At 45.2% G+C, this 144,179-nt stretch overlaps 1 protein-coding gene across 1 annotated transcript; it reads right to left on the bottom strand.

The window, feature by feature from the left end:
- Positions 1–70,347: 70,347 nt before the first annotated feature.
- On the bottom strand, positions 70,348–72,834 carry LOC123409278 (G-type lectin S-receptor-like serine/threonine-protein kinase LECRK4). The gene is given in 3 exon segments (XM_045102221.1): positions 70,348–71,390; positions 71,485–71,520; positions 71,523–72,834. Coding segments are annotated over 3 exon segments (2,391 nt in total).
- Positions 72,835–144,179: the final 71,345 nt, after the last annotated feature.

The raw sequence follows: 144,179 nt of genomic DNA, 5'->3' as shown, positions 1-144,179 counted from the left end.
GATACCCAAGGCTGTGGTAGCCCCTAAGCCACAGTTTGTCATGGGAGAGCCTTTGGTCAGCAAAGATGATCTCCCAACAAATATGCGTTACTTGCATCAATGGTACTTAAGTGAATCAAAGAATGGGAGAACGATGATCGTGCTGAGTGTCCCACGGGAGTACTACGGCCGCTCCGAAGAAATCCATATCGACTTTGATGAACTCTTCCAGATGTACAATGGCGACGCCCTCGAAAAATCGCTTATGAGTTGCTATTGTCTATAAGTTTTTCAATTCGTTGTCTACATATAACTTGTTTAGTTATTTCAATTCATTGTCTATATATAACTTGTACTCTATTATGCAGAATGAAGATTCTGGATTGTAAAAGTAAGAGCATCCTAAATATTGGGTTTATTGACCCAGATAAAATACATATAGCGACGCTAACTGATAAACCCAAGGAGATGGAGGAAAACCTTCTAAGGTTTCTAATAGATCAAAATTTCTGTGACCACATACTGTTTCCATACAACTTCAGGTGAGGGTCTTTACTCTGTTGTGTCCATTCACTTATAAGTGTAATTGATAAGTTACTCACACACACACACACACACACACACACACAGATATATATATATATATATATATATATATACATACATGTGCAGCTTCCATTGGATTCTGTTGGACATTCAAATTGATAAGGGAAGAGTTGATGCCTTCGACCCATTATCGAGACCCTGGGAACAGTTCCAAAGCCTGCAGGACATGCTCCAAGGGTAATTTCAATCATTCTTGTGCTCTATCGGTCTCTTTCGATGATTTTCTGATATATCAATTAATGAAAAACTTAGCAAATCATTATCCTTGTCGGGCAGGGTTTGGAAGCGGTTCAAGTGCGTGACTCCCGGTAACTTTCCTGAGAAGCTGACCTTTAGAGCGGCTCAGGTAAGTAGTAGTATGATATACTTCTATTAATTTTCAATACATTTATGATGCTAGATTATTATTTTGATTATATATATTCTATTCTCGTAAAGTGCGACCAGCAGCCACGGGGAACGCATCTATGCGGATACTATGTTTGCGAGACCATTCGCACGTTTACCTCTGAGCTCAAGGATCACAGATTCGACGTAAGCAATGAACATTCACACCTCTATTTTTACCCATCATTCTTTGTTATCATGATTGATATTCATATTCATCTCCTCTTCTTATATAGCACACGGCCATGAGGACGAAGGTCCTACCAGAGCAACGCGCGATTGCTGTTGCAGAGGAGCTTGCGGGATTTCTGAGGACGGAAGCTATAGATAACAAAGGACGATTTAGTGTAGCTATGGGCCATTACTGATGTTCGTCCATGTAATCGAATAGACGGGCTCTAGTCCCGATAATTCAGATCTTCATATAATTGTATATATATGCTCGCTTGTAAGATAAGTTAATCTTATATATATGCATAATTATTTCTATTTAAATTATATGAAAACTAATTTCCGAACACCAAACGAGGCATCACGTTAATCTCCCGAACACCTAAACCCTAAAACCCTAAAACCCAAAAATAATTTCATTCAAAAAAAAAACCCCCAAAAATAAGCAAAATCTGAAAATCTTTAGTCCCGGTCCGTGTAACGAACCGGGACTAAAGGGCCTGCCCCTGGGGCGCTACGAGGCGCCCACGTGGAGCACCTTTAGTCCCGGATTGTAACAGGACCGGGACTAAAGGTTAGGCCTTTAGTCCCGCCCCTTTAGTCCCGGTTGGTGAACCGGGACTAAAGCCCCTTACGGGCCGGGGCTAAAGGCCCCGTCCCCACTAGTGTGTATCTATGTAGATGCATTGGTCGTGTAGGAGTACTAGTCCATATTCAGTCATGGTATGTTTGGTATAGGTGTTTAGTCTGGTTATAGGATTTAAGTACTAGTACGTACGTGCAGGTCTAGGAGTACGTGTATGTTTAGGAGTTCTGTCTACATCAGCCGCTTATATGCACATATACGTATTTTTATGATTTCTTAGATGTGATTGATTCCGAGGTTGGAATTCTAAAAAAAAGAGATGCTATATTAACGTCAATACAACACAAAAACACAATTTATCTTAGTATTTTTCCATACTATTATTGTTGTGATTGTGACTACATGTTGTATACTCTTTTTATAAGCATACATAATTATGTAGATGTTTGAATTTTTACAAAAACATAAAATGAAATAAGCCCACTGTTTGATTAATGCACTAATGATATGTCGCTCATGTCTGTGCTTTTGCTGATGAGAATGGAGTTGCTGCAGTTTCTAAACAAGCAATAAGCCATATTGTTATGTACAAAATGTTTCATCGATCTGGCAGTAAATCCTTTAGATACATAATACGGGACATGATACACACTATAATTTATCTTTTCTTTTTCCAATAATATAATATCAGTGTTACTTGTCTTGTCATTTTATTTGAAGTAATAGTAGCCTTTATTTTAATTTAACTTATCTTATCAATGTACACACTTTTATTTTAACTTATCTTATCTTGCCTATGTTAGAACAGGGAGGAAAGGGAAACAAGCCACTGAGTATGGATAAACCATTTTCCAAGATACACAAGAAGGATACAACCTTGGCTGATTCTACCACCTCTGCCAAATCTATAGACTTAATTTAATTGCATTAATTTCTATAATGGGTAGCAAGTGTACAATTCCTACTAACAGATAGAAGTTGATGCAAATATCTTGTTCTTTTGAATGCTGAAGTCATGTAGAATGTGACTCATCTAAGTGGTGTGAACCCGTAGTTGGTTGTGGTGGTGGAATTAGAGTTGGAGATTTGCGAGCACAAGCATTAAGTAGGGCGGAATCGGTCTCTAAACTTGACACTTCTAAGAAAGTGAAACAAGTACTCGAAGAAAAGTTCAAGGGCATGGTGCAAGAAGTATCAAAAAGTAAGTTGTTCTCATACACTGAATTTGTATGTTATTGACAATTTATTTACATGGACCGAGTTTCATAAACTACTCAACATTTTGTAGGATGATGGCGTAATATATGGAAGCATTTGGAGGCATTGTAATTGGTCGATGAAGAATGATATCCATTGAAACAACGATGTTGCCCCTCCATTGAAGATTAATTAATATTATCATTTATAGTTGTGTTGTTTTCAGGATAGATATGATCAAGTACATTGGTCATATAAGGAATGCTTTTGACTGAAACTTGTGTGATGATATTTTAATTTCAGAATTATATATCCGAATATTGATATTTCTACTAATAAAAGCGACTATGACCCTTTTAATTCATATTATTTTCTTTCTATATTAATGTGGATGTTAACATTGAAATGTTAGATGCTGCATAAAGTGATTGCTGAACCGAATCTTCTACTAAATATAAGTGTTTCAGAAGGATATAAAAGTATAAAGAGAGTGGTCATTAATAATACTTTGGTCACCATGATAATATTATTAGCGACCACAAAGGTGGTAGTTAATACTACGATTGTGGTCGTTATTGCCTTGGAATCAACGACAACACACCGCCCCGTCGCTACAAAAATAACGACCACAAAAGGTATGTGGTCGTTATACTTTTAACGACGGAGCCTATTACGACCAGCATATTGTGGTCGTTAATGACCTTTAACGACCACAATCCCACCTTTAACGACCACATATGTCGTCGTTAAAAACCATTTTCCGAGTAGTGAGTGCCAGTTCCAGTTTTTCTGTGTTTTTGACTCTTTTCAGATCTGATTTTGGAACGGAGTCCAAACGGAATAAAATCCCCGAAATAAAATTTTCCAGAACGGAAGAAGATCGGGAGGCTTGAGGGCCAAGGCAGTGGGCCCACAGGGGGCCCACAAGCCTTGTTGCCCCGACCAGGGGGGGAGGCCGCGGCAACCAAGCTTGTGGCCCCCCCGGCGCTCCCCTGCCCTAGGTCTTTGGCCTATAAATTCCCTAAAAAGCCAGAAAAAATCAGGGCATCCACGAAAAACACTTTTCCGCCGCCGCAAGCTTCCGTTTCCGCGAGATCTCATCTGGAGACCCTTCCCGGTGCCTTGCCGGAGGGGACTTTGGAGTTGGAGGGCTTCTACATCAACATCATCGCCTCTCCAATGACTCGCGAGTAGTCCACTTCAGACCTACGGGTCCGTAGTTAGTAGCTAGATGGCTTCTTCTCTCTCTTGGATCTTGAATACAAAGTTCTCCATGATCTTGGAGAGATCTATCCGATGTAATCCTCTTTGGCGGTGTGTTTGTCGAGATCCGATGAATTTTGGATTTGTGATCAGATTATCTATGAATTATATTTGAGTCTTTGCTGATTTCTTATTTGCATGATTTGATATCCTTGTAAGTCTCTCCGAGTCTTGGGTTTTGTTTGGCCAACTAGATCTATGATTCTTGCAATGGGAGAAGTGCTTGGTTTTGGGTTCATACCATGTGGTGACCTTTCCCAGTGACAGAAGGGGCAGCAAGGCACATATCGTGTTGTTGCCATCAAGGGTAACAAGATGGGCTTTTATCGTAGATATGAGATTGTCCATCTACATCATGTCATCTTGCTTAAGGCGTTACTCTGTTCTTTTGGACCTAATACACTAGATACATGCTGGATAGCGGTCGACGTGTGGAGTAATAGTAGTAGATGCAGAAAGTATCGGTCTACTTGTTTTGGACGTGATGCCTATAGATATAATCATTGCCTTAGATAACGTCACGACTTTGCGCAATTCTATCAATTGCTCGACAGTAATTCGTTCACCCACCGTCTACTTGCTTTCATGAGAGAAGCCACTAGTGAACACTACGGCCCCCGGGTCTATTCACAACTATCGTTTCCACTTTCACTTTTACTTTGCTTGTTTACTTTGTTGCTTTCAATTCTCACTTTGCAAACAATCTATAAGGGATTGACAACCCCTTCATAGCGTTGGGTGCAATCTCTTTGTGTTTGAGCAGGTACTTGTGACTTGACGAGATGTTCCATTGGTTCGATACCTTGGTTCTCAAAACTGAGGGAAATACTTACCGCCGCTGTGCTACATCACCCTTTCCTCTTCAAGGGAACACCAACGCAAGGCTCCAAGGCCGCGGGGAAATCCTTTGCATATTTGCCAAGGAAGTCCCTAAAGGCGTAGCCGTAGCAGCAGGATTCCTGGCGCCGTACCAGGGAAGGTCTGTTGTCGCAGTAGCAGAAGGATTTCTGGCGCCGTTGCCGGGGAGGATCAAGTCAAGAATAGTCTCTCTTGAACGTGCTGATTTCTGGCGCAAGGAGGAGATCTATCCAAGTAGGTGTCACAAACTCATCTCTTGCATTTACTTTTTTTTGCCAGTTGCCTCTCGTTTTCCTCTCCCCCACTTCACATTTGCCGTTTTCATTTGCCTTTCTCCTTTGCCGTTTTCATTTGCCTTTTTTCCATTTTCCTTTGCCGCTTTCTTTTGCCCTTTGCCTTTCTCCTTTGCCATTTTCTTTTGCCTTTTTGCCATTTTCTTTTGCCCGCTTTACTCGCTTGCTTCCTGCTCGTTCGTGTGTGGGATAGTCCATCAATGGCTAGACTCACTACTCCAAACGATACTCCTGAGAACGAAGTTCTCAATTTCAGGCAGAATGAGGAAGAAAATTTAAAGGACGCTTGGTACAGGATTTGCAATGCTCAAAGTAGATCCACTCGTAAGCAATCCACTACCGTTCTTCTTCGCAGTTTTTATGTTGGAATCTCTCCTTGGAATAGGTATATTCTTGATACCATCGTAGGCGGGATTTTTTAGGGAGCCATACTATTGACTCCTATGGAGCTATCATGAATTTGGTAGGCTCACCCCCGCTCATGGTTAATGGAACTACCTTGACCTTGGAACACGTGATGCAAAGGCTTGACGCTATTGAAAACAAAATTGCCACAATTGAACTTATTGAGGGTTTGGACAGAAAGATCCACAATCAAATTACTCAGTACGGATCCAAAGTGGGAATGGTCTTGAAAAATTTAAGGGAGAAGGAACCTATAGTTAATTATTCCTCTAGAATTGGCAAACTAGAAGATGTCATAACCAACATGGGTTCCGCTTTTGCCGCTGTGTAAAATACTCCAAATCTCACTCTCAAAAAGACCGTCAAGTCTGTTTTCGTTCCTAAGGCTAGTGGTGAGTAATCCAATAAAGATGAAGATCTTAAGATGATAAATGATCACACTACTTATGGTTTGAGCACCAAGGATGATTATACGTGATTCCATCACCTTATGCCTAGCTAAGGGCGTTAAACAATAGCGCTTGTTGGGAGGTAACCCAACGACTCTATCCTTTTTCTTTCTGTTTTGTGTTTTCCACACTTTCATAATTCTGTTATGATTGTGTTTTTTGTGTTTCTTTTTGCGTTTGTGCCAATCAAAACCGTTATGATTAGTCTTGGGGATGATCGTTTCGTCTTGCTGGAAAAGACAGAAACTTTCTGCTCAAGAAAAGAATTTTCATTTTTTTTATGTAAGAGCTTTTGAGTTGATTCTTTTTTCTTCTGATTACTATGCAAATTCTTCAGGCTGTCGTAATTTTTCAGAATTTTTGAAGTACTAGAAGTATACGAAGTATACAGATTGCTACAGACTGGTCTCCTTTTAACAGATTTTGTTTTTGTTGAGTTGGTTGCTTATTTTATGAAACTATGGATAGTATCGAGGGGTATTAGCCATGGAAGATTTAAAATACAGTTACCCAACATCAACATAAGTAGAATTTAATTTTTCTACAGTACCTAAGGAAGTGGTGGTTTGCTTTCTTATACTAATGTTATCACGAGTTTTTGTTTAAGTTTCGTGTTGTGAAGTTTTCAAGTTTTGGGTGAAGTTCTTATGGACAAAAAGATAAAGAGTGGCAAGAGCTCAAGCTTGGGGATGCCCAAGGCACCCCAAGATGATTCAAGGATGCCGTAAAAGCCTAAGCTAGGGGATGCCCCGGGAAGGCATCCCCTCTTTCGTCTTCAATCCATCGGTAACATTACTTGGGGCTATATTTTTATTCACCACATGTTATGTGTTTTGCTTGGAGCATCTTGTATCGTAGGAGTCTTTTATTTTTTATGTCACAATCATCCTTGCTGCACACCTAGAGAGAGACATGGACTCACCATGATTTTGTCGAGCTTCACTTATATCCTTTGGTTAGACAATTCAGCTCATATGTGCTTCACTTATATGTTTTGAGCTAGTTGCCTTTGCTCTATGTGCTTCACTTATATCTTTTAGAGCACAACGGTGCGTGGCTTGGTAGTTGATCTATGCTTTGATAGTAGTCTCAAAAGGGGTAGTTATCCAAAGGGATATGAAAACTTCCACCTTCATGTGCATTGAATAGTTAGAGAAGTTTGATTCATCTCAATTAGTTTTGAGTTGTGGTTGTGGTAATATTGAAGTTATATTAGTAAGGTGTTGTGGATCTAGAAATACTTGTGTTGAAGTTAGTGATTCCCGTAGCATGCACGTATGGTGAACCGCTATGTGATGAAGTCTGAGCATGATTTGTCTATTGATTGTCATCCTTTGTGTGGCGGTCGGGATCGCGCGATGGTTTATACCTACCAACCCTTCCCCTAGGAGTATGCGTTGAATGCTTTGTTTCGATTACTACTAAAACTTTTGCAACAAGTATATGAGTTCTTCATGACTAATGTTGAGTCCATGGTTTAGATGCACTTTCACCTTCCACCATCACAATCTTCTTTAGTGCCGTGCAATTTTCGCCGGTGCACAAAACCCACCATTAGCCTCCCTCAAAACAGCCACCATACCTACCTACTATGTCTTTTTCAAAGCCATTCCGAGATATATTGCCATGCAACTACCACCATGACATGTGCAACCACTTCTACATTGCCATTGCATGATCGTAAGATAGCTAGCATGATGTTTCCATTTATGCCTATGCCATGCTAGATCATTGTCACGGTACACTACCGAAGGCATTCATATAGGGTCATCATTGCTCTAAGTTTTGAGTTGTAAGTGTGATGATCATCATTGATGGAGCATTGTCCCATGTAAGGAAATAAAAGAGGCCAAAGATGCCCACCAAAAAAATGAGGCCAAAGAGCCCACAAAAAAACTATATATATGAGAGAAAAAGAGAGAAGGGACAATGCTACCACCTTTCCACACTTGTGCATATTAAGCACCATGATCTTCATGATTGAGAGTCTCTCGTTTTGTCACCACCATATAGTTAGTGGGAAATCTTCATTATATAACTTCGCTCGTATATTCCAATGATAGGCTTTCTCAAATTTTCCTTAGGTCTTCGTGAGCAAGCAAGTTTGATGCACACCCATTAGTTTTCTTTAAGAGCTTTCACATACTCTTAGCTCTAGTGCATCAATTGCATGGCAATCCCTACTCATTCACGTTGATATCTATTGATGAGCATCTCCATAGCTCATTGATATGCCTAGTCAATGTGACCATCTTCTCCTTGTTTGTCTTGCAACCTCCACGACACTCCACACCACTTATAGTGCTAAAACCATGGCTCACGCTCATGTATTGCGTGAGAGTCGAAAAAGTTTGAGAAAGTAAATGTGTGAAAACAATTACTTGTCCAATACCGGGGTTGTGCATGATTTAAATTCGTTGTGCAATGATGATAGAGCATAGCCAGACTATATGATTTTGTAGGGATAACTTTCTTTTGGCCTTGTTATTTTGAAAGTTCATGATTACCTTGCCAGTTTGCTTGAATTATTATTGTCTCCACGTCAATAGCAAACTATTGTTTTGAATCTAATGGATCTGAACATTCATGTCACATAAGAGGAGTTACAAAGGACATCTATGCTAGGTACCATGAAAGCATCAAAAATTCATTCTTTATCACTTCCCTACTCGAGGACGAGCAGGAGTTAAGCTTGGGGATGCTTGATACGTCTCAAACATATCTATAATATTTGATGGTTTCACGCTGTTATCTTGTCAACTTTGGATGTTTTGTTAACCTTTTATATATTTTTTGGGACTAACTTATTAATTCAGTGCCAAGTGCCAGTTCGTGTTTTTCTGTGTTTTTGACTCTTTTCACATCTGATTTTGGAACGGAGTCCAAACAGAATAAAATCCCCGAAATAAATTTTTCCAGAACGGAAGAAGATCGAGAGGCTTGAGGGCCAAGGCAGTGGGCCCACAAGCCCTGTTGCCGCGGCCAGGGGGGAGGCCGTGGCAACCAAGCTTGTGGCTCCCCTACCGCTCCCCTGCCCTAGGTCTTTGGCCTATAAATTCCCTAAAAATCCAGAAAAAACCAGGGCATCCACGAAAACACTTTTCCGCTGCCACAAGCTTCCGTTTCTGCGAGATCTCATCTGGAGACCCTTCCCGGTGCCCTACCGGAGGGGACTTTGGAGTTGGAGGGATTCTACATCAACATCATCGCCTCTCCAATGACTCGTGAGTAATCCACTTCAGACCTACAGGTCCGTAGTTAGTAGCTAGATGGCTTCTTCTCTTTCTTAGATCTTCAATACAAAGTTCTCCATGATCTTCATGGAGATCTATCCGATGTAATCCTCTTTGGCGGTGTGTTTGTCGAGTTCCGACGAATTGTGGATTTGTGATCAGATTATCTATGAATTATATTTGAGTCTTTGCTAATTTCTTATTTGCATGATTTGATATCCTTATAAGTCTCTCCGAGTCTTGGGTTTTGTTTGGCCAACTAGATCTATGATTCTTGCGATGGGAGAAGTGCTTGGTTTTGGGTTCATACCGTGTGGTGACCTTTCCCAGTGACAAAAGGGGCAGCACGGCACGCATCGTGTTGTTTCCATCAAGGGTAACAAGATGGGCTTTTATCATAGATATGAGATTGTCCATCTACATCATGTCATCTTGCTTAAGGTGTTACTCGGTTCTTTTGGACCTAATACACTAGATGCATGCTGGATAGCGGTCGACGTGTGGAGTAATAGTAGTAGATGCAGAAAGTATCAGTCTACTTGTTTTGAACGTGATGCCTATAGATATAATCATTGCCTTAGATAACGTCACGACTCTGCGCAGTTCTATCAATTGCTCAACAGTAATTCGTCCACCCACCGTCTACTTGCTTTCATGGGAGAAGCCACTAGTGAACACTACAGCCCCCGGGTCTATTCACAACTATCGTTTCCACTTTCACTTTTACTTTGCTTGTTTACTTTGTTGCTTTCAGTTCTCACTTTGCAAACAATCTATAAGGGATTGACAACCCCTTCATAACGTTGGGTGCAAGCTCTTTGTGTTTGTGCAGGTACTTGTGACTTGACGAGATCTTCCATTGGTTCGATACCTTGGTTCCCAAAACTGAGGGAAATACTTACCGCCGCTGTGCTACATCACCCTTTCCGCTTCAAGGGAACACCAACGCAAGGCTCCAAGGCCGCGGGGAAATCCTTTGCATATTTGCCAAGGAAGTCCCTAAAGGCGTAGTCGTAGCAGCAGGATTCCTGGCGCCGTACCAGGGAAGGTCTATTGTCGCAGTAGCACCATGCAGGCTTGTGGGGCCCACGTGGCACCACCGCCCCAATCTCAGATCTATATCTTCCATTTCGCCTGGAAAAAAAATCAAAGAGAAGGTTTCATCGCGTTTTGCGATACGGAGGCACCGCCACATCCTGTTCTTCATCTGGAGGGCTGATCTGGAGTCCAGAGGGGAAATTGTCGCCATCGTCATCATCAACCTTTCTCCATCGACAATTCAATGATGCTCTTCATCGTTCGTGCGTAATCTCATCGTAGGCTTGCTGGACGGTGATGAGTTGGATGAGATCTATCATGTAACCGAGTTAGTTCTTGACGGGGACTGATCGCTAGTATCCACTATGTTCTAGATTGATGTTGCTACTACTTCGCTATGCTTAATGCTTGTCACTAGGGCCCGAGTGCCATGATTTCAGATCTGAACTTATTATGTTGTCGCCAATATATATGTGTTTTAGATCCTATCTTGCAAGTTGTAGTCACCTACTATGTGTTATGACCCGGCAACCCCGGAGTGACAATAGCCGGATCCACTCCCGGAGATGACCATAATATGAGGAGTTCATGTATTCACCGCGTGTTAATGTGTTGGTCCGGTTCTTTATTAAAAGGAGAACCTTAATATCCCGTAGTTTCCATTAGGACCCCACTGCCATGGGAGGGATGGACAATAGATGTCATGCAAGTTCTTTTCCCTAAGCACGTATGACTACATACGGAATACATGCCTACATTAGATTGACGAACGGGAGCTAGTTACTTATCTCTCCGTGTTATAGCTGTTACATGATGAATCACATCCGTCATACTCATCCATCACCGATCCACTGCCTACGAGTCTTTTACTACTGGTTCTCGCTACGTTACTTTGCCTAGGCTTGTCCCTTGCTACAAAAGGGATTGGACCACTTTGTTGCTACTGCTGTCACTTTGCTGCTACTGTTGCTACTGCTGTCACTTTGCTGCTACTGTTGTTCCTTGCTACTTCTCTGTTACTTGTTGCAAGACTTTTCTGGAGCCATAGCCGGGGAAGCATTCTTCTCAATAATAATCCCCCGTCAACGTGTTTTTTACTGGCGCCATTGATACAACAGTTAGGAATAGTTTGCCTTCAACAGACCGTTTCTCGCACCGTTGCTATCATACTACCTTGCTACTAATACTTTGCTTGCAGACACTAATATTTCAGGCGTGGTTGAAGCTGACACATTCAGCTACTAATACTTGAGAATATTCTTTCGCTTCCCGTCGTGCGAACCAACAAATTTGGGTTGAATACTCTACCCTCGAAAACTGATGCGATCCCATACGCTTGTGGGACATCAAGGCTTTTTCTGCTGCCGTTGCCATGGAGGCACAACTATATTCTCTGATTCACTTGGGATTGACTTCTGCTGGTCACTATGAGGAATCCGAAAGATCCAAGAACTAAAATCCTACCTTCCACTACGAGGAGAGGTAAGGAACTGCCATCTAGCTCTGTACTTGATCCACCTTCAGTTTTGAGTAATTTTGCGACTTCGCCTCCTGCTAGAAATCCTGATATGTCGCCTGTGCTTGATGATGCTACTTCTGCTGCCCTTGATGCTTATGATGCTATGCCTGATGATGCTATGCTTGATACTATGCGTGATGATGCTATGCTTGATACTATGCCTGATGATGCTATGCCTCATACTGCTTTGCCAGTAGGTGCCCTTGATGCACATATTGCTAGAGTTGCTGCTAGACGTGATGATACTTCTGAAACTGTTGATACTATTGAAGTAGAACCTCCTACTATGCCTGAATTGCCTGTTTTGCCTGATACGCGCTATGTTATGGAGGGAGAGATAGCTGAGGATTTTCTTGCGTGTAAGGATAGCTATGATGTTGAGAAACTACTGCGCAAGTGGAAAGAAAAATCTTAGAACGCTAGGATGAAATACGACCCGAAGTTTGCCACTTCGCCTATCTTTGTGACCGATAAGGATTATGAATTCTCTGTCGACCCTGAGTTAATCACTCTAGTCGAATCTGATCCTTTTCACGGTTATGAGTCTGAAACGGTTGTAGCCCATCTTACCAAATTGCACGATATAGCCACCCTATTCACTAGTGAGGAAAAGATCCGCCACTACTATATGGTCAAGCTGTTTCCTTTCTCGCTAAAGGATGATGCTAAGACCTGCTTCACATCTCTTGCTCCTGGATGTGTGCGTAGCCCCCAGGATATGGTCTACTACTTCTCTAAAAAATATTTCCCTACCCATAAGAAGCAAGCTGCCTTGCAGGAAATATACAACTTTGCTCAAGCTGAGGAAGAGAGTCTCCCACAAGCTTGGGGGAGGCTCATCCAGCTACTGAATGCTTTGCCTGATCACCTTCTTGAGAAGAATGAAATACTTGATATCTTCTATAACGGACTTACCGATGCTTCCAAAGATCACCTAGATTGTTGTGCTGGTTGTGTTTTTAGGGAACAAACCGTAGAACAAGCTGAGATTCTATTGAATAACATCTTGTGCAATGAGAATGCTTGGACTATTCCCGAACCACCTCCTAAGCCAACTCCTAAAAAAGAGGTATTCTATTCCTCAGTCCTGAAGATATGCAAGAAACCAAGAAATCTATGCGAGAGAAAGGCATTAAATCTGAAGATGTCAAAAATCTACCACCTATCGAAGAGATCCATGGTCTCGACAACCCGATACAGGTAGTAGAAGTAAATTCTGTGCGTAGGTTTGATGAGAGTGATATTCCTTTTGATAAACCTGCTAGCTTATGCATGGATGAATTTGATAACTTCGTTGCCAAACAACAAAGTTTCAATGATTATGTTAGCAGACAATTGGAAAAGAATGCTCGTATGCTTAGTCATTTAAGTTCCTGTGTGGACAGAAATGTCAATGATCTTAAGCTTCTAAGTAAACATGCCTCTATGGTTACTACTCAGGTAGAACAAGTACTTAAAGCTCAGAATGACTTTCTCAATGAGTTGAATGACAATGTCGTCAGAGTCGTTACTAAAGGCGGAAGAATGAACCAGGAACCTTTGTATCCTGAGGGTCATCCGAAGAGAATTGAACAAGATTCTCAAGGAGTTAGCACCGAAGCACCTAGTCATCCTAGAAAGAAGAAGAAAGATGATAGGAACCTGCACACTAGCAACCCTGTTGCTGCTACACCTGAGAGTCCAAATGACGTCTCGGTCTCTGATGCTGAAACACAATCTGGTGATGAACATGAGCCTAATGATAATATCAATAGTGATGTTCATGAAGATGCTCAACCTAGCAATGAAAAGGATGTGGAGATTGAACCTAGTGTTGATCTTGATAACCCACAGCCTAAGAATAGAAGATACGATAAGAATGACTTCACTGCTAGGAGGCATGGTAAAGAAAGGGAACCATGGGTTCAGAAACCCATGCCCTTTCCTCCCAAACCATCCAAGAAAAAGGATGATGAGGATTTTGAGCGCTTCGTTGAGATGATCAGACCTGTCTTTCTGCAGATGCGTTTGATAGATATGCTCAAAATGTCTCCGTATGCTAAGTACATGAAATATATTGTGACTAATAAGAGGAGGATACCTGATCTTGAGATCTCCGCCATGCTCACTAACTATACCTTCAAGGGTGGAACTCCTAAGAAACTAGGTGATCTCGGTGTGCCCACTATACCTTGCTCCATTAAAGGCAACTACGTTAGAACTGCGTTATGCGACCCTGGAGCCGGTGTTAGTGTTATGCCTCTCTCTATTTATCATAGACTTGAACTGGATAAGTTGACACCCACTGAGATCTCTCTGCAAATGGCCGACAAATCAACTGCTTTCCCTATTGGCATTTGCGAGGATGTGCCTATTGTGGTTGCTAACACCACTATCTTAACAGACTTTGTTATCTTGGATATTCCCGAGGACGATGCCATGGCGGTCATCCTTGGAAGACCCTTTTTAAACACTACAGGGGCTGTTATAGATTGCAACAAAGGCAATGTCACTTTCCATGTCAAAGGTAATGAGCATACGGTGCACTTTCCGAAGAAACAATATCGAGTACATTGCATCAATGCTATCGAAAAGACTTCATCGATTCTTATTGGGAGCTTTGAATGCCCTATTCCTCATGTCAGGATGAAGTATGATTTGCTTGTTGGGGAGATACACATCCCCATTGAGGTGACCTAGTGACTATTCGAAAATTCTCCGTTCTCTTTTGTGATTCGAAAAGTTTTGTCGAGGGGATTTGATCAACCCCATTGACGGATTTCTTTCGATGACCATGAGATGGATGAATCGAGGAGTCACAAACCTGTGTTCCAAGCTTTCACCTTCGGTTGCTTAGAAGAAAAATGATAGATTTAGTTTAGTTTTCCCTGTTTTCTGTTTTAGTGTTCGGTAGAAAAGTACCCCGAAAATAAAAGTTCTCCGAACGCTGTGAAAATCAAGTATGATTTTTTCTGGATTTTTTGAAAAATACTGGGACAAAGAGTCTGTCTGGGGGCCACACCAGTGGGCCACAATCCCTAGGGGCGCGGGCACCCCCTGGCCGCGCCACCCAGGCTTGTGGGGCTCACAGGCACCCTCTCCACTCATTCTTTCTCTCATCTGCTTCTCCTACCTCCAAAAAAAATCGTTTCGTAGCTCAAACCCGTGTTCTTGCTCCTCTTGCAGGGATTTTCGATCTCTTTGCTCAAATCACCGTTCTCCGAACTGTTTTGGGGGAAATTACTCCTTGGTAAGTGACTCCTCCATTGGTCCAATTAGTTTTTGCTCTAGTGCCATATACTCCGCGTATTTTTGCTGCCTTGGTGACCATGTTCTTGAGATTTGCATGCTGATTCTAGCCGGTCCCAAGTAGTTTTGATGTGTAATATGGTCTCTAGGCACTTGTGGGAGTAGTTGCTACGAGTTTCATTGAGCCTTATTCACTTTTCTTTAGAATCACTAAAAATTTCAGAAATTTTCAGAGATAGAAAAGGGAAAAGATGAGGAGGTTTTTAAGAGGCTCGTCAAGACGTGACCCCAAGGATGATGGGAGTGAGAAGAAGCCCAAGTATTTGGTCCCTCGAGTCGCAGAAGTTCGAGCGTGCGAGTGGCCAAGCGACGTGTTCTTACGCGCCGCTGGAATTTATGAGGACTTTTACCACTTGGTGGAGAACGCATGCCTTACCGCCTTCGTTGAAGATAAGTGTCTGCAATACCTCCTCCTCACTAATATCTTCATACAAAGCTTTAACTTCTATCCGAGGAAGAATCCTCCTATGGTTGAGTTTAAACTTTATGATATCCCCCAATGCATGTCACTCCAGGATTTTTGCAATGTTTGCAAATTGCCTTTTGTTGGGGATATTCATGAACCTCGTCCACGGGACTTGGAAGCTTTCATCGGTACAATTCCTGTAGGAGAGGAGAGAGGAGTGTCTTGCGCTAGAGCTGCTAGCATTCATTTTCCCGTGTTTCGGTACTTCTCACTATTTGTGGGAAAATGTTTGATTGGCCGTGGGAAAGCTGGGTCACTTAGTTCCCCAGATCTTGCGGTCTTGCGCGAAGCCCTTTTTAACGATAAAACTTATAGCTTGGGCGCTATAGTAGCTCAACGGTTGAACCTGAACCGTTCTAAAGGTGTTGTCTATGGAGGTACCTATGCTACTCGTCTTGCTAGAGACTTTGAGATACCTATTAGACTGGAGGAGGAAGAAGAGATTCTTCTTCCCGAGAGATATCTAGATTACGATAGCATGGTTCGCCATGACTTTCTTGATAGAGATATAAGTAGAAGGATGATTTATAACTTGGTATTTAGTCAGGGTACTCGTGAGACTATTACTTTGCCTGCTCCTTTGTTTAATCTTCATGCATGCAGGTACATTATTATGCCCTCGGACATCTACGGATATTGGGGCTTAGCCCAACCACAGGTGCCCGTGCCCGAGCTGCCAGTCGAGTACCAGACGCCAGTTTATCAGTGGGAGCCAGAGGAGCTCACACAGCAGTGGCATCCTCAGTCCACTCCGGAGTACCCCGGAGCTGGTTATTTCCCTCCATGGGGGGAGACCAAGTTAGGCCAAAAGCCTAAGCTTGGGGAGTACGTGTTCTCACCGACTTTACATTCTTGCTTATGCTTTCACTTTGTTAGCCGGTGTTCACACTTTGCCACTTTATCATCCATGCTAGTTTATTTTCTTTTTCTTGTTTTCTTCTCGTGTGTCTGTCTAGTTTGAGAAAACCCAAAAATATTTTCTTTTTCTTCTTTTGCTTGTTGGGAGCTTTCCCATGTAAATAGTTTTCTTTTTCTTTGGGTCAAGGTAGAAGACCATGGTTACAATGTTTAGTGGCTCTTGCATGCATACGTGTTTAGCTGTCATAGAGCCATATTACTTTGTCTTCTCCTTTGTGTTTGCCTGCAGAGTCCAGCGTAGTCCAATGCACGAGCACGCTTATTATTGTTCACATCATTCGGTCGTGCAAGTGAAAGGCAATAATGACGACATATGATGAAGTGACTGAGCCTGGAAAAGTTGGTATGAACTCGATCTATTTTGTTTTTGTAAATATGACTAGCTCATCATGCCTGATCAGCTTTGTTGTGAGAGAAACATGTTTGCAATGACAACTTAGAGATCATAGTTTCTTATGCCATGCTTACTTCGCTAGGAGCTTATAATGGTCTGTCTTGGTTGCCAACATGAATGCTGATATGACTATGATGTAGTATGATAGGATGGTATCCTCCTTTGAATGTTTCAAGTGGGTTGACTTGGCGCATGTTCACGCATGTAGTTGAAACAAAATCAACATAGCCTCTATGATGTTCATGTTCATGGTTATTTATGTCCTACTCATGCTTGCACTCAATGTTAGTTAATCTCAATGCATTTTGATGACTATTGTCGCTCTCTAGTTAGTCGCTTCCCAGTCTTTTGCTAGCCTTCACTTGTACTAAGCGGGAATACTACTTGTGCATTCACTCCCATAAACCCAAAGTTGTGCCATATGAGTCCACCATACCTACCTATGTGCGGTATCTACCCGCCGTTCCAAGTAAATTTGCATGTGCCACTCTCTAAATCTTCAAGAAATAATCTGTTTTACATGCCCGAACCACTCATGTGGAGATAGGGGGCTATTGGTATCTTCCATGCTAGACGTGTTATCCTCGATATGTGTTTATTCACTATCATTCACGAGAAAGGGGCCGGTAATTGGAATTCCCAGTTCCATGCTCAAATCGAAAAGATAATTGCAAACAAAACTCCCCCAGGATTGATGTTGGTTTGGACGGTACCCGAGGATTCGGCTAGCCGTGGAGTGTGATTGATTGGTGGTGGGGGAGTCAAAACTTTACTTTTCTGTTTGGGAACCGCCTATAGCATGTGTAGCGTGGAAGATGTTGAGAACTCTTAGTCATTGCTTTGACAATGAAAGAATGCCACCCAAAATTATTATCTCTATTTCCAAAGCTTGAGCTCTGGCACCTCTGCAAATCAATGCTTCCCTCTGTGAAGGGCCTGTCTATTTATGTTCCTGTTGAGTCATCCTCCTCTTATAAAAGCACCAGTTAGAGAGCACCTCTGTCATTTTTATGCTTTGCTTTTAACTGTGTTGAGTATGACTATGACTGGATCTTCATTGCCTTGAATTACATTATTTAGTCAGCCCTTGTTCTTTGAAGGTGCTCTGCATTTATGTTTTGCGGTCTCAGAAAGAGCTAGCGAGAGACCATCTATTCATACTGCTTCATGTTGTTTTGATTGAAGTGTTGACACTTGAGGATTATTATTATTTGCTCGCTAGTTGATTATGCCATTGATATGAGTTTACCGTGAGACCTAGATGTCATTTACTTATGTGGTTTTCTTGTGACCTTGCTGAAATTCTGGTTGTGAGTTAGACATAGTTGCAACAACAAGATCAAATAGAGTTCGTCAAAGTTTTTCTTTTGTCTCTTTCAGTTTGTCAACTGAATTGCTTGAGGACAAGCAAGGCTTTAAGCTTGGGGGAGCTGATATGTCTCCATCGTATCTACTTTTCCGAACTCTTTTGCCCTTGTTTTGGACTCTAACTTGCATGATTTGAAGGAAACTAACCCGGACTGACGCTGTTTTCAGCAGAATTGCCATGGTGTTGTTTTTGTGTAGAAATAAAAGTTCTCGGAATGTCCTGAAAATTTACGGAGATTTTTTCTGGAACAAAAGAAAAATACCTCCGCAAAGATCCACCGGAGGGGGCGTGCCAGTGGGCCACAAGCCCACAGGCCGCGACCACCTCCCTAGGTCGCGCCGTGCAGGCTTGTGGGGCCCACGTGGCACCACCGCCCCCAATCTCACCTCTATATCTTATGTTTCGCCTGGAAAAAACCCAGAGAGAAGGTTTCATCGTGTTTTGCGATATGGAGGCGCCGCCACATCCTGTTCTTCATCTGGAGGGCAGATCTGGAGTCCGTTTCGGGCTCGGGAGAGGGGAAATCGTCGCCATCGTCATCATCAACCTTCCTCCATCGACAATTCCAGGATGCTCTTCATCGTTCGTGAGTAATCTCATCGTAGGCTTGCTAGACGGTGATGAGTTGGATGAGATCTATCATGTAATCGAGTTAGGTCTTGACGGGGATTGATCCCTAGTATCCACTATGTTCTAGATTGATGTTGCTACTACTTGCCTATGCTTAATGCTTGTCAGTAGGGCCCGAGTGCCATGATTTCAGATCTAAACCTATTATGTTGTGGCCAATATATGTGTGTTTTAGATCCTATCTTGCAAGTTGTAGTCACCTACTATGTGTTATGACCCGACAACCCCGGAGTGACAATAGCCGGAACCACTCCCGGAGATAACCATAGTATGAGGAGTTCATGTATTCACCGCGTGTTAATGCGTTGGCCCGGTTCTTTATTAAAAGGAGAACCTTAATATCCTGTAGTTTCCATTAGGACCCCACTGCCACGGGAGGGATGGACAATAGATGTCATGCAAGTTCTTTTCCCTAAGCACGTATGACTACATACGGAATACATGCCTACATTAGATTGACGAACGGGAGCTAGTTACTTATGTCTCCGTGTTATAGCTATTACATGATGAATCACATCCGTCATACTCATCCATCACCGATCCACTGCCTACGAGTCTTTTACTACTGGTTCTCGCTATGTTACTTTGCCTAGGCTTGTCCCTTGCTACAAAAGGGACTGGGCCACTTTGCTGCTACTGTTGCTACTGCTGTCACTTTGCTGCTACTGTTGTTCCTTGCTACTTCTCTGTTACTTGTTGCAAGACTTTTCTGGAGCCGTAGCCGGGGAAGCATTCTTCTCAAGAACAATCCCCCGTCAACGTGCTTTTTACTGGCGCCATTGACACAACAGTTAGGAATAGTCTGCCGTCAACAGATCGTTTCTGGCACCGTTGCTATCATACTACCTTGCTACTGATACCTTGCTTGCAGACACTAATCTTTCAGGTGTGGTTCAATCTGACACATTCAGCTGCTAATAATTGAGAATATTCTTTCGCTTCCCGTTGTGCAAACCAACAAATTTGGGTTGAATACTCTACCCTCGAAAACTGCCGCGATCCCATACGCTTGTGGGACATCAGCAATCGCTGACGCCCGAACACATCCTCAACCCACGGCGGCCGCCCTTGCCAACTTTCGGTTGAGGAGCTCCAACAGGAGCACGCCCAAGGAGTTCCACTGCATGTCCTCCAAATATGGGGCGCGGCAGCCATCGACACCCGAAGACATGCTCAACCCACGGCGACCGCCCCTGCCATCCGAGGTGCGTGCTGCTACTCTGCTAGAGAAGCGCCCCGAAGAGAGGGACCTTGAGGTCGCCCAGCTGAACGGCGACCCACCTCTGCTCCTTCCCGTCCGCGCTCCTCTTCGTCCAGCAGCATTGCATCGGCTATACACGTCCGCCGCTGTCGTGCGCGATGAAGAGGAATGGATAGTGCAGGCACCGGCAACAGCCGTGGAGGGCGGTGGGCACGTACAGGGGGGCGTTCCCGAGCCCCGCGAGCAACCTCCCTCCGGCCATCTCTGCGTCGCGTGGTCACCTCGACCCGAGCCCCTCGAGCCTCCTCCCTCCGGCGTCCATTCGAACCGCCGCGTCGCGTGGTCACCTCTGCCGCTGAGCTGCCGACCGCGGGTGAGTGTGGATAAGAAAACGCTGACCAAAAGTGAAACGGGCTGCGGGTTGAATTCCTAAAAATAGGAGGTTTTTTTGTTTGCAAAACTGCCGCGACGATGAACGGGCAGAAGCAATAGCCGCTTTACTATTAGGTAAAGATAGTACCGAGAAAGTATCTCACACATGTGTTTGACCAGTTTTTTTAACACAATACATACGCAAACGCTAATATATGAGTGTATATAGTAATTTTTATGAACGCACACATATCATTTTCCTATGAGCACCTTAGATAGACCGAGCCGACATATCATCTTAAAATTTACTAAGTCAACATAGTCGTCTCGTCATCGACGAAACTATCTCTTTCCATTAAATACGCATCGTCGAAAATTCTGAAATAAATGCGACAATCAAGAATTAAACTCTGATAGGCTGAAAAATATTATAGTTCCTCTAATCATCCAACTTTCTGATAGACCAGTTCGGGCAAAAATGAAAAATATGGTACATCAGCGTTGTACGTAGGCGCGGTGTCACGTGTATGTCACACAAATATGGTCGAGTTGGTCGGTTTAGACCATGATGACACAATAGGCCAGTACACAAAAGTATACCACATGTTGAGAGGATGTAGATTCACAAAGGACCCTCATATACATGTGATGCTAGTTTTTTAGCGTCAAGAAAATATAACGCCTTCAAACAGGGGCGAAGCTAGAGCTAAAGTTACCCTAATGCACCGCTTTGGCAATGGCATAAACTTTTCGACTAACACTGTACTAAATAAAGTGATAAAAGTGCATTTGTTGATACAAATTACACATAAAATTAGAAGAAGAAAATGAAACATTAAAATTAACCTAGAAACACTGTTTTTCCATAGTATTTTTTTTGTGAAAAAGCTTCAAGAGTAGTTGAACTAGCACGTACAGCTAGATGTCCAATAGCCCCACGACACCCCTGCCCAAAAGGCCTAGAGGCTATGGCCTCCCCTGCCCAAAAGCCACCCAAACTAAAAGCTATCGCTAGGACACGTGACTCGATCATGAAAACAAAATTGCAACCTGATGCACATTAGTTATCGCAGCCTGTTGCACATACATGCTGTTGATGCTAATCACCGTTGAGAATAAAATTCGACCCTGATGCGTGCGTCCATGCAGCTCCACCCCTGGCTTCAAATACGTCAGATCCTAATCAAACGCACGACAGTTACTTGCTACAACGTGATGTTTTTCTATAAAGGGCGATTTTGTTGTCTTAAAATATAGTGTCAAACGGATATAAAGAATTATGAGTAACACCTGACCTCTTTATAATTAAGATGCACACAGTCAAATTCAAAAGTCTTACAAAAATTCATGAAATAAAAACCAATAAATGGGCAACGGTAGAGTCCTAAAGACCAACACTATGCCTATGTTGTAGGAGGTGGAGGATCGATTCGTAGGCTATGTTGCCATCCATGTTGAAGAAAAAACATTCGTAACCACCTGTTTTAATTGTGTGCACATCATCTTGAACAACGGTCGGTATTCTGGTCGTTGTAGCATAGACCGGGTGCGTCACGAGTGTGTACACCAAAAAATAACTTACAAAGGAGAAGCACTTTTGTTATTGAAACCCAAACTCTTTCTACATAGCCAAATCGACCAAGTTAAGGCATACGCTCCACCTTTTTTAGCATTTTGTACCTATTTGAAATACCTTTCAACCAATGATAAAAAAATTGGCAATTCTTCTGGGCATATACAAATGTAACGCTATTTGGATGAATGACCATGTTGAACGTGCAAACTTGTATTAAAAAAATGGAGGTGTTTGAGTGTCTCATCATAAGTACAAAAACAACACTTCTTATTCATTGACTAGTTGCGTCGTGCGAGGTTGTCTTCGGTTAACGAATATCACCAACCAAATCCTCGTTAAATAACATATTTGGTGGGGATGAACTGAGAACGTGCGCAATAGTATTATTCTTATCGCAAGCAATGTTATGATCATGTGCACAATCAACTAGGTCAGCATAATTGGCCTCCGCCTCAACGGCTTCTTCAAAACAACACAATTCACTTTTATGAAAGTTAGTTTTGAGACCCGGCATTTACTCAAACGCTGAAAGCAAGAGCTTAATATTTTGAGCCTTGTCCAGGTTATGTTCCATAAAAGGAATTGTGTTATTGGAATACTACAAAATAGAGAGTCCAACATCCACAATGTGTGGCATTACTCTTGCAATCTGGCCGTCCTTCTTGGCGCGCTCAATCAATGGGGACACTGGGACATGGTTTTACCCTGTCGTAATCTTTTTTGTCCAAAAGTAATGGCCTACATCATCATTGACTTTGATAGCCACATTACCTCCACTTAATTTTTTTGGATCCACTCACGACATTTATCAGAGAAACTTTTCATCCTTAGGGAATGTTGGAGGAAAGATCACTTGAGCTTGTCATAGGATTTTACAAAGTCAATTTTAAATACCACTCCACTCATGTTTTTTGTGTGCATCTCGTGTATGGTCTCATGCAGATTACTGACATCTTGTATATACCCGATACGTCCATTTTGCATCATGAATCTTTATTGATATTTGTCTTACTATTTTCCATTATTAATTATTATTATTTAATTATTATGTCTTTTCTCTTTGAATATGCAAGGTAAATTATGAAGAGGAAAGTATCTCGAAACTGGAATTATGGGCCGAGAAATCGAGAAAAGGGCAGAAAAATCAAGTTGCTCCAAATGACCTGAAACTTCACGGAGAATTTTTCTCGAATATAGAAGAATTATTGGGCCAAAAGTACAACACAAAGGGTCAGCCACCTGGGCATAAGCCATCAACCCCCCCAGGCCACGGCCAAATAGCTTATGGGGCCCCTATTGGTCATCCGACGCCCTTATTCTCCTATATGATGTATTTTACCCTAGAAAAAAAATCAAGAAATAACCTTTGGGATGAAGCGCCGCCGTCTGGAGGCGGAAACCTGGGCACATGCCCTTTTTTTCTCCGACAAAGCGATTCTATCGGAGGAATTCCTCCTGTCGAGGGGGAAATCGAAGCCATCGTCATCATCAACGTTTCAACCTTCGTGAGAGGACCAATATTCATCAACATCTGCACCAACACCATTTCACCTCCAACCCAAGTTCATCTTGTGTATTCAATCTTTGTCTCAAAACCTCATATTGTTACATGTGGGTTGCTAGTTGTGTTAATTACGTCTTGTAGTTGATGCTAGTTGGATTACTTGGTGGAAGACATAAATTTCATAGCCTTAATCATATTTTCTACACCTCTCATATTGAACATGTTGATGAGGTGTGAGTAGTTAATATTGTTCCTGAGGACATGGGAGAAGTATGGTTATAAGTAATCATATAAAGTTGGCATTCGTTAGATATTTTGATGATATGTATGTTGTTACTTCCTTTAGTGGGGTCATATGTGAACGCCGACTACATTACACTTTACCATGTTATGGGCCTAAAGAAAGTCATTGTGGAGTAACAAGTAGATGATGGGTTGTGAGAGTGACAGAAGCTTAAACCCCAGTTTATGCATTGCTTCATAAGGTCCACATGTTTCATACTATGGTTAGATTTATCTTAATTCTTCTTTCGTAGTTGCGGATGCTTACGAGAGGGGTTAATCATAAGTAGGTTATTAATTCAAGTAAGAACAACATCTTAGCGCCGGTCCACCCACATATCAAATTATCAAAGTAGAGAACATGAATCAACTTAATGTGATGAACATGACTAGACAGAAATTCCCATGTGTCCTCGGGAGCGCTTGCTTTACATAAGAGAACTTTGAGGCCTGTCCTTTCCTATAAAAAGGATTAGGCTACCTTGCTGCATATTTGCTACTATTGTAACTTGTCACTTGTTACGAATTACCTTGCTACAAAACTATATATTGTTGTTACTTAAAGCACTTGCAGAGAATACCTTGCTAAAAACTGCTTATCATTTCCTTCCGTTCCTCATTGGGTTCGACACTCTTACTTATTTAAAGTACTACGATTGATCCCCTATACTTGTGGGTCATCAAGACTCTTTTCTGGCACTGTTGCTGGGGAATGAAGAGCCTTTGGTAAGTGGAAATTGGTAAGGGAATATTTTCGGTACTTGCTAAAATTTACTGCTGCTTGTCACTATTAACGGTCACCCTTTGAGTGGCTTGTTCGGGGCATCTTTGCCTCGAACGGAAGTCGAGGAAACCATTCCTCAACCTATTGAACCTACTGAAAATATTTATTCTGAGATTCCTTCGGGTATGGTAGAGAAACTGTTGGCTAATCTTTATAACGGTTCAACTCATCGTGATTATCATTTAATACATGTCAATGAGATTTATGGATTGTTTAAGCTTTCAGGTGTACCCGGGGATCAAGTTAAGAAGAAAGTTTTTCCTTTATATTTGGAGGGGAAAACATTATTATGGTAGAGGCTACTTGGTGATATTAGATCGCTTGATATTAGAATTTCATTAGAAGTTTTATCCTATGCATTTGATTCATCATGATCGGAATTTTATTTATAGTTGACGGCCTCATGAAGGATAAATCATTGCTCAAGCTTGGGGGAGGCTTAAATCTATGATGCACACTTTCCCCAATCATGAGCTCCCAAGGGAATTGATCATACATTTTTTATGCTCGGCTTTCTCATGATGATCAAACATTGCTCGACGCTTGTGCGGTTGACTCCTACATGAAGGAGACTATTGAATTGAGATGAAATCTTCTAGAAAACATTAAAGGCAATTCTGAAGATTGGGAACTCGATAGAGGTAAGCCATAAGGTATGAAATTTAAGGTTGATTGCATTAAATATTTCATGGAGGCTTCTCCTTTTCATGAGTTTAGCAACATACATGGCCTTGATCGTGAGAAGTAGCTACCTTCTGTGAAACTTTTGCCACTTACGCTGATCTCACTAAGGAGAAGTGGTCTAAATTCCACCCTCCTACTTAAAAATTGCAAGATGAGCTTGTTGAAATAAAGAAGGAAGAAATAATTATTAACCATGTAGATCATGTTGTTCCCGTTGCTTACATTGAGAAACCCCCTTTTCCTATTAAGATTAGAGAGCATGATAGGGCTGCAAAAGTGGTTAATAAAAGTCATGTTAGGACACCTACTACTTCTGAGAAAATTAATGTTGAGCCTAAGGTTGGCATGGTTAAAGATCTCTTAGCTCATAACATTGATGGGCAAGTTATTTACGTGTGTGATGAAGCTGCTAGAATTGCAACGCTTGTTAGAAATAAAGAGGGCGAACTTGATAAGAATAAACCAGTGGTGGTCACACCTGTTATCTTAGTTAAGATTGGAGAACATTGTTATCATGGCATGTGTGCTCTAGGTGCTAGCGTTAATGCTATGCCTTTTACTTTATATAAAGAAATCATGGATGATATAGCACCCGTTTCGATTGAAGAAATATATCTTACTATTAAACTTGCAAACCTAGATACTATATCGCCATTTGGGATTATTAGAGATGTTGAACTATTATGTGGAAAAGTCAAATATCCAAGTGATTTATTAGTACTTGGTTCAGAACAAGATAACTTTTTCCCCAAAATATTCGGTCGACCTTTCTTGAATACTGTTAATGGTGAAATTAACTATGCTACCGAGAAGGTTAAAGTTACCTTCGGGGATATATCACATGATTTCAAGTTTTGAAACTTTAGTAAACAATCGCATGAAAAGGAATAGCCTAATAAAGATGAAATAATTGGTCTTGCTTTTATTGTTGTACATGCTACAAAACCATTATAAGAGTACCTGCTAGACCATGAGAATGATATGCACTTGAACGAAAGAAATGAATTGGATAGGATACTTCTTGATTAGCAATCTATTCTTAAGCATAACTTACTAGTTGAAATTTTAGGTTGTCCTCCTCCACCAAAAGGAGACCCGGTGTTTGAGCTCAAAACTTTACCTGATACTCTGAAATATGCTTATCTTGATGACAAGAAGATATATCATGTTATTATTAGTGCTAACCTTTCAGAGCATGAAGAAAGTAGATTACTCAAAACCTTAAAGAAGCATAAGGCTGCTATAGGCTATACTCTTGATGATCTTAAAGGCATAAGCCCTACTCTTTGTCAGCACAAGATCAATATGGAACCGGATGCCAAACCAGTCGTTGATCATCAACACCACCTCAATCCTAAAATGAAGGAGGTGGTAAGAACTGAAATACTAAAACTTCTGGAGGTAGGTATAATTTATCCTATTGCTGATAGTATAGATGGGTAAGTCATGTTAGTTGTGTTCCTAAGAAAGGTGGTATAACTGTTGTTCCCATTGATAAAAATGAACTCATTCCACAAAGGATAGTAACTGGTTATAGGATGGTGATTGATTTTAGGAAAGTGAATAAAGCTACTAGGAAAGATCACTACGCTTTGCCTTTTATTGATCAAATGATAGAATGGTTATCTAAGCACACACACTTTTGCTTTCTTGATGGTTACTCTGGATTTTCTCAAATACCTGTGTCAAAATAAGACCAAGGGAAAACTACCTTTACATGCCCTTTTGGAACTTATGCTTATAGGCATATGCCTTTCGGTCTATATAATGCACATGCTACCTTCCCAAGATGTATGACTACTATATTATGTGACTTTTGTGAAAAGATTGTTGATATCTTCATGGATGATTTTTCCCGCTTATGGGACTTCCTTTGATGATTGCTTGAACAACCTTGATCGAGTTCTACAGAGATGTGAAGAAACTAATCTTGTATTGAATTGGGAGAAGTGCCACTTTATGGTAAATGAAGGTATAGTGCTTGGGAATAAAATCTTCGAACGAGGTATTGAGGTGGATAAAGCCAAAGTTGACGCAATAGAGAAAATGCCTTGCCCAAAAGAAATCAAAGGTATAAGAAGTTTCCTTGGTCATGTTGATTTCTATAGACGCTTCATTAATGATTTCTCAAAGATTTCTAGGCCATTAACTAATCTTCTACAAAAAGATGTTCCCTTTATTTTTTAGAGTTAATTCCATTTTTACCCCCTCTTTTGTCCTTTTTGACAGGGATTACCCCATATAAGAAAAATTCATCCATCTTACCACATTTAAACTAAATTTGTGCCAGAGTTTACCCTATTTCAATTATTTTGTACATTCTGTCAATCTTTTATTTTTTGCCGCTGGTTTCCTCCCTGCTCGATTGCACACCCGGTTCTTTCTTCTGTTCTTCTTCACGCATACCCCATCCTTATCTGCTACCACCTCCTTTTACTCCATCTTACACCCGGTTCTTTTTCCCAAACCACCTCTATGAATTGGGCATTCTTTCCGGATGTTATCTCAAACAAAACAAATGTCTGTGTGTGCATCTCATTTCAGCATCTTACATCAAGTTGCAAGTAGCAGCACCTGGTGCTACGCACAGTATGTAGCAGCGGCTAGTGCAAAGCACAAAAGAAGCAACATGGCATATGAAGCAGACCAACTAGCAGCAGCACACTGGCAACAGACCAAGCAACAGCTAGCCTGAACCTAGAGCAACTCGCATAGCAAGCAGCAGCTACCATACGCTGCGAGTGTGAGGAGGGAGCAGTTCTAGAATAGGAGGAGGATGCCACACATGTCACACACACACACACTCACGTGTGCACGAGGCTCCACTCAACTCAAACTCGAACACACGAGCAGGTTACCTGCGCAAATGGCTAAACTAGCATGGGCGAGGAGTCGACGGAATTGATCAATTTGATGGCTCCTAAACGAGGAGCAACTCGAGATAGATTCAAGTGTATTTTCCTCCAGCGCATGGAGCCGAACCTTAGCGAACCGGAAGTGCAGTCGAGGAAGGGAATAAAACTGGATACAGACAAAGAAAAACACCTACAAATCATGTGGGAATCAATGATAGAATGTGCAAAAATCTAAAGAGGGGTAAAATATGGCATATATTTTGGTTAAATGGGGTAAGATGGATGGAATTCGCTTAAATGGGGTAATCCATGTCAAAAAGGACGAAAGGAGGGGTAAAAATTGGAATTAACTCTATTTTTTATTATGATTGTGTAGAAGCCTTCGAAATACTTAAGAAAGCCTTAATTTCTGCACCTATTGTTCAACCACCCGATTGGAACCTACCCTTTGAAATTATGTGTGATGCTAGTGATTATGCTATTGGCGTTGTTCTAGAGCAAAGAGTAGACAAGAAATTGAATGTTATTCATTATGCTAGTAAGACCCTAGACACCACTCAAAGGAATTATGCTACTAATGAAAAGGAATTTTTAGCCGTTGTGTTTGCATGTGATAAGTTTAGACCTTACATTGTTGATTCTAAAGTAACTATTCACACTCATCATGCTGCGACTAAGTACCTTATGGAAAATAAGGATGCTAAGCCTAGACTTATTAGATGGGCGTTACTACTTCAAGAGTTTGACTTGCAAATCGTTGATAGAAAAGGAGTGGATAACTGTGTAGCAGATAACTTGTCTAGGATGGAAAATGTTCTTGATGACCCACTACCGATTGATGGTAATTTCCCTGATGAGCAACTTGCTGTTATAAATACTTCATGTAGTACTCCTTGGTATGCGGATTATGATAATGACATTGTTGCTAAATATATTCGCCTATTTTTACCTATCAACAAAAGAAAATTTCTTCTATGATTTACCACACTACTTTTCGGATGACCCATATGTTTATAAAGAAGGAGTAGATGGTGTTATTAGATGTTGTATAACTGAGCATGAACATGAACAGATCGTAAGGAAATGCCATTCCAAAGCTTATAGAGGACATCACGCTAGTGACAGAATGTCGCACAAGGTATTACAGTCCGGTTTTTATTGGCCCACTCTTTTTAAAGAAGCACGTAAGTTTCTTATTTCTTGTGATGAATTCCAAAGAGTTGATAATATTGGTAAACGTCGGGAAATTCCTATGAATTATTCACTAGCTATTGAACCATTTGATGTCTGGGGCTTTGACTTTATGGGACTTTTTCCTTCCTCGAATGGATATACTCATATTCTAGTTGTTGTTGATTACATTACTAAATGGGTAGAAGCTATTCCAACAAGTAGTGGTGATCATAACACTACTATTAAAATGCTTAAAGACATTATCTTTCCGAGGTTTGGTGTCCCTAGATACTTAATGACCAACGGTGGTACACATTCTATTCATGGTGATTTCCGTAAACTCCTAGCTAAATATGGTGTTAACCATAGGATTGCATCACCTTATAATCCTCATTCTAATGGACAAGTTGAACTAAGCAATCATGAAATAAAATTAGTCTTGCAAAATACTGTCAATACGTCAAGAAAAAATAGTCTAAGAAACTTGATGATGCTTTGTGGGCTTATAGGACTGCTTATAAGAACCCCATGGGGATGCCCCGTATAAAATGGTCTATGGAAAAGCTTGTCATTTACCTATGGAGCTAGAATACAAGGAATATTGGGAAATTAAAGAACTTAACTATGATTTCAAACTTGTTGGTGAAAAGGGGTTGTTTGATATTAGCTCATTAGATGAATGGAGGACACAAGCTTATGAAAACACTAATTATTTAAAGAGGAAGTTAAATGATGACATCACAAGAGAATTCAAAAACGAGAATTTAATGTACGAGACATGGGGCATTTGTACAATTCTCATTTCAGGTTTTTTGCACCCAAACTCCTCTCCAAATTGGAACGACCCTATGTTGTCGATGAGGTTTATCTCTCCGGTGCCATAAAAATAAATAACTTGGAAGGTAAAAACCCAAGAATGGTGAACGGTCAAACAATCAAACATTATATTTCAGGTGCATCCATTAATGAGGATACCAGAATCATCCAAGTCATAAAATCGGAAGAGCACATAAAGGAAGTCTTCAGGAACACCCGAGAAAACTGAAGAAGCGATAGGTACGTAGTATAGTAAGTAAACCGGCTATGAAAAATCCAAAAAAATAATTTCTGTAGGTTTTGTTATTTTAGAAAAATTAAAAAAATAAAAAGGAGTCCAGGGGACCCACGAGGGAGGCACAAGCCATCACGCCCCCAAGGCGTGGTCTGATAGCTTGTGGGGCCCTCGTGCGCCTCCCGGGCTCTGATTCCCTCTCGAACACGTATTTTGGTCTAGAAAAAATCATTATATATACTCCCGGTTGTTTTGACTATCGCATTGCAAGATTTTCCTACGTTCTTGTTTTGGGTTGTTTTTCTGGCAGATCTAGATCGCCATGAATTCACCAAGCCCTTCCAAGGACTAGTTCTTTGAGAACATCATCAACCCCTACCTGCCGGAGGTGATGAGGCACCCTCAAGCTATTGAGATGCATGAGGGAGTGCTTCACTTCCGGGATGTTCAAGGTCCAAAGAGGGAGGGAAGTGAGAAGTCTAGGCTCGCCGCAGTGGAAAAGGAGATCTTCTAGTGCCAAGGGCTGGTTGAACGTGATTTGAGTGCCAACCTCTCCATGATCACAGACTTCATCCGGGTGAACAAGCTGGACACCCAGAAAGTGGGGGAGGTTCATTTCAAGCTTGAAGAGCTTGTCGATCACCTCCAAGATCAAGTCTATGAACTACAAAGCCAAAATTGTGAGTATGAATCTAGGTTTGAGAGGATGAGTTTTGTTGCCGGTTTGAGGACTCCCAAGACAACATTCTCTTATCATGAGGGGCATATACACCTTGGAAGGAAGAGGAGACCCCGACTACACCACCACCATCATCGGAGAAGGATGCTTGAGTACTCGGGTATGGGAACTACCCTTGGCTTGTTCCAAGCTTGGGGGAGGTGCCCCGGTATCGTATCACCATCACCCCCACCATCATTACTATCTATTTAAGTTTGATCCTTACTTTATTGTGATTTAGCGAAATAAATTTCAGGTTTGATTTGCTTAGTATTTTTGATTTGAGCCCCATCTACCTTTGTAATCGAGTATGCCAGATATATAATAAATATTAGTCGAGTTTTTGTGGTCTACCCTTGGGTACCTGTTATCTTAGCATGTCCATAAAAACAAAGATAAAGATCATATGCTTATCCCATGAGAATAAATGGCTTCACATAGTAAAAAGTATAAGTGATTAAGATTGTTGAAAATAAACAAACATAGTATTGGTCATGGTTACAATCTAATCAAGACTATGAAGCATGAGAGGAGATTCCCGTATAAATATACTATTGTGGACATCTTTTGTGACTGTGAGTCCTCATCAAATGTTATATAATGATAAAATGTTGACTTAGGACATGGAAGGCAACATAATGGTGATGATATTTCACATTCATATAGAAGTTATATAGTCATGGATCCTTTAACATGTGGTTCTTGCTTTAGACCCTTTTGCTAGCCCAAAAACTTCGCACTAAGTAGAGATACTACTTGTGCATCCATAACCCTGAAACTCAGTTTCTTGCCATGAGAGTCCAGCATACCTACCCATGGATTCAGTAAGAACCTTCAAGTAAGTTTTCATCGGTGCAACAAACAATACAAAGTTGATTATAAATATGTATGATCTTTTATTGCAAGGGAAATAAACTTTGTATGATCTTGTAATGACAAAGAAATAAAAGTGATAGACTGCATAATAAAGTTTTCTATCACAAGGGGCAATATAAAGTGACGTTCATTTGCATTAAGAGTTTGCACCTTTAAAAACTTAAAAGCACATGACAACCTCTCCTTCCCTCTTCAAAGGGCCTATCTTTTATCTTTGAACTTCACTCTTATGCGTGAGTCACTAAATTCATTTTTTCCTCTACCTATTAATTCTATAGTGGCAAGCATCATGTGTTGGCGAAAGGTTTAGATTTATATATCCAAGTGAATGTAGATTATCATGATTTATTATTGTTGACATTATCCTCGAGGTAAATGAGTTGGGTGGCGAATCATTTAAGCCCCTATCTTCCTATGTGTCCTATGAACATAAGAGCTCTAAAAATATGAGTTGAGTATGATCAATCATAGAAGAATAAATGATACCTGAGTATGAGAACTTGCCAATAAGAAAGCTCTTACATATACTATCCTCTGAAATATGTTTAAATATGATTGTCCTAGTGACTGAGAACATAGTTTGTTGATTATCAACAAAATGTATGCTTCATACTCCAATATTTGTGGATGGATCGTTACTTGTTTATGAGAATATATATGATAAAATAGTTGCTTCTATGCTAATATTCAATTTTCTCTCATGTCCATATTTTATTTTTATCTACTTCTCCCTCTCAAATCATGTGGCCATTATTCTCGAGCTCAGCTTTCACTTGAGGACAAGTGAGGTCTAAACTTGGGGGAGTTGATACGTCCATTTTGCATCATGAATCTTTATTGATATTTGTCTAATTATTGTCCATTATTCCCTGTTATAATGTACTCCCTCCGTCCCAAAGTAAGTGACTCAAAAATGACTCAACTTTGCACTAACTTTAGTATAAAGTTGAGTCCCTTTTGAGTCACTTATTTTGGGACAGAGGGAGTAATATTTATGTGTTTTATCTCTGAAATATAAGGTACATTATGAAGAGGAAAGTATCTAGAAACTGGAATTCTGGACGGGGAAACCGAGAAAAAGGCAGAAAAATCAAGTTACTCCAAATGACCTGAAACTTCACGGAAAATTTCTCTGGAATATATAAGAATTATTGGGACAAAAATACACCGCAGAGGGGCAGCCACCTGGGCACAAGCCATCAGCCCCCCCTCGGGTCGTGGCATGATAGCTTGTGGGGCCCTTGTTGGTCATCCGGCACCCTTCTTCTCCTATATGATGTGTTTTACACTAAAAAATCAAGAAATAACTTTTGGGATGAAGCGCCACTGTATGGAGGCGGAAACCTAGGCATAGGCCACTTTGCTCTCCGGCAGAGCAATTTTGCCGAAGGAATTCCTCTCTAGGAGGGGGAAATTGAAGCAATCGTCATCATCAACGCTTCCTACTTCGTGGCAGGACCAATCTTCATCAACATCTTCACTGGTACCATCTCACCTCCAACCCTACTTCATCTCGTGTATTCAATGTTTGTATCAAAACCTCAGATTGGTACGTGTGAGTTGCTAGTTGTGTTACTTACATATTGTACTTGATGCTAGTTGGATTACATGGTGTAAGACATAATGTTCAGAACCTTAATCATATTTGTTACACCTATGATGTTGAACATGTTGATAAGGTGTGACTAGTTAATATTGTTCGTGAGGACATGGGAGAAATCTGGTTATAAGTAATCATATGATGTTGGCATTCGTTCGATATTTTGATAATATGTATGTTTTTACTTCCTTTAGTGGTGTCATGTGAACGTCGAGTACATGACACTTCACCATGTTATGGGCCAAAAGGAATTCATGGTGGAGTAACAAGTAGATGATGGGTTGCGAGAGTGAGAGAAGCTTAAACCCGAGTTTATGCGTTGCTTCATAAGGGGCTGATTTGGATCCACATGTTTCATTCTATGGTTAGATTTATCTTAATTCTTCTTTCGTAGTTGTGAATGCTTGCAAGAGGGGTTAATCATAAGTAGGTTGTTAGTTCAAGTAAGAACTGCACCTTAGCTTCGGTTCACCCACATATCAAATTATCAAAGTAGCGAACACGACTCAACTTAATATGATGAACATGACTAGACAAAAATTACCATGTGTACTCAGGAGCGCTTGCTTTACATAAGAGAACTCTCAGGCATGTCCTTTGATATAAAAAGAATTGGGATACCTTGCTGCAACTTTTCTACTATTGTCACTTGTCACTTGTTACGGATTACCTTGCTACAAAACTATCTATCACTGTTACTTAGAACACTTGTAGAGAATACCTTGCTGAAAACTGCTTATCATTTCCTTGTGCTCCTCATTGGGTTCGACACTCTTACTTATTGAAAGGACTACGATCGATCCCCTATACTTGTGGGTCATCAATACCTTCCTTGCATGAAGGTCATGTGAGATAACCGGACAACATGGCCAGCTGTTGAGTTTACCCTATTCGTAGCCACTTTGATGAAAGTCTTGAAATTGGTATTAAGGTGGCATATGGATCCTGCAAAGGGGGCACATCTCGGTTGGTGCCAGTCAATAGGCGTGTAGCACTACTCTACCGATAAATTATTTCTTCGGTAACATTGCTTTGTAGCAGGTGGATCCTACAAACATTATACCTTGCTTGTTTTCAGTTATAGGGTGCATTCTGCTCACACCGACACTACATGGCATGTGCCATTTGGTGGAACCTGGGGTTAGAGAATCTCCAGCCGTTCGGCCCCCAAGGGTGTTTTTAGGCGAAAAATAGTGCCTCTCGGGGGGGGCCAGCCGACGCTATTTTTGACGTGGGGATGCTCCGACTCCTAGTCGCCGCCCCAAGTTCACCCCAAGCCATCGAGTTCAAACACAGATTCGGCACAAATCCGGCACAAATTTGTAACACTTTCAATCAATGGACAATTTTTATCACATAGTTCGTCATAGAAATCAATACAAATCAAATAGTTTAACGAAGCAAGCTCATAATTCAAACATAAATTAAAACACATCAAACTAGGCATTGTCCTTGAGCCTCCATAGGTGCTCCACCAGATCTGTTGCAGTTCTTGATGCATGTGTGGATATCGGATCTCTTGACATATATTGAGGAAGGTAGTCCATGCTTTCGGTACCTGGTGATGAACAACTGCAAGAGGACCTCGCCTGAAATATGGTTCAGAGTCAAACAGTGGCTCCTCCTGCTCGTTCTCAATGATCATGCTCTGTAAGATGACACAACAATTCATAACCTCCCACATCTCACATTTTGACCAGGTGAGAGCGGCGTACCGGACAACAACAAATAGAGATTGGAGCACACCAAATGCCCGCTCGACATCCTTCCTGCAAACCTCCTCACACTTAGCAAAGTGGGGCTTCTTGCCTCTTGGCACAGGGTTTGAGATAGTCTTCACAAATGTTGACCATCTTGGATAGATGCCATCTGCTAGGTAGTATCATTTGCTGTAGTGGCACCCATTGACCTCAAAGTTCACGGGTGGACCATGACCTTCAACAAGCTTGGCAAAGACATTTGAGAACTGCGGGATGTTGATGTCATTGTGAGTTCCTGGCATACCAAAGGAGTGTCAAATCCAGAGGTCATGTGTAGCCACTGCCTTAAGTACCACACTCCAAGCTCCCTTCGCACCTTTGTACATACCTTGCCAAGCAAATTGATAGTTTTTTCATTCCCAACGCATGCAGTCGATGCTTCCAAGCATCCAAGGAAATCCTCTTGCTTCATTCTGTGCTAGGATCCGAGTAGTGTCTTCAGCATTGGATGATCGCAAGTATTGTAGTCCAAACACTTCCACCACTCACATGCATAACTTGTACAAACACTCAATGGTGGTGGACTCGGCCATGTGTCCATAGTCTTCTTGTATATTACCGGGAGCTCTGTATGCAAGCATCCTCATAGCTGTCATGCACTTCTGGAGTGAGGAGAACCCCACTGTGCCGGTGCAATCCTTCTTGCAAATGAAATAGTTGTCAAACTCCTGGATGGCATTCTCAATCTTGAGGTAGAGCTTCTCGCTCATCCGATAAGGCGCCGAAATACTTTCTCATCATGTAGTGGAGCGTTGACAAAGTAGTCGGTGTAGAGCAAGCAATAGCCCTCTTTTTGATGCCTCGGCTTGCTCTTGTGGCGGCCCGGTGCCGAGCCACCTCATCGCGGTTTTGCATTCTTTGCGAACAAGCCGACTAGAGCGACGAATATCATGAGGTGCTCTTCGTCGTTGGTTTCGGGCTGGACTTCTTCCTCCATCACAACCACTATCACCTCCATGTCGTCATAATACATCGCCTAACAGGCAAATCGTTGAACACATAACGGGCATGGTGAGCGGGTAGCCGCCGGTATCCTTGCCTGCGTGGTCGGAGCACTGGAAAGCTCGGCCAGTAGCGGGGATGGAAGACATCATGGCGAAACCCTCTTTTTCCACCGTGGGAATGGCCTTTCTAGCGGCGGGGCAGTGGTTGTGGGCATGAGGATGGCATCGGTATCGGCATGGCGGTGAAAGGAGAGGCGAAAGTAGAGTGTGGAATTTTGTCGCGCATGGGTCGAATCTGGGCGGGAAAAGGCATTTCTCGCATGACAGTGGTGGTCCACGGGCCACTTTTCCTTCCACCGGTGCTGCCAAGTTCCCCCAGCGCGCTGGGTTCAGCCTCGGATCGCCGGGCCAAAAAATGGCCCGAAGAAGCGAAATTCGGCTTCTTGGGGGCGTGACTGGGATTTTTTTTGCGCCGACGAAAATAAAGGCGCCTTGGGGCCTGTTGGGTGTGCGGATGGAGATGCTGTTATCTCACGGAGACCATATTTTCAAAAGGAAACTCGTCTATGCTTACCCTCAACTAGGGGTGCTGAGCGGCTCCCGTTCCGCCTTGCTCCACAGTCAAAATCAATTATGTTATTTATAACATTCCAACTAAAATTTAGCTTAGTTTGAACTAGTTTTCTAGTTATGCGGGACAACCACGACGACGTGGAGGTGGTCACCAAGTCAAAAGTGCACCAAGTGCAAGAAGAACGACGAGGCCTTTGTCGTGACCGCGTAAATGACCTCTCATTCCTAGTGAAGTTGTTAGTTGTTGGCTTAAGAGTGAGTGTTGCGATTAAAATTTAAACTTATTGTATTATGTTTAACTTTTGTGTGCGATTAGACTTTGATGTGTGCTTAAGTTTCTTCTATTCTGGTTGCTCTATTTTTGTGCCCATGTTAACCTCACCATATCAAAAAAAGAGGTTGCCACACTATTGCGTGGATGTAATCAAACAATCGGACTTGTATTTTGCCTCAAACTAGGCCACAACCAAAAAATATGCCTTCCGTTTTGACACATGCACGCTATAAAGGATCCACGCAACCAATCTACAAACAGATGTTGATTTTTTACCTGTATATGCTTAGTGAGGCTGGTGTGAATTAAATATGTAAAGTGCCAAAAAACGATGGAGATAACGAAACGCGTGTTTACATCCAGCCTTGGACTTAAGAGTAACTCCAACACGCGCTCAATGGCGTGGCCCCTAAAGTTTTTTACGACGCTGAAATAGGCATTTTTAGCGCGCGGCATGGCGCCTGCTCCAACAGGCGCTGGAAAATTGGGTGCAGCAAACCAGCTCCAGCAAAGAGCTAAATTTAAAGCCCTCGCGACGAGCACAAGCGCCAGCTCCGCGGCTCGCACGGTCCTCTGCCTCACCCAGAACTCATGCTCCTCGATGACATCCTGCGGAAGCGCTCGGGCCACACCTTCATGGTCTATTCGTCCATCTCCGCGACGAGGAGACAGCGATCCCGCCTTCGCTCGATGTGGCGGTCTTCTTCGATGATTAGCTGCGGGGGAGGCGTGCGGGCCTGCGCCTCCTCGCGCATTCAGACCGCTGGAAAGTTCTGCGACCACGGCCTCAAGAGCCACCACGTCGTCGCGTCGTATGCGCGGGCGTCCGCTTCAGCGGTCTCAAAAGTGTCGAGCATGGGGCGCATGTCACTGGAGCGTATCTCCGGGTAAAACACGCCGAAGGGGCGGCGTGGACGCCGTGCAAGCCGGAACTGCCCGGAAGCGCGGCGGCATCGTTGCAATGAGGGAAGGGTGCGATGGGCGAGGGAGGAGGACGCCGAAGACGAGGAAGAAGGGCGCGGGGGGTGACGGAGGCGAGGAAGAAGGCGCTAGGATGGGTGTTTGTGGGCGAGTGAGTTGTTCATATAGGGTGTGCGGCGTGCGTTTTCTTCCGCGCGCACCGAATTTACCGTGCATATTGGCGTTGCTCTAAACGCATCTACAGTCAGACTCCTCAAATGACCCCTCATACGTCCGCGGACGCGCCCGGTCAATGACCAGACAGGGGAGAGAAGGAAAAAAGTGAGCCGACCGAATCCCATATCGTCCCTATATATCTGGGCTGTCAGCGAACACTTATATCCGTCTCAAATATGATGAGGATATGAGGCTCGCAAACGCGTCCGATTAGTCCGCCACATAGGATGCGACCTTACCCCGATCCAGATTTTTCTTTTCTTTATTCATTTTTTTCTCTCTCTTTTTCTTTTCCATCAATCACGTGTAAGTTATCAAACATATAAGAAAGAAAATAATAAATGTGAATACACGGAAAATAATAAATTTAAAGCCCTCGCGACGAGCACAAGCGCCAGCTCCGCGGCTCGCACAGTCCTCTGCCGCACCCAGAACTCATGCTCCTCGATGACATCCTGCGGAAGCGCTCGGGCCACACCTTCATGGCCTGTTCGTCCATCTCCGCGACGAGGAGACGGCGATCCCGCCTTCGCTCGATGTGGCGGTCCTCTTCGATGATTAGCCGCGGGGGAGGCGTGCGGGCCTGCGCCTCCTCGCGCGTCCAGACCGCTGGAAAGTTCTGCGACGACGGCCTCAAGAGCCACCACGTCGTCGCGTCGTATGCGCGGGCGTCCGCTTCAGCGGTCTCAAAAGTGTCGAGCATAGGGCGCATGTCAGTGGAGCGTATCTCCTGGTAAAACACGCCGAAGGGGGGGCGTGGACGCCGTGGAAGCCGGAACTGCCCGGAAGCGCGGCGGCATCGTTGCAATCACGGAAGGGTGCGACGGGCGAGGGAGGAGGACGCCGAAGACGAGGAACAAGGGCGCGGGGGGTGACGGAGGCGAGGAAGAAGGCGCTGGGATGGGTGTTTGTGGGCGAGTGAGTTGTTCATATAGGGTGTGCCGCGTGCGTTTTCTTCCGCGCGCACCAAATTTACCGTGCATGTTGGCGTTGCTCCAAACGCATCTACAGTCAGACTCCTCAAATGACCCCTCATACGTCCGCGGACGCGTCCAGTTAATGACCGGACAGGGGAGAGAAGGTAAAAAGTGAGCCGACCGAATCCCATATCGTCCCTATATATCTGGGTGTCAGCGAACACTTATATCTGTCTCAAATATGATGAGGATATGAGGCTCGCAAACGCGTCCGATTAGTCCGCCACATAGGACGCGACCTTACCCCGATCCAGGTTTTTCTTTTCTTTATTCATTTTTTTCTCTCTCTTTTTCTTTTTCATCAACCATGTTTAAGTTATCGAACATATAAGAAAGAAAATAATAAATGTAACTACCCGGACGGATAAATAGAAGACAGATGCTCTGAACGGTGACAACCACGCAGGATCCCACGATCATCCACGGCGTGTCGCTTCCTTCCCCGCTCATATTCATAGGCTCATGCCACCTGGGACAGCATGTGGTGCTGCATTTCTGCAGGGCGAGGCACAACATTTAAGCGCATGCCATGTGTTCGATAAAATGTCTGGACGCCAGGAGGTGGCCACCGGCAGCGTCCTGCACGCAACGTCTTCATGATCACAAGTTGCGCCTCTTCCAATGTTGTTCCAGGCTGGCAGAACGCCGGTGATGTGATGTTGCTGCCGCAGATACAAGAATCATTTGTGCTTTGGATGGCAAGGAGGAGTTCGAGCTCACTAGTGTCGGTGGATCAGCAGTTTTCTTGGACTTGGATGTGGATTCTACCAAAATGATGCCGGTTGAAGTTTTTCTCTTGGACATGGTGTGGAACATGACATTGCTGACAATCTGCTCACTGATGTCCACACCATGCATGTCAGCTGATGCTTGCCCCTTTTCTTGGAGCAAGTCGTGGATTCTGCTGATGCTGTGTTCGATGAATTGCTTCTCAAGGACGTGGTGTGTAATGATGAGTTTGCCAATCATGTGCTCCAGAGCTGCTGTAACATGTCCTCGTCATGCTATACTCAAGGTGAAGGGAAAACGTTGGCAGCTTGTCACTGTTCCTGGAGATGAATATGCCTACTCCCTCCGTTCCTAAATATAGGTCTTTTTAGAGATTGTATTAGTGGACAACATACGAAGTAAAATGAGTGAATCTACAGTTTAAAATATGTCTATATACATCCGTATATAGTCTTTTAATGAAATCTCTAAAACTACTTATATTTAGAAACGGAGGGAGTAGTTGCCAGGAGCTTGTGGAAGGTTTGTTGATCAGATTGGTTTCACTGCTATTGGATATAAGTGTGCAGCTGCTTGATTTATGCTCAAGTGCGCCAGCCAAGTCAGCTTCCAAATCAAACTGCAGTAAGTCCTTAACATGTTTTTGTGTAGAAGAAATTATGCTATACAAATTGAATTGTGTATTTCTTTTTGAATGTAGCTAAAGCATTGGATAAATCATAAGTGCTTCTTATTGGTCACTACGGTTGTAGGTCATGGAATTACTTGGGACTGGCGAACACCAGTACAACATGGCTGATGCAACTTCAACCAGTGCAATTGGGCGAACACCTTGGCAGGCCATATGCTTACACTATCGGTGCTGCGTGGCACTGCAGTACGGATTTTGTTCTTTCTGCAAAGAAAGATTCTCGTGCGCATCATTATCCCAGCTTTGCATTCTACTCTTAACCAAAAAAGGGTTGTCCACTTTATATTATAAAGCAATCATCATCGAATATATCCAAAAAAATGAACAACTCACACAACTCCTTTGCTGCCGACATCGGCTCGCGGCACCTCCGGTTCGCCGACGGCGAGCTGCTCCTCCGACGGGAGGCGCTCAGGTTAGTCCTTCGGGATGCGAGAGGAGAAACTATCGATGCGAGATGCCTTCGGGAAGGGGAAACCCTAGATATCGGTGATATGGCGGCTTTTCCCTGTTTTTTCGCGCGGTTTCGGGACCGGCTGCCGGAGATTGGAGCTCCGACGAGGGTGGTCGGGGATGCAGCGTCGGGCTTGACGAGGGGAACGATAGGTGGTGATGGTGGCCCGACAGGTGGGTCCGGTGTGGGTTCGGCGCCCCACAACGCATCAATGGCGGATGCCCGACACGTGGGGAGAGATCGGGCCGCTCATTTCATTTCGGAAGGGGGTATAAATCCCTGAGCCGCACCGCGGCTTGACCTAGAGGAGGCATTCTCCCACTTCTGGTCGGCGCCGACGAGAAACCCTAGATCGAGCGAGAGAGAATCCTTTGGCTGGTGGAGAGGGAAAGTTGGGGGAGATCCACGCTCCTTTGCGGCGGTGACCGCGTCTCCTTCGCCGATGGGAGATGGAGACCGAGGCTTCCGCGGTGACCGACGGGGGGAGCCTGGTCGCGGGGCACGCGGGCCTGGCCCTGCTCCTGGACGGGGCGGCGGCCGTGGTGGTGATCGGAAATTTTCCTGGAAGCGGGATGACGGCGGCAACAACAACTCCTCTACATCTAATGTCGCCTCTGGATCTGATGACACCTCGCGCTGGGAGGAGGCTGCGGTGGGGAAACAGACGGCTGCGGTGGGGAAACAGACGGCTGAGGGTGGGATCTGGGTTCCCAAGAGCCAGGGATCCTCTAGATCTGCGGGTGAGGGGATAGAGCGCCAGATCTCCACACCTTTGCGTCGGAACCAAGGATCCAAAGCAAATCAGGTGAACCCTTCCAGTGCTCATGATCCATGCCCTATATGCAAATCTCGAGAACATGCTCCTGCGTTCTGTGTTCAAGCCTTTTGTGAAAGATGTGGTCAATTAGGACATCTAGCTTCTGTTTGTTGTGAATTCCTACCTTGGAGTTGTGCTGCATCTATGTGTGCGTTCCAATCAAGGAGACAGGGGTTTTACTACATACACGATTCATGTTCTGCTAACCTGATGAAAGAGAGATCCAACAATATTGTTGTGAGCATAGTTGAGGGAGAGACGTCTACTAGGCAGATGGAGCTAGATTTAAATGATTATCTTGCTACTGGATGGCGTTGCTCGGCGCATGCTATTGGACCAGGAGTGTTTGTTGTGAGATTTCCTAACCCTAGAGCTGTTGCTCAAATTTGTTATGTGGGCCGCATTGTGCTTAAGACTAGTAGTGTTGTTGTGAATGTAACTAAATGGTCTTCTGCTGTTGGATCTAAGGGAGTGATGGAAGTGGCCTGGGTTAGAGTTAGCTATGTGCCTCTGGATAAGAGAAGTGAGAGAAACATGGCTTATGTGGCTTCCTTAGTTGGTGTCCCCTTGGAGATTGATTATGCTACTCTACATCGTCCTGCTTCTGCTAGAGTGAAGATTGGTTGCAGGAGTGTGGATGAGATCCCATCTGTAGCTGAGGCTGTTTTAGGGGAACACTTTTATGATTTCTATTTCGAGGTGGATCAGGTCCTGGTGAGAGACCCTAATCGTGGTGAATCTCTCCTTAGTGCTGGTAAATGTTGTGAATCCTGGATTGGGAATGCCGCATCTTCGGGAGGCAGGTTGATCCTGATGAACTCATCCTTAACTAGCATAGTATATTACTATATGGCTATGTTTCTGCTTCCTAAGATGGTCATTTATAAACTTGATAAGCACAGGAAGAAATTTTTTTGGCAAGAATCTGAAGGAATTAAGAGGTATCATCTTGTTAAGTGGGACCGTATTTCTAGGTCCAAGAAAAAAGGGGGTGTGGGGGTGAAAACTTACATAGGCAGAATGTGAGCTTGTTAGCTAAATGGTGGTGGAAGTTGGAGACACAACAAGGGTTGTGGCAAGATGTGATTAGGGCTAAGTACTTTAGGAGAGTTGATGTGACATCTATCTCCAGTAAGTTTTCTGATTCTCCTATCTGGAAAGCTATTATGAAAGTTAAGCCGCACTATATGGCTGGTAGAGAGGTGATTTTGAGATCTGGTAATATTACTAGATTGTGGCATGACTCGGTGAATGCTACCCTCCCTTCGAAAAATTTGTATTCAGAAATATTCTATATATGTAATAACCAGGACATTACAGTGAGGGATTTTAAAACCTGGGAGGGAGGTGATCTGTTTAGGAGACAGTTGACGCCTATGTTGGCGGGCCAATTAGCAGAGTTGAATGCAGTGGTTGACCAATGGGTCTTATGTGATGATCCAGACCAGATTAGATGGAAATTTGGTAAAAGATTTTCTACTAAATCTGTATATGAGCATTTGGAGAATAATATTGCTGGATGTGATTTTCGTTGGATCTGGAGTGCAAAATTGCCTCTTAAGATCCAAATTTTCTTATGGCAGCTGTTTCAAGATGCTATTCTCACACGAGATGTGATGAATAGGAGGAAATGGAAAGGTAACCCTAGATGTTCATTTTGTTCAGAAAGGGAGACTTCACAACACTTGTGTTTTTCTTGCCCTGTGGCTAGAGTGGTTTGGAGAACAGTGGGGTGTATGCTGGGGACTAGTAATGGCCCTGATAATTTGTGGCAATTTTACGCTTGATGCTTTGCCTATATGCCTAATGGTGTCAGGTTTTATACTTTTGGTTTAGCTGCTATGTGTCGGGCATTGTGGAACTGCCGTAATCGCGCGACGTTTGAGAGGAAGAAGTTGGGGTCTCCTTTTGATGTGGTTTATCCTGCATGTGGATTCCTGATATATTGGGCAGGACTCCTAACAGGGGACGACAAACTGGCGATGGAGCGGGGCGCGAAGATGTTGAAGAGGAACGCGTCAAATATGCTGAGGTTATGTGCGGCCCCAGAGGATGGTTGCTGATGGTTGTAGCTGGTGGCGCTCAGTGTTCTGGTTGGTGGACTCCCTGCGTGGAGTGTTCTCACGCGATGACCTGTGTAATATATACTTGCAGCTTTCCCTTAAACTTGGTAGTTGTTATGTGCGTGGTATGGGTGTTCTTGGGTTTTTGCCCTACGATAGGCTGCTCGATGACGAGTGTCTATGTGTAGGTTTCCGAAGAATGCTCCGAACTCGCACCCCTTTTCTGGTTTTCCTTTTCGTAGAAACTGAACTTTGTATTTCCGTTATGTGAGTAATGGAAAAGGGGTTGCCCGGTTCAAAAAAAAGATAAAATATAAAGGTGTAGGACATCGACACATCATCCTACCAACAACAATAGAGAAATGAATAAAATAACAATGAAGCGAGGGCACCAAAGCGATGCCTCCAAAAAGGGTACGAACAAGGATAGCCTCCACCGCCTGATCCGTGAAGATCAGGTTTTCATCCGGAGTAAGACGACGTGAGGGGGAGCGCCTAGACGGAGCCTTCAGGAAGGGTACGGCGTTAACGGCCGCCGCCACCGTCAGCCAGTCAAAGAACTGGGCAAGTGGTGTACCCAACACTCACAATCCACCATCGCACCCTAACTCCGTCAACCACCCACAACCACGCCACCCACGAGGCCATGGTTGCCCGCCCGCACCTGAGACGCATGCTCCGCCCACAAACATCGCGCCTTCCACCGCTAGAGCTTCCGCCCTACAACGGGACCTCCCCGAGACCTACACAAAGGTGCCGGCTTTAGATCAACCAACGACCCTCGACTAACAGAACCACCCGCAGATGCTCCGTGGTATAGGTGCGCCAACCCGTCCGTGGTCAAGGAACGAGGGAGAAAGGGGAGCGACGAATCCGGACCAGCACACCCGTGTCGGCGACACGTGACGTCACCGCATCGAGGCAACCCATCCCTCCAACCGAGCTTCCCGCCGAACACGAGGAAAGGGGGAACAGGAGCACCCTCGTGTCGCCCCACCATGGTAGCCGACACAGCTCTCCACAAGGCCATCGACAAACGCATGCCAACCCTCGAGAGAAACCAAATCGACCCTCGACCGCAGCTGAGGTAACTCACCAGGAAGGCACTCTCGCGTCGAGCGCCGCCGTACAGCCGCAACGGCCTGACTAGAAGAGGGCCGCCCACCTCCACCGCTTCCGCACCGCCCCCTCACCATCATACCCGCGGCCAAGGCCGCCCGTAGCCAGCAGCGACAAGTGCGTATCCGGACGCGCCGCTACAAAGCCGTCGCACCGTCACCACCCGCTGGTGTGCACCACTAGGCTGGCAGTGCTGCCACACCCCAACACCACACCACCTCAGCATATGGCATCCGCCCCAGCCAAGGCGCACACGCCTCGTGCCCGTGCCGACCACATCTAAGCACCACTGCCACGCTATCCCCTGCCTGCACGCGCGCACCACCAACGTGTCGCGTGTCATGCCGCCAGTTGATACTTCTCCAACATATCTATATTTTTTTATGGTTTCATGCTATTATCTTGTCAAAGTTTGGATATTTTGTATGCCTTTTATATCTTTTTTGGGACTAACTTATTAACTCAGTGCCAAGTGTCAGTTCCTGTTTTCCGTATTTTTGACCCCTTTCAGAGGAGGATTTTAAACGGAATCCAAACGGAATAAAACTTCCGAAAAGATTTTTTCCGAAATAGAAGACGATCGGGAGACTTGAGAACCAAGGCAGAGGGCCACCAGGGATCCCACAAGCCCCCTAGCCGCAGCCAGGAGGCCCGCGCCTCCCAGGCTTGTGGGCTCCATGGGCCTCCTCTGCCCTAGGTGTTTCGCCTATATATTCCCTAAAATCCCAAAAAAATCAAGAGATCAACGAAAACACTTTTCCGCCGCCGCAAGCTTCTGTCTCCGCAAGATCCCATCTGGGCCACGTTCTCGTGCCCTGCCGGAGGGGGGGTTCGGATACGGAGGGCTTCTTCATCAACACCATGACCTCTCCGATGATGCGTGAGTAGTTCACCATAGACCTACAGGTCCATAGCTAGTAGCTAGATGGCTTCTTCTCTCTCTTGGATCTTCAATACAAAGTTCTCCATGATCTTCATGGAGATTTATCCGATGTAATCTTATTTTACGGTGTGTTTGTCGAGATCCGATGAATTGTGTATTTATGATCAGATTATCTATGAATCTTATTTGAGTTTCTTTTGATCTCTTATATGCATGATTTCATATCCTTGTAATTCTCTTTGAGTTGGGGGTTTTGTTTGGCCAGCTTGATCTATGATTCTTGCAATGGGAGAAGTGCTTGGTTTTGGGTTCATACCGTGCGGTGACCTCACCCAGTGACAGAAGGGGTAGCGAGGCACGCATCGTGTTGTTGCCATCAAGGGTAAAAAGATGGGGTTTTCATCATTGGTTTGAGTTTATCCCTCTACATCATGTCATCTTGCTTAAGGCGTTACTCTGTTCGTCATGAACTCAATACACTAGATGCATGCTGGATAGCGGTCGATGTGTGGAGTAATAGTAGTAGATGCAGAAAGTATCGGTCTACTTGTCTCGGACGTGATGCCTATATGTATGATCATTGTCTTAGATATCGTCAAGACTTTGCACGGTTCTATCAATTGCTCCACAGTAATTTGTTCACCCACCGTAATATTTGCTATTTTGAGAGAAGCCTCTAGTGAACACTATGGCCCCCGGGTCTACTTCACACCATATTTTCAGCCTTACACTTTTACTTCGTTGCACTTTCTGCCTTCAGTTCTCACTTTGCAATCAATCTTGAAGGGATTGACAACCCCTTTATATCGTTGGGTACAAGATCTTTTGTGTTTGTGCAGGTACTTTGGACTTGACGGGATTCTCCTACTGGATTGATACCTTGGTTCTCAAACTGAGGGAAATACTTACTACTCCTGTGCTCCATCGCCCTTTCCTCTTCAAGGGAAAAACCAACACAAGCTCTAGAGACGACATAAGATTTCTGTCACCGTAAGAGAAGGATTTCTGGCGCCGTTGCCGTGGAGGATCAAGTCAAGAACTCATCAAAGTAAGTGTCGCAAACTCATCTCTTGCATTTGCTTTTTTGCCTCTCGTTTTCCTCTCCCCCACTTCTGAAAAACAAAAAATTACAAAAATATTTGCCTTTTTCGTTTGCCTTTTACGTTCGCCCTTTTCTCTCGCTTGCTTTCTGATCGCTTGTGTGCTTGCTTGCTTGCTGAAGTCACCATGACTAAAAACACCAAACTTTGTGACTTCTCGAATACTAATAATAATGATTTTATAGCACTCCGATTGCTCCCGCCACTAATGCAGAGTCATACGAAATCAATGCTGCTTTGCTGAATCTTGTTATGAAAGAGCAATTCTCCGGCCTTCCTAGTGAAGAAGCCACATCCCATCTTAATACATTCATTGAGCTTTGCGATATGCAAAAGAAGAAAGATGTGGACAATGATGTGATTAAATTGAAGCTTTTTCCTTTCTCGTTGCGAGATCGAGCAAAAACTTGGTTTTCGTGTTTGCCCAAAAATAGTATTGATTCTTGGAATAAGTGCAAAGATGCTTACATATCCAAGTATTTTCCGCCGGCTAAGATCATCTCTCTCCGTAATGATATCATGAATTTTAAGCAACTTGATCATGAACACGTTGCACAATCTTGGGAGAGAATGAAATTGATGATTAGAAATTGTCCCGCTCATGGCTTGAGTCTTTGGATGATTATACAAATCTTTTACGCTGGCTTGAATTTCGCTTCTAGAAATATCTTGGACTCCGCCTCGGGTGGAACGTTCATGGAAATCACGTTAGGAGAAGCTACAAAACTCCTAGACAATATCATGACGAACTACTCTCAGTGGCACACTGAAAGGTCACCTACTAGTAAGAAGGTACACGCTATAGAACGAATTAACTCGTTAAGTGCTAAGATGGATGAGTTAATGAATTTGCTTACTAGTAGAAGTGCTCCTCTAGACCCTAATGATATTCCCTTGTCTTCCTTGATTGAGAGTAGCAACGCTAACTTGGACGTCCATTTTGTTGGTAGGAATAATTTTGGCAACAACAATGCTTTTAGAGGAAACTATGTTCCTAGGCCTTTTCCTAGTAACCCCTCTAATAACTTTGGCAACTCCTACAACAATACTCATGGAAATTACAATATATTACCCTCTGATCTAGAGAGTAATATCAAAGAGCTTATCAACTCACAAAAGATTTTCAATGCGTCCATAGAGGAAAAACTACTCATTGACGATTTGGCTAGGAGCATTGATAGAATGTCTAGTGATATTGATGCTTTGAAAGTTAGATATGCTCCTCCCAAGATCAATATGGATGAAACTTTGAAAGCTATGCGTGTTTCCATGAGTGAGAGCAAAGAAAGAACCGCCCAAATTCGTGCTAGACATGAATGGCTTAAAAGGGCGTGTTCTCGTGATAAGAATCACGAAGATTTTAAAGTGCTTGGTGTGACTCCCATTGAATCTTTGTTTTCTTGTGTCAAACATAATGATGATGGGGCTGGATATGAATCCACCTTGGTTAAAAAACGCCCCAATGATTCGGAGTCCATCTATCTTGATGCTAAAAGCATTGAAAGTGGAGTAGAAGATATTAAAACTTTGAGTAGTAATGAAATTACTACTTTGGCTTTCAAGGAATTCAGTTATGATAGTTGCTCCTTGATTTGAATGCATTTCCTTGATGCAATCCATGCTAAACTCTCCACACGCTTATAGCCAAAACAAGGCCTTTACCGATCATATCGTCAAAGCTCTGATAAAATCTCTTGAAGAGAAAATTGAGTTGGAAGTTTCTATCCCTAGAAAGCTTCATGCTGAGTGGGAACCTACCATCAAAATCAAAATCAAAAACTATGAATGCAATGCTTTGTGTGATTTGGGTGCTAGTGTTTCCGCGATTCCAAAGTCTTTATCTGATGTTTTGGGTTTTAATGAGATTGAGGAGTGTTCTATTAATTTGCATCTTGCGGATTCTACTGTCAAGAAACCCATGGGAAGGATCAATGATGTTATAATTATTGCAAATAGAAACTATGTACCCGTGGATTTCATTGTGCTTGACATTGATTGCAATCCTACATGCCCTATCATTCTTGGTAGACCTTTCCTAAGGACTGTCGGTGCTATCATCGATATGAAGGAAGGGAATATTAGATTTCAATTTCCTTTAAAGAAGGGCATGGAACACTTTCCTAGAAAGAAAATAAGATTGCCCTATGAATCCATGATGAGGGCTACTTATGCTTTGAGCGCCAAAGACGACGATACGTGATTCTATCGCTTTATGCCTAGCTAAGGGCGTTAAACAATAGCGCTTGTTGGGAGGCAACCCAATGAATTTATATTTTTCTTTCTGTTTTTTTGCTTCCACACTATCATAATTATGTTATGATTGTTTCTTTTGTGTTTCTTTTTGTGTTTGAGCCAAGCAAAACCTTTATGACTAGTCTTGGTGATGGTTGTTTGATCCTGCTGAAAAAAGACAGAAACTTTTCGCTGACGATATTATTTTTCATATTTATTCAGATAGAGCTTTTGAGTTGATTATTTTTGCTGCTGGTTGATATGCCTTTTTCCCAGGCAGTCGTAATGTTTAAGAATTTTTGAGGTACCAGAAGTATACAAAGTATACAGATTACTACAGACTGGTCTGTTTTTGACAGATTTTGTTTTTGTTGAGTTGGTTCCTTGTTTTGATGAAACTATGGATAGTATCGGGGGGTACTAGCCATGGAAAAGTGATAATACAGTAATCTAACACCAATATGAATAGAATTCAAGTTTGCTACAGTATCTAAAGAGGTGGTAGTTTGTTTTCTTGCGCTAATGATATCACAAGTTTCTGTTTAAGTTTTGTGTTGTGAAGTTTTCAAGTTTTGGGTGATATTCTCATGGACAAAGGGATAAAGAGTGGAAAGAGCTCAAGCTTGGGGATGCCCAAGGCATCCCAAGCCAAATTCAAGGACACCAGAAAGCCTAAGCTTGGGGATGCCCCGGGAAGGCATCCCCTGTTTCGTCTTCAATCCATCGGTAACATTACTTGGAGCTATATTTTTATTCACCACATGATATGTGTGTTGCTTGGAGCATATTGTATCATAGGAGTCTTTTCTTTTTTTGTGTCACAATCATACTTGCTGCACACCTTTTGAGAGAGACACACACTCATCGTGATTTTGCTAGAATGCTCATCATGCTTCACTTATATCTTTTGAGCTAGATAATTTTGCACTATGTGCTTCACTTAGATCTTTTAGAGCATGGCGGGGCGTGACTTGGTAGTTGGATTTTGCTATGAAAGTACTCCCAAAGGTGATAGGTACCCAAAGAGGATACAAAAACCTCCATCTTCATGTGCATTGAGTAGAAAGAGAAGTTTTGATTCCTCTCAATTAGTTTTGAGACGTGGATTTGGTAATATTAAGAGTTATGTTAGTAGGGTGTTGTGAATCTAGAAATACTTGTGTTGAAGTTAGTGATTCCGGTAGCATGCACGTATGGTGAACCGCTATGTTAGGAAGTAGGAGCATAATTGATCTATTGATTGTCATCCTTTGTGTTGAGGTCGGGATCGCGCGATGGTTAACACCTACCAACCCTTCCCCTAGGAGTATGCGTTTAGCACTTTGTTTTGATTACTAATAAAAACTTTCGCAACAAGTATGTGAGTTCTTCATGATTTAAATTAGTTGTGTGAGGATGATGGAGCATAGCCAGGCTATATGATTTTGTAGGGATAACTTTCTTTGGCCTTGTTATTTCGAAAGTTCATGATTACCTTGCTAGTTTGCTTAAAGTATTATTGTTTTCATGTCAATAGCAAACTAATGTTTTGAATCTTACGGATCTGAACATTCATGTCACATGAAAGAAGTTCCAAAGGACACCTATGCTAGGTAGCATTCCACATCAAAAATTCAGTCTTTATCACTTCCCTACTCGAGGACGAGCAGGAGTTAAGCTTGGGGATGCTTGATACATCTCCAACGTATCTATAATTTTTGATGGTTTCATGCTATTATATTGTCAAACTTTGGATGTTTTGTATGCCTTTTATAACTTTTTTGGGACTAACTTATTAACTCAGTGCCAAGTGTCAGTTCTTGTTTTTTCCGTGTTTTTGACCCCTTTCAGAGGAGGATTTTAAACGGAATCCAAACGGAATAAAACTTCCGAAAAGATTTTTTCCGAAACAGAAGACGATCGGGAGACTTGAGAACCAAGGCAGAGGGCCCCCAGGGACCCCACAAGCCCCCTAACCGCGGCCAGGGGGGCCCGCGCCTCCCAGTATTGTGGGCTCCCCGGGCCTCCTCTGCCCTAGGTGATTCGCCTATATATTCCCTAAAATCCTAGAAAACACTTTTCCACCGCCGCAAGCTTCTGTCTCCGCAAGATCCCATCTGGGGCACGTTCCGGTGCCCTGCCGGAGGGGGGATTCGGATACGGAGGGCTTCTTCATCAACACCATGACCTCTCCGATGATGCGTGAGTAGTTCACCATAGATCTACGGGTCCATAGCTAGTAGCTAGATGGTTCTTCTCTCTCCTCGATCTTCAATACAAAGTTCTCCATGATCTTCATGGAGATCTATCCGATGTAATCTTCTTTTGCAGTGTGTTTGTCGAGATCCGATGAATTGTGTATTTAAGATCAGATTATCTATGAATCTTATTTGAGTTTCTTCTGATCTCTTATATGCATGATTTCATATCCTTGTAATTCTCTTCGAGTTGTGGGTTTTGTTTGGCCAGCTTGATCTATGATTCTTGCAATGGGAGAAGTGCTTGGTTTTGGGTTCATACCGTGCGGTGACCTCACCCAGTGACAGAAGGGGTAGCGAGGCACGCATCATGTTGTTGCCATGAAGGGTAAAAAGATGGGGTTTTCATTATTGGTTTGAGTTTATCCCTCTACATCATGTCATCTTGCTTAAGGCGTTACTCTGTTCGTCATGAACTCAATACACTAGATGCATGCTGGATAGAGGTCGATGTGTGGAGTGATAATAGTAGATGCAGAAAGTATCGGTCTACTTGTCTCGGACGTGATGCCTATATGTATGATCATTGCCTTAGATATCGTCATGACTTTGCGCGGTTCTATCAATTGATCGACAGTAATTTGTTCACCCATCGTAATATTTGCTATTTTGAGAGAAGCCTCTAGTGAACACTATGGCCCCCGGGTCTACTTCACACCATATTTTCAGCCTTACACTTTTACTTCGTTGCACTTTCTGCCTTCAGTTCTCACTTTGCAATCAATCTTGAAGGGATTGACAACCCCTTTATAGCGTTGGGTGCAAGCTCTTTTGTGTTTGTGCGGGTACTTTGGACTTGACGCGATTCTCCTACTGGATTGATACCTTGGTTTTCAAACTGAGGGAAATACTTACTGCTCATGTGTTGCATCGCCCTTTCCTCTTCAAGGGAAAAACCAACGCAAGCTCAAGAGATGACAGAAGATTTCTATCGCCGTAGCACCAGCCCACACCGCCGATGCACCGCCGCGTCCGCCGCCAAGCGCACGTCCTCGATCGGCCGCCGCAACCCGTGCTGAAGCCACCGCGCGGGGAGACGAAAGAACCCCGCTGTCACCGGTGACGATCAGGCTTCACCCGCCCAGCTGTGCCCTCGGGGGGCGGCGAGGGAGGAGGAGGGTGGGTAGGGAGGTCCGGCGGCGGCGGCTAGGGTTCCCCCTCGATCGCGTGGGGGTCCATGCGAGAAGGGAGAGGAGTCCGACCTCTGCATCTATCGAATTATGCAGCCATCTTTACTAATTATTCCACAAAGGTCTGACAAGAATATACATTTGTTCATCCAAAACCACCGCTCACACCTACAAACTTGATAATGTAGAGTGCTCTCACTCCCCATATCTAAAACTGGTGTCGTCGCCAATCCATCCACATAACATATTGGGACTAATAGTCGCTGGAGCAGACCTAAGGCGCACATCACATACACATGTTTTAGTAGCTGCCATCGTCATCGGACCATTTACCCATCTTCAGGAGAGAGTTGCCACCACGATACCCAATGGCGCCACCACCTTGTGATCGTTCGTCAAGACGTGAAGGCACTGAAAGATCTGCCATGCGTAGCACCTGCCAACTAGGCATGACTCAGTGTAATATCTGTTGGCCAGGCATGGCTTGACAGCTCTACCGAAGCTCCGTGCAAGACGGAGACGCTCCACCTCCCACCTCTGTCTTCCAGCGCTGCTCCCTATACGATGCTCCCAAGAGAGAAACGGCACCACAATACCGCCATTGTTCGATCTGGAAGACCAGATCCTAGGGTTTCCTCCGAAGCAGCACGAGTGGGTCGACAACAGTTACACGATGATGCCTTCACCAAGGTAACGGCGTAAAACGCCCCCATCACCCGCCAACGGCTTGGTTTTCACCGGCAGCTATGTCTCCCAACCTACAGCTGGTACTAGATGATGGATCTTGAGATCCGACCACCTAGCGTCAGGTCGGCCACCTCCAGCGAAGGAGGTGGCCACCACCGCCATGCCGAGGGCCAGAGCCCTCGACGTCCTCGTGTTGCAGGTCGAGCCCAGTGACAACATGCCATTCACAGAACAGAGATTGTACATGGCATCAACTTGTGCGGCCCGCCGAAGCCCATCTGGGTTTAGATCGGGCACCCAAGCCGCCGCCACACGGCCGGTTGCCGTACGCTGCCGCCTACAAGACGAAACTGGCCGCTGCCGCCACGCCTCATTGCCGTATGTCTGACCAGTGAGGATCTCCGCCCCCTGACACTAGTATAAAACAGGGCTTTGGTCCTGGCCTGATAGAAGCATTAGTCCCGGTCAACTTACGAACCAGGATTAATGCACCCATCAGTCCCGGTTCGAGTGGCCAGGATGTCGGTCGAGCTTCGGCGGGCATCAGTCCCTGTTCTTCTAGGACCTTTAGCCCCGGTTCGTGCCACAAACTGGGGCTAAAGGGCCTGGCTCCTGGCGCAACCCCTTTAGTCCCGGTTCATGCGTGGAACCGGGACTAAATCGAAATCTTCAGTCCCGGTTCTAGACACCAACCTAGACTTAAAGATTGCCTATATATATATATGCTCGTCCCTGCTCGCTCACTCCTCTTGTTTTTGGTCGGCCAACGTGTGGAGGTGTGTGCTACTCTAGTTATCACCTCTTATGCACATGAGGTGTTTTCTGAAATGCCCGAGCCAACTCAAATTAACTTTTTAGTTTGCACATGTGTAGGGTGTCGTCCCGTCCCCGTGCACGTCATCTTCTCCCCCGTCCATTGCCCGTGCCGATTTCGTCGAGCACCTGCACCACCGTGTTGAGCCTCTTGTTCTTTATTATCTTTTTTTAGAGAAACAAATCTGACTTGTTTAATTAATATAGCTACTTATCTAATTTTCTTAATTTTATTATTGTTTGTTATTATATAGTGCCATGGTTTTGGTATCAGCCCCCATCGGCTCTCGCCCAGTCTATGATTCACATATGGTATATTATCTTTTATAACTATTTGTTTCATTTATTGTTTATGACAATTATGCCGACCAACTTGACATAGATGTCTTTATTTAGGAGGTATGTGAACCGGAAATTCCAACCGACCCTCTTGTCAAGAGGTTAAATCTAGTTGAAAAAGAAAACAATTATTAGAAATAAAAATTGAAAAGAGTTGAAGAAGAGAAGATGAAATTGGAGTTGCATGTTGCCGATGTCATTGATTTAAACAAGATCTAGATGAATCCAATGTGCTTGAAGATTGAAAGGATTAGAAAATATGCCATTGATAATGAGGTTTGGTATCATTATGTTGTTGAATAAATTGTTACCTTAGTTTTGATTTTAGTAGCATTAGTTATTGTATTTAAATGGTTTACATAGTTATATGTTAGTTTCAGTGTATGTTTTAATTAGATGCTCTAGAGAGTTGTATGTTGTTCTATGAGGACTATATGCACGGGCTTTATGTATTTTTTTTTAGTAATGACATTTGATAAAGAACTTGTATTAATTTGGTCACTTTTCAGAGTTCATTTGTAGTGCTTTTCAATTCCAGGGTCATTTAGCTCACAAAAATGATTAAATGCATGAAAAATAGCAAATGAAGTCAGGAAAGGGTTGAAAATTGATGATGCGGCTTTGAATGATGCATATTGACCTTAGAAATAGTCTGGAGTTAAACTATGTTAAAAAATGAAATCTCTTTGTAATAGACGAGTTTTCGTATGAAACCGTGATACTTCGAAAAAGATTGTCCAGTTTGTACACGAAGTGCGTCCAATATTTTTCCATAACGCTCTCAACTTTTTAGCACATGTCGTGTCGGTGAAATCATGATACCATGCCAAGTTTCAACCTTTTCAGAGTTCATTTGTAGTGCTTTTCAATTCCAGGGTCATTTAGCTCAAAAAATGATTAAATGCATGAAAAATGGCAAATGAAGTCAAGAATGGGTTGAAAATTGATGATGGGGCTTTAAATGGTGCATATTAACAACACAAATAGTCTAGAGTTAAACTATGTTCAAAAAAATGAAATCCCTTTCTAATAGATGAGTTTTCGTCCAAAACCCTTATACTTCGCAAGAGATTGTCAAGTTTGTACACAAAGTGCATTCATTTTTTGCCATAACCCTCTCAACTTTTTACCACATGCTGTGTGGGTGAAATTATGATAGCATGCAAAGTTTCAACCTTTTTAGAGCTCATTTGTAATGCTTTTCAATTCCAGGGTCATTTAGCTCAAAAGGTGATTAAATGCATGAAAAATAGCAAATGAAGTGAGGAAAGGGTTGCAAATTGATGATATGGCTTTGAATGGTGCATATTAACCTCACAAATAGTCTGGAGTTAAACTAATTACTTAACAGAAAAGAAAATATAACATTATTAGGTTAACAAAAAGTATTATATAATATTCTTCATTTGTAGTGATTTTCAATTTCAGGGTCATTTAGCTCAAAAACTTATTAAAATAATCAACTAAAAAGATTTTATAAAACTCTAATAGAAAAAATAATCAATTAAACTATTTTGTTATGATCAACTAAAACAAAACTATAATATTCTTCAATAGCAAAAAGAATCAACTAAAAGATTTTATAAACCTCTAGTTATGATCAAAATAATAATAACTTAAAATTATATAAAATTTATAAAATAAAATTATCAAAGTATTTTAAAAAAACTTGAATACAAAAAGAATTTGTATAAAGTATTTTTGTTAGTGCGGAGTTATTGTTAGGGACAGCGTCCCGGTCAACATCCAAGGATGGAATAAGAGGAACGACGGTGAACATTTTATGTCGACGGTAGACAGAAAGATGAGCTTTGGATCTCGCTGATTACAAATTTCAACATACCACCAGAGGAGGATCCAAATAACCCAGTTATACAGCGAAAATTCAAGGTGTTCGCTCTTAAGAAGATGGGAGAACTATTCAAGAACTCGAAGAAAAGATTGAGCGAGTTTGTCGAGAAAGATCATACTCCAGAATTCACCGGTCAATTTTCAAATATAAAAGATCACTCGCCCGCATTTGTGGCGTACAAGAAACCGGAGAAAGATAAGCAAAGGTCATAGGTAAATAAGGAAAATGTTGCAAAGAAGAAGTATCACCATGTTACAGGGTCAGGTGGCTACGAGGTTGCCCGGACTATGTGGAACAAAGCTGAGAAAGACCTCCTTGATAAAGGGGTCCAGCCAGCGACATTGCAGTGGCCCGATCGGTCAAGGACTTGGTTCTTCGGGCATAGGGGAGCTTTGAATCCAGAAACAGGGAAGTGTGTTTCCACGAAAGCTCAACTGGAAACACCCATCTTAAAGATTATCGAAGCAATCAAGGACACGCAGGAAGGGAAGTTCCATCCCGACAAAGAGAATTACGAGGTGACAAAGGCCCTCGGGAATCCTGAACACCCTGGATGAACACGAGGCACATCAGGCTCCGTTCTGTGGAAGTATGGATTTCCAGCGAGCACTGATTATACAAGCCGACGGAGAAATAAGAGAGAGAAAGCAGACCAGATGCAGAGGATGGAAGAAAGATTATCGTTGCACGAGAAGAAACTAGAGGCATATACGAGTCAACGAGCTTCTCAACAGCACAAAGCTCCTTCATTCTATACTGCCCACGAAGCTACCCCACCATCTCAGAGAAAAAGCAGCGTGGCTTCCTCTGAGCTCATTCAGGCTGATATCATGGCTCCTCGCTACCCCGTGGATGGTATCACGGAGAGGGAACATTGCGGGCTAATTGTGAAATGCCAAAACCTAACATTGAAGGTGGTGGTCGGCTATGCCTTACTCGTCGACCTGATGGAACTTTCCATTTCAATCCGATTCCAGATGGCTTTGCTATTGTCGGGGTGGATGAAGTGATGGGCGGCGTTGAGGTGCTGGAGCTTCAATACCCTACACCTGAAGGGGAGATTCATCTAGAAAATGGCTTAAGGACTACTTCTCTATGGAAAAAGGAAAACATCCTTATTCCGCACTGGACGTCGCCTCGGGTGGAGGAGGCCCGACTGTCTCCGCCACGTCAGCAGACTTAGCCGGAGGAGGCCCCTCAGCTGTCTCCGCCACGTCAACACAATCAGGTGGAGGAGGCCCGACTGTCTTCGCCACGTCAGCAGACTCAGCCGGAGGAGGCCCCTCAGCAGAATCCTCCTCTGCATGAGCTGTCTCCGCCGCATCAGCGAACTCCACCTCCTCCATCACGTGAGCTAACTCCACCTCCTCCGTCGCGTCAGCGGACTCCGCCTCCTCCGCCACGTCAGCAGACTCCGCCTAATCAGCAACAATGGAAGAGACCAGTCGCCGCTCCGACGGCTAGCAGTACAACAAGAAATAAATACAAAGCACGCCCAAAAGTCCCTAAGGCTCTTCCCAAGATACCCTACGACATGACTAAGGAGGAAAACGCGAAAATCATGGATGACTATAATAAGGCTTATTTGCACCGAAACGTCCACCTCCAAAGGAGAAAATTGATCCGGTAAAAGGGAAGCGTTGTGTGGATGCCCTTAAGCGACCACCATTGCATCCGCTGCCATGACACTATGAGTGAATTCTTGGAAACACATATGATCAAGCGAAGCAGTCGGGAAGCTTAAGTACCAGTGGTGCAAGAAGTGGGAAAAAAATTCCCAGCTCGGCGAACAGGAGAAGCAATCGTGCCCCCTGCTCAAGGTGTTTACCGATGTCGCTAATATTGATCTGAGGGTAGTGGCCACTAATCCTGGTTTTACTCTTGGTGATTACTTAAGCAAAGATGTACAGTTTGCAACTGCCCCGGTAGTAGCCCTTAGATATGAGCACAGGAAGCCTCTCGTCAAACCTGAGCATTTGACGGAACTATCAACGATGACGCGAAGACTACATGACTGGTACATGGAAACCTACAAGGATGGGAACAACAATATGTACGTGGAATTAAAGATGAGCACTACTTCAATGGAGACGAGTCGTTGTACATTGAGTTTGAAGAACTATTTCAGTTATACAAACAAGACGGCCTCGACATAACGCTCGTAAGTTCCTATTGTTTGTAAGTATTATTTCATTAATTAAGTCTCTAGATCAGCTCATTCATTGCATGTATAATTATCCTCACTATATTATGCATATTGAAGATCCTCGAATGCAAAAGAGGGCAAATATATGACATTGGGTTCATTAACCCAAATACCGTAAACGAACATATGGTACTGGAGATCCATGTGGATACAGAGAAAGTGTTGCTAAATGCGATACTTCGACAACACCACAAAACGGAAATACTATTTCCTTACAACTTCAGGTGAGTGTTACTAGCTAGTTGTCTTCTGCACATTTTGTTTTGCTTACTTGAGGTTAAGTGTAATTGATGAGTTTTTGTGCAGGTTTCACTTTGTTCTGGTAATCATTAGGCTTGGGGAGGGACTAGTAATTGTCTTGGACTCATTACGTAAAGACCCTACAGAGTTGGCGCCGATTGTGCAAATGCTCCAGAAGTAAGTTCAATCATTATCGCACCATATTGGCAACTTTCTTTCATTTCCTGATATCAACTAATCATTTTTTTGTCGTGCAGGGTTTGGAAAAAGTTCACCCGCACTACTAGGGCTGAATGGAATAAGGATCTGCGATTTTCCTTCACCAAAGTAAGTAGTACTAGCTAGTTATCATGCTTGATTATTATTTTGATTGAACTCTATTCTCGTAAATACTGCTCGAGGTAGGAATCCGATAATAATTTATGTGCATACTACGTTTGCGAGTGGATTTACCAGACGACCTCTAAGAAGGGCATGTCTTCAAAAGAACTTGAAGTACGTAAACGATATTCACTTTTTTTTATTACCATCAATTGTGTTGAGTTTCATTCATATATACATATCGATCCCCTTCTTTAAATTAGATCATGCGGATGCGGGTAGACCTCCTACCAATTTATCGCCTACGAGCAATTCAAGAGGAGTTGGCAGGATTCTTTGTTGAGCATGTCATACCCACAGAAGGGGAATATCATCAGGATTTCCTTGTCGATGTTGGTGGATAGATATTAGCTAGTTAGGGATCGCAAGAGATGTTATATATTGTATATATGCATGATCGTGTACTATATGTAGTAGCATCGAGTTTTTCGACCAAGCACAGGGAAAGAGAGGTCGCTTCTCTATATCTATGTTCATGACGATGTTGTGTAATTAATGGTCCCTTCATTGCTATATGTAGTACCTAGCATTGAGTTGAATGAACAACATAAAATAAAATGAAATCCTAAATGTAAAAGAATTGAAGGGTAACACACAAAAAGAAAAGGATAAACACAATATGAAACCCATAAACCTCTGTTTTAAAAAAAACAACGATAAGCAACTGCTGACGCGTGGCTGCCTTTTAGTCCCGGTTTTTGTTACCAACCGGGACTAAATGTCCTCCTGCCCTCGCGCCCCACAGCGGCCATGTGGAGCACTGTTAGTCCCGGTTCGTAACGCAACCGGGACTAAAAGTTTTGACATTGTGTCCCGATTGTTTAGTCCTGGTTGTAGAACCGGGACTAAAGGCCCTCAGGAACCGAGACTGAAGCCCTGTTTTCTACTAGTGTGATCGGATATGGATGAGAAGAAACATCGCCGCCACCGCTGTGACGCACATGCTTTGCCTGCGACCCCCGACGACGATGACAGTAGGGAAGATGGTGTTGAAGAGGATGAGAGGAAGGGGGTAGGGACGCTCCGGTGCGGGGGAAATTTGATGATTTGCCACATCTTTCTTTGTACTTTGAGGATTTGCCCCTGTTCTTGTTGTCACTTATTATTTGGCCCAACTTTGGTGAAGTGTTGGTGATTTTCCCCTCCTGAGATGGGCCCATAACAAAATGTCTAAAATGCCCATGCAATCCCCAAGCTAGTCTCATCTCTCACCTCTACCAGGCCCGACGAAATCACGGCGGGACGACCTGCACGGGCCGGAGCCCCAACCTTAGTGTGCTATGAAAGCTTGACCGGCGTGGCAGTCTCCTTTGCGGCCTCTACCCGGTGCCAAGGCACGTTGCTGCTTGCAGTGACCATGGCGGGCAAGGTTGCATTGCTCGAATACTTAGGTGTGTTGGAAGGTCGCGAACGGCGCGACGCTTGCCAACGTTGGTGGTCGGGCTGATCACCGGCGTTCGCAACAACTAGGCTGGCTCTCTAGCCACTGACTTGGACACCTGGTTGGTGTTCCTCGAGTCAGAGAAGGAGATGAAGCGGACGTCGTAGCAGGTTCCGATATTGGCGCGTGGCTACGAGGCAGCAATAGTACAACACGGAACAAGGGCAGCAGCTAGTACTGCACTTCACACGGAGAGCGCCAGAGCACAACATGACAGCTCTGGCGTCGAATACGAGAGGAGCAGCATAGCGAAGCGCTCGGGCTGGAGACGTACAATGGAGGAGTGGGAGGAGCTTGTTAGGATGATCTCCTCCCGATCAGGCCCAACAGCTCGATCGGACCCCTGACTCGCGTCCTCATCAGGGGCACCCAACCCTCTTATGGTTGGTGGGCCCCTGTGACCTGCGCTATATATATAGAGGTGGGGGCCGAGGCACTTAGTACGAGGTTCACCGTGCCGCCAGTCACCCAACCGATATCCCCTACCGATCTAGGGTTAGCACAGTGCTCATGGGAAGCACCGCCACCACCTCACCCCTCTCTATCATCACCATCGTCTCCTCCTCTCCCATGGCCACTGGAACCGGAGAGTAGCGCAGCGCAAGAAAATGTTTTTGAGGCGCCTGCACCGGCTAGAGATGAAGTTAATGATGATGATCATGACACTTCGGATCAAGTTGCTATTGAACCTTGAAGGTCGACCAGGCTATGTTCCGCGCCAGAGTGGTACGGCAACCCTGTCATGGAAATCGTGTTGTTAGATAATAGTGAACCTTCGAACTATGAAGAAGCGATGGCGAGCCCGGATTCCAACAAATGGCTTGAGGCCATGAAATCCGAGATAGGATCCATGTATGAGAACAAAGTATGGACTTTGGTGGACTAGCCAGATGATCGGCGAGCCATAGAAAATAAATGGATCTTCAAGAAGAAGACTGACGCAGATGGTAATGTGACCATCTATAAGGCTCGACTTGTCGCTAAGGGTTATCGACAAGTTCAAGGGATTGACTACGATGAGACCTTCTCACCCGTAGCGATGTTGAAGTCGGTCCGAATCATGTTAGCAATTGCCGCATTTTATGATTATGAAATCTGGCAAGTGGATGTCAAAACAGCATTCCTGAACGACTTTCTTAAAGAAGAATTGTATATGATACAGCTGGAAGGTTTTGTTGATCCTAGCAATGCTAACAAGGTATGCAAGCTCCAGCGCTCCATCTATGGGCTGGTGCCAGCATCTCAAAGTTGGAACATTCTCTTTGATGAGGTGATCAAAGCGTTTGGGTTTATACAAACTTATGGAGAAGCCTCTATTTACAAGAAAGTGAGTGGAAGCTCTGTAGCATTTCTCATATTATATGTGGATAACATATTGTTGATGGGAAATGATATAGAACTATTGTAAAGCATCAATGCATATTTGAATAAGAGTTTTTCAATGAAGGACCTTGGAGAAGCTGCTTATATATTAGGCATCAAGATCTATAGAGATAGATCGAAACGCCTCATAGGTCTTTCACAAAGCACATACCTTGACAAGATATTGAAGAAGTTCCATATGGAGAAGGCTAAGAAGGGGTTCTTGCCTGTATTGCAAGGTGTGAGGTTGAGTGCGACTCAACGACCGACCACTGTGGAAGATAGAGAAAAGATGAGTACCGTCCCCTATGCTTCAGCCATAGGCTCTATCATGTATGCCATGGTGTGTACCACCTGATCTGAACCTTTCCATAAGTTTGGTAGGGAGGTACCAGAGTGATCCAGGAGTGGATCACTGGACAGCGGTCAAGAATATCCTAAAGTACCTGAAAAGGACTAAAGATATGTTTCTCGTTTATGGAGGTGCTGAAGAGCTCGTCGTAAAGGGTTATGTCGATGCTAGCTTCAACACAGATCTGGATGACTCCAAGTCACAAACCGGATATGTGTACATTTTAAATAATGGGGCACTTAGCTGGTGCAATTGCAAGCAAAGCATCGTGGCGACATCTACATGTGAAGAGGAGTACATAGCTGCTTCGGAAGCAGCACAGGAAGGAGTCTGGATGAAGGAGTTCATCACCAACCTAGGAGTGATTCCAAGTGCGTCGGGCCCGATGACTTTGTTTTGTGACAATGCTGGAGCTATTGCTATTGCAAAGGAGCCCAGGTTTCACAAGAAGACCAAGCACATCAACCTCCGTTTCAACTCCATTTGTGGATACATCCAGGATGGAGATATAGATATTTGCAAAGTACATACTGGTCTGAATGTCGCACAACCGTTGACTAAACCTCTTCCACGGGCAAAGCATGATCAACACCAGAACTCTATGGGTGTTCGATTCATATAACTAGATTATTGACTCTAGTGCAAGTGGGAGACTATTGGAAATATGCCCTAGAGGCAATATTAAACTTGTTATTATTCTATTTCCAGTTCATGATAATTGTCTATTATTCATGCTATAATTGTATTAACCAGAAACCGTAATACATGTGTGAATATATAGATCACAATGTGTCCCTAGTGAGCCTCTAGTTGGCTAGCTCGTTGATCAATAGATGATCATGGTTTCTTGATCATGGACATTGGATGTCATTGATGACGGGATCACATCCTTCGGGAATGATGTGATGGACAAGACCCAATCCTAAGCATAGCACTAGATCGTGTTGTTCGTCTGCTAAAGCTTTTCTAGTGTCAAGTATCATTTCCTTAGACCGTGAGATTGTGCAACTCCCGGATACCATAGGAGTGCTTTGGGTGTACCAAACGTCACAATGTAACTGGGTGATTATAAAGGTGCACTATGGGTATCTCCGAAAGTGTCTGTTGAGTTGCACGAATCGAGATCGGGATTTGTCACTCCGTGTGACGGAGAGGTATCTCTGGGCCCACTCGGTAATCCATCATCATAATGAGCTCAGTGTGACTAAGTAGTTAGTCATGGGATGATGCATTATGGAATGAGTAAAGAGACTTGCCGGTAATGAGATTGAACAATGTATAGGGATACCGACGATCGAATCTCGGGCAAGTATCATACTAATAGACAAAGGGAATTGCATACGGGATTGATTGAATCCTTGACATCGTGGTTCATCCGATGAGATCATCGTGGAAAATGTGGGAACTAACATGGATATCCAGACCCCGTTGTTGGTTATTGACCGAAGAGATGTCTCGATCATGTCTGCATGTCTCCCGAACCCGTAGGGTCTACACACTTAAAGTTCGATGATGCCAGGGTTATAGGGAAATAGTGTATGTGGTTACTGAAGGTTGTTCGGAGTCCTGGATGAGACCGGACATCTCGAGGAGCTCCGTAATGGTCCGGAGGTAAAGATTGATATATAGGATGAGAGGTTTTGGACACCGAAAATATTTCGGGCGTCACCAGTAACGTTCTGGGACCACCGGAAGGGTTCCGGGGGTCCACCGGGAGGGGCCACCATCCCCAAAGGCTAGCGTGGGCCAAAAGGTGGAAGGAAACCAGCCCAGAGTGGGATGGTGCGCCTCCCACCTAGGCCCAAGGCGCGGCAAGGGAGGAAGGGGGGCAAACCCTAGTGCGGGAGGGGGCCCAAGGCCCATCTGGGGCGCCAACCCTCCTCTCCCTTGCCCTGGTCGCCGCCCCTTGCCCTAGATGGGGCTGCCCCACCCCTTAGGGGTGGGCACCTCCTCCCTCTCCCCCTATATATAGTGGAGTTTTTGGCTGATTTGAGAAACGAAATCTCTATCTCTCGGCGCAGCCCTTCCTCTCTCTATCCTCGTCCTCCGCATAGCTTAGCTTTGCTCTGCCGGAGAACCACGTAGCTCCACCGCCACCAAGCCGTCGTGCTGCCAGAGCTCTCTCCCTGAACCTCTCCTTCCTCCTTGCTGGTTCAAGGTGTTGGAGACGTCAGCGGGCTGCACGTGTGTTGAACGTGGAGGTGTCGTAGTTCGGCACATAGATCGGAATCCACCGCAAACTGAATCGCTGCGAGTACGATTCCATCAACTGTGTTCATAGTAACGCTTCCGCTTAGCGATCTTCAAAGGTATGACGATTCTCTACAACCTCTCTCGTTGCTGGTTTCTCCATAGATAGATCCTTGTATGGCGTAGGAATTTTTTTGAAATTACTACGATACCCAACAGCTCAAACATTCGCTCCTTGTTCACCTGGTTATGGCTTCAGTGCCAAAAGAGTTCGAGACTTTTATTGTCAACTACAACATGTCGCTTGAAAATGAGACATATAAAAGACTATAAACATGTGTGTTTAAGAAGAGTAAAGACTTAAACCTCACATGGTGGTTCTGTAAACTATGTGAAGGATAAGAAAAGGAACTACAATCACAATAGCAATGGTTCCCCTTCAAAGCCACATGGAAAAGCTCCCATGCAATATCAGCATAAGCATAAGTCTTTTCCAGTGGACAAAGACACATGTCTCCACTACAAGAAGACTGGGCATTACAAGAAAGATTGCCCCGACTGGTTAAAGTCAGTAATGGAAAAGAGAGGTAACAACATTGTTTCCTTTGTAAATGAATCCCTGTATACACATTTTTCAAAATCTACTTGGTGGATTGACACAGGTGCAACTATTCATGTTGCAAATTCATTATAGGGATTCCATTCAACAAGGACTACGCAAAGAAGTGAAAGAAGCATTGAAATCGTGAATGGAGTTCAAGCAGAAGTTGAAGCTGTCGGCGATATCTCCCTCAAGTTAGCTGGCGGATTCAAGGTTTTGCTTAGAGACATTTCATATGTTCCTTCATGTCACGGAAATTTGATTAGTATTTCATGTTTGGATAAAGACCATTATGAATGTAATTTTGGACATGGCAAGTGTGCCATATGGTTTAATAATGCTTATGTGGGTGATGCTTTACTTCACAATGAGCTTTATTTATTATCACTTCGTGAAAAAGTGCATTATGTGTGTAATGTGAATGATCAAGTTTCTGCGTCGAACAAAGAACAAAAGAAAAGAAAGAGAATTCACGACTCATCGAAATTATGGCACTGTCGCTTGGGCCATATTTCAAAGGGGGGAATAGAAAGACTAATTAAAAGTGAAAGTCTTCCTCCACTAGAGTTTTCACACTTAGAACAATGCATTGATTGCATTAAAGGAAAGTATGTAAAACAAATCAAAAAGGGTGCAAACCGAAGCACGTGAACACTAGAAATCATTCACACTAACATTTGTGGACCATTTCCTGTGAAAAGTTTGGATGGCTATGACTCGTTCATAACATTCACAGATGATTACTCCCGATTTGGTTATATTTATCCATTCCAATAAAGCAATGAAGCATTGGATAAATTTAAGATATTCAAAGCTGAAGTCGAAAACCAACTTGACAAAAGAATAAAGATAGTGAGATCTGACCATGGGGGAAGTACTACGGTCAGCACACTCCATGTGACCAAGTCCATGGACCTTTTGCAATGTTTTTACAGGGTAGTGGCATAATCGACCAATATTCAATGTCGGGTGAGCCTCAGCAAAATGCAGTGGCTGAAAGGTGTAACCGTACTTATGGATATGGTGCACATAATGATGAGTTACTCCAACTTGCCATTGGGATTATGGATGGAGACGCTTAAAACCGCCATTCACATTCTCAATAGAGTACCAAGCAAATCGGTGCCCAAAACACCGTACGAGCCGTGGACAGCAAAAGTGCCATCCCTGCAACACTTCAGGGTGTGGGGTGCCCAGCTGAGGCCAAAATGTTTAATCCAAATATTGCAAATTTAGATCCCAAAACAGTAAGTTGCCACTTCATTAGCTATCCTGATAGATCAAAGGGTTTCCGTTTCTACTATCCAGAAAGATACACAAAGTTTGTAGAAACAAGACATGCAGTCTTCTTAAAGGATGAAATGATGAGGGAGAGCATGGTAGCTCGGAAATTGATCTTGAGGAGAAGAGGGTGCATGCACCTAATCCGATGTTTCAAGAGCCACTTTTCTCACTACCTGTTTTGACTCCAACCATGAAAAATATGGGAGAAGACCCGGAACCTTTCCTTCAGGATCCGACTGAACCTGTTGTTGAAGATGAAAGGGAGGTGCAACAACCATTTTTAGAAGATGTGCCAGAAGTCGAGGCACATAATGTGCCAGAGAATGAGGCACTTAGAAGGTCTAACAGAACTAGAAGATCAGCAATTTCTACTCATTATAAAGTTCATAACACAGAATTGGTTCATATGGAAGGTGATCCCACTTCATATGAATAAGCTATGAGAAGCCCTCACTCATCGATGTGGCTGGAGGCAATGAAAGACGAGATGGACTCGATGAGTTCCAACGATGTTTGGGACTTCGAAATTATTCCTAAAGGAGCCAAAACAGTAGGGTGTAAATGGGTCTACAAAACTAAGTATGACTCTGATGGGAATATAGAAAAGTATAAAGCACGACTTGTGGCAAAGGGAATTACACAAAGAGAAGGGACAGATTACAATGAGACTTTTTCCCCGGTCTCATGTAAGGATTCCTTCAGAATCATAATGGCATTAGTTGCACATTTTGATTTAGAGTTGCATCAAATGGATGCAAAGACGGCATTTCTAAACAGAGATTTAGAAGAAAATGTCTACATGAAACAAGCCAAGGGTTTTATCATGGAAGGCAAGGAAGATATGGGATGCCGCTTGAAGAAATCCATTTATGGACTAAGGCAAGCCTCTAGACAATGGTATGTAAAGTTTAATGATACAATTAAAAGTTTAGGATTGAAAGAGAATGTTGAGGATAACTGCGTTTATGCAAAGTTCAAAAATGGGAAATACATTTTCCTAATCTTGTATGTGGATGATATCTTGCTTGCTAGCAATGGTGTTAGTCTACTACAAGAAACAAAGAAGTTTTTATCCTCAAACTTTGATATGAAAGATCTTGGTGATGCTTCATATGTTTTGGGCATTGAAATTCACTGAGCCAGGAAAAATGGAGTCTTAGGACTATCGCAGAAAGCGTATTTAGATAAGGTTCTCAAAAAGTATAATATGCATGCGAGTAAGACCACACCTTCTCCTATAGTCAAGGGCGACAGTTTTGGAAATTCAAATGTCCCAAGAACCTGTACGAGCTCGATCAAATGAAAGATGTGCCATATACTTCGGCTATTGGAAGTTTACAGTATGCACAAGTGTGCACTCGCCCTGACTTAGATTTTATCACCGGGGTACTCGGTAGATATCAAGAGAATCTAGGCATAGAGCACTCGAAGATGGTAAAGAAAGCATTGCGTTGTGCGCATGGCACAAAGGACATCATGCTAACATACAGAAGATCTGATTCCCTAGAGATAAAAGGGTATTCAGACGCAGATTTTGTGGGGGACACAGATGATAGAAAATCCACGTCACGATCCGTGTTCACTCTCGCTGGAGGGGCTATTTCGTGGAAAATCTCCAAACGGTCCATAGTTGCATCGTCCACGATGCAAGCAGAGTTTGTAGCATGTTTTGAGGCCACCGGGCAGGTGATATGGTTAAGGAAATTTATAACCGACTTGAAAATGGTAGATTGTATTGACAAACCACTAAACATATACTATGAGAACCAGCCTGCAGTATTCTATGCTCACAACAACAGGTCGAGTAATGCTACCAAAACAATAGATATAAAGTATTATGTTGTGAAAGATAAAATCCAGGATCACACTATAAGTCTTGAGCATATCAGGATAAAGGATATGCTTGCGGATCCGCTAACGAAAGGCTTACCACCTAATGTGTTCAAGGAACACTTAGCTGGCATGGGTTTAAGGGAAAGCCTATGATTCCTGGATCATGAGAGGTCCAAAAGGAACATAATTTGTTTCAGAACAGAGAGGTATGTTGTAGGTGTCTAATTCTATCGACAATTGAGCTGTGAGGATGAAACATGTTGAAACATGTTCTATGTATTGATCCGTGATGAAACGAGTAGAGTAAAAAATATAAAGTTATAAGTAAAGTTGAGATCAAGGGGGAGAATGTTAGGATGATCTCCTCCCGATCAGGCCAAACGGCTCGATCGGACCCCTGACTCGCGCCCTGATCGGGGGCACCCAACCTTCTTATGGTTGGTGGGGCCCTGTGGCCTGCGCTATATAAAGAGGTGGGGACCGGGGCACGCAGTACGAGGTTCACCGTTCCGTCAGTCACCCCACCGGTATCCCCTACCGATCTAGGGTTAGCGCACTGCTCAAGGGAAGCACCGCCACCACCACACTCCTCTCTGCCGTCACCACCGTCGCCCCCTCTGCCATGGCCACTGGAGCGGGCACATCGAGCCAAGGAGAAGGTAATCCACCATCTCCTCCTCTTACTACCGCTAATCCCCTAGCCATGTGATCGAGAGGGTCTATCAGAGCTAGCTCATGTGAATGAATCGAGTTCAATCACTTTGGGCTGCTTTCATTCAAGTGGCATTTTTGTAATCAGTTCAGTTGTATTATCTGAGAATAGCGCAAAGCGATCAAAAGGGGCAAATCATCAAGATGTCAGCAAAGGTGTGGCAAATCATGAGTTACAACAAAAACAAGGATAAATCCTCAAAGAGCAATGAAAAATGTGGCAGATCATCAAATTCCACCCCGGAGCGGGGGTCCCGATGGGCATGCTACTCTTAAGACCCTTGGATTTTGGTTTTAGTTGTTAGTGGTCATCTGGAAAGTATCAGTTCAGGTTCATTTTACTCTCATGCAGGGCAGTGATGGCCGATGAGTGGAGATCACTGGACAGCAAGGGCTGGCAGATGTCCTGGAATCATGGAGTTGCGCTCAGCCCTGGCTCGGTATGCTATACCTGCTTCTTCTTCCTCATGGACTGGTTGCTCTCCGAAGCAACTCTATGGTTTGGGCAGGGGTTGTTTCACATGCACCTCCTTTTTTTTGCGGGGACAGGCAACTCCTAATGATTACAGTATTTGATTTCACGTCTCAGCGATCGTGGACTGCAGGACATTACATGCACTGCCAATGTGGTATGTTTTCATAAATCACTCTGATGCACTTAGTCGAACCAAACAACATGTCCTCTGACTAGTTATGTCGTTCATATGGGAGAATTTGTACTCTTTCTTCTACACATAGATGATTTTTCTGAGGTTCTTGCTCTGTTCCGGCCTTCCAGCATGTACCAACTGTATAATTCCATTTACGAAATTTACCAAGTAATAAAGAGAAAAATCATCCGAATCTCAAAAACAAGTCTTAAATTTGAGGTATATATCTTTTGATAACTTTGGATACTCAAGCGTATAGTGGAATTCAGTTTTCGTGGGCTGAGGAAGCTTACCTGATATTTAATTGAAAAAGGTAGGCAATGCTATAAGCCTATAATACAGTTTTACTCATCCCATTTACTAGAAGATGTCTACGCAGATTGCGGTGTGACACTGTTAGGTTGTTTCAAGGGATGACTTGCACCATCACAAATTAAATACACATTAGTGAACAATTAACTCAGGGTGGTAAGCTTTGGAGAGAAGAAAAGAAATTGTATTTCGGCTCTGCAGCCTACACGACTTAGAAATGGCGAGCACGCACGATAATACAAGGCGAATCACTCCACTTGAAGAGCATTACCACTTGACGGCAAAGTGCTCCGGCCAACTGAAGAGATCAAGGATGCATGGTCTGTGGAGTTTGGAGGATCAGGTAGGATTCCAACCTCAAGCACACCCTCCAACATCTGCACAACCTGGTGCATTGTTGGTCGCAGCAAAGGATTCTGCTCGACGCACCAGAATGCGACACGCGAGAACCTCTTCACCATGGCCAAGTCCTCCATGGCATCATCGTCACTATGCAGCAAAATCTCAGTCCTGCCATGACGAACCAATTCACCGGCCCACCCGAACAACGTGACTGAATCGTCACCATCCTGCCCGGTCACCGGCTCCTGGCACTTCCGGCAGCATATCATCTCTAGTAACACAACGCCGAAGCTGTAAACATCAACCTTGGTGTCGATGCGCCTGTCGCTTTGGAACCACTCGGGGGCAATGTAGCCCCTTGTGCCTCTGATGTTGGTCACCGTGGTGTGCATCTCCTGGTTGTTGAGAAGCTTGGCGATCCCAAAGTCGGTTATCTTCGGATTGCTGTTGCCATCTAGAAGTATATTGTCGGGCTTGATGTCGCAGTGAATGATGGGAGAATCACAGCCTTCATGTAAATACTCTAGCCCTTTGGCAATCCCAATTGCTGCTCCTACACGCCACTTCCACAACGGCCGTTGAGGCTGGAAGAGGAAGCTTCGAAGGGAGCCGCCTGGCATGAACTCGAACACAAGCATCCTTTGCTCCGGCTCCTTGCAGTAACCCACCATGCGGACTAGATTCCTATGGTGAATCCTGCCGATGGACTGCACCTCATTCGCGAACTCCCGCTCGCTGTACTCGTTGGAGTTGATGAGCTTCTTCACTGCTACGTCAGAGGTGTGTAGCGACATTATCACCCCATGGTAAACCTCTCCAAAGCCACCTTTGCCCAACAACTTGTGAAAGCCGTTGGTGGCTTTGTAAAGCTCCTTTCCGGTGAAAACCCTCAGGAAATCATGGTTGGTGTTCTTCTTCCGAGGGCCGCAATGTAGCATGAGACTAGTTGCTGCAGCCAGCATCAATAGCACCAAGCAAATCAGCGGTAAATAAGGCAACGTTCTTCTCGGTGATGTCGGCATCGGGATGCTGCTTGTCCGCACCTTGATCGATACCTCCATGTCGAGTCTTCCTTCCTGCCATCCTCCACCCACCAATAATGCCATCTTGAAACAATGTTCTCCGTCGAACAGAGCGGCGGTGCAGAAGCAGTCACGCAAGCATGAGTCGTCGCACTGCTCCTCTGTGCTGTAGGAATATATCCTGTATGGCCGCGTCAACCAAGTGGTGTTGGGCAACTTAACAAGACTGAACTCGGAGGGCCGGTTCTTGCCGCCGCAGCTCTGTGGCGTGAACACCGGTGTGCAGCCTCTGTACTTGAGCCTAGGATCGATGAAGGAGTAACCACTTGGGCACTCACAATCGAGCTTGTTGTTAGGACCATACACACAGTACGAGTTGGGGCCGCACATTCCTTCCCAGCCTGTTGTTTTTCCGCTGCAACCATTGCTTGGAAACAGCCCGAAGATGGTCCATGGAATATTGAGCCTTCCAGTGGCAATCTTCTGCAGGGTGTAGACACGAACAACACCGTCCGGATCAAGCGTCGCATGCTGGTAGTAACCAACGGTGGAGTTCGGCATGGGAGGTGTCAGATCGTGCATCCTGCCATCCTTGATCTGGTAGCGGAGGTGCCCTGGCGAGTCGAAGAAAAGGGTGGTGTTGCCGTCCTGGGTTTGCCCCGGCTGGTTGGTGCCGGTGCGCCAGTACGAATTGTACGAGTCCATGTTGTCACCGGCGAGGTTCATGAGGTACAAGACGACATTGCCGTCGGCCTGCACATACAAGCTGAAGCGGCCAACGGAGAAGTCCGTGTCCGACTGCTTGGACTCAAGTTTTGCTCCAGAGACCATTGCCTGCCCCGGGAGCAGCGTGTCGGTCGGGTGCCGGAAGGTCTCCCACACGACGGCGCTCCCCCCGATGGCGATGAACTGGAGGTTGCCCGAGTCCTGTAGCGTGAGGAGGTTCCCTGACTGGCCAGGGCTCGGGTTCGTCCAGACGTTGCCGGTGGTGGAGTCTGTGAGTAAGAGCTCACCATGGAAGGTGATGCTGAACACGGCCTGCGCCGTGGCCACGATTGCCGAGTTTGACGCCGGGTCTTTCGCGTACCACACCACCTTGTTCTTGGAGGGGTCGGCTGCCGGTTCGTGGTCGAGGTTGAACCAGACGGCGAGGAGGAACTGGGTGGGGTCATGGTGGAGGGCACGGAAGCCAAAGGCGAAGTCGCCGGAGGGGCAGGTGATGTACTGAGGGGGCCTGATAGACGATCCGGCCGTGAGGTTGTCGGCTACAACTAGAAGCAGCTGATCCGGCCGGTGCATCAATAGGACAATTAGCAATGGATATGGAGCAAGGTGTAGGCCGGAAGATGGTGATGTGCCTAAGGGCTTCATTTGTTGTGTGCAGCTGTGGCCTGTATGGATGTATGTGGAGGTAGTAGCCGAGCAAGGTTGTTCTTTATACTAGTACATGTGATTAACGTCATGGTCAGTCTGTAATGCAAGTATTCTTGTGGCCGAGCCGGCCGTTTTGTCTCTCGCAGACGGTCGAGGTCAAGGCTCCGAATCTGGAATCAAAGGCACCGCCGGCCGGCGGTGAAGATATAATTATTTGCTTGGTTGGTTGTCATGCATGACTCCTGAGACGTTGATGCACTGCTGGACAGCAGCATCCATCTGGATCGAGTACGGACTATGCATGCACGTAGTTTTGACTGTCGAATACGAGTAGTTCCTTTCAGATTCAAGATCATCGGTTGTCGTTCGCTCGATCAAATGCCCACCCCCTTGCTTAGAGAGGTGTTGTTTTGTGATTTGGTTAGCGTCATGGTGTGTACCCAATACTTTTCAATAACAGTGAATTTTGCTTTGTGTTTCCCTTGGTCTAAGAAAGTGCAGGCCGTTTTCTCACTTCATTTATTTGTATAAGCTGTAGACGTACCCCTAAAAAAATATAAGGTATGGACGCATGGTACCGCATAGTAGGTTTGTTCCTTGGTTCATCGCAAGTGGTACGTCATATGATGCGACAATGGTTTTGCACAAATGGTAGCACAGTAAACAAAAGATAATAATGATAAAATCGGACGGCAGATAAATGAATCTGAATTTTCTGATCATTTTTACTTTTGTTGATTGGCTGCCTGCACGTAATCCATAATACTGCTTTGTTCGGGTCGCTAGCTAAATCTGTCTAACTAGTACCGGAAATTAAACCCTAAAAAAAAACCGGAAATTAAGGTTCAGATTTTTCTGGTATTAATGTTACTAGTTATCAACCCGTGCATCTTGTGATCTAAAATTGTCTATCAATCTATACTTGATATGTATTTTAAGAATATGCCATTAGAGTCACTCACAATCTTATCTTATCTTACCTACCAATAAAGCAAATAGTGCTTCTTCCGTACGTCATCCAAATTACCCTTAAAGTTGACTAAAATTACCCATCAATGCCACCTATAAGTCATAAAAAACGCTTCAAACAGGAAAATCTTCGGACTGCCCCGGCCCATGTAGTCACCTCCTATATTACGCTCTAGGCGTTAGAAAAAGATACAACATACCTGTTTGGGCCGGCCCATGCGTGGGCGCCTGTTTTTTTAGTTTATTTTTTTTATTTTATTTTTCAGTTCCATTTTGTTTTTCTACTTTAAATAATTTAGAACTTCAAACAACTTTTCTCAATTTTAAGAAACTGCGAATTTCGAAATAAAATATAAAAAAAACATTTTTTTTGATAATTCAAAAACTACTCAGGAGTTTTGAAAAATGTTTGCATATAAAAAATGTTTAAACTTTGAGAAAATGTCCATAAAATCAAAAAGTCAACGATATTAAACAAAAGTCCGTGTAAAAATCTTAAAAACATTTCGTGCCTCTGTTTTTAGTCTCATTTTTTATTTTCATTTTTCTGTTCCATTTTTTAGTTTAAATAATTTAGAACTTTGAAAAACTTTTGCAATTTATAAAACTGGGAATTTTGAAATAAAAGTTTGAAGAAAATATAAAATGTTTGTGAATTCAAAAAATGCTCAGGATTTTTGTAAAAATATTCGCATATTCAAAAAAATGTTCATAATTTTGAGAACAATATTGGTGAAAACAATAAAAGTCCATGATTTTGAAAAAAAGTTTGTGTGTTATTTTTTGAGTGCAATTGAATAAAATGTTTGCTAATTCAAAAAATGTTCATGTATTTCAAGAAATGTCCTAAAATTTTAAAGACATAATATGATCAGCACCATTGGATATTATTATTGTTTTTCTCCCGTTGCAACGCACGGGTTTTTTTGCTAGTGACTTCATAAGAACGTATGCATATAAGTCAATGAAATCATCATGCAACGTCACCAAACTAAAAAAACGGTGATCTCGTAGAATCACGTTGAATTGCTAAAAGTTCACTAATATGAAGATACAATCATGTGTGAATATCTAATATCAATGTAAATAGTAATGTTTATTGTGACCATGTATATTATAGTTGTCCTTCAATATTTTACTTAAGATATGGTAGTTTCATCCCAAAGTAATTAATTAGCCTTTCGACCAACTCCTGCTAATAACGTATAGAGTTCATAACTTTACATATGCTTGTATTCCCTTGTGAAATATACCTAGTTTTTTTTAAAAGAAAAAAATAGCCATTTCTAGAAATCCATATTGACTAATGATTGTGAAATTTTACATTAAATTGTATATAAAAATAAAAAGATATGGTTCGTGATAAAAGAAATTAGAGGTTTGCAATCTTAATAAAAAACAAAGTGTCGGCCCTTGAAAACATAAGATAAATAAGACAATTTGGAGCCTAAGATAGGCAAAAAAACCAATTACTTGATTGTAGAACTCTACACATAATAAACAAATGGATTTTCTCTTGAACCATAATAAATCATTAGAGGATGAAAGTGAAACAATATGGTAGATTCATTTGTTCATAACTGTACATTAAGTTGAAATTCAAAATCTAGATCGTAATAGTGACGTCGAAGTTGCCAAAAGAATATTCTTTTGTTTTGGGAAATTTTCCTTCAAGCCAAGAGAAAAGAGAGATGTTTAGATATCTTAGAATCAATAGACATACAACACAACACCAGCAATAGGAGAAGTATGTGCTACCCACAAGAAAATAGCTAGTGACACATACTGGCTGAGCAACTCCTGATCCACGTATAAGAAAATGAAGGAAATATAACCAATATAATTTTTAATTATTGTTTTCCGTCAAAGAGAGCTTACTGTGGTACACAGGGGTGGAATGGTATTGCCACAACATAACAGTTATACATGAAGCTTCATACGTAGAAGAGCCTGCAACATCAATGTATTCATGTGTACCATCTGAAACCGGCTAAAGTGGCAAACCCACCTTAAAATGATAGTATCAATTATGTTATCCCCCCATGAAATTAAGAAAGCTATAAAAGTTTAACATGATTCATGTGATGTAAGATCAAAAGGAATGAGGGAACAAAGCTGTGTTAAGGACGTATGTGTGGCCTACTGCCATGAAAACTTTTAGGGAGAGTTCAGCTCATGTCTCAACTTAGAAACTAATAGTGGTACACAAAAAACATATCAACGGATGATTGAGTTTAGAAGCATCTTGTAAGTATTGAACTGATAATTACCTGATGAACATCCCTGTGAGGCTGTGAAACAGTCCCAACAAGTTTAGCATTTTACATCGACAGAATCCAAAAGTAAATAATTCAAACTATTTATACATGATATATGTGCAATCTGGTCTAAAAGAAAAAAGAAAGTAAATGAACAGAAGAAGTAATGCAAAAATAACATATTTTGCTGAAAATGTAAAAGGCATGGTGCAATAAAGCAAACCTTTAGTTAGGCAAGCACTCACATGATTGAGGCTACCCAATATTGTGACGGTGATTCGAATTTACTTCCCAAGTTCAAAATCTGACCACTGCCATGTAAGAAAAATGTGAAGCATGCAAAGAGCTTGAGCGGTAAAATTCTATCAATCAATGGTGCAGGCCCGATCATCTCTCGTAGTCGTCTACTTTCCGCTGAGAATACACTCACAGTCATCAAATCGGCCAAGTCATGGACACGCATGTACATGCTAGCTTGATTCCACCAAGCACATCACGGGTCTATGTCAAAGAATTTGGGACATAGTGTGTATGTGTTTTCCCAAACAATTCGAAGGGATTAGCATCATATAACTGCGCCTTGGAGCAGAATCAATCCAGCAGCCTGCTACCTTCTCTACGCGCCCTGTATATTTTCATCTGCTCTCAGCATTGATCGTTAGGAAATAATAGAACTAACCTACCAGATATTGACTGCATGTGTCCTGCCAATCGTGACTATTGTATCATGTCTACATCTTGCTCAGCCATCTCTAATGCAAAACGTTTATACAGTGCTTAAATGTCATGATAAAGAAAAAGGCAGTACATACACTACTTCCAAGACTCCAACACAAACAGCTATTCAATAGGAGCTTATATTACGTGAAAAAATACTAAGATCCCACCTAAGCGCCAGCTGTGTGCACTTTTTGGCAGAGAAAAAAGTCTCTCAACTTCTCCTCTCTCTCACACACACAAACGTACGCCTGCTGCAATGCAAATAATGAAGCGTTCAGTTTTAGAAAACGTTATCTCTCAGATGTAATTGAGTATTGACCATCTTGCTAGTGTCAATATTTTGCCGAGTGAGCTAATCGATTGAAGCAACTCATCTATTATGTAAAGAAGCCTATTAGTTCTAACAGACCTAGTGACAACACGCATGACCAAAATTCTCCTCCTAGTGAGGTTATCCTGCACGTAAATTCTTCTATCGAGGAAATCAACTCAACTAAATTGCATGAAACATGGAATTATTATCCAATAGAGCATGATTGTAGTTGTACCTGTTGATCGCCATAACCAAATCATAAGGCGTGGGGAAGGTAGTGACAGAAAAGTAAGATGATCCGGTGATGTCTGATGCTGTTGGGCTACTGTCCGTCGTTGGCCTGGGCTGGATGAAGCGAGATGTGACAGCCTATGTAAGAGGCAACAGAGACCTTATCCAAGACAATAGTTTGGCAGGGCTGGCTCTCCTATGGCCATAGCGAGCAGGGGTAGGTGGCGACCCTACTTGTTTCAGCTTGAGCTAGATGATGTATTTTTTTCCATGGGAAAAAGAGAGAAGACCAACAATTTATTCACATGTACATGTGTGTATTCTGCAGTATATTTTCATCTTCTCCTAGCACCGATGCATACGTGCGCCGCCTCAACTTGTTTCCTTCAGCTTGACACAGATGATGTGTTTTTATTCATGAAAGAAGAGAGACACGTTGGGCTATTTTTCCATCGGAGGAGAGAGAGTTGATGAGAAGGAATAGATCTTCAAAAATAGTTAGATGGAAATAAAAAAGGAAGAGGCGGAGCAATATTTTTATTTAACAGATCATGAGTATTAGACACGTTGAGATAGAAAATATTTAAACTAAAGATTCATTGATGGAGGATTTCATGAGTCAATCTACACCGTAATAATTCGGACCCATAAGATTAACGGCTCGTAAATTCTGATTAACGTGAGAATTTTTAGGGAGTCTCTAAAATGATAGAGACATTTCAATGTGTCCCCTGTTCCCTGCTTCTCTCGGATGGTGAACAATTTCTGCATAAATGAGTCATTTTTAATACAAAAAATAAATAAATAAATAAATAGCACTGCCATGTCTATTGTATACCACTATTTTCAAATCCCAACATTGACATCAGCGTTAGTAGGCAGCTACCTGAGGGCATGTATAATAGTGACATATAAATAAGGATGATCCATGATAAAAAGTAGATTGAGGTATCTATATTGATTTCTCATCAAAAAATAAAAAATAAAGACTTTAAAACACATGCAGCTCTACTTTTCATTCTAACTTTTTCAGCTTTTTACATCGGACCACATATTTTCTCTTCAAGCATCTGCCTCCTACATAGGATCCCGCTTCCTTACCGAACCTACTTTTTCTGACATCCGATCTTACATGACATACAGAGCATCATCCTGAGGCTATGCATTGTACATGTGAGAGGATGATACGGGAAACTAGTCTTGCACAGCAAAAGTACAGCTGGTGTGAAGCTTAATACTCCTTTTTTCAAAACGAAAATGTGGAATTCGTTGAGTCGAACGAAGCTGACCGTGGACTCCGTACACCGCTAGGAAGGAGGGTTCGAGCCTTGAAGATAGTGATGGTCCAACCAAACCAAAGCGGCACAACTAGCTGGCGAGAACAAGAGGAATATGTAGCATCTGCTCCAGGAGAGGACTACTTCTAGAATCTGGGGCGTGCATGCATATAGTTTTTAGAGCTCGGCCAAATACATATTTGTAAGTTTTGAAAAATTATGCACAAGTAAAAGATGGAAATAAACTTACCCTGATAATCTTTTGTTACAAAATATAATTATTTTGCAACCAAAATGAAAATCAGAACATGAAACTAGGAATATAAATTATCAGGATGCTACCCTGAAATCTTTTTGTTACAAAATATAATTATTTGCCACCAAAATGAAAATCGGAAAATGAAACTAGAAGTATAATTTATCTCAATGCTGAAAGTACAGTCATGCCCTTAATCGTGTTTTGGTGTTGCTGACAATACACATATAGATATTTAATCACTAACCATTTTTAAGCTATTGTGAATGATCATGTGTTGATAAGGACAAGCTCATGTGCTAACAGGGACAAGATCAAGATAAGCATTCCTGAGCACTACATGCTTGATCCTTGTAGATGTTCACATGGTGGACAAATGAAGATAAATATATAAGCTAGGCTTTCCACACTGTGTATGGGAGAGCTACTTGAAGACTTCATCATGTCTTGCTTTCAACATTGAGCCAAGAAGGAACAACAACATCAAGCTCAAGTGAAAGGGCTAACTCAAGGTATCGGTTACTTTGATGTTAGCGGTGCGGAGTGATGATCAGCGAATAAAAGTACACACTCAAGTATGGATCATCGGTATCCCTTTTACAATTCTTGAGTCTTTAGGTATCCCACACTATTAAGAGGGGATCACAGGTTTTTGTGATGAACTTGCTCAAACTAGATATCCACTATTCTGCTCAATACCACATATTCTCTACTCTGCTCCTATCTCAAAACAGGTCTAATGTCTCGGACTTCCGGCTCCCTCCGGACATCCGAGGGCCGGTCAAGGATCGGACGACCGACAGGCTTCGGAAATCCGGAGCCCTGCAGCAGAAGAACTTGAGCCCTATAACTCGGATTTCCGGCTCCCTCCGGACATCCGAGGGCCGGTCGACCGACCAGCTTCGGAAATCCGGAGCCCTGCACCAGAAGAACGTGAGCTCTATAACTCGGATTTTCGGCTCCCTCCGAACGTCCGAGGGCCGGACGTCCGACACCTTCGGAAATCCGGAACCTTGCACCAGAAGTAGTTGAGTCGAATAACTCGGATTTCCGGCCTTCTCCGGACGTCCGGTCCCTGTTCAACCCACAGTGTTTCCAGACATATCTACAGCTCTCGGATGACCGAACCCTGTCGGACGTCCGACCCCTTGCGGACGCCCGGACTTCCGTAAACTGTCGGACGTCCGAGCCCTGTGTGACTTAAAGTGTCCCCAACGGCTGTTTTACACTCCCCACTATATATATCCCCCTCTCACTTCGTGAGAGGGTGTCCAACACAGTCATATCCTCATAAGAACACATTTCTACCTCACACACATTTGCTCACACCAAATCTTAGATCCCAAGAGCATTTGTGAGCCCCTTTGAGAGTTGTTCCAATCAAAAGATAGATCGTCTCCCTCTCCTTCTCTCAACCCAAGCTATTTGAGATTTGAGCAAGTTTTGAGCATTCCCGTGATCTTGTTACTCTTGGAGGTTGGAGACTCCTAGGGGGTAGGAGTTCTTCGGAGAGGAATCAATCCGTGTGATTACCCCCCGGAAAAGTTTGTGAGGGTTTGGAAGCCACCTCAAAGGCTTACCACTAGTGGTTGAGAAACGCCTTAGTGGTGTTATCTCAAAGGGAGAATAGGGTGAGCCTTCGTGGCGTTGGTGTGCCTTCGTGGTAACACCCACCTCTCTAACGGTGACTAGCTTCCCTCCAAGGAAGTGAACATCGGGATACAGCTTCGTCTCAGTGACCTTGGTTATCCTTAACCCTAACTCCTTACTTGTGGTTTACTTGTGTTACTTGAGCATACATACATTGCATATTGTTTGTGCTCATTATATTGTGTTGGCTTCTTGTACAAGATTAATCATTCAAGCATACCTTCTATATCCACACGTTCATACTTGCGGCTTTTGATATATCGTGTGATATAGTGTGATCTAGTATCTTGTGTTGTTCACCTACTTGTCGTGTGATATAGCTCAAGTAAGTTTGTGTAACTTACTTGTGCTTGTTAGTAACTGTATTGTGTCCATCTTGGTAGATCGTGTTGTTGATACACGTTGCAGTGCCTAGTGCATTTAGGATTTGTGCTTGACAAGTACCCTCTTAGTTTATTTCTGCATTAGTTTCAAGCCAAATTCGAAGAAATTTTTAAATAGCCTATTCACCCCCCCCCTCTAGGCGTCATCGAGGTCTTTTCAATTGGTATCAGAGCAAGGTCTCTCTTTAATTAGGTTTCACAACCTAGAGAGTATCGATGTCGACTATTGGATTAGTGCACAATGACACCTTTGACTTTGATGGCACAAATTATACCCTATGGAGAATTTGTATGCTTCATCACTTTCGGGCCATGGGCCCAAATACTTTACGAATTGTTCTTGTAGGGATTGCCGACAAAAGGAATGATGCATCTTCATCTACTAATGAAATGTATCTTGAGTGTGAGGCTTTTCTTGCCATTCATCGAACCATAAGTCCTGAAGTGTTTAAGTCTATCTCGACTGGCAAGTCAGCTCATGAAGTTTGGACTAAACTTGAAGATATATATGGTGGGTCCAATCTTGATGAAGACGGTATTATGATGAAGGAGTTGGTGCATGAGCTCTTCACTCTTTTCGATCTTAAAGAGTCCACCACTACTTCCATATCCGATTGCTTGCACACCTCAGCATCTTCAATCTCACAAGGTAATGACATGGTGAGTGAAGAAATATATGTTGATGAAAATGTCATAGCCTCTATGGACACGAGCATATCTAGCACCACTCATGGTGTAAATTATTGTGCTGAGAGGTCATGCATTTCACCTAAAGATCCCTCGACAAATGTTTGTGGTGATATGCCTGCTTCCTCGTGTCCTCTTGATCAAAATATCTTGTTTCTCCCTAGTTGCTCTATGACTAATCATTTAGGGGAAATCAAGAAATATGAAGTACTTTTGACTAATGAAGAATCTGATTCACCAAAAGAATCATCATCAACTCCTCCAGTTCACATGTGCCTCATGGCAAGAGGTAATAATGAGGTATCATCTTCCCTGTGCAATAACGATGATATTTGCGATGAGGATGATGATGATGACTTGACTGAAATATCTATGTGATCAGTAAAATTCGTCATAAAGCTAAAAATAACGCTCTTCAAAGATTCCAAGATGTTCTTGCTTACTTTGAAAATTGTAATGATTCACTTAATCATGAACAAGCTAAAAGTGCACAACTTGAACATGAACTTGAGAAGAGTCACCAAGCATGTAGAGACTTAAGATCTTCAAAAGGAGAGATTGAAGTTGCTCATGATAAACTTAAAAAGGATTTTGAGGTCCTCCTCCTTGAATGCAAGAATGTCAAGGGAGAGCCCATCAAAACCTCTAAGGTCTATGAGGAGTTTCAATCTACTCATGAGAAGTCTCTAATCGCCACTTACTCTCCTCATATTGTTGATGATACTTGTATATCTAACCCTATCTCTTTTGAAGTATCAACATTGAAGGAGAATGTTGAGCTACGTGCTCAACTTGATTTACTAACTAGCAATTATGGGAAGTTGGAAGAAAACCATGTAATGCTCACAAGCTCTCATGCCGATCTTCTAACATCCCATAATGTGCAAAAGTTAGCTCATGAGGCTATCATCGCCAAGGTAACATCAAGTGAGCCTCAGGTGGACAATGGCACCACTTCTAATAAAAGTACTATATCTCCATGTGCCAGTCCTCGTAATTCGTCCACTCATAATGTTGCTACCTCGTGTGATGAATTATTTTGCTTGCCTTGTTGCTCTAACAATGAAACTTACACTTCCTCTAGTATTTGCATTAAAACTAACCGTGCAGAGGAAATCGAAGAGCTCAAGGCCCAAGTCACTTCTTTGAAGAAAGACTTGGAACAGTGTCATGAAGGGATGTCCACACTCAACAACGTCCTGTGTGAGCAAACATCTCCGAATGACAAAAATGATGTTGGAGTAAACTCAAACAAGAACAAGAGTGGCCTAGAGCGAGTTAAGAATTCGGCCAAAATCATTTGCTTCAAGTGCAAAGTTAAAGGGCACCATGTTAGATCTTGCCCTCTGAAGACGAAGTCTCAAAGTCACAAGCAACAAGGGAAGCAGCCACAAACTCAATCACACACTCAGCTACAAGTTGAAGGAAGGCCTCTTCCCAATAAGACTCAAGCCAACATTCCCCGAGGTGAGAAATCAACTGGGAAGAAAACAAAGGGTAGATGTTGCTACTTATGTCGTGAGAAGGGTCACGTCGCTTCGTCTTGCACGAGAGGTAACTTATCCAACCCAATCACTATTGATGATAGCTATTCCCTTGGGAAGGATAAGGTTGGCAATGTGTTTGCCAAGTTTGTTGGAACTCAAAATGGTGTCAAGAAAAGAACCATTTGGGTTGCCAAGCCTATTGTGACTAACCTCTTAGGACCCAACGTAGTTGGGGACCAACAAGCTCAAACTTGATCAATAGGTGACTCTGGAGGACATTGGAGACTTGGATACACAATGAAGATTTGAGGACTCTTCATCATTCGTATCATCTCAAGCCAAGTCACTTGGATTATCGAGCCCATATCCCATATCCAATGTGCCTCTTTGCGGTGACTTGTACTTAAATTGTTTACATTGAAAGTTGCCTGCCCCACTCCCTCTCATGTTTAGGTTTGGTTCCTAGCATGTACTTTGACATGTTGCGCCTACTAGTATGATTGTTATATGTTATCTATCATGTGTAGGTCGTTATGTATGTCAGATAGTTGTGTGTAGTCCTGATCATTACTTGCATCCTAGTTGCACCGTTGTGTGGGTCTTTTGCGACGTTAATAGCTCATCACATTAAGGGGGAGTGTTCTGCTCTACGCACACCACTAATCCAAAATGTGTACATATGTGTTGGACTCCATGTAGTATTCGGTGCAAGATTATCCAATCAATTAGTTTGATGTCAAGGCCATCCGAAGTTTAAATTGGCATCCACTTATCACCTTAGTTGGATGATTGATTGCCTTGTATGATAAATACATGGATTATCACATTATGTGAGGATGATATGCTTTGTGCATGTCACATCCCCTGGTAAGACAAAACATCCGATGTATGCCACTCAGAATCCACCACATGTGGTTATCCTATAACTGTGTGGTGTGTCATGCTCCACATATCTTAATTCGCATAATAAGCCCTGTTGGTATCTAAATTCCTTAGATGTGCGTGAGTATAATGTCCTACTACACCAATGCTCATGGCTTAGCCGCTAGATCGTATATAAAAGAAGGGCATTGTTGATGCATGCCTTTCGAATTAATCCTCCACACTATGATCTAACTAATTGGGATGTTAACGTATGTCATCTAAACATTATGCTTATGGTTGAACTCCCATATCACACTTGTGTGAGTATAAAACGATTCTTGTGCTCGTTTGGCACCTACCACCACTAATAACTCTAAATGTCATTGTGTTCTCTCACACATGGTATCTCTGGCTTGGTAGTGTTTTTCATGGTCATTTTATTTCGGCTCTATCTTCAGTTGACCTACATAACATGCCGAGAAATTCATGTGTCTCCCGGTAGAGCTCGCACTACTTATTTCATAATGTTGTGGGAGTTATAATCATATTACCTACACTTATAAATCTACTGGGGTGAGACATGGATGTAAGGTTGTGTAAAATGCATGCCTTACATGGCTTGATGCCTTGACCAGTTCATGTGTTGAACTTGGGGTGCTACCATGTGTTGATTTGTCACCCTGATCCATTTTGGATGACATGAATGTTCTGTAATAGAAAATTATGTGTTCATTTGTCCAAATTGTATATCCTTGGATTTTGATAGGATTGTGTAGGCATATCTACTATGTGTAGATGCACATGCCGTGTCTATCGTATCTTTGATCCAATATATGTATATGGTAAATTAGACGTATTCATTAAAAAGGTTAGGGTGTGCTTGAAAGTAAAACTTATATCTATATGCACATAATTGAGTGATCTTACCCTATATATATATATATATATATTGTAGTTGGACTAACTACTTCGGACCCAATAAGTTTGGGGACCATATTGTGCTTAATTGGTGGTTTAGGTACTTTGGAGAAGCATTGCTATCTTGACTTATTCTCAGAAAAAGATGGTGCTAGTCACGAAGAAATTAGAGTCAAGACAAGACTCGACTACTTCTACGTCATACCAATGCTTTTCCGGTAACAAGTATTTACTTCATGCATGTACAATATTAGAGTCAACACTGTGTAGGTTGCATCATGGCATGAACATAATACTTTTTCCACTTTGTAATTTCCTGCATGTCCTTGTCAATCACATTGATGAAATGCTTAGTGTTGGTGTTCTCTTAGCTCTTCATGGTCATATGAATGAGACAAATTTGTGCCATGACCCTTGTGTCATGTGCCTTGCTCTTATAAGAGGATAACTTGTGCATGATTCTATGCACTCATGCATTTGACGTATTTTGGACCCACATTTATCGTAGTAATTGTATTAAAAGACTTCATCAGACCATGTCCAAAATATGTTAGTTGAGAATTCCCTTTGGCTGCTGCACATGTGAGAATACTTACTATCACCTCATCATCAAAAATTCCATAATCAGCTTCTGCCTCCTCCTCTCTCTCTCGGTCGTCCGACGTGTCTCGGACGTCCGGCGGCTAACCTCATTCCGGACGTCCGACCAGTGTCGGTCGTTCGATGGCAAAATCCTCTCCGGACGTCTGACGCCTGTCGGATGTCCGACGCATCAGGGCCTATAAATAGCTGGGCGCGGGGCTGGGCTTTGCCCTAGCCCTCACGCGCCCCTTTTTCCCCTGCAGCCGCCGCCGCCAGCTCCAGGAGCGCTCGCCCGCGCCGCCACTCCCGAGATCTGCCTGATCTCCTCCACGGATCCTTCTCTTCTTCCTCCGTGGGATCCGTCTACAGGTATCTCCTCCGTTCTCCTCGCGTTTGGTTCCCTCTCTCCCAAGTCCACGTGTTCGTTCGTAAGGTTTGACCATGTTCGTTCCTCATTTGGGGTTTCCATCCGTGTAGGTTGTTGTGCACCATGCCCAAGGTTAAGCACGCCGCCTGGAAGAACGTTGCTGGCTCATCCGCTCGTGCCCCTACTGGCACGGGGTCGGACTCGGAAGGGAAACGTCGTCCCTTCAAACGGACTGTCCGGCATCCTCCGTCTCCACAGCTCCCCTCGTCGTCTGATGGTGATGGCTCTGACTTCGAGGATGAGCTTGCCGCCGAGGACCTTGCTGACCAGCCCGCCAATCGGAGGTCCATGCCAAAGCCCGGGACTCGCAGGGCGTCCTATATGCCACCACCTCCTCCTGCTCAGCCCATAGGTGAAGCTCGTCTCATCTCACTTGAACCCCCTGCTACCTTAGGTCGTGAAGTCACGAACTTCACCACACTTGCCAAGTCTTCATACCTCACTTTCCGCCGCGACATTGATCAATTCTCTGTCGTACGTGACTCTACGAACTCACTTTTCCGCACACACGTCCAGGCGGACATTTTTACTACAGTCATAGTTCCTAAGGGTCTCTCTGTTCATCACTTCATAGATCTTGAGCATATTCGCATGCACCCGGCGAAATACCCGGGTGCCATCGAGCTTATTGAGGCATCGGGGCTTGTTGCCCCATTTTCTTTTCATCGCGATTTTAACGCTGCTGCCATTCACCAGTTCTATGCCACATGCTTCTTTGCTCCAAACCACACTGTTAGCTGGATCACCTCTGACGTTCGCTTCACAGCTTCTTATGATACGTTTGTTGCTGCACTTGGTTTCCCCAACTCCGGCTTCAAAATACATAGGAATGATCCTAACCATGCACCTAAGTACATTGAGGCGTGTGGGTATCTCCTCAAACCACTCCATGAGCTTGATGCGGATGAACCCATGAAGGATCTTAACCAGGTATCCATCTGGCGTTCACCATACTTTATCATCTTTCAGTGTCTTATTCGTACCATCTATCCCAAGATGGGTGATAAGGGCTCTTGAAGTGGCTACTGCATTGACATCATGTCACACTTGTACGAGCACCCTAAAAGCAAAATTAATGTGCCTCACTTTCTCTGGCATGAGATTCGGCTTGCTAGTTTTCAATACAAGCGAGCTTTTCCTCATGCCCCCTTCATCCAGGCTCTAATTAATCATGTTGCTGATTTCTCTGTTGCTGTCACTCACACACATCGCATGTGGGTCATTCCCGCTCACATGGCGGATAACTATGCTCCCAAGAAAATCCCATCCACCACATCCACTCGCCGCACTGCTGCTCGGTCAGCAACCCCCTCATCTAGCTCCGCTCCTCTCGGTCGCTTTGCCAAATTCATTGGCAAGGCACATTCTGCTATGATGAAGGTCGTCTCTTTCCAGTGTGGTCAAACCCATGATGTGGTTTCTCGCCTAGTCTCCTCCAAGAATGCCCTCAAGGCTCGTCTGAGAGACTCGGGCGCTCTTGATGTGAGTGATGATGAGGCCCTTCCTGCTGCTCCTCCTTCTGACTTTGACTTCCCATCTGGTCCTGAGTGGGCTGATTTTCTTGACAAGGCTGGTGGCATTGGTTTGCCTGATGATGAGGATGATGATGTTCAGGATGATGCCTGATTAATGATGATATTAATGAGGGTGGTCCTTGAGTATGTGATAGCATTGCCGGTTTCCCCTCCTTTTTGGTCCTTGATGCCAAAGGGGGAGAACATTATCTTATCTTAGTTTTCGATTTTAGTTCCTCTCACAATGTATGGTATGATGTATTATGTCGAACTTAATGATGTATCATCATGTAACGATACTTATGGATGGTGTGCTATGCCATCACCTATGGATGATGTATTGTCGAACTATCATGTGGTGATGAGATATCACGATATTATCGTTGTGTCATATGATGATGAGTTTTATGCTATCCTATTGATTCATATGATATTCTATGTATTGTTGAACTATTATGGTGTTATATCATGCTATTATCTTCAATGCACACATTAAGGGGGAGCTCTCGCACTTACCTATTTTACTATGCATATAATAAGGGGGAGCTTCATAAGCATCGTAACAAAACTCTCCTAAGCCACACATGTCTATTACTATTGTTGAGAGCTATATGTATGTTGTCATCAACTACCAAAAAGGGGGAGATTGAAAGTGCAGTCATGCCCTTAATCGTGTTTTGGTGTTGCTGACAACACACATATAGATAATTAATCACTAACCCTTTTTAAGCTATTGTGAATGATCATGTGTTGATAAGGACAAGCTCATGTGCTAACAAGGACAAGATCAAGATAAGCATTCCTGAGCACTACATGCTTGATCCTTGTGGATGTTCACATGGTGGGCAAATGAAGATAAATATATAAGCTAGGCTTTCCACATTGTGTATGGGAGAGCTACTTGAAGACTTCATCATGTCTTGCTTTCAACATTGAGCCAAGAAGGAGCAACAACATCAAGCTCAAGTGAAAGGGATAACTCAAGGTATCAGTGTTGGGGAACGTCGCATGGGAAACAAAAATTTTCCTACGCGCACGAAGACCTATCATGGTGATGTCCATCTACGAGAGGGGATGAGTGATCTACGTACCCTTGTAGACCGTACAGCAGAAGCGTTAGTGAACGCGGTTGATGTAGTGGAACGTCCTCACGTCCCTCGATCCGCCCCGCGAACAATCCCGCGATCAGTCCCACGATCTAGTACAGAACGGACGGCACCTCCGCGTTCAACACACGTACAACTCGACGATGATCTCGGCCTTCTTGATCCAGCAAGAGAGACGGAGAGGTAGAAGAGTTCTCCAGCAGCGTGACGGCGCTCCGGAGGTTGGTGATGATCTCGTCTCAGCAGGGCTCCGCCCGAGCTCCGCAGAAACGCGATCTAGAGGAAAAACCGGGGAGGTATGTGGTCGGGCTGCCGTGGAAAAGTCGTCTCAAATCAGCCCTAAAACCTCCGTATATATAGGTGGGAGAGGGGGCCTTGCCTTGGGGCTCAAGGAGCCCCAAGGGGGTCGGCCGAGCCAAGGGGGGAAGGTCTCCCCCCCCCCAAACCGAGTTGGACTTGGTTTGGTGGGTGGGAGTCCTTCCTTCCCTTCCCACCTCCTCCTTTTTTTCTTTCTCTTTAATTTTTATTCCAATGCGCATAGGGCCCTTTTGGGCTGTCCCACCATCCCACTAAGGGCTGGTGCGCCACCCTCAAGGCCTATGGGCTTCCCCGGGGTGGGTTGCCCCCTCCCGGTGAACTCCCGGAACCCATTCGTCATTCCCGGTACATTCCCGGTAACTCCGAAAACCTTCCGGTAATCAAATGAGGTCATCCTATATATCAATCTTCGTTTCCGGACCATTCCGGAAACCCTCGTGACATCCGTGATCTCATCCAGGACTCCGAACAACATTCGGTAACCAACCATATAACTCAAATACGCATAAAACAACGTCGAACCTTAAATGTGCGGACCCAGCGGGTTCGAGAACTATGTAGACATGACCCGAGAGACTCCTCGGTCAATATCCAACAGCGGGACCTGGATGCCCATATTGGATCCTACATATTCTACGAAGAACTTATCGTTTGAACCTCAGTGCCAAGGATTCATATAATCCCGTATGTCATTCCCTTTGTCCTTCGGTATGTTACTTGCCCGAGATTCGATCGTCAGTATCCCAATACCTATTTCAATCTCGTTTACCGGCAAGTCTCTTTACTCATTCCGTAATACAAGATCCCGCAACTTACACTAAGTCACATTTGAAAGGATCGATATGGTTGGCTAGAGGGGGGGGGTGAATAGACAACGACCACTTTTTAATTAATCTTAACAAGTTAAGGTAAACACTATACGGGTTCACAAATAATATGACAAAGAGGTGACCCCAATAGAAGCTACCAACAAGACTTATTAAGACAAGTAAGATATAGTCACAAGTAAGAGCAAATACAAAGTAAAGGTTAGAGATAACCACAAGTGGAACCGATGGAGACGAAGATGTGTTACCGAAGTTCCTTCCCTTTAACAGGAAGTACGTCTCCGTTGGAGCGGTGTGGAGGCACAATGCTCCCCAAAAAGCCACTAAGGCCACCGTATTCTCCTCACGTCCTCGCACGATGCAAGGTACCGTGATTCCACTATAGGTGACCTTGAAGGCGGCGACCGAACCTTTACAAACAAGGTTGGGGCAACTCCACACAAAGTTTGGAGGCTCCCAACAAGACCACGAAGCTTCACCACAATGGAATATGGCTTCGAGGTGACCTCAACCGTCTAGGATGCTCAAACACCCAAGAGTAACAAGATCCACAAGGGATAGGTGGGGGAATCAACTTTTCTCTTGGTGGAAGTGTGGATCTAGGCCTCCTCAACTAATCCCTAAAGAATCAACAAGTTTGATTGGCTAGGGAGAGAGATCGGGCACTTTTAAGCTTGTGGAGCAACAATGGAGCTTTGAGAGGTAAGAGATAGGGTTCCTCAGCTAGAAGAACCCTTTATATAGTGGGGGGAAAAACAGACCGTTTTCCCACTCTCTGCCCGAGAACCAGCGGTACTACCGCTGAGCCTGAGCAGTACTACCGCTGCCAGGCGGTACTACCGCTGGCTGCAGCGGTACTACCGCTGGGCCTCCAGTGGTACTACCACTGACACCAGCGGTACTACCGCTGAGCCTCCAGCGGTACTGCCGCTGCCACCAGCGGTACTACCGCCGGCCCCTTGGTAGTGCACGAGCACTACTACCGCCGGGAAAGTCTTCGCAAAAGGGTCCGTCCACAAACTACCGCTAGGTAGGTGGAACAAAACACCTGGAGCGGTACTACCGCTGACCAGGGGCGGTACTACCGCTGGCCAGCTGACAGTCCAGCGGTACTACCGCTGGCGACCATTTTGCAGAAAAACACAAGATGCACAAGGCGCGGGCCGCTCCAAACAAGGGAGGGGAGAATGTGAAGTGTGCGTGTGTAAAGATAGATTCCACCCAAACCTTTCCACTACGGATCCCCTCTTAATAGTACGGCTTTCCTATGACTCAAATAAAGAGAATCGTAGAGAGCGCCGTGCTTCCGTTTCAGAAGAGAGGAGACGTGTCGTCTTGTGCCGTTGACGAGTGTTGCCTGAAACCTTGACACACACGATTAGTCCTGTACGGTACTGTCATCAATCACCAAAATTACTTAGGCATAAATTATGCCTCAACAATCTCCCCCTTTTTGGTGGATTGATGACAATACCGGATTTGCATGGATAATAATATGAGAGTAAAAAGATAGAGATATATGACATATGACTCACAGCATATGATGGAAATAAATCTAATCTCACATAAGAAAGATCATGTCTCACACAAGATAGCAAACGAATCAAACCAAGTTCAAAGCAAACCATACGAGATAAAGCAAAGCAATGCAAAGTTCGAATGAAAGCAAATCCTAGACTCTCTCCCCCTTTGTCACAAGACACCAAAAAGGGGCACACCTAATGCCACAGGTAACTACTCCTCGTCTTCAGGATCACCAGACTCGTCTGTCCCCTCCTGGTCGGTCTGCTCCTCCTCTGCTGCCTCATCGCCAGACCACTTGTACCCCTGAGCCTGCATCCAAGTGGCCTCCGGAGTGATGTCGTCCTCTGAGCCGCTGGAGATGTCCACATCCAGGGTCCTGAGAACACGCTTATGCCTCTGGCGGCTCTGCTTCTGGGCCACGTGTGTCTGATACTGACCCTTGGCCTGCATACAGAAAAGTGTCTTCATCTTGTCCTGCAGTTTGATAGCCTAAGATGGCATGGCAGACGAGCGGGGCTGAGAGGCAGGTCCTCTGCCAGCAGCGGTCTCTGTATCAGTGTCCATGTGCTGAGAAGATGAAGATGGGTTGGCCCACTTGTCCTTGACGCGCAGCCTGATTGGGTCATGCACAATGTAATCAGACTGTGCGTAGAGCACTTCTTCCAAAAACGCCTATTGCCACTTATGGCAGATGTATGCGAACAGGTAAGGCCCGTAGATAGGAACCTTACGGTTAATGATGCAGTTCCAGAGCTCTGAGAACATCACATCTGCAATATCCAGCTGAGCAGACTCCTGAGACATAGCATCCTCACACAGTAACAGCATCTCAGCCAAGTAACCATGGACCTCATCGAAGTTACCAATCCGAGGGAAAAGGGTGTTGCGAAAGATCCGATGCATGATATCCAGGTGCTTGGGAAGCACCCCCTTCCTCAGATACAGTGACTGCAGTCTGTCCTTTGTGGAGGCCCTGTCGGTGGGGGCTGCAGCATGAGGACGCAACCCAAGAGGAGTGTTAGCACCCTGAAAGTCAATGTGAAGGAACTGCATGAACTCAGTCCAGGAACCGGTCATCTTTTGTGACCCAGTCATCCAGATCATGGAGCGCTGATCATCAGGTGAGATATGGACTGTGACATAAAACTGAGCCACTGCAGTGGGATCAAAGTCCGTCTTGAAGGTGATGATGTCTTTGATGCCCAGTTTGTCAACCAGAGAGAGGGCATCACCAAAGTAGTCCATGTTCCGCTGAAGATGTGCCAGATCAATCCACCGAACAGAGACATGGTTCTTCTTGAAGGGAGCAATAACATCCCGATAAATCCTGCACTGGTCATTCACCCAGACATTTTCAACCCCATCGATCACTTCCCTCTCCTTGAGATAGGGGTTTTTGGTGCGAAATTGCAGAAAGTCCTTGGTGGACATAGTACGGATATTGACCCTCTTCTCCTTGTGAGCGACCTTCTTGAAGGTCTTCTTCTTAGGGGGGAGACCAGACGTGGCAGACCCCTCGGGCGCCTCTGTGTTGCGAAACTGTTTGGATGCCGTGTCCCGTGGGGGGTTCGAACGGCGAGCAGAGCCACCTGTGACACAGACCACAAAGCGAAAAAGAGGCGACAAGAAAAGTCAAGGCAATGAATCTTGAAAGTGCAGAAAAAGAAAACATGCATTGCTAAGCAAAAGAGAAATACACCGTGAATGCTCCTGGCGGTAGTACCGCCACCCCTGGCGGTAGTACCGCTGGGGGTCATAGCGGTAGTACCGCTACCCCTGGCGGTAGTACCGCTGGGGACTAGCGGTAGTACCGCTACCCCCTGGCGATAGTACCGCTGGGGGTTTGGCTTTCAGATCTACACATATAAAACTCGTTTTCGAGGGCATGGACTGAATATGAACATTAAGACGTACATCCCAGCCCTACTGTCAAGAGGAACACATAGTAACACGAGGTACAAACATGCCTAGGCAAGAGAGAGCACGTTTTAGATCTAATCCAAAAGTTCAAATATTCGATCTAAGACGATGAAATCCTAAACCATGGCAGCAATTATAACAACAAACCATTGGACCTATACTCCCCTCAAAAATTTCCTTCATGCCATCCAATAACTAGCCATAGGATCAACAAGATGAATCCAATCCCCAATGCTACTAACCCTAGAACACGAAGAATAACCAAATAGAAGAAGGGAGGAGCTTTTGTTACCGGGATTCATGGCTTTGGAGGAGGAAGAAGAAGTGACGCAGCCCTTCCACACCAACGGGGAGAAAGAGCTCCACGAAGAGAGATCCAATTGAGGGGTTTCGGTCTAGAGGAGGGAGGAGCCGCGAGAAGAAGAAACAGATGGGAAAATCGGGCTCCCCCTCCCTTTATATAGCCCAAGGGGTACGAACAGCGGTAGTACCGCTGGGCTGGCGGTAGTACCGCTGTGGTGCAGCGGTAGTACCGCTGGGGTCCTCGCGGTAGTACCGCTACCCCTGGCGGTAGTACCGCTCCACCTTGAAACCCTAGAAATTTTCTAGCCGGTCGTGGTAGATTTTGAATCCTGGCGGTAGTACCGCCAGGTATGGCGGTAGTACCGCTGGGGTCCTGGCGGTAGTACCGCTACCCCTGGCGGTAGTACCGCTACCCTGGCGGTAGTACCGCTGTACATGTTTCAACACGGCTAAGGAAAGCGGGAAAACTTGGGCACATGACAAGTGAGTGAAAAATGGATGACTTCCAAGAAAAAGTACTGACTTGTCATTGTATATCCTCTCCTTTATACGCAAGAGAGGATGGAGGGGCGGTGGCTGAGGCCACCTATGTTTGAGACATTGGTATGACACCGCGAAGAATTATCCTTGGGTTCATGACCAATGCTCGTCTTTGAAGCACAAGTGCCATTTGACAATGGCTAAAGTGAAAGACTAGATTGATTTACGCATAATGGGGGGAGGGAGAGTTCATTGAGAGAACAACACTCCCCCTATGTCCATGCCTACATCTAGACCACGATGAAATGTAAAGTGAGGTGCAACATGCCTAGTTTCAATCCGCATTACTTGAATCAATGATATTTAGCTCATGCCTTAACTCCCGGAACCTTGCTTCATCTAGTGGCTTGGTGAAAATATCTGCAAGTTGCTCTTCAGTGTGAATGAAGTGAACCTCAATATCACCTAGCTTGATATGTTCACGGATGAAGTGATGACGAATATCAATATGTTTGGTTTTGCTATGTTGCACTGGGTTGAGGGAAATCTTGATGGCGCTTTGATTGTCACATAGAAGAGGCACTTTGTCACAAGTGACACCATAATCCTTTAAAGTTTGCCTCATCCATAGCAATTGTGCACAACAACTTGCAGCTGCCACATACTCAGCTTCGGTGGATGATAAGGAGACACAGTTCTGCTTCTTTGAAGACCAACTTACCAAAGAGCGACCAAGGAATTGGCACCCTCCAGATGTTGACTTCCTCTCCACACAATCTCCAGCCCAATCTGAGTCAGAATAGCCAACTAGATTGAAGTTTGCTCCTTTGGGATACCAGAGGCCAAAGTTTGGGGTATGAGCCAAATATCGAAAGATTCGTTTGACAGCCATGTAATGACTTTCCTTTGGTGCGGATTGAAACCGTGCACATATCCCTACACTCAACATAATATCCGGTCTAGATGCACAAAGGTAAAGGAGGGATCCAATCATGGAGCGGTATACCTTTTGATCCACTGCTTTACCATTGGGATCACTGTCAAGCTTGCATCTGGTTGGCATGGGGAACTTGACCGGTTTGACATCTTCGAGCTCGAACCGTTTGAGCATGTCTTGAGTGTACTTGGCTTGTTCGATGAATGTCCCTTCTAGACCTTGTTTAATCTCGAATCCGAGGAAAAACTTCAACTCTCCCATCATGGACATCTCAAACTTCTCAGTCATTAGCGCAGCAAATTCTTCATTGAATGAAATGTTAGGAGAGCCAAAGATAATATCATCAACATATAGTTGGCATATGAACAAATCCCCTTTAACCCTCTTAGTAAAAAGAGTGGGATCAATCTTCCCAATTTCAAACCCACGATCTTGTAACAACTCAGTAAGGTACTCATACCACGCGCGTGGGGCTTGTTTAAGACCATAGAGTGCCTTATTGAGTTTGTACACATGATTGGGGAGCTTGGGATGTTCGAATCCCGGGGGTTGTTTGACATATACCAACTCATTTAAAGGAACATTAAGAAATGCACTTTTCACATCCATTTGCTGTAATTTGAAGTTATGATGAGAAGCAAAAGCAAGTAGCATGCGAATAGATTCTAGACGAGCAACAGGGGCAAAGGTTTCACCGTAGTCGATACCCTCGACTTGGGAGTAGCCTTGAGCCACCAATCTTGCCTTGTTTCGAATCACAATTCCATTTGCATCTTGCTTGTTCTTAAATATCCATTTGGTCCCAATGACATTATGTTCCTTCGTTGGTCGTGGCACTAACTCCCATACTTGGTTGCGCTCGAAGTTGTTAAGTTCTTCGTGCATGGCCATAAGCCAATCCTCATCATCGAGCGCTTCCTGTACCTGTTGAGGTTCACAATACGAAACAAACGCGTGATGCTCACAATAATTCCAAAGCTGTTGACGGGTAGATACTCCCCTTTTTAAACTACCAAGAACATTCTTCATAAGATGTGACTTGGCTTTCAGCTTGTTCGCATTCTTGGCTGCTCGACGCTCCAAGAGTTCTTCATTAGATAACGGGGGAGCATCGACTTGTATCTTTTGTTTGCCCTTGCGTCTTGAGCCGGTTGTTGGAGCTCCAGACGGGAATTGTGAGACAGTCTCCTGATCACTTTGTCCTTCGACTTGAGCAGGTTCACTAGTTTGATCTTGTATTAGTGGTTGCTCTTGATCTTGATCTCGTGTTGGTTCAGGGTCTGGTAGTGCTTGAGAGGGCATATCACCATTGTTAGGAAATTGATCTTGACCGAGAGCTTGATCAACTTGTTGAGAGTCTTCTCTTTGTTCATCGGAAGCGTGTGGGGCTTGTGGGGGTGATGGCTCCACTTGCGTAGAGCATTGTCCTTCTCCTTCGGCCACAAGGGGTTCCTCAATGGGGAGTATTTGACCAATCCCCATTCTTCTTATGGCTTCGGGAGGAATTTCATCACCTATATCACAAAGACCACTTTGCTCCACTTGGGAGCCATTATTTTCGTCAAACTCTACGTTACACGTCTCCTCAATTAGTCCGGTGGACTTGTTGAGGACACGGTAAGCATGAGAGTTTGTAGCATAACCAACAAAGATACCCTCATGTACTCTGGAATCAAATTTAGCTAACCGAGCTCCCTTTTTAAGAATGAAACACTTACAACCGAATACACGGAAGTACTTGAGATTGGGTTTGTTTCTAGTTAGAATCTCGTACGGAGTCTTGTTCAAGCCTTTGCGGATGTAGAGCCGATTGGAAGCATGACATGCTGTGTTGATGGCCTCTGCCCAGAAGTTGTATGGAGATTTGAATTCTGCCATCATTGTTCTTGCAGCGTCTATCAAGGTCCGGTTCTTCCTTTCTGCCACGCCGTTTTGCTGAGGGGTATATGGTGCAGAATATTGGTGCTTTATTACCTCATCACCTAGAAACTCATCTAGGGTGTAGTTCTTGAACTCGGTGCCGTTATCACTCCTAATCATCAAGATCTTCGCTTCATGTTGACGTTGCGCTTCATTAGCAAAGTTGATGACCGTTTGTTGAGTTTCACTCTTCCTTTTGAAGAAATATACCCAGGTATATCTTGAGTAATCGTCAACAATGACTAAGCAATACTTTCTGCCTCCAAGACTATCAAATGTAGGAGGACCAAACAGATCCATGTGAAGAAGTTCCAATGGCCTCTTAGTGTAGATAAGAGTCATTGGACGATGAGCAGTTTCATGAATCTTTCCTTCAATGCAAGCACTGCAAACACGATCTTTAGCAAAGCTCACATTTGTTAGTCCACGAACATGGTCCCCTGTCAGAAGACTTTGCAAAGATCTCATATTGACATGAGCTAAACGGCGATGCTAAAGCCAGCCCACGTCAACTTTAGCCATTAAACATGTCGCAGTCTTAGTGGGTCGCTTTGAAAAGTTTACCACATAGAGACCATTTTCGACATGTCCAACATAGGCTACTTTAAGAGTCTTGCTCCTTAGGAGGACCACAGTGTCAATATTAAAGAATGTGGAAAAACCCATGATTGCAAGTTGACGAACGGAAAGTAAATTGTAGGCAAGAGACTCAACAAGCATGACCTTCTCAATAGACAAATCTTGAGAGACGATCACCTTACCAAATCCCAATACCTTTGACGAGGATGCATCGGCGAATTGGACATGGGTGGGCATAGATGGAGAACGATGCACATCCACCACTAAGTCCTTGCTTCCGGTCATATGATTTGTTGCTCCACTATCGAGCAACCATGATACCCCACCGGAAGCAAACTCCTGCAATAGATCAAGGCTTGGTTTTAGGTACCCATTTTTTAATGGGTCCTTTCATGTTAGAGACAAGGGTCTTAGGAACCCAGATAGCCCATTCAATATCTTCATCGTAGGAACCAACAAATCTGGCATAAACATGCCCATCACTAGCACAACGTAATACATAAGAGGAATTGAGTTTGCCAGCTGTGTTAGTAGGAGCGGTTTTGCCCTCCTTGGGGTTCCCATAGTCCACCTTGTTCCTGTTCACCTTCTGAGTCCCCTCACCCTCCTTGACAAAGATGTCCATGAGGGTGAGAGATCGTTTGTTCTTGTTCTTTCTTTTACCTTTTGACTTAGAGGTAAGTCCAAGTCCTTCCCTTCCTACAACACTCTTTTGAGTGCTCAAGAGATCGTTCAGTCTCTTCTCACCTTGTCTGCATGACACAAGGCCCTTCTCAAGTTTCTCCTTTAACTTGGCATTTTCCTCCACAAGATGAACATGCTCACAACAGGGGTTAGTTGCACAAGTATTATCAATTAACACAAAGGGAGTACAAGTAGAGATCTCCTTGGTAAGCTTTGCTTGGAGTTGATCATGAGACTCTTTCAGAGCGAAATGAACACTTTTCAAGGCTTTGTGGGCCTTGTCAAGTATGTCAAACTCTTCTTTGAGTCTGTCACGGCCAACCTCAAGAGCATACGTTTCAGATTTAAGCATGTGAGTAAGAACAACATCATGATCTAGTTTCTTTTGCATTTTAGTGCAGTCATCGTTGTATGACTCCTCAAGAGCCAAACGAAGAGTGCGCTCATCTTCTAGAGTACTAGATAATTCGGCAATTTCATCGGCATAGTCACGGCTATGTCCATGAAGCTCGGAGATGGTCTCCTCATGAGACTCAATGAGGTCAGTAGCCTCACCCAGTTGTTTCAAGATAGCAACAAAATGCTTCTTGGTTTCTCCCTTAATAGTGCATAGAAACTTATCAAGATCATGCTCATTAAGTTCTCCAACATCACTCTCTTCTACACAATTTAACAATGAAGGAGCAGAAGCAATGTTGGTCTTAATGATAGGAGTTACCTGATTGGTACCTTTTGCCATGAGGCACTTGGTGATGTGGTTCTCGTTGGGGGCGTTGAAGAGAGACACCTTCTGGGAAGGGGTAGTGGCTATAGCAACAGTTGTCGTTGCCACTGTATCATCATCATCATCATCATCAGAGGGATACTCCTCCAGGGCCACCATTCCTTTTGGGTGAGGTTTCTTCACAAAGTTGTTCTTGATTGGATATGATTTGGTTTTGTCTTTGCGAATGAGCTTGCCTCCGTTGTCTTCTCTCTTCTCATAGGGGCATTCTGCCACGAAGTGACTCACGTTGCCACAGTTATAACATGTCCTTACTCGTTGTTTGGGTTTGAATCCACTTGAGTTGTTCTTGTTGAAGTTTGGTCTTGAGTTCCTTTTATTTCCCCAGAATTGCCTTGATGCAAGAGCCATGTGCTCATGATAGTCATACTTTGTGTCTTCCGGGCAGCTCTCCTCTTCCTCATCTTCTTCTTCCTCTTCAAGCATTGCTCTTGCCTTTAACGCAAGTTTGGGTGAAGTGGTTTTTGATCGGACACGAGCAAGTGCATTGTCGGCTGTTTCGTTCATGATTGACATAGCAATGAACTCATCCAACACTTCACTGGAAGACAAGGAGTGAAAGTCTGGCCGCTGACGAATGACAGATGACATGGCTTTGTTGAAAGGCATGATGGCTTTCAGAAACTTGCGCTTGACCCAAGTGTCATCCACATCCTTACTCCCATGGTCCTTTAGTGCCACAGCAATAGCAGTCACCCTCCGATAGAGATCACGAGGGTCCTCTTCTTCCTTCATCACAAACTCATCGGCCTGATCAAGTATTACTTCATAGTTGGATCGTTGAATACTTGAGCTTCCTTTATACAACACCATAATATGCTCCCAACAATACTTGGCCAGTGTGAAGGGACGTAAGTGGGGAAGATCTTCAGGTGGCACAGCAGACTGGAGAATAAACAGCGCAGAGTGATTATATTGATTGTCTGCATCTTCTCTTGGAGTGAGGTTGCTTGGGTCATGGGGGTAATATCCTTGCTCGATAATTCTCCATAAGTTTGTTGAGTTGTGATTCAAATGAGACTTAATAGAAAATACCCAGTTAGCAAAGTCACCTTTTACAAGTTTAGGAGGAGGACCAACTGGATTAAGACGAGGTGCGAGAACGGGTCCTCCATATGTCATGGGAGGTGGAACCGAAGCATATGTTCCAGTCCCATCTTTTTCGTGAGGTGAAGCAGGTTGCATACCTTTAGCCGCTTCCTTAGAGGAGTTGGCCTCCGAATCGGAAATGGTGGGTTTAACCATTAAAGCCGGTTCGGGTGAACTTTTAAGACCATCAATTAATTCTTTAAGCATGGTTTTGACTTCGCTCGTCAAGGACGTCTTGAGGGCGGCCATAGCCGTATTCAAGTCGTCCCTTGTGACCGAAGTCAAGTCCATGTCCTCGGGTTGCCCACGGTTAACTTCCTCTCCTCCTTCCATACTCTTCGGGTGGTTAAACCCTTAATAAAGAGACGTGGCTCTGATACCAATTGAAAGGATCGATATGGTTGGCTAGAGGGGGGGGTGAATAGACAACGACCACTTTTTAATTAATCTTAACAAGTTAAGGTAAACACTATACGGGTTCACAAATAATATGACAAAGAGGTGACCCCAATAGAAGCTACCAACAAGACTTATTAAGACAAGTAAGATATAGTCACAAGTAAGAGCAAATACAAAGTAAAGGTTAGAGATAACCACAAGTGGAACCGATGGAGACGAAGATGTGTTACCGAAGTTCCTTCCCTTTAACAGGAAGTACGTCTCCGTTGGAGCGGTGTGGAGGCGCAATGCTCCCCAAAAAGCCACTAAGGCCACCGTATTCTCCTCACGTCCTCGCACGATGCAAGGTACCGTGATTCCACTATAGGTGACCTTGAAGGCGGCGACCGAACCTTTACAAACAAGGTTGGGGCAACTCCACACAAAGTTTGGAGGCTCCCAACAAGACCACGAAGCTTCACCACAATGGAATATGGCTTCGAGGTGACCTCAACCGTCTAGGATGCTCAAACACCCAAGAGTAACAAGATCCGCAAGGGATAGGTGGGGGAATCAACTTTTCTCTTGGTGGAAGTGTGGATCTAGGCCTCCTCAACTAATCCCTAAAGAATCAACAAGTTTGATTGGCTAGGGAGAGAGATCGGGCACTTTTAAGCTTGTGGAGCAACAATGGAGCTTTGAGAGGTAAGAGATAGGGTTCCTCAGCTAGAAGAACCCTTTATATAGTGGGGGGAAAAAACAGACCGTTTTCCCACTCTCTGCCCGAGAACCAGCGGTACTACCGCTGAGCCTGAGCGGTACTACCGCTGCCAGGCGGTACTACCGCTGGCTGCAGCGGTACTACCGCTGGGCCTCCAGCGGTACTACCGCTGAGCCTCCAGCGGTACTGCCGCTGCCACCAGCGGTACTACCGCCGGCCCCTTGGTAGTGCACGAGCACTACTACCGCCGGGAAAGTCTTGGCAAAAGGGTCCGTCCAAAAACTACCGCTAGGTAGGTGGAACAAAACACCTGGAGCGGTACTACCGCTGACCAGGGGCGGTACTACCGCTGGCCAGCGGTACTACCGCTGGGTGCAGCGGTACTAGCGCTCACAGTCCAGCGGTACTACCGCTGGAGCCAGCGGTACTACCGCTCGCGACCATTTTGCAGAAAAACACAAGATGAAGATGGCGCGGGCCGCTCCAAACAAGGGAGGGGAGAATGTGAAGTGTGCGTGTGTAAAGATAGATTCCACCCAAACCTTTCCACTACGGATCCCCTCTTAATAGTACGGCTTTCCTATGACTCAAATAAAGAGAATCGTAGAGAGCGTCGTGCTTCCGTTTCAGAAGAGAGGAGACGTGTCGTCTTGTGCCGTTGACGAGTGTTGCCTGAAACCTTGACACACACGATTAGTCCTGTACGGTACTGTCATCAATCACCAAAATTACTTAGGCATAAATTATGCCTCAACAACATTGCTTGCAAGGCTTATGTGTGATGTTGTATTACCGAGTGGGCCCCGAGATACCTCTCCGTCACACGGAGTGACAAATCCCAGTCTTGATCCATACTAACTCAACGAACACCTTCGGAGATACCTGTAGAGCATCTTTATAGTCACCCAGTTACGTTGCGACGTTTGATACACACAAAGTATTCCTCCGGTGTTAGTGAGTTATATGATCTCATGGTCATAGGAACAAATACTTGACACGCAGAAAACAGTAGCAACAAAATGACACGATCAACATGCTACGTCTATTAGTTTGGGTCTAGTCCATCACGTGATTCTCCTAATGACGTGATCCAGTTATCAAGCAACAACACCTTGTTCATAATCAGAAGACACTGACTATCTTTGATCAACTGGCTAGCCAACTAGAGGCTTGCTAGGGACAGTGTTTTTTCTATGTATCCACACATGTAAATGAGTCTTCATTCAATACAATTATAGCATGGGTAATAAATGATTATCTTGATACAGGAATTATAATAATAACTATATTTATTATTGCCTCTAGGGCATAATTCCAACAGTCTCCCACTTGCACTAGAGTCAATAATCTAGCCCTCACATCATCATGCGAATTACATTGTAATAAATCTAACACCCATACAGTTCTGGTGTTGATCATGCTTTGGCCGTGGAAGAGGTTTAGTCAGCGGGTCTGCTACATTCAGATCCGTGTGCACTTTGCATATATTTACGTCCTCTCCTTCGACGTAGTCGCGGATGAGGTTGAAGCGTCGTTTGATGTGTCTGGACTTCGTGTGAAACCGTGGTTCCTTTGCTAAGGCAATGGCACCCGTGTTGTCAAAGAACAAGGTTATTGGATTCAGTGCGCTTGGCACCACTCCAAGATCCGTCATGAACTGCTTCATCCAGACACCCTCCTTAGCCGCCTCCGAGGCAGCCATGTACTCCGCTTCACATGTAGAATCTGCTACGACGCTTTGCTTGGAACTGCACCAGCTTATCGCACCCCCATTAAGAATAAATACGTATCCGGTTTGCGACTTAGAGTCGTCCGGATCTGTGTCAAAGCTTGCATCGACGTAACCTTTTACGGCGAGCTCTTCGTCACCTCCATACACGAGAAACATCTCCTTAGTCCTTTTCAGGTACTTCAAGATATTCTTGACCGCTGTCCAGTGATCCACTCCTGGATTACTCTGGAACCTACCTGCCATACTTATGGCCAGGCTAACGTCCGGTCTAGTGCACAGCATTGCATACATGATAGAACCTATGGCTGAAGCATAGGGGACGGAACGCATATGCTCTCTATCTTCATCAGTTGCTGGGCACTGAGTCTTACTCAATCTCGTACCTTGTAAAACTAGCAAGAACCCCTTCTTGGACTGTTCCATTTTGAACCTCTTCAAAACTTTATCAAGGTATGTGCTTTGTGAAAGTCCTATCAGGCGTTTTGATCTATCCCTATAGATCTTAATGCCTAGAATGTAAGCAGCTTCTCCTAGGTCCTTCATAGAGAAACTTTTATTCAAGTAATCCTTTATGCTCTCCAAAAACTCTACGTTGTTTCCAATCCGCAATATGTCATCCACATATAATATTAGAAACGCCACAGAGCTCCCACTCACTTTCTTGTAAATACAAGATTCTCCAACCACTTGTATAAACCCAAATGCTTTGATCACCTCATCAAAGCGTTTGTTCCAACTCCGAGATGCTTGCACCAGTCCATAAATGGATCGCTGGAGCTTGCACACCTTGTTAGCATTCTTAGGATCGACAAAACCTTCGGGTTGCATCATATACAATTCTTCCTTAAGGAAACCGTTAAGGAACGCCGTTTTGACATCCATCTGCCAGATTTCATAATCGAAAAATGCAGCTATTGCTAACATGATTCTGACGGACTTAAGCATCGCTATGGGTGAGAATGTCTCATCGTAGTCAACTCCTTGAACTTGTGAAAAACCCTTTGCCACAAGTCGAGCTTTATAAACGGTCACATTGCCGTCAGCGTCCGTCTTCCTCTTAAAGATCCATTTGTTCTGAATAGCCTTGCGGCCCTCAGGCAGTACCTCCAAAGTCCACACTTTGTTCTCATACATGGATCCTATCTCGGACTTCATGGCTTCTAGCCATTTGTTGGAATCTGGGCCCACCATTGCTTCTTCATAATTTGCAGGTTCATTGTTGTCCAACAACATGATTGACAAGACAGGATTACCGTACCACTCTGGAGCAACACGTGGTCTCGTCGACCTGCGTGGTTCGACAGAAACTTGAACCGGAGTTTCATGATCATCATCATTAACTTCCTCCTCAACCGGCGTTCGCAACGACAGAGATTTCCCCTTGCCCTGCGCCACCATCCAGAGGGATGAGAGGTTCGACAACCTCGTCAAGTTCTATCTTCCTCCCACTCAATTCTCTCGAGAGAAACTCCTTCTCGAGAAAAGCTCTGTTTTTAGCAACAAACACTTTGCCCTCGGATTTGAGATAGAAGGTGTACCCAACTGTCTCTTTTGGGTAACCTATGAAGACGCACTTTTCCGCTTTGGGTTCCAGCTTTTTAGGCTGAAGCTTTTTGACATAAGAATCACATCCCCAAACTTTAAGAAACGACAACTTTGGCCTTTGACCATACCACAGTTCATATGGTGTCGTCTCAACGGATTTTGATGGTGCCCTATTTAAAGTGAATGCAGCTGTTTCTAATGCATAACCCCAAAACGATAACGGCAAATCAGTAAGAGACATCATAGATCGCACCATCTCTAATAAAGTACGATTACGACGTTCGGACACACCATTACGCTGTGGTGTTCCAGGCGGTATCAACTGTGAAACAATTCCGCATTGTCTTAAGTGAGCACCAAACTCGAAACTCAGATATTCACCCCCACGATCAGACCATAGGAACTTGATCTTCTTGTTACGATGATTTTCAACTTCACTCTGAAATTGCTTGAACTTTTCAAATGTTTGAGACTTGTGCTTCATTAAGTAGACATAACCATATCTACTCAAATCGTCAGTGAAGGTGAGAAAATAACGATATCCACCGCGTGCCTCTACGCTCATCGGACCACACACATCGGTATGTATGATTTCCAACAAGTCACTTGCACGCTCCATTGTTCCGGAGAACGGAGTTTTAGTCATCTTGCCCATGAGGCATGGTTCGCACGTGTCAAGTGAATCAAAGTCAAGTGACTCCAAAAGTCCATTGGCATGGAGTTTCTTCATGCGCTTTACACCAATATGACCTAAGCGGCAGTGCCACAAAAATATGACGCTATCATTGTTAACTCTAACTCTTTTGGTCTCAATGTTATGTATGTGTGTATCGCTATCAAGATTCAATATGAACAATCCTCTCACATTGGGTGCATGACCATAAAAGATGTTACTCGTAGAAATAGAACAACCATTATTCTCTGACTTAAAAGAGTAACCGTCTCGCAATAAACAAGATCCAGATATAATGTTCATGCTCAACGCAGGCACTAAATAACAATGATTTAAGTTCATAACTATTCCTGATGGTAACTGAAGTGAAACTGTGCCGACGGCGATTGCATCAACCTTGGAACCATTTCCTACGCTCATCGTCACTTCATCTTTCGCCAGCCTTCGTCTATTCCGCAGTTCCTGTTTCGAGTTGCAAATATGAGCAACAGAACCGGTATCGAATACCCAGGCACTACTACATTTGCCGGTTAAGTACACATCAATAACATGTATATCAAATATACCTGATTTTTCTTTGGCCGCCTTCTTATCTGCCAGATACTTGGGGCAATTGCACTTCCAGTGACCCATGCCCTTGCAATAGTAACACTCTGTTTCAGGCTTAGGTCCATCTTTGGGTTTCTTCGTCGGATTGGCAACAGGCTTGCCGCTCTTCTTTGAATTACCCTTCTTGGCTTTGCGCCATTTCTCTTGAAACTAGTGGTCTTATTCACCATCAACACTTGATGTTCTTTACGGAGTTCAGACTCTGGGACTTTCAGCATCGCAAACAACTCGCCGGGTGACTTGTTCATCCCTTGCATGTTGTAGTTCAACACAAAGCCTTTATAGCTTGGCGGCAGTGATTGAAGGATTCTATCAGTGATAGCCTCTTGCGGGAGTTCAATCCCCAGCTCAGCTAGACGGTTTGAGTACCCAGACATTTTGAGCACATGTTCACTGACAGACGAGTTCTCCTCCATCTTGCAAGCATAGAATTTATCGGAGGTCTCATACCTCTCGATCCGGGCGTTCTTCTGAAAGATAAACTTCAACTCTTGGAACATCTCAAATGCTCCATGATGCTCAAAGCGATGTTGATGTCCCGGTTCTAAGCCATACGAGACTGCACATTGAACTACTGAGTAGTCCTCCTTACGTGCTAACCAAGCGTTCTTAACATCCTGATCAGCCATAGCGGGTGGTTCATCTCCTAGCGCAGCATTAAGGACATAATCCTTCTTCCCAGCTTGTAAGATTAGCTTAAGATTACGAGCCCAGTCTACAAAGTTGCTTCCATCATCTTTCAACTTAGCTTTCTCTAGGAACGTATTAAAATTCAGGGTGACTGTCGCGTGAGCGATGATCTACAACACAAATATATTCAAAGTGGACTTAGACTATGTTCAAGATAATTAGAGTTTAACTTAATCAAATTATATGCTAAACTCCCACTCAAAAAGGACATCTCTCTAGTCATTTGAGTGGTTCATGATCCACTTACACTAGCTCAAGTCCGATCATCACGTGAGTTGAGTATAGTTTCAGTGGTAAGCATCCCTATGCTAATCATATCATCTATATGATTCATGATCGACCTTTCGGTCTCATGTGTTCCGAGGCCATGTCTGCACATGCTAGGCTCGTCAAGCTTAACCCGAGTGTTCCGCGTGCACAACTGTTTTGCACCCGTTGTATGTGAATGTTGAGTCTATCACACCCGATCATCACGTGGTGTCTCGAAACGACGAACTGTAGCAACGGTGCACAGTCGGGGAGAACACAATTTCGTCTTGAAATTTTAGTGAGAGATCACCTCATAATGCTACCGTCGTTCTAAGCAAAATAAGGTGCATAAAAGGATTAACATCACATGCAATTCATAAGTGACATGATATGGCCATCATCACGTGCTTCTTGATCTCCATCACCAAAGCACCGACACGATCTTCTTGTCACCGGCGCCACACCATGATCTCCATCAACGTGCCGCCATCGGGGTTGTCGTGCTACTCATGCTATTACTACCAAAGCTACATCCTAGCAAAATAGTAAACGCATCTGCAAGCACAAACATTAGTATAAAGACAACCCTATGGCTCCTGCCGGTTGCCGTACCATCGACGTGCAAGTCGATATTATCTATTACAACATGATCATCTCATACATCCAATATATCACATCACATCGTTGGCCATATCACATCACAAGCATACCCTGCAAAAACAAGTTAGACGTCCTCTAATTTTGTTGTTGCATGTTTTACGTGGTGACCATGGGTATCTAGTAGGATCGCATCTTACTTACGCAAACACCACAACAAAGATATATGAGTTGCTATTTAACCTCATCCAAGGACCTCCTCTGTCAAATCCGATTCAACTAAAGTTGGAGAAACCGACACTTGCCAGTCATCTTTGAGCAACGGGGTTACTCGTAGCGATGAAACCAGTCTCTCGTAAGCGTACGAGTAATGTCGGTCCAAGCCGCTTCAATCCAACAATACCGCGGAATCAAGAAAAGACTAAGGAGGGCAGCAAAGCGCACATCACCGCCCACAAAAACTTTTGTGTTCTACTCGAGAAGAAATCTACGCATGAACCTAGCTCATGATGCCACTGTTGGGGAACGTCGCATGGGAAACAAAAAATTTCCTACGCGCACGAAGACCTATCATGGTGATGTCCATCTACGAGAGGGGATGAGTGATCTACGTACCCTTGTAGACCGTACAGCAGAAGCATTAGTGAACGCGGTTGATGTAGTGGAACGTCCTCACGTCCCTCGATCCGCCCCGCGAACAATCCCGCGATCAGTCCCACGATCTAGTACCGAACGGACGTCACCTCCGCGTTCAGCACACGTACAGCTCGACGATGATCTCGGCCTTCTTGATCCAGCAAGAGAGACGGAGAGGTAGAAGAGTTCTCCGGCAGCGTGACGGCGCTCCGGAGGTTGGTGATGATCTCGTCTCAGCAGGGCTCTGCCCGAGCTCCGCAGAAACGCGATCTAGAGGAAAAACCGTGGAGGTATGTGGTCGGGCTGCCGTGGAAAAGTCGTCTCAAATCAGCCCTAAAACCTCCGTATATATAGGTGGGAGAGGGGGGCCTTGCCTTTGGGCTCAAGGAGCCCCAAGGGGGTCGGCCGAGCCAAGGGGGGAAGGTCTCCCCCCTCCAAACCGAGTTGGACTTGGTTTGGTGGGTGGGAGTCCTTCCTTCCCTTCCCACCTCCTCCTTTTTTTTTCTTTCTCTTTGATTTTTCTTTCAATGAGCATAGGGCCCTTTTGGGCTGTCCCACCAGCCCACTAAGGGCTGGTGCGCCACCCTCAAGGCCTATGGGCTTCCCCGGGGTGGGTTGCCCCCTCCCGGTGAACTCCCGGAACCCATTCGTCATTCCCGGTACATTCCCGGTAACTCCGAAAACCTTCCGGTAATCAAATGAGGTCATCCTATATATCAATCTTCGTTTCCGGACCATTCCGGAAACCCTCGTGACGTCCGTGATCTCATCCAGGACTCCGAACAACATTCGGTAACCAACCATATAACTCAAATACGCATAAAACAACGTCGAACCTTAAGTGTGCAGACCCTGCGGGTTCGAGAACTATGTAGACATGACCCGAGAGACTCCTCGGTCAATATCCAACAGCGGGATCTGGATGCCCATATTGGATCCTACATATTCTACGAAGAACTTATCGTTTGAACCTCAGTGCCAAGGATTCATATAATCCCGTATGTCATTCCCTTTGTCCTTCGGTATGTTACTTGCCCGAGATTCGATCGTCAGTATCCCCATACCTATTTCAATCTCGTTTATCGGCAAGTCTCTTTACTCGTTCCGTAATACAAGATCCCGCAACTTACACTAAGTCACATTGCTTGCAAGGCTTATGTGTGATGTTGTATTACCGAGTGGGCCCCGAGATACCTCTCCGTCACACGGAGTGACAAATCCCAGTCTTGATCCATACTAACTCAACGAACACCTTCGGAGATACCTGTAGAGCATCTTTATAGTCACCCAGTTACGTTGCGACGTTTGATACACACAAAGTATTCCTCCGGTGTTAGTGAGTTATATGATCTCATGGTCATAGGAACAAATACTTGACACGCAGAAAACAGTAGCAACAAAATGACACGATCAACATGCTACGTCTATTAGTTTGGGTCTAGTCCATCACGTGATTCTCCTAATGACGTGATCCAGTTATCAAGCAACAACACCTTGTTCATAATCAGAAGACACTGACTATCTTTGATCAACTGGCTAGCCAACTAGAGGCTTGCTAGGGACAGTGTTTTGTCTATGTATCCACACATGTAAATGAGTCTTCATTCAATACAATTATAGCATGGATAATAAATGATTATCTTGATACAGGAATTATAATAATAACTATATTTATTATTGCCTCTAGGGCATAATTCCAACAATCAGTTACTTTGATGTTAGTGGTGCGGAGTGATGATCAGCGAATAAAAGTACACACTCAAGTATGGATCATCGGTATCCCTTTTACAATTCTTGAGTCTTTAGGTATCCCGCACTATTAAGAGGGGATCACAGGTTTTTGTGATGAACTTGCTCAAACTAGATATCCACTATTCTGCTCAATACCACATATTCTCTACTCTGCTCCTATCTCAAAACAGATCTAATGTCTCGGACTTCCGGCTCCCTCCGGACGTCCGAGGGCCGGTCAAGGGTCGGACGGCCGACGGGCTTCGGAAATCCGGAGCCCTGCACCAGAAGAACTTGAGCCCTATAACTCGGATTTCTCGCTCCCTCCGGACATCCGAGGGCCGGTCGACCGACCAGCTTCGGAAATCCGGAGCCCTGCACCAGAAGAACGTGAGCTCTATAACTCGGATTCCGGCTCCCTCCGGACGTCCGAGGGCCGGACGTCCGACACCTTCGGAAATCCGGAACCTTGCACCAGAAGTAGTTGAGTCAAATAACTCGGATTTCCGGCCTTCTCCGGACGTCTAGTCCCTGTTCAACCCACAGTGTTTCCACACATATCTACAGCTCTCGGACGACCGACCCCTGTCGGACGTCCGACCCCTTGCGGACGCCCGGACTTCCGTAAACTGCCGGACGTCCGAGCCTTGTGTGACTTAAAGTGTCCCCAACGGCTATTTTACACTCCCCACTATATATACCCCCCTCCCACTTCGTGAGAGGGTGTCCAACACAGCCATATCCTCATAAGAACACATTTCTACCTCACACACATTTTCTCACACCAAATCTTAGATCCCAAGAGCATTTGTGAGCCCCTTTGAGAGTTGTTCCAATCAAAAGATAGATCGTCTCCCTCTCCTTCTCTCAACCCAAGCTATTTGAGATTTGGGCAAGTTTTGAGCATTCCCCGTGATCTTGTTACTCTTGGAGGTTGGAGACTCCTAGGCGGCAGGAGTTCTTCGGAGAGGAATCAATCCGTGTGATTACCCCCCGGAAAAGTTTGTGAGGGTTTGGAAGCCACCTCAAAGGCTTACCACTAGTGGTTGAGAAACGCCTTCGTGGTGTTATCTCAAAGGGAGAATAGGGTGAGCCTTCGTGGCATTGATGTGCCTTCGTGGTAACACCCACCTCTCTAACGGTGACTAGCTTCCCTCCAAGGAAGTGAACATCGGGATACATCTTCGTCTCAGTGACCTTGGTTATCCTTAACCCTAACTCCTTAATTGTGGTTTACTTGTGTTACTTGAGCATACATACATTGCATATTATTTGTGCTCATTATATTGTGTTGGCTTCTTGTACAAGATTAATCATTCAAGCATACCTTCTATATCCACACGTTCATACTTGCAGCTTTTGATATATCGTGTGATATAGTGTGATCTAGTATCTTGTGTTGTTCACCTACTTGTCGTGTGATATAGCTCAAGTAAGTTTGTGTAACTTACTTGTGCTTGTTAGTAACTGTATTGTGTCCATCTTGGTAGATCGTGTTGTTAATACACGTTGCAGTGCCTAGTGCATTTAGGATTTGTGCTTGACAAGTACCCTCTTAGTTTATTTCTGCATTAGTTTCAAGCCAAATCCGAAGAAGTTTTTAAATAGCCTATTCACCGCCCCCCCTCTAGGCGTCATCGAGGTCTTTTCAAATGCTACGCTGAAATCTTTTTGTTACAAAATATAATTATTTGCAACCAAAACGAAACAAGTTCTGGAAATTGAATTGTAGTCTTTTTTTTATTTATATAATCTACCTGGATGCTACACTGAAATCTTTTTATTATTTCCTCAACTTTGGTGGGATTAAATCTTGTTGGGGTGATGCTCTTTGGAATCCATGTTCCACCTAAGATTCAATGTTCTCTTATGGATGCTGGTTCATAACAAAACTCTAAACAGAGATGATCTTTTGAAGCGCCCAACTTTTTTTAGACAAACTCGCTAGGCTTTATTAAACTGAGACAACCTTTACAGGTAGGAAATGTAAATCTCCAGGCAGGCCTAACCAAACATGACGACCATACCCGAGAGACAGAGCATGCCTAGCGAGTTTGTGAGCCTCGAAATTCGAGCTCCTAAATTCATGAATGAAATTACAAGCAGAGAAAGCCTTAGAACGCTCAATGGTCTCGGCTATAATGGCTGCATTCTTCCCTTTTGCTCTTCGCTTGATATCATCCACCACCGTCTTGCAATCCGATGCCACATGAATCTTCTGGACATACACATCCTCTGCTAAAGCCATCGCCTCTCTCATCGCCAGAGCTTTCAAGACAACTGGACCATGTATATGCTGATAAGAGATGACCGATGCCCCCAGAAAAACTCCCTCAGAATCTCTACACACCACCCCAACAGCACCACAACCATCAGCAGTAGCGGCATCTCCATTCATCTTTATGAAGCTCACTAGCGGGGGAATCCACCCATTGGTCCTGGGATCCCTTAGCGAAGAACTGCAATGTGCCGGTTTAGAAGCTATGTCAATATCTCGCAGAAATGCCTCGATGAAACGGTGGGTCTGAAGTGGACTATCATATATCTCCTCATGAATAGCTCGGCGCCTAGATCTCCAGATAGCCCAGAGAGTAACCACCATACGGTTGAGCCTTTGCTGCAATAGAATTTCCTTCATTGTGAAGATCCAACTTCTGGCATTAAGGTTCATATTCGCCTTCATCTTTTCCACCACTTCTTCATATGACAAAGACCACATTGTTGATGATATATTCTGCCTTTTCGATGGTGAATCGGAAAATTAGCACCAACTTGGTGTTTTCTAGCTATCGTGTGATTGCTAAACAAACATGTGCAAATTATTTTCATGTTCGTACCCCTGCATCTTTACAAGACACCGGTCGTTGGTGACTCGAGAGTAAAACATTACGTTGTTTGTAATGCTCTCTGTGCTTCTGTGCTTTGGAGTCTGGCGAGTGTTTGGCACTAGATGAGTGCGCGCGCGGTCCGCCTCTTCCCTGCCTAGCTTGTCTCGACCACTGAAACTATTAATACTCTTTTTCTTAAGGGAAACCTATTAATCATGTTGCTTCACTGTTGTTATCATGCAATGCACTAGGGTTGTGGCTCTCTTTTCTTTCTTGCGGATTTGCTAATTCACATCTATATGAGAATTAACAAAGTCTCATCAACAAAGGTGCACTTGCACTCTGGCGCATTCAGAGACAGGCCAGGCCAGTAGCATTGCAGGTTGTTTTTTTACTTATATTTTCTTTAGATTAGATGTTCGTCAGTTTTTTGATAGTTGGTTTTTCTTTGTTCTTATTTTTGTTTTTGTCTTCTACTTCTACCTTTCGTGTTTCCATCATTTATTTGTTCTGTTTTCCTCCTTTTCTTTTTCTTGTTCTTTACGTGTTTTTCATTTTTTTCTCTTCCTAACTTTACTTTTAACCACATGAAGATTTTCAAAAAATTAGAACATTTCTTTAAAATCTGTTGAACACTTTTTTATTTAAAAAATGTGCATGGTGTTTTACAAAATGTTTGTCGTGGTTTTTAAAAATGTTCATAGTGTATTTTAAAAGGAGCTAAAATGTATTCATTTTGTATTTTCAAATAATGTTCATTCTGTTTTTAAAGAAGGATAAGCATGCATTAAAAAATCTTAATCTGATATTGGGTTTTAAATGTTCAAGGCTGTACTTAAAGAACATTGTGTTTTCAAAAGTTTTCATTCTGTTTTAAAAAAATAATGCTATTTTTCTATGAGAAATACATCCTCTACATTTAAAATATTTTCATAATATTTTTCGGAAAAACATCATCGTGTATTTCACAAATGTAAGTCTTATATAAAAACAAAGTGCTCAATCATGCACTAAAAAGTTTCATCATGTATTTTACAAAAATAAAATAAAAGACCAGAGTGTATTTTAAGTTCATATGCTTTTTCAAGAACAAAGTTCATTTTATTTTAAAATTTCTTCATTAAAATTAAGTTTCTATGTATCTATAAACATATTTTTTTATTTTACCTGAAGGAATAGAGAAAAAATAAAAAATAAAATGTTACGAAGTGGAAGAGAATGTTGCACGCGTGCTACACGAATTGATGTCGGTGAGCATGCGACCTGCCAATGTGTTTATTCCAGCCTATGTTCTGTGAGTACTAGGTGAGAGCTCCGCTCGAGCACATATAGCCCAACTCTAATTGATAAGAAAGTAAAGCTTCCTTGCATGTCAGTCGTCAAGAATCTATCACCATCAAACTCGTCAGCTCGAATAGATCCACCCCACAATACATTTGCACCCACGACCAATCAGGCTTGACAAGTGCTGAAAAACATACACGCACTGGTTCATGTTGCTGAAACAAGCGTCTGAAAAATATGCTCGTTTTTTAAAAGGTTCATGAATTTCATAAGCATTCGAATTTAGAAAAATAATCAAATAGTAGGGGGTAATGGATTTGAAAAAGATAAAAAGGGGAAAATGAAAGAAAACCTACAAGATAAAACAAATGAAAATAAATAAAAAACTGTCTCGGTAAGGTACTAGAATATTCCCAAAACCTGTGAGGATAATAAAACCGAAATGGGCCAGCCCATAGAAAGGAGGAGGCGTGGCAGGGTAAGGCCTCCTTTGACCTTTGTTCATAGGATAGGCATATCATAGGAATAGGAAAATCGTTAAAAGTTAAACAATATGCATCTCAATTCTTATAAAGAAAGACATTTCAGTTGGTGTATAGGATATTAATTTTTAATTAAATATAGCCTAATGTTTGTTTTCTTGTGAAATATGAAAGATTGGTTTCTATCCTACATAGAAATAGGAATACATTCCTACAAACCAAAGGACTCCATAATAAATTTTTCCTTTGAAAATCATATCCTACGAAATTCCTACCAACACTCGTACAAACCAAAGGAGAACTAAGCGTTTGTTCTTTATTCGAGGAAGGGTGCGACTATATATCGCTTAGTGCGAGAAGAAATATGGTCTCATCTGAAGCAAGAGACAATTCTCTGGCCCAGCACGCTATAGGTCCATTGCCCTTAGGTGGTTTTTTCATATTTGTTTTCCTTTTTTTGGTTCATTTTTTCCTTATTTTGGTATTTCTAGATAATTTAAACATATATTACACAAATCATGTTACATAAATTTTAAAAAACCATAAAGGTCACAACATATATATGAAAAAATGTTAAAGGTGTATAGAAAATTGTTTTGATGTAGACGACCAATGTATAATGTGTATAGCAAAATGTTTTGATATAGACACAAAATGTACAACGTGTATGAAAAAACATAAACATTACAAAAATATATCTGAAAATGCTAATTATCCATATGAAAATATTTGATGATTATAAAAATGTTTCCACTGTATAAAGAAAATGTAGAAGCTGTGTGTGGAAAGCTGTAGACCTTGAAACATATATTTTAAAAAATGTTCATAATGTACTCCATCGGTTTCTAAACATAAGTCCTTATAGGGAGATTACAATATGGACTACGTAGGAGCAAAATGAATGAATGTACATTCGAAAATACGTCTATATACATCCGTATGTAGATTTTATTGAAATATCTAAAAGACTTATATTTAGAAAAGGGGGGAGTACTTAAAAATATAGATGTATATAAAAAAATATTTGTACAACAAAAATATAAATGTATATAAAAACTTTATTTGTACAACAAAAATATATAATGTGTAAGAAAAAATAGACATCACGACATATATTTTCCAAAAAAGTGAATCGTGTAACTGAATTTTTTTAAACTTATACTCCCTCTAATCCATATTACTGGTCTTAGATTTGCCTAGATACGAATATATGTAAACACATTTTAGTGTTACATATATTCATATCTAGACAAATCTAAAAAAATTAATATGAATCGGTGGAAGTATAAAAATGTATACGATGTATACGAAAAATGTGGACTTGTGTTCAAATCGAATAAAACCATGAAAAATCAAAGAAAACTGAAATATAAGAACAGGATAAAAGGAAAATGAAAAACCATAGAAAACGAAGGAAGAAACAAGGAAAGGGAGATAAAACCAAAGAAAAATGAAATAAAAATGTAAAAAAAACTTGAAAAGGAAAAAAATCCGGAAAAACATGCAAAGTAGTGCAATACTGTGAAAAACCCAAGAAAGATTCTGCTGAGCCCAGGCTTAATCTCACTATAAGGGAGACATAGCTCTGACAAGGGGCTGCGCTATGTCTCTCCTTAGGCGAGCGAAGGGGGTTGCCACACATAACGGCTTGTTCGGTTAATCCCCATCATAAAGGGATTGGAGGGGATTGGAGGGGTTTGAGGTGGATTTTGACTTGCTGGGGATTTAATCCTTTTCAATCCCCTTCAAACCCCTTAAAATCCTATGAAACCGAACAAAGCCTAAGGGGGGAGCCCATATGGCCGGCCCCGGCACGCGGGAGGTCTTGGACCTTTTCCTTTTTCTTTTTTCTGTTCTTCTTTTTTTTACTTTATCTTTGTACTTTTCTTTATACTTAACATATTTTACACATATATATATATAAATCTTCAAAAATACATTTTAGAAATGATGAAAGTATTTGTCAAAATGTTGAATAAGTAATAAAAATTATAGAATGAGTATTTGAAAAATGTTGAACAAGTATTTTTTTTAATAAGTACAAAAATTGTTGAACAAGTATGTGACAAAAATTTGAATAAGCATTGAAAATTGTTGAATGACTATTCAAAAAATGTTGAACCAGTACTTAAAAATGTTGATAAGTATGAAAATGTTGAACAATTACTTCAAAATGCTGATAAGTCTTTAAAATATTGAACAAGTATTTCAAAATGTTGAATAAATATTAAAAAATGTTGAATGAGTATTTGAAATACGTTGAACAAGTATTTGAATTTTTTTGAATAAGTAGTAAAATATTGAACAAGTATTTCAAAAATGTTGTGTAATTATTTATAACTGTTGAATGATTATTTGAAAAAAATTGAAGAAATATTTCGAAAAATGTTGAATAAGAAGTAAAATGTTAAACAAGTATTTGAAAAATAATGAATAAGAGTTCATCAATGTTGAACGTGTATACAACAAATGTTGATCACTTACTCCAAAATATTTTTCACACATAAGAAAATGTAGAGTGAAAATAAAAAAAACATAAGAATAAACAATTGGAAAACTGGGTTCACTCGCCTAAACTACGAGGTGCGCCTCTGCCCATGGTGTCCAAGGATCCGAGGAACTTTTTTGCGAAATTCGACGAACTTTTATTACTCAAATTTGGTGATTTTTTGTTGAATCCATGAGCTTTTTTTTCTAGTCTAGTGCTACAAATCAACCGATTGATCCGAAGAAGAATTAAACCTCCTTGTTGACCGCTTGATCAGCCCCACAACATAGTCGGATCAACAGGTGATTTGAATGGTCAACGCACGCAAGATCTCCTCCCTGCATCTCACATCGGCCCCATTCTCTTCTTGGATCTTGCAGCCCGCCGACGAGAGCCGTATCGAAGCCCGGGGAGCCTCCCGCTTTGCTTCACTGCAGCGACAACATCCGTGCAGCGACGGTCTATCGTAGCTCCCGACGCCGCCGGCGATGCTCCATAGCTGCGGTGCAGTGGGCGGTGGCGACGAGAAAAGTTGTGATGCAGTACCAGCGGCTATGGCGGATGCTGCGATGTAGCATTACCGGCGACGGGTGCTTCAACGTAGCACGGCGTGTTAGGGAACGTCGCATGGGAAACAAAAAAAAATCCTACACCCACCAAGATCAATCTATGGAGACTAACATGTACGAGAGGGGGGAGTGCATTTACATACCGTTGTAGATCGCTAAACGGAAGCGTATATAATGTTGTTGATGTAGTCAAACATCTTCACGATCAAAATCCCAATCCGTCCCGCGAACCCATCACGATCCGTCCCGCGATCTCATCACGATCCATCCTGATCTAGTGCCGAACGGACGTCACCTTCGCGTATAGCACACATACAGCTCGATGACGATTCCCGCCTTCTTGATCCAGCAAGAGGGGGCGAAGAGGTAGATGAGTTCTCTAACAACACGGCGGCGTGGCGGCGATGGTGGTGGAGCTGTCCTAGCAGGGCTTCGCCAAGCACTACCAAAAATGATCTAGAGGAGAAACGAACTAGAGGGAGGGAGAGAGGGTTGCGCCTTGGATTGTGGTGCTGCTGCACTCTCTCCCCTCCACTATATATATAGGAGGGAGGGGAAGGGGTGGCACCCTAGGGTTACCCCTAGGGCCTTGGTCGCCACCCCAAAGGAGGAGTCCTTCTCCACGAAGGGAGGTGGAGTCCTAGTAGGACTCCCTCCCCACTTGGCCTCCTCCCACCTCTTGGCGCAAGGGCCTTTAAGGGCTGGCTGCCCCGCCCACTAGGGGCTGGTGCACGACCTCTTAGGCCCATGTGGCCCCTGTGGTGGGTGGACCTCTCCTGATGGACCCCTGGAACCCATTCGTCACTCCGGGTACACTATAGGAAGTGTCCGAAACCAATCCGGAACCCAAATACCCTTTTCCTCTATATCAATCTTCGTCTCCGGACCATTCCGGGACTCCTCGTGACGTCCGGGGTCTCATCCGGGACCCTGAATAACCTTCGTTCACCAACATACATAAATCAACTATACCGAAACGTTACCGAACCTTAAGTGTCCAGACCCTGTGGGTTCGAGAACTATGTAGACATGACCGAGACACTCTCTGGTCCTTAACCAATAGCGGGACCTGGATGCCTATATTGCCTCCTACATATTCTATGAAGACCTTTATCGGTTGAACCTCTATGTCAAGGATTCAGTTAATCCTGTATACCATTCCCTTTGTCCATCCGTATGTTACTTGCCTAAGATTCCATCGTTGATATCTCCATACCTAGTTCAGTCTCGTTACCGGCAAGTCTCTTTACTCGTTCCGTAATACAAGATCCGTGATGTCGGTGAATACTCACAACATATGCCATGGGTAGGCTAAAGTAGGTGAGAACCAAAGTGGCAACGGAGGGCGCTGGGGGCGAGGTTGGTACAAGCATGGAACACATGATGTACCCAGGTTTAGGGCTCTCCGTAGAGATAATACCCCTAGTCCTGCCGGAGTGTATAATGTGTATGGATGGGATTACAAGGTTGCTCTTGGAGCTGTATTGTGGAGGAGGAAGAAGGGAGCAGTCGGCTCGTCTCTGCCTCTCCTATGTGGTTGGTGTGTGTGTGTGATCAGTTGACCGACGCTCTGCGTTGAGGGGGGCCGGGGGGTTTTATAGACGAACCCACCGGCCTACAATATGGATAAAGGGTACAAGAGTGGGACCCGGCTGGCCAGGGGGGCCACGAGGGTCTTGTCTTGTCGCCTGAGGGGCCTGCCGGCTGCAAGGTCCCATCTGGCTATGGGACTCGCCGGCTAGCCAATGAGGCTCTCGCGTAAGGTTGACGCAGGAAACGCGTGGTACGTCCGGCGTCGTCCAGCGAGATTCGTCATGGACAGACGGTACGGCCGCCTCCACTGTTCCCATGCCGAGTGCAGTAATGGAGTGGGAGTTTGACGGCCGACACTCTGCTGGGTGATGGGTCAGAGCCAGGGTAGGTCAGCGGCGTGGCCGCCGATGCTGGTACCTACCGTGCACTTCGATCCAGTACCCTTGCTGACGCGTAGCCACCTTTAATCATAGGGTCTTGTCATGACCTACAATCTGATGTGACTTGAGATCCTCAGCCGACTAGCCTGCTTGGCTAGCCGGCTTCGGCACGGCCACCTCGTCCCTAGCCGGCTGGCTTGGCCTAGGCGGCCTAGAAGAGGTAGCCATCTTGCTTCTAGCCGGCAGGTTCTGCCTGGTCAGCCAGAGAGTTGGCCGTCTCGCCCCCTAGCCGGTAGGTGTAGCCTAGCCGACCGGAGGACTTGGGCCTTGGAGAATTGTTCTTGGTCATTCCTTTTGGGATGGAGATAAAGGAGCAGGCTCGATGAGCCTACCCCCGGGTTATCCCCCCGAAGCTGGAGAGGCCCGCCGCCTGCTGGCGGGTGGTTTCACCGGCTTGATTTTTTGTCATTGTATTCCTGCCGCCACCTGCGGCAGGGGTTGCCGGCTCGGAAGCCGGTTGGCTTCGAAGCAACGCATCGGCTTCGTCGTAAGCTGCGCAAATCGCACCACGTGCCAGGACCGGCCTGACATGATGATGGTTTTTACTGGCGATGGGACCGCGCCTGGGCTCCGGGTCCCGCCACGACGCCCGCTCGGCCGCCGCGCGGAGGATCCTCTGCGGATTTACTCCACGACGGTTGGGTTTCGGGAAGCGCTACCGTCCGTAATACACGGGATTAGTGGGGCTCCGCGCGCACCGGCTCCCCTCCCCACGATCCTTCATGGGGTTTAAATGGGATGCGGGGGTACCGAGGAGGCCATTCGCCCCCTTCTCGCCCCGCATCGACGCCCTCTTCCTCCCTCGGCCTAGAGAGAAAGAGCCTGTCTACCTTTGTTTTCTTCTTCTCCGTCGCCGTCGCGCCACCAGCCTTCCCGAGCATTTGCCGCCCGCAGCCATGGCGAGCGGTTCTTCCTCGAAGAAGACCTCGTCTCATGGAGCTTGGCTCGGGAGTGAGATCTGCGACGACCGCATCGAGGCGCTCCGCCACCGCCGAATGCTGTCCCCGGCTTCTCAGGTGTCGGTGCGGATCCCCGGCACCGAGACAGCTCAAACACCGGAAGAGGGAGAGATCGTGGTGTTCGACGAGCACTTCTACACGGGCTTCGGGCTCCCAGCGAGCACCTTCTTCTCCAACTGGCTTATCTTCTTCGGCCTGCAGCCGCACCACCTGGCACCGAATGCCATCCGTCCGCTGTCGGCCTTCGCTATCCTGTGCGAGGGCTTCCTGGGGATCGAGCCTCGCCTCGACCTCTGGCAAAGCTTGTTCTTCTTCAAGCAGCAGTCCATTAATACGTCCATTTTGCATCATGTTTTCATGTTGATATTTATCGCTTTTTGGCTGTTATTTCACTTCACGGTACAATACTTATGCCTTTTCTCTCTTATTTTGCAAGGTTTACATGAAGAGGGAGAATGCCGGCAGCTGGAATTCTGGCCTTAAAAAGGAGCAAGTTTGAGACGCCTATTCTGCGCAACTCCAAAAGCCGTGAAAATCAACGTGGATTTTTTTTGGGATTTATAAAATACTGGGCCGAAGAAGTGCCAGAGGGGCGCCAGCAGGTGGCCACAAGCCTGCTAGGCGCGACCACCCCCTGGCCGCGCCTACGGGGCTTGTGGGCTCCCTGTTGGCCCACTGCCCCCCTCTTTTGCTATAAGAATGGTTTCGGTCCGGAAAAAATGGAGAGAAGGCTTTTCGGAGGATTCGCCGCCGCCACGAGGCGGCACTTGAGCAGAACCAATCTAGAGCTCCGACAGGACGATCCTGCAGGGGAAACTTCCCTCCCGGAGGGGGAAATCATCGCCATCGTCATCACCAACACTCCTCTCATCGGAGGGGACTCATCACCATCAACATCTTCATCAGCACTATCTCATCTCCAAACCCTAGTTCATCACTTGTAACCAATCTCCGTCTCGCGACTCCGATTGGTACTTGTAAGGTTGCTAGTAGTGTTAATTACTCCTTGTAGCTTATGCTAGTTGGATTACTTGGTGGAAGAGTTTATGTTCAGATCTTTGATGCTACTCATTACCTCTCTGGTCATGAATATGATTATGCTTTGAGAGTAGTTACTTTTATTCCTGAGGACATGGGATAAGTCATGCTATAAGTAGTCATGCGAATTTGGTATTCGTTCGGTAATTTGATGTGTTGTATGTTGTTTTTCCTCTAGTGGTGTTATGTGAACGTCGACTACATAACACTTCACCATTATTTGGGCCTAGAGGAAGGCATTGGAAAGTAGTAACTAGATGATGGGTTGCTAGAGTGACAGAAGCTTAAACCCTAGTTTATGCGTTGCTTCGTAAGGGGCTGATTTGGATCCACTAGTTTAATGCTATGGTTAGACTTTGTCTTAATTCTTCTTTCATAGTTGCGGATGCTTGCGAGAGGGGTTAATCATAAGTGGGATGCTTGTCCAAGTAAGGGCGGTACCCAAGCACCAGTCCACCCACATATCAAACTATCAAAGTAATGAACGTGAATCATATGAACATGATGAAAACTAGCATGACAGAAATTCCCGTGTGTCCTCGGGAGTGTTTTTCCTCCTATAATACTTTGTCCAGGCTTGTCCCTTGCTACAAAAGGGATTGGGCCACTTTCCTGCACCGTTGTTACTTTTGTTACTTGCTACGAATCATCTCACCACACAACTACTTGTTACCGATAATTTCAGTGCGTGCAGATTTTACCTTGCTGAAAACCACTTGTCAGATCCTTCTACTCCTCGTTGGGTTTGACACTCTTTCTTATCTAAAGGACTACGATAGATCCCCTATACTTGTGGGTAATCATCCATCAAGATGGACAAGGCCGAGTTGGAGAAGCTCGTCGGGCCTCGCCCGATGACGCCGTGCGGAGCCGCACTGGTGCACCATCGCTCGAAGTCCGGCTTCCCCCAGATGCCGCTGCAGGAATCCATCAAGCAGTGGGAGAGGGGCTTCTTCTATGTGAAGAATGCCAACCCCGCACACGACGCCCTCAACATTCCCTCGTTCAACATCAATCCTCCGACGAAGTTGAACTGGGGGGTGAAGTACCCGAAGCCGATTCCCGAGGTGGCACAGATCGGCGTCCACCTCGACGTCTTGCAGGATCATGGCGTCATTGCCCGCGACCTGCTCACCACCATGGTCACTCGCAGGATCCTGTCGCTGCAGAGGCGGCCCCATCTGGTCTGCCTGATGAGTGGCAGGTATAATCCCTATCGGACCTCCACCAAGAGCTTCACAGCTAGCGCGGTGGCGCGCGGGGTGAAGCAGATCTCCATCGCCCGTATGGATGACAGTGGGAACTGGGCGTGGGGGATGGCCCCTTACAGAAAGTCCCGTTCGCCTCCGGTGGTAAGTATTTTTCGTTGCATCTGTTCTTGTTGTTTTTCTCGTGGTCGTTTGTCTTTTTGAGCCAACCACTGACTCCTTCGCGCAGGTGTTTGAGAAGTTGCAAGCACTCAACCTGCCGGCCCCCGACGTGGTAATGTTTGACGCCTCGGAGATCGAGGATGAGGGCATGATTGAGTCCCGCTCCGCCGCCTCCGAAGTTTCGGAGGATGCGTTGGAGTCGGAGGGGACGGAGCCGTCTGGTGAGAACCTGAAGCCCTTCATTGTAGATTGGACGGATGATGATGATACTCCCTCCTCCCTATCTGATGCAGCCTTCGAGGAAGACTCCGACGGGGTGGAGGAGGTCACCAGCCCGCCTCTGACGCGCGGACGGCATCATAAAGCCGAGGCGGCCCAGAAGAAGGGCAATTGTGCCACAACTTCCAGGCCGGCTCCCAAGCTAGTCGCGACGGGTCCTCCAGCCGGAGCACGAGCAGGCGGCGCTAAGGAGCATCATGCTGGTGGCGGTAGGAGGCAGGTGCCCATCGTCGCGGGGTAAGGGTTCCATTTCCTTCTTTTTTACTTTGTCTTGTGTGAAGTTGTGTTCCTCAAAGCGGAGGATGTGGAGGAAGACACTGCCTCCGCCGCCGAGCGAGCCGGCTGGGCAGCGACTGACGCTTCCCGGAAGGAGCTCGAGGAGCAATCCGCCCGCCGCTGGGATGCAGCCTCGGAGAAGATGGCCGAGGGCCAGTCTTGGCCCAGCCGGGCCGAGAAGCTGGCGGAGAGGCACACGAAGGCTAGATATGACCCCTCCATGCATGCTCGCGTGGAGGAGCCAGCTAGCGAGGCGGCCCCGAGGCGCGCCCCGAGGACCGAGGAGGCCCATCCTTCCGAGCCGCAAGCCTCTGTGCCGGTGGATCTTGAGGTGATCCCTGATTCACCTGAGGCCGACGCGGCGGCCGACGCACCGGAACTGAACCTGGACGCGCCAGACGTGGCCCCGGATGTGCCAGGGGTGTACATGGATGCATCGGACGCGGCCCATCCACCTCCTGTTGAGGAGACGGCGCCGACTGGGGCATCGGGAGAGCCGGGCGCCATGCCAGTGCGTGGAGACGGCACCATCATCGTCTCCAACCGTGGCCCGGCTACTCCAGGATCCGGCCCCAGAGCCGGGAGCCGGCCCATGAAGGCTTGACGAGTGGCCAATCTGGAGCACCAGAAGCTACCCGCACGCACCGTGCTCCACGGTGTCCCGGAGCTGGTATTGCTGTTTGCGAGCAGCTGATACAAGGTGGACCAGGCGGCCTGCATGGTGGGTAGTGATCTAGAGCGTTTGGAGGAGCGCACCAGGGTAAGTGTCTCGTCTGTGTCTTTGATTTTTTTCTTTTCTTCTTCTTGAATCAGTGAGGGCGCGCCATCGCACCCACTCGGTGTAGCCCCCGAGAGTCGGGCCGGCCGATCATCGGCCGGGTCGAATCTCTTTGAGCTTCATCTCTTGCTTTGCTTTTTTAGAATCGGGCTGGTTATGATTTAACCAGGCCAAATCTTACTTTTGCTTCTTCATTGCTTTGTAGGATCTTTATGATGCCCAGGTGCAAGCCTACAACACACTGCGGGCTCAAAACCAGGCGGCTGATGGCCAGATCGCCGAACTTGAGGCCTAGATGGGCGAGGTCGCCGTGGAGCGGGACGCCCTGCGCGGCGGACGACCGGCTCCAGCAGCAACTGACTCTTCTCCAGGCGGAGAAGGAGCTCGAGGTGGCCCGCCAGGCTGAGTAGGAGCAACTGCGTGCCTCCCTGCAGGAGAAGGACGCCTCTCATACTGCCGACGTGGAGCGTCTTGAGACGCTTCATCTCGAGGAGATGAAGCTCAAGGACGCTGCCTTGAAGGAGAAGGAGGAAGCCCTGGTCCATAAGCAGGCGCAGCTGGCCAAGGCCCTGGACACGGCGGTGGCCCTCCAGGATGAAGTCACCCGCCTCACCCAAGCGAGCAAGGTGCGGGAGCTTGAGGCCCTGGAGGGCGCCCATGAGACTGATAGCCACTTCGACCGTGAGTCTTCTTTTATTTTGTCTTGAATTTGCTTCTTTGCCGCCTCTTTTTCTCACTCTTCTTTGCGCCCCTTCCCCTATCTCAGGCCTCTTCCCTGAGACACGGGACGTGGCCGACATGGTCGTCTAGGTGAGCCGCGAGGAGCGTCGCGCGGCCGGGCAGGAGGTAGATGTTACCTCAGGCTGGAGCGTGGAGGAGACCGGGGTGGGCCTCAGAGCCCGCCTGCATGCCCTCGGTGAGTCCATGACTCGGCTCCAGGTTGCTGGCTCGTCGATGGTGAAGGCTCTGTGGCCTGATGGCGTGGAGCCGGCGTCGATGAGCCGGCTCTCCCGCTGGCTTGCGGCTGGCGAAGACCGTCTTGACGCCTGGCGAGCTTCGGCCGCGCGTGCTGGAGCCTACATGGCCCTGCGCTTGGCCAAGTCCTGGTGTCGAAACCTGGACTTGGGCAAGCTCGTCGCTCAGCGCGACAGCTCGGAGGGGGAGCTGCAGGCCATGGAGGAGGAGCTGCGCGTGAGGGCCAGCGACATCGCCTCGTACGCCGCCTAGGATGAGCTTAACTTGGAGCGGGGTGAAGGCGGCAATGTGATCCCTGAGGATCTGCATGGCCTTCAGCCCTATGACGCCGATGGCAGCTCCGATGAGGCGGCCCATGAAGAGGAGAACGCCACCTCCAGCGGCGAGGCGTATGCCGACTCCGCCACAGACGAAGCCGAAAGCACTCGCAGAGGAGATGGCGCCACCGCCATGGGAGCAACCAACGATGATGGAGCCACCACTTCAGGAGAAGCATCCGGGGCGACCGACAAGGCCGCAGCCCCTTAGCCGATCCTGTTTTTCTTTTCGTTGTCTGCAATTATTTTGTCAGTCCAACAGTTCCACCCACTGGGGGGTGTAATGAATTTCGGTCGTGGGCCAATGCTCTTTGAATGTATGGATTCAACATTATATTCGTAATGCCATGCATGTTGTTTTATATGTTTGTCTTTTGATTCCTGCTTGACTTCTTTTTCTCCAACCCTTTTACCCCCCAAGTTTCCACCCCGCCACCCCGACAGCCGGGAGCCGGTCTATGACTGGGTCGAGGTTTCTGACTTTGAGAATATAGGACTTAGATTTTCCGAAGCCATGAAGACTTAAAGATTCAGACATAAACCAGCAGAGGCCGGCTAGAATGAGATCGTAAAAAGATCAAGCCAACCCGAGCCGGCAACCTTTTTTCTAGTCAAACTTTACATGTATCCAGCCTTACGTGGTGTGGCCTCGCTAGCCGGACAGCCGGGAGCCGGTCTGTAGCTATTAGGAGGTGAACAGGGATCGGTCCGTCGTACACTATGTGTTTTTCTACAACATAAGGAAGTCGTTCGGGCGGCTAGCGAGCCCCCGAGCTTATTAGAGCCGGCAAGGGACTCACAGAGTGAGCACTCTAGATATGAATTTTAAAAACAAGCATATGTGCATGCTCTTTTCATAGCATTCATTAGAAATCCCTGAAGAGGGAGAAAGATACATATGTGCATGCTCTTTTCATGTTTGATACTTGCCTTCTAGCAATAGAACGGGCGAAGCAACGCCGTGTTCCATGGATGTTCTGTCTCCTGGTTGGAGTCGTCCCTCTTGCGCTTCCTTGGCTTCTGGGCATCGATCAAGTAGTACGCGTTGTTGTGCAATGCCCTACTGATGATGAAGGGTCCCTCCCATGGGCATGAGACCTTGTGTTGGCCGGCTGTGCGCTGGATTCTTCTGAGCACCAAGTATCCCTCTCTGAAAGAGAGAGGCTTGATCTTCTTGCTGTGGTAGTATCTCAGCTTCTGTTGATAGATGGTCGTCCGGCTCAAGGCTAGGTCTCTTGCTTCCTCGAGGAGATCAACACCGTCTTCTCTTGCCTCCTTCACCTCCGTTTCCGTGTACAGGGTGACCCAATGCGAGTCGAACTCGATATCTGTAGGGATGATGGCCTCGGACCCGTATACCAGAAAGAACGGAGTGAAGCCGGTTGACCGGTTGGGCGTGGTGCGGAGACTCCATAGTACAGCCGGCAATTCTTCGATCCAGCAGCCGGCTGACCTGACAAGTGGTGCCACCAGTCTTGGCATGATGCCGGCCAGGATTAGGCCGTCGGCCCTCTCCACCTGGCCATTGGACTGGCGATGTGCCATTGACGCCAAGTCGAGCCGGATGCCTACCTTAGAGCAGTAGAGCGCCAAAGCGCCCTTGGCAAAGTTAGTGACGTTGTCGGTGATGATGCTTTGGGGGATGCCGTACCGGACAGAGATGTCCGTGATGAATTTGACAGCCGTGGGGCCATCAAGCTTCTTGAGAGGCCTAGCCTTTATCCACTTGGTAAATTTGTCGACGGCCACCAAGAGGTGAGTCATGCCACCGCGAGCCGTCTTGAAAGGCCCCACCATGTCCAACCCCCAGACGGCGAAAGGCCATGACAAGGGGGTGGTTTTGAGGGTCGAAGGCGGCATGTGGCTCTGCGTGCCGAAGAATTGGCAGCCCTCGCATTTGTTGACCATGTCCACGGCCTCCTCGAGGGTCGTGGGCCAGTAGAATCCGTGGCGGAATGCTTTGGCCACCAGGGTTCTAGAGGCGGCATGATGCCCACACTCCCCCTGGTGAATGTCTCTGAGGATCTCCTCTCCCTTTTCTAATTCGACGTAGCGCTGGAACACGCCAGTCACGCTACGCCGAACCAGCTCGCAATTGATGATGGCGTAGGCTGCAGATCTATGCTGGATCTGCCTCGCCTCCGCCTCCTCTTGAGGAAGTTCGCCACGAAGGAGGAAGGCCAGGATGGGTTGAGCCCATGACGGAGCCGACACAAGGGTTGGCTCCATCTCAACCTGACTGTCAGGGTCTTCTGCAGCCCCCGCGCTTGTTGAAGCAGTAGTCGCGGGCTTGAGACAAGGTGTCTCCGATGCCGTCGTGGCGGCCGGCTCGCCGTCTACCTCCATGACGTCCACCCACTGGGTGTCGAGACGACAGGATTCGAGGCAGGGCGGAGCCGGATTTGTTGTTGTAGCCGGTGAAGTAGTCATAGCCGGCGAAGTGGTCGTAGCCGGTGCCGGCATTGGAGTCGGCGGAGCCAGCGTAGCCGGCACAGGAGTTGTAGCCGATGTAGCTGGTGGAGCCGACGGCGCTTGCACCGAAGAATTAGTCAGCACGAAAATTGATGCCGACTCCGGAGACAGCCTGATCGACGGCTTGTGCAGCTGCTCGAGGGAGACGCCGGCTGGGATAGCCTGTCTCATGGAGCCAATCTTAGCCAGTGTATCGGCCGCCTCATTGTCCACCCTGGGAATGTGGTGGAACTCGCAACCCTCGAAGGGGTCGCTGAGCTGCTGGATGAGGAAGCGGTAGCTTGCCATGTTGGCGTCCCATTCGCCAGAAACTTGTTGCACCATGAGGTCTGAGTCGCCGAAGCAGATGAGCCGGCGGATGCCAATCTCCTCGGCGAGCCGGAGGCCGTGAGCGAGTGCTTCATACTCGGCGACGTTGTTGGAGGTGGCGAAGTGGATCTGGAGAGCATACTTGAGTTGGTCTCCTTTCGAAGACGTCAAGACGATGCCGGCTCCCAGACCAGTCCGCATCTTCGAGCCATTGAAGTGCATCCTCCAATGCATGGAGTCTGGAGGTGGTGGCTCAAACTGGGTTTCAGCCCAGTCGACCAGGAAGTCTGCCACCACCTGATATTTGATGGCGGTGCGAGGCTCGTAGCGGATATCGTGGTCCGCCATGGCGATGGACCACTTGGCGATCCTGCCAGTTGCATCACGGTTGCCCGTGATTTCTGATAGTAGAGCAGTGCTCACCATGGTGATGACATGCTCTTGAAAGTATTGCTTCAACTTCTTTGCAGCAAGGTAAACACCATAACACATTTTTTGGTAGTGGGGATAGTTTTGCTTGGAGGCGGACAAGACCTCGCTGAGGTAGTAGATAGGGCGTTGCACTAACAGTACCTTGCCCTCCTCCTTGCGTTGGACTACCAGCACTACACTAACCACGCGAGTGGTCGCTGCGATATATATGAGTATGGGTTCCCTTTCAGCCGGTGCTGCCAAGATTGGCAGGCTCGAGATGACCCGCTTGAGGTCGCAGAAGGCTTCGTCCGCCTGGTCGTTCCACTCGAATTCCGTCATCTTCTTCATGAGCTGGTAGAGTGGAAGGGCGTTCTCGCCGAGCCGGCTGACGAACCGGCTAAGGGACGCCAGGCAGCCGGCGAACGTCTGGACGTCCAAGATCCGAGTCGTCTTCACCATCCGCTCGATGGTGCCGATCTTCTCGGGGTTCGCCTCGATGCCACTTGCGAACACGAAGAATCCCAAGGGCTTGCAGCCTGGAACCCCAAAGACGCACTTCTCCGGGTTGAGACGGATCTTGTATTCACGCAGGTTGGCGAACATCTCCCGCAAGTCGTCGAGGAGGCTGAAGTGCTGCTTCATCTTGGCGATGATGTCATCCACATAGACGTGGATGTTTCTGCCGATCTGTGGCAGTAGGCACTGCTGCATGCAGCGTTGGAATGTCGCACCAGCGTTCTTCAGATCGAACGTCATGGTGGTGTAGCAGTAGGACCCGAAGGGCATGATAAAGGAGGTCTTCAGGTGATCAGCTGTATCCAGCTTGATTTGATGGTAACCTGAATAAGCATCCAGAAATGACAGCATTTTGTAGCCTGCGGTGGAGTCGATCACTTGATCTATCCTAGGCAACGCGAAAGGGTATTTCGAACATGCCTTATTCAGGCTTGTGTAGTCGATATACATTCGCCATGTATTGTTTTTCTTCAGCACTAGTACTGGATTAGCTAACCAGTCCTGGTGGAAAACCTCCATGATGAAGCCGGCTGCAAGCAGCCGGGTAATCTCTTCTCCAAAGGTGTGTTGCTTCCCCTCGGCGAAGCGGTGCAAAGGTTGTTTTACTGGCTTTGCATCCGGTCGCACGTGAAGTTTGTGCTCGGCGTACTTCCTCGGAACACCCGGCATGTCTTTGGGGGACCATGCAAAGATGTCCCGATTCTCACAGAGGAAGTCGACGAGCTCACCTTCCTATTTGGGGCTGAGGCCATCCCCGAGTGGTGATGCACTGCTTGGGGTTTGCAGGGTCGAGTGGCACCTGCTTGGTTTCTTTAGCCGGCTTGAAGGATCGTTCGCCGGCCAACTGGGACAGAGGAGAAGGGATCTCCGGCTGCTCGGTAGCCTGAGCCACGAGCCGGTCGATCTGTCTCTTCTCCTCAGCAATCACCATGGCGTCGGCCAGGCGGCTGCTGTCCTGTGCACACTCGAGCGACTTCTTGTAGTCGCCAGCAATGGTGATGATGCCCTTTGGACCCGACATCTTCATCTTCAAGTAGGCGTAGTGGGGGATAGCCATGAACTTGGCCAGAGCCGGCCTGCCCAGCAGCGCATGATACAGGCTGCTGAGGTCCACTACCTCGAACCATATGGACTCGGGGCGGAAGTGAGCCTTGTCGCCGAAGAGGACGTCCAGCTGAATTTTGCCGATAGGCGAGCAAGACTGCCCCGACACGATGTCGTGGAAGACAGTGTTGGTCGGCAGGACGTCCGTCTCCTTGAGCCCGAGCTTGCAGAGAGTGTCGAGGTAGAGGATGTTGATGTTGTTGCCGCCGTCGACCAGCACCCGGGAGAACCGGCAGGTGAGCCTGTTGGAGCCGAAGGTGGGGTTGAGGACGAGCGCGTATGAGCCCGGGTTGGGCATCACCGCAGGATGGTCGACCGGCTCCATGTGATGGGCCTTTCAGACCAATGCGTGTATTGGGGAACTGGGGGGGCCGTGGCATTCACCTCATGCCGTTGCTGGCGCATGCTATGCTTGTCGTCGCCTTCATTGGTGAAGACGACGAATGCTCCGTCTTGATGGGGGTAGTCGTCGTGGAGGCGGCCGTCGTCGCGAGGCGGCGGCGGTGGAGCCGGAGCAGGACCAGGAGTCGGGGCTTGAGGCGCAACCTGCGCACCTGGGGCACTCGGCAGGCCCTCCCCTTGCGAAAGCCGTCGTGCAAAGCTGCACTGTCGAAGGGTGTGGGCAGAAGGTTGTGCCCCAGAGTGCATTTTGCAGGGGGCGTCAAGCAGCTGCTCGAAAGTCTGCTTGGGCAACCAGTTCCCCCTGTTGGGACGCTTCCGTTGAGAGCCAGCTTGAGAAGCCGACGCCTCACCCTCCACGCGGGCTACCAACTTGTTGTTGGAGCGCGAATCTAGCTGATCCGCCTTGCGCTTGTTGTTGTTCTGGCCGCCTCGATCGTCTCCAGCCGGCTTGGGAGTAGCTGGCGTGGGGACAGTCTTGTCCGAGGCGGTCACCTTGACTCGCATCACGGAGTCGGCTGTGGCGTACTTGTCCGCCTTAGCCATGAGCACCACCAGAGAGGTGGGCTCGGAGCACATGAGCTTGTGCTTGAGGAGAGTGTCGTCTCGGCAACAGTCGATGAAGTACTGGATGGCATGTACCTCATGCACTCCCTCGCAGGAGTTGCGAAACTCCGTCCAGCGAGTGACGTAGTCGCGAAGGGGTTCGTCGGGCCTCTGGACACACATGGCCAGCTCGCAAGGCTGGCCAGGGCACTTGTAGGTGCCAGTGAAGTTTCGAACGAACGCCTCCTCAAAATCCACCCATGAGTTGATGCTGCGGGCTGGAAGGCTGTTAAGCCAAGTCCGAGCCGATTCGGCCAACATGAGTGGCACGTAGCGGACTGCTACGTGTTTGTTGCCCCTGGCAATGCCAACGGCGGTGGTGTAGTCGATCAGCCAGTCCTCTGGCTTGGCGGTGCTGTTGTACTTGGGAGTGTCCTGCGGCAAGGTGAAGCCTCAGGAAAATGGCTCCCCTCGGATCGGGGGGCCGAAGCAAGCCGGACCGATGGGGCCGTCCTCCTCCAGGAGGGGTGACTGGGCCAGGGCGTTGAGACGCCGGCGGGCATCCTGATCGCCCTGGGGAACGTGACTGCCGATCCGAGCCGCGATCGGAAGGGCACCTTGCGAACCGGTGGCATGGGTCCTCCCCGGACGAAGAACCTCATACACCGAGTCGCTCTCATCACCTCCGCGACGCCTGCTCGAAGTGTGCTCGCTCTGGCGCTGGGAGCGCCTGTCTTGGCTTCCTTCGCCCTTCTGGATGGAAGTGCGATGCAAGGAAGATCCTTCAGCGTGGCGATGACCGCTAGGGTTGCGGCGCGCTCCGGGGTTAGGTCCCGGAGACTCTGACTGGGCCTGACCGGGGTCAAGCCGTGTCTGCTGCTCGTTGGCGGCGTCAAGGAGATCCTTGACCCGCTTCTCCTAGAAGGCGCGCTCCTCGCACTCCAAGCTTGGCATTTCTTCCATGGCCGCCTGTGTCGCCCGCAAGTTGGCTGCAGGAGTCTCGTAGACGGGCTGTTTGCCGTCTAGAATCTCGGCAATGAACCAACCGCGGCCGCGGACCGACCCAAGCCGGCTAGGGGCCTCGGAAGCCGGAGTGAGGCCGTATGCGGAGTTATGCTCGCGTTGCGTGGCCTCCATCCGGCGCTTCGCCGAGGCGACGACGATGCCTTCCTCCAAGATCTGCCTGCGAGCCTCCTCCAGCGAGGCTCACGCGTCGTTAGGGTTTGTGGAGGCGGCAATAAGCGTCTTCAGGCCGGTGAGCGCAGCCTAAAGAGTGTTAGCGGTGACAGCAGAAGGATCAGATGCGTCTGCTGACGCTTTGCCCTGAGCCATGCTGGTGCCGGCACCGATGACCATCACCTCCACGACGTTGGAGACGGTGGCGACATGGTATGGGGTGAACAACCCCACAGACGGCGGAGGGCCGTCGAAGACGAGTACGTTGTTTGGGTGCACGTCGTGCGTAGGCGTCTCAGCGATCGAGAGCCTACTGAAGCTGGCGCATAGCGCCTCGACATTGAAGTCCTCGCCGAAGTAGCGAGGACCGTCGTTGAGGCGCAGGTCGCTAAATAGAATGCTAAGGTTCTCCATAGCAGCGACGACGACGCTAGGAGGCGCCTCGTCATCGGACTCCTCGTCTGAATCCGCATGGCGGACTGGGACGTGGATCATCATCGGTCTTGCCTCATCGAAGGCGGGCTCCACGGGCATGCAGATCGATCCGGACGTGATGCATCCGATGGTGTAGGTGCAGGGCCCCGCCCAGCGCGTAAAGCCAGCCGATGCCGCGATCGGCCCCATGGTGGGTGCCAAATGTCGGTGAATACTCACAACATATGCCATGGGTAGGCTAAAGTAGGTGAGAACCGAAGTGGCAACGGAGGGCGCTCGGGGCGAGGTTGGTACAAGCATGGAACACACGATGTACCTAGGTTCAGGGCTCTCCATAGAGATAATACCCCTAGTCCTGCCGGAGTGTATAATGGGTATCGATGGGATTACAAGGTTGCTCCTGGAGCTGTATTGCGGAGGAGGAAGAAGGGATCAGTCGGCTCGTCTCTGCCTCTCCTATGCGGTTGGTGTGTGTGTGATCAGTTGACCGACCCTCTGCATGGAGGGGGGCCAGGGGGTTTTATAGACGAACGCACCGGCCTACATTATGGAGAAAAGGGTACAAGAGTGGGACCCGGCTGGCAGCCTCGCCGGCTGGCCAGGGGGCCCACGAGGGTCTTGTCTTGTCGCCTGAGGGGCCCGTCGGCTACGAGGTCCCGTCTGGCTGTGGGACCCGCCAGCTATGTTGGAAATATGCCCTAGAGGCAATAATAAAATGGTTATTATCATATTTTCTTGTTCATGATAATCGTCTATTGTTCATGCTATAATTGTATTAAGAGGAAACAGTAATGCATGTGTGAATAAATAGATCACAATGTGTCCCTAGCAAGCCTCTAGTTGGCTAGCACGTTAGTCAATAGATGATCATGGTTTCCTGGTCATGGGCATTAGATGTCATTGATAACAGGATCACATCATTGGTAGAATGATGTGATGGACAAGACCCAATCCTAAGCATAGCACTAGATCGTATTGTTCGTATGCTAAAGCTTTTCTAATGTCAAGTGTCTTTTCCTTCGACCGTGAGATTGTGCAACTCTCGGATACCGTAGGAGTGCTTTGGGTGTATCAAACATCACAACATAACTGGGTGACTATAAAGGTGCACTACGGGTACCTCCAAAAGTGTCTGTTGGGTTGGTACGAATCGAGATCGGGATTTGTCACTCCGCGTGACAGAGAGGTATCTCTGGACCCACTCGGTAGAACATCATCATGATCTCAATGTGACTAAGGAGTTGGTCACATGATGACGTGCTACGGAACGAGTAAAGAGACTTACCGGTAACGAGATTGAACAAGGTATAGGCATACCGACGATCGAATCTCGGGCAAGTTCTATACCGAAAGACAAAGGGAAATGTATACGGGATTGATTGAATCCTTGACATCATGGTTCATCCGATGAGATCATCGTGGAGCAAGTGGGAGCCACCATGGGTATCCAGACCCCGCTGATGGTTATTGGCCGGAGAGGTGTCTCGGTCATGTCTGCGTGTCTCCTGAACCCGTAGGGTCTACACACTTAAGGTTCGATGACGCTAGGGTTATAGGGAATTGTTATACGAGGTTACAGAAAGTTGTTCAGAGTCCCGGATGAGATCCCAGACGTCACGAGGAGCTCCGGAGTGGTCCAAAGGAAAAGATTGATATATAGGATGGATGGTTTTGGACACCGGAAATGTTTCGCGCGTCACCGGTATTGTACGGGGACCACCGGAAATGGTCCCGAGGGTCCACCGGGAGGGGCCACCAGCCCCAAGAGGTAGCATGGGCCAAAAGAGGGAGGTCAACCAGCCCAAAGCGGGCTGGTGCACCTCCCACAAGGAGGTCCAAGGCGCAGAAGGTGGAGAGGGGGAAACCCTAGTCGCTGGTGGGCCTAAGGCCCACCTAGGGGTGCGCCACCCCCTCCCCCTACCCTGGCCGCCGCACCTCCCATCTGGGGGGGTTGCCGCACCACCTAGGGTGGGAACCCTAGGGGTGGCACCCCTCCCCTCCTCCTATATATAGTGGGGGTTTTGGGGCTGTTTTACACACAATTTTCCCTCTCCCTCAGCGCACCCCTGCCCCCTTCTTCCTCCTCTCCCACGGTGCTTGGCGAAGCCCTGCCGGGAGACCTCGTCTCTCCATCGACACCACGCCGTCGTGCTGCTGGAGATCTTCCCCAACCTCTCCCTCCTCCTTGCTGGATCAAGGTGTGGGAGAAGTCACCGGGCTGCACGTGTGTTGAACGCGGAGGTGCCGTGGTTCGGCACTAGATCAGAATCACACCGCGATCTGAATCTCCGCGAGTACGACTCCATCAACCGCGTTCTAGCAACGCTTCCGCTTAGAGATCTTCAGAGGTATGAAGATGCACTCACCCCTCTCTCGTTGTTGGTCTCTCCATAGGAAGATCTGAATATGGCGTAGGAATTTTTTTGAATTTATGCTACGTTCCCCAACAGTGGCATCCGAGCCAGGTTTTCTATGCGTAGATTCTATGCACGAGTAGAACACAAAAGGTTGTGGGCGATGATTTGTCAATTGCTTGCCGCTACTAGTCTTATTCTTTTTCGGTGGTATTGTGGGATGAAGCGGCCCGGACCGACATTACACGTACGCTTACGTGAGACTGGTTCCACCGACATACATGCACACCGTGCATAAAGGTGGCTAGCGGGTGTATGTCTCTCCTACTCTAGTCGAACTGGATTTGATGAAAAGGGCCCTTATGAAGGATAAATAGCTTTGGCATATCATCATTGTAGCTGTCACATAGGTAAGAAAGCGTTCTTGCTAGAAACCCAAATCAGCCATGTAAAACTTGCAACAACAATTAGAGGATGTCTAACTTATTTTTGTAGGGTTTGACATGTGATGTGATATGGCCAAAGTTGTGATGTTGCATGTATGATGTATGAGATGATCATGCTATTGTAATAGGTTTCACGACTTGCATGTCGATGAGTATGACAACCGGCAGGAGCCATAGGAGTTGTCTTAATTTACTGTATGAGATGCAACGCCATGTGCTTACTACTTTTACTTCATTGCTAACGGTTAGCTATAGTAGTAGTGATAGTAGTAGTTGGCGTGACGACTTCACGGAGGCACGATGATGGAGATCATGATGATGGAGATAATGGTGTCACGCCAGTGACAATGATGATCATGTGATGCCTGAAGATGGAGATCGAAAGAGCAAAGATGATAATGGCCATATCGTGTCACTATATGATTGCATTGTGATGTTTATCATGTTTTTCATCTTATTGCTTAGAACGACGGTAGCATAATAAGATGACCCCTCTTAAAATTTTGAGAACGTATTCCCCTAAGTGTGCACCGTTGCGAAGGATCGTTGTCTCGAAGCACCACGTGATGATCGGGTGTGATAGATTCTAACGTTCGCATACAACGGGTGTAAGCCAGATTTACACACGTGAAACACCTAGGTTGACTCGACGAGCTTAGCATGTACAGACATGACCTCGAATACAAGAAACCAAAGGTCGAACATGAGTCGTATGGTTGAATACGATCAGCATGAAGTTGCTCACCATGGTGACTACTCCGTCTCACGTGATGATCGGACACGGGTTAGTCAACATGGATCATGTATCACTTAGATGACTAGAGGGATGTCGATTTAAGTGGGAGTTCATACTTAATTTGATTAAATGAACTTAATTGTCATGAACTTAAAAATTGTCTTTATAAATATTGTAGATGGCCAACGTCAACCTCAATTTCAACGCATTCCTAGAGAAAAACAAGCTGAAAGATGATGGTAGAAACTATGCGGACTGGGTTCGCAACTTGAAGCTCATCCTTGAAGCAGCTAAAAAGGCTTATGTCCTTGATGCGCCGCTAGGTGACCCTCCCGCTTCCGCAGCAGCCCAGGACATTCTGAACGTCTCGCAAACACGGAGTTATGACTACTCTCTGGTTAGGTGTGGCATGTTATACAGTTTGGAAACGGGGCTCCTAAGGCGTTTTGAGAAACACAGTGCATATGAGATGTTCCAAGAGCTGAAACTAGTTTTTCAAGCTCATGCCCGTGTCGAGAGATATAAAGTCTCCGACAAGTTCTTTAGCTGTAAGATGGAGGAGAACAGTTCTGTCAGTGAGCACATACTCAAAATGTCTGGGTTACACGGTCGTCTGACTTCACTTGGAGTCGAACTTCCGGATGATGTTATAATTGACAGAATCCTCCAGTCTCTCCCACCAATCTACAAAGGTTTTGTGCTGAATTATAACATGCAAGGAATGGAGAAGATCATTCCCGAGTTGTACTCGATGCTCAAGTCTGCAGAAGTAGAAATCAAGAAAGAGCATCAAGTGTTGATGGTCAACAAGACCACTAGTTTCAAGAAGGGCAAGGGTAAGAAGAACTTCAAGAAAGACGGCAAAGCCGTTGCCGCGCTTGGTAAGCCAGATGCCGAGAAGAAGAAAAGGAATGGACCCAAGCCTGAGACTGAGTGCTTCTATTGCAAGGGAAAAGGTCACTGGAAGCAGAACTGGCCCAAATACTTAGCGGACAAGAAGGCCGGCAATGTTAAATGTATATGTGATATACATGTTATTGATGTGTACCTTACCAGCGCTCGTAGTAGCTCCTGGGTATTTGATACCGGTGATGTTGATCACATTTGCAACTCAAAGCAGGAACTGCGGAATAAGCAGAGACTGGCCAAGGACGAGGTGACGATGCGCGTCGGGAATGGCTCCAAGGTCGATGTGATCGCCGTCGGCACGCTACCTCTACATCTACTGTCGGGATTAGTTTTAAACCTTAATAATTGTTATTTAGTACCAGCTTTGAGCATGAATATTGTATTAGGGTCTTCCTTAATGCGAGACGGCTACTCATTTAAGTCAGATAATAATGGTTGTTCTATTTATATGAGTGATATGTTTTATGGTCATGCTCCGCTGGTGAATGGTTTATTCTTGATGAATCTCGATCGTGATGTTACACATATTCATAGCGTGAGTACCAAAAGATGTAAAGTTGATAATGATAGTCCCACATACTTGTGGCACTGCCGCCTTGGTCATATCGGTGTTAAGCGCATGAAGAAGCTCCATACTGATGACTATTAGAGTCTCTTGACTTTGAATCCTTTGACACATGCGAACCGTGCCTCATGGGCAAGATGACTAAGTCTCCATTCTCAGGAATAATGGAGAGAGCAACCGACTTATAGGAAATAATACATACTGATGTGTGTGGTCCAATGAACGTTGAAGCTCGCGGTGGCTATCGTTATGTTCTCACTCTCACCGATGATTTGAGTAGGTATGGGTATATCTACTTGATGAAGCACAAATCTGAGACATTTGAAAAGTTCAAGGAATTTCAGAGTGAGGTCGAGAATCAATGTGACAGAAAAATTAAGTGTCTACGATCTGATCATGGAGGAGAATATTTGAGTCACGAGTTTGGCAGACACCTAAGGTAGTGTGGAATCGTTTCACAACTGACGCCGCCTGGCACACCGCAACGCAGTGGAGTGTCTGAACGTCGTAATCGCACTTTATTAGATATGGTACGATCTATGATGTCTCTTACCGACTTACCGCTATCATTTTGGGGATACGCATTAGAAACTGCAGCATTCACTTTAAATAGGGCACCGTCTAAATCCGTTGAGATGACACCGTATGAACTATGGTTTGGCAAGAAACCTAAGTTGTCGTTTCTTAAAGTTTGGGGCTGCGATGCTTATGTGAAGAAACTTCAACCAGAAAAGCTCGAACCCAAAGCGGAGAAATGCGTATTCATAGGATACCCTACGGAAACTATTGGGTATACCTTCTATCTTAGATCCGAAGGTAAAACCTTTGTTGCCAAGAACGGATCCTTTTTAGAGAAAGAGTTTCTCTCGAAAGAAGTAAATGGGAGGAAGGTAGAACTTGATGAGGTAATTACACCCCCTCTCGAACAGGAAAGTAGTGCAACGCGGGAAATTGTTCATGTGGCGCCTGCACCAACTGAAGAGGAAGTTAATGATAATGATCATGAAGCTTCGGATCAAGTTACTACTGAACCGCGAAGGTCCACAAGGGCACGCTCCGCACCAGAGTGGTACGACAACCCTGTGATGTAAATCATGTTGTTAGACAACGGTGAACCTTCGAACTATGAAGAAGCGATGGCGGGCCCGGATTCCAACAAATGGCTTGAAGCTATGAAATCCAAGATAGGATCCATGTATGAGAACAAAGTATGGAGTTTGGTGGACTTGCCCGATGACCGGCGAGCTATAGAAAATAAATGGATCTTCAAGAAGAAGACTGATGCAAACGGTAATGTAAGCGTTTATAAAGCTCGACTTGTCGCAAAGGGTTTTCGACAAATTCAAGGAATTGACTACGAAGAGACTTTCTCTCCCGTAGCAAAGCTGAAATCAGTCCGAATCATGTTAGCAATTGTCGCCTTTTATGATTATGAAATTTGGCAAATGGACGTCAGAACAGCGTTCCTTGACAGGAACCTTAAGGAAGAGTTGTATATGATGCAACCAGAAGGTTTTGTCGACCCTAAGGGTGCTAACAAAGTGTGCAAGCTCCAGCGCTCCATCTATGGGCTGGTGCAAGCATCTCGGAGTTGGAACATTTTCTTTAATGAGGTAATTAAAGCGTTTGGGTTCATACAGGTTTATGGAGAAGCCTGTCTGTACAAGAAAGTGAGTGGGAGCTCTGTAGCTTTCCTCATACTGTATGTGGATGACATATTATTGATGGGGAATAATATAGAGATGTTGGAGAGCATAAAGGCCTATTTGAACAAGAGTTTTTCAATGAAGGACCTTGGAGAAGCTGCATACATATTAGGCATCAAGATCTATAGAGATAGATCGAGACGCCTCATAGGTCTTTCGCAAAGTACATACCTTGACAAGATATTGAAGAAGTTCAATATGGAAAACTCAAAGAAAGGGTTCTTGCCAGTTTTGCAAGGTATGAGATTGAGTAAGACTCGGTCACCGACCACGGCAGCAGATAGAGAGAAGATGAGTACTGTCCCCTACGCTTCAGTCGTAGGCTCTCTAATGTATACCATGCTGTGTACCAGACCTGATATAAACCTTGTCATAAGTTTGGTAGGGAGGTACCAAAGTGATCCCGGTATGGAACACTGGACAGCGGTCAAGAATATCCTTAAGTACCTGAAGAGGACTAAGGAGATGTTTCTCGTTTATGGAGGTGACGAAGAGCTCGTCATAAAGGGTTACGTCGACGCTAGCTTCGACACAGATCCGGATGACTCTAAGTCATAGACCGGATACGTATATGTTTTGAATGGTGGGGCAGTGAGTTGGTGCAGCAGCAAGCAAGAAGTCGTGGCAGCATCTACATATGAAGCGGAGTACATAGCTGCTTCAGAAGCGGCTCATGAAGGAATTTGGATGAAGGAGCTCATCACCGACCTTGGAGTGGTTCCAAGCGTGTCAGGTCCAATGACGCTCTTGTGTGATAACACTGGGGCCATTTCCATAGCCAAGGAGCCCAGGTTTCACCGGAAGACCAAGCACATCAAACGCCACTACAACTCCATCCAGGACCATGTCCAGAGTGGAGTAATAGAGATCTGTAAAGTACATACGGATCTGAATGTCGCAAACCCGTTGACTAACCTCTTCCACGAGCAAAACATGATCAACACCATAATGCTATGGGTGTTCGATACATCACAATGTAACTAGATTATTGACTCTAGTGAAAGTGGGAGACAATTAGAAATATGCCCTAGAGGCAATAATAAAATGGTTATTATCATATTTCCTTGTTCATGATAATCGTCTATTGTTCATGCTATAATTGTATTAACAGGAAACAGTAATGCATGTGTGAATAAATAGATCACAATGTGTCCCTAGCAAGCCTCTAGTTGTCTAGCTCGTTAGTCAATAGATGATCATGGTTTCCTGGTGCCACGCCCAAGATGCGACCCTATCATCAATTTGGCACGAAGGCCTCGTCAGGGATAGAAGCGCATCTCGTCGTGTCGCAAGAATGGATATCGTTACAAGTACATGTACTGAAAAGAAGATATATATATAGAGAATTGGCTTACACTTGCCACAAGCTACATCAGAGTCACATCAGTACATTACATAATCATCAAGAGTAAGAGCAGGGTCCGACTACGGACGAAAACAAACGAGAAAAATAAGAACGACGTCCATCCTTGCTATCCCAGGCTGCCGGCCTGGAACCCATCCTAGATCGATGAAGAAGAAGAAGAAGAAGAAGAAGAAGAAGCAACTCCAGATGACCAATCAACGCGCTCGCGTCAAGTAACCTTTACCTGTACCTGCAACTGGTGTTGTAGTAATCTGTGAGCCACAGGGGACTCAGCAATCTCATTTCCAAAGGTATCAATACTAGCAAAGCTTAATGGGTGAGGTATGGTTAAGTGGTGAGGTTGCAGCAGCGGCTAAGCATATATTTGGTGGCTAACTTACGAGTAAAAGAAATAAGAGGGGGAAGATCTACGCATAACGAACGTGACTACTGATGATCAAATGAATGATCCTGAACACCTACCTACGTCAGACATAACCCCATCGTGTCCTCGATCGGAGAAAGAACTCACGAAAGAGACAGTCACGGTTACGCACACAGTTGGCATGTTTTTAATTTAAGTTAACTTCAAGTTATCTAGAACCAGTGTTAAACAAAGTTTCCACGTTGCCACATAACCGCGGGCACAGTTTTCCGAAAGATTTAACCCTGCAGGGGTGCTCCAACTAGTCCATCACAAATTACCACAAGCCGCATAGAAATCCTCGATCACGACACTCGCGATCTCGTCGGATTTCTTAGTGGAAAACCTCAACTCTGAGTTTACCCAAAGCATCACCGGAATCCCGATGCACAAGATATCTCGTCAAAGGTAAAACTAATCCAGCAAGGCCACCCGACGTGTCGACGATCCTGATAGGAGCTGCGTATCTCGTTCTCAGGACACGACGGATAAGCGAAGCGTACGGTGGCCTGATAGAAATCTCCTGAGTTGCCCCGGGTTGGCCCCGCACGATGCTCTGTTTTGGACCAGCACCATCAGCACTGCCCCCCTGTATTATGTAGAATTACTCCTCGGGTAGCGCTAACTCCCTATGCATTTCAAATTAACAGAATTATTATGTTGGGCAAATGTAGTACCAATGTTGGGCCTTGCCAGACTAGCTTTAATCTAAAATGAATTACCAAGGGGGTCCCCATAACAACCCTGATCGTGTTAGGAGCGCTCAATTATGGAACATAACACCGGTAGCCGAAAATAAGGGGGCAAAGGTGGAACAAAACACCAGGCTAGAAAGGCCGAGCCTTCGACCTTTTACCAAGTATATAGGTGCATTAAATTAAATAGCATTTAATAGGGTGATATAACAAGGAACCCATGTTTTCACATGGAAGCAACTGCACCTGCAACTAGTAACGCTAACACAAGGTTAAGCAAGCGGTAACATAGCCAATCAGTGGTTTGCTAGGTTGAACAGGTTGAAGTTTTTCATGGCATTGTTGAGAGGCTGATATTTAACATGTGGTAGGCAACGAGGCATAATCGATAGCAGCGATAAAACTAGCATGGCAATGATAGTAATGGTATCTGGGGAAATGGTCATCTTGCCTGAGATCCCGCTTGGAAGAAGAATGACTCCGTGAAGCAGACGAACCGATGTAGTCGAACGGGTCCTCACAATCCGACACGCTTGCGGAACTCTATCGAGACGAAGCAAACCGGAAACACAAATCAACACACGATATTCACCACATGATGCACAACCCATATGATGCATGAGCAGCTAAAAACATGCAAGACACGACATGACAATTCACGACAAACAAACACTACACATTAAGTGAAGTTCAATATGCAACGAGTTGCATATTGACGAAACTCCACGTACGAGTTATTTAGTTCTATCCCGATTAGATACACGACATTATTAAATGTGATTAAACATGTCAAGAGGTGAAGCACAATTAATCTACCTATCTAGGCATTTTAAATGAGGTCGGAAATGACATATAGCACCTCCGAAACGACCTCACATGTTAATTTACAATTCTGTCCAGATCTGAACTAACACAATTAGTTAGTTGTTAAACAGCAAAACAAATAGTTTCACGTGATTCTACGCGTCGTGACAAGCAATTTACACATAGAGAACATCTCCAACGGAGCTACAGTTCAAAAGATACTTACACCGCAAGATATGATGCCATGAATGCAATATGTGTGCACCGACGGTCACGAGCACTTCAAAACATACAACCAGCAAGAGAAAATGAAACTACACGAGATTCTAAGCAAGTTCCATATAGGACACGATCAAATCGGAGCTACGGATCAACATCTACGAGCAAAACGAGAAATCACTACAATCTGCCAAAATCAACCACATAGCATTTTCTACACCCCACAACTACGAGCTACTCAACTCAAATATAATCAACCAAGGCATGACACGAAAGAGGGCAAGAAGCACTACAACAAACAACTAACAACAACTAGCATGGCAGCAAGGATCACTAGGAAAAGAAGACACAACATGGCATCTCACACACTATTTCACACTTAGTGAAAATTACACTTCATGAAAGTGCAGTTTTCGATCTGAAGCCATATTGACAGCAGCAAAACCATAAGCTACAGGACTCCAAATGGCATGAAAATTCACATCATGCTATACAATCACAACTCACAAGGACTACAACTAACTCCATTGCACCAAACTCAAAAGAGCTACAGATCACAAGATAGAAGCAAGACAAGACAACAACAAAATATAACAGATTTCAGACTTAGAAATATTTCAGCACCTCCAAATCAACACTATTTCTAGCAACTTGAGAGCAAGCAAACGACACCTAAACATGCATTTCTATTGCAACCAAAAATACTAGGGGCTAGACTAAACATCAAAGAACAACTCCCTAGTTGACAACTTAATCAAACAAAGCACGGAATAAATCCTACGAAATAAACAAGAGGGCAACATAGCAAAATATCGCGCGAACTAACTTACTCAAAAGCTAAAACTAAATACACAGAAAAATCCCATGGATTTTTCTACCCCGAAAACATATAAAACATATGGGGTTGCAACACAAAAATATTACCACACGTAAATGTGAGATAATAACCTATACACGGAAAAATAAACTAGCGGCAATCCCTACACGCAAAAATACCAACGTCTACTCTAAAATACATGGAAAAGTGGTTCCTAAAACATGAACATTTCTACTAAGGCATTCGAGTAACCCGAACTCGCGCGGAAAATAAATGCGGGCACTATTCTATTAAGACAGCACGTTAATCTATGCATTTGACACGCTAAACTACGTCAAACAAATATGCAAGTTGTGGAATCGTATTCTACGCGCAAAACTACACCAAAACCATATGCAACTCATCGCGATCCGACTTACGGATTTAAAGTTATGGGGTTTTTATTATATGTCTAATTCCTGTAATTTATCTAATTCGAAAATTCCTAATTTCCAACGGGCCTAAGAGGGGCGCAACATAGCTATTCTAAGCCAAGGGCGGGGATTAAACTCGGGACGCACCTGGAGGGGCCTCTTGGGTCGGATCTGGCCGGGAGGTAGCTGGAGAGGCCCGGCTTGGGTCGGCTACGGGGCGGATCTGGCCGACGGGCCGAGGAGGCAAGGCCCAGGCGCTGGCATCTCCTTCCTCCCGATTCCGATGGGATCGAGGGAGCGGCTGCTGGCGTTGGGTGGCCACAGCACAGAGATCTGGCGCGGGGAGGCGCGGCT

Source organism: Hordeum vulgare, chromosome 7H (genome assembly GCF_904849725.1).
Source record: "Hordeum vulgare subsp. vulgare chromosome 7H, MorexV3_pseudomolecules_assembly, whole genome shotgun sequence".
NCBI lineage: Eukaryota > Viridiplantae > Streptophyta > Magnoliopsida > Poales > Poaceae > Hordeum > Hordeum vulgare.
The sequence above is the reverse complement of the archived record's forward strand: the minus strand, read 5'-3'. Positions and strand labels throughout refer to the sequence as shown.